At 52.0% G+C, this 118472-nt stretch overlaps 17 non-coding genes and 13 pseudogenes across 17 annotated transcripts; all 30 read right to left on the minus strand.

Annotated features, from left to right (window-relative positions):
* Positions 1-5784: 5784 nt before the first annotated feature.
* LOC125802682 (U5 spliceosomal RNA) lies at positions 5785-5900 on the minus strand. Its single transcript, XR_007439732.1, has one exon. It is a non-coding gene; the product is annotated as a U5 spliceosomal RNA (small nuclear RNA).
* A 476-nt stretch (positions 5901-6376) lies between these two features.
* Positions 6377-6548, minus strand: LOC125802644 (U2 spliceosomal RNA; annotated as a pseudogene).
* Positions 6549-24435: 17887 nt separating this feature from the next.
* On the minus strand, positions 24436-24642 carry LOC125802660 (U2 spliceosomal RNA; annotated as a pseudogene).
* Positions 24643-24933: 291 nt separating this feature from the next.
* Positions 24934-25050, minus strand: LOC125802683 (U5 spliceosomal RNA). The gene has a single exon (XR_007439733.1). It is a non-coding gene; the product is annotated as a U5 spliceosomal RNA (small nuclear RNA).
* A 7521-nt stretch (positions 25051-32571) lies between these two features.
* On the minus strand, positions 32572-32688 carry LOC125802829 (U5 spliceosomal RNA). Its single transcript, XR_007439881.1, has one exon. It is a non-coding gene; the product is annotated as a U5 spliceosomal RNA (small nuclear RNA).
* Positions 32689-33207: 519 nt separating this feature from the next.
* LOC125802588 (U2 spliceosomal RNA) lies at positions 33208-33391 on the minus strand. The gene has a single exon (XR_007439698.1). It is a non-coding gene; the product is annotated as a U2 spliceosomal RNA (small nuclear RNA).
* Positions 33392-38355: 4964 nt separating this feature from the next.
* Positions 38356-38504, minus strand: LOC125802666 (U2 spliceosomal RNA; annotated as a pseudogene).
* Positions 38505-38811: 307 nt separating this feature from the next.
* Positions 38812-38928, minus strand: LOC125802684 (U5 spliceosomal RNA). Its single transcript, XR_007439734.1, has one exon. It is a non-coding gene; the product is annotated as a U5 spliceosomal RNA (small nuclear RNA).
* Positions 38929-39459: 531 nt separating this feature from the next.
* On the minus strand, positions 39460-39635 carry LOC125802574 (U2 spliceosomal RNA; annotated as a pseudogene).
* A 6110-nt stretch (positions 39636-45745) lies between these two features.
* LOC125802685 (U5 spliceosomal RNA) lies at positions 45746-45862 on the minus strand. Its single transcript, XR_007439735.1, has one exon. It is a non-coding gene; the product is annotated as a U5 spliceosomal RNA (small nuclear RNA).
* A 529-nt stretch (positions 45863-46391) lies between these two features.
* On the minus strand, positions 46392-46582 carry LOC125802547 (U2 spliceosomal RNA). Its single transcript, XR_007439674.1, has one exon. It is a non-coding gene; the product is annotated as a U2 spliceosomal RNA (small nuclear RNA).
* A 308-nt stretch (positions 46583-46890) lies between these two features.
* LOC125802687 (U5 spliceosomal RNA) lies at positions 46891-47007 on the minus strand. Its single transcript, XR_007439737.1, has one exon. It is a non-coding gene; the product is annotated as a U5 spliceosomal RNA (small nuclear RNA).
* A 529-nt stretch (positions 47008-47536) lies between these two features.
* On the minus strand, positions 47537-47713 carry LOC125802591 (U2 spliceosomal RNA; annotated as a pseudogene).
* A 3498-nt stretch (positions 47714-51211) lies between these two features.
* LOC125802656 (U2 spliceosomal RNA) lies at positions 51212-51381 on the minus strand (annotated as a pseudogene).
* A 326-nt stretch (positions 51382-51707) lies between these two features.
* LOC125802833 (U5 spliceosomal RNA) lies at positions 51708-51824 on the minus strand. Its single transcript, XR_007439885.1, has one exon. It is a non-coding gene; the product is annotated as a U5 spliceosomal RNA (small nuclear RNA).
* A 7907-nt stretch (positions 51825-59731) lies between these two features.
* On the minus strand, positions 59732-59828 carry LOC125802657 (U2 spliceosomal RNA; annotated as a pseudogene).
* A 306-nt stretch (positions 59829-60134) lies between these two features.
* Positions 60135-60251, minus strand: LOC125802688 (U5 spliceosomal RNA). The gene has a single exon (XR_007439738.1). It is a non-coding gene; the product is annotated as a U5 spliceosomal RNA (small nuclear RNA).
* Positions 60252-60726: 475 nt separating this feature from the next.
* On the minus strand, positions 60727-60902 carry LOC125802670 (U2 spliceosomal RNA; annotated as a pseudogene).
* A 5364-nt stretch (positions 60903-66266) lies between these two features.
* On the minus strand, positions 66267-73731 carry LOC125802435 (uncharacterized; annotated as a pseudogene).
* Positions 70049-70217, minus strand: LOC125802671 (U2 spliceosomal RNA; annotated as a pseudogene).
* A 4031-nt stretch (positions 73732-77762) lies between the features above and the next one.
* LOC125802650 (U2 spliceosomal RNA) lies at positions 77763-77933 on the minus strand (annotated as a pseudogene).
* Positions 77934-78099: 166 nt separating this feature from the next.
* Positions 78100-78210, minus strand: LOC125802837 (U5 spliceosomal RNA). The gene has a single exon (XR_007439889.1). It is a non-coding gene; the product is annotated as a U5 spliceosomal RNA (small nuclear RNA).
* A 495-nt stretch (positions 78211-78705) lies between these two features.
* On the minus strand, positions 78706-78898 carry LOC125802637 (U2 spliceosomal RNA). The gene has a single exon (XR_007439722.1). It is a non-coding gene; the product is annotated as a U2 spliceosomal RNA (small nuclear RNA).
* Positions 78899-80319: 1421 nt separating this feature from the next.
* LOC125802839 (U5 spliceosomal RNA) lies at positions 80320-80432 on the minus strand. Its single transcript, XR_007439891.1, has one exon. It is a non-coding gene; the product is annotated as a U5 spliceosomal RNA (small nuclear RNA).
* A 9308-nt stretch (positions 80433-89740) lies between these two features.
* Positions 89741-89856, minus strand: LOC125802826 (U5 spliceosomal RNA). The gene has a single exon (XR_007439878.1). It is a non-coding gene; the product is annotated as a U5 spliceosomal RNA (small nuclear RNA).
* A 12314-nt stretch (positions 89857-102170) lies between these two features.
* On the minus strand, positions 102171-102382 carry LOC125802648 (U2 spliceosomal RNA; annotated as a pseudogene).
* A 298-nt stretch (positions 102383-102680) lies between these two features.
* Positions 102681-102797, minus strand: LOC125802831 (U5 spliceosomal RNA). Its single transcript, XR_007439883.1, has one exon. It is a non-coding gene; the product is annotated as a U5 spliceosomal RNA (small nuclear RNA).
* A 516-nt stretch (positions 102798-103313) lies between these two features.
* On the minus strand, positions 103314-103505 carry LOC125802621 (U2 spliceosomal RNA). Its single transcript, XR_007439720.1, has one exon. It is a non-coding gene; the product is annotated as a U2 spliceosomal RNA (small nuclear RNA).
* Positions 103506-110416: 6911 nt separating this feature from the next.
* Positions 110417-110484, minus strand: LOC125802673 (U2 spliceosomal RNA; annotated as a pseudogene).
* Positions 110485-110799: 315 nt separating this feature from the next.
* On the minus strand, positions 110800-110916 carry LOC125802834 (U5 spliceosomal RNA). Its single transcript, XR_007439886.1, has one exon. It is a non-coding gene; the product is annotated as a U5 spliceosomal RNA (small nuclear RNA).
* Between the last annotated feature and the right edge of the window lie 7556 nt (positions 110917-118472).

A 118472-nucleotide genomic window follows, 5' to 3' on the forward strand; every position in this document is an offset into this window, starting at 1 on the left:
CAGTGATCAAACCAGTGTGGAAGTTTTATAGTGAAAGGCATTACCCAACTGCAGGAGAACGTGAAACTTTATCCAATGCTAGTAAAGCTCTGATGCGCCAGTGGGATAGGTTTGTGGAGAAAGAGGGCTTACTGTATCGTTTAGTCCGTCCACACGGTGGTGGACCAGAATATCTCCAGCTGCTCCTCCCCCAGTGTCTTCAAGAAGAAGTCCTGCGTAGTGTCCATAATGATCATGGGCACCAAGGTACCGAGCGAACACTTCAGCTATTGCGGAGCCGCTGTTTCTGGCCCAGCATGGGCCAGGATGTTGAAAAATGGTGCCACCAGTGCCAAAGATGCACACTGGGGAAAGCAATCCAGCCTAAGGTTCGGCCATACCGGGGCACTCTGCAAGCATCACAACCAAATGAAATCTTGGCCATCGATTTCACAGTCTTGGAACCGGCATCAGATGGTCGGGAGAATGTTCTGGTGATGACTGACATTTTTACAAAGTATACGCAGGCTGTTCCCACTAAAGATCAGAGAGCGAGGACAGTGGCCCAGGCACTGGTACAGCATTGGTTCCATCGCTTTGGCCCTCCAGCCCGTATACACTCTGACCAAGGCCGGAATTTTGAAAGCATGCTGATTCAACAGTTGTGTAAGATTTATGGGGTTCAGAAGAGTAGGACCACCCCTTACCATCCTCAAGGGAACGGACAGTGCGAACGTTTCAACCGCACCTTACACGATCTGCTAAGAACTCTCCCCGTTGACCAGAAGAAACATTGGCCACATCACTTACCCCAATTGACCTTTGCCTATAACACAACTCCTCATCAGACCACTGGGGTCTCCCCTTATTTTCTCATGTTTGGTTGTCACCCGAGGCTACCGGTAGATTTCCTGTTGGGAATGGGTGAAGACATGACAAGTGTGGAAAATCTGGATGAATGGATTCAGAAGCATCAGCAGAGCCTTCGATTAGTACACGAACACGTAAGGCAAAGATCAAAAGAGCAGGCCCTCAGGAGAAATCAGAATCATAATGACAGAGTAAATGATTCTGGATTTAAGGAAGGGCAGCTTGTCTACCTGCGAAACCATCCATCAGGGCGGAATAAGATTCAAGATCACTGGGACTCCTGTGTTTACAGAGTCATCAGAAGTCCAGTGGGCATGGGGGCAGTATATTCTGTGGTCCCTGCTAATGAAGAAGGGCCAGTTCGGCAGGTACATCGATCAGAACTGAGGGCAGCTTCAGATGAACAGCAGGACACCACAGACACTGTCCTTACTGTAAGTGAGGCCGATTTACACAACCCTCAAGCTTCAGAGGAGGACGAATCAGGGGACATGGTTGTCCTGGTAGTAGGAGAAGAACCCCAGGTGAGACCGAGACCAAATAGTCCCCCCATTTCTGAAGGAGAGGCCTTGCTAGTGCCTATGCCCCTACGTCGATCAAGTAGATCCAATGCAGGCCAACACTCTAACCCTCACCGGCTCCCCCGAGCAGCTATAACAGAGCAGCAGGAGGAAGAACCTCCTGAACGGGAAGCATGAGTGGCCAGTGTCATCGTCGGGACGCCGATTCATTTGGAGGGGGTGGATTGTAGCCAGCTATTGTGGGTGTGTGTGTGTGTGTGTGTGTGTGTGTGTGCGTGTGTGTGTGTGCGTGCAGGTGCAGGGGGCGTGAACGAGTTACGTCATTAACTAGGGCGCCAGCATTAGCGAGTCAGTGTGGTCCTGCAGGCACTTATATACGCACCTATAGGGGGTCCTATTGAAGGTAGCACTGTGTGGCTAAGCTAACGCGAGTAGCAGCGTGGGCTGGAGACGATTCTCTGAGCTAGTGAAGTACTCAGTGAGAACAGGAGTGCCCGAGGCTGAGCGACTGTGAGTGGCTATAAATAGCAACAGTCTGTGTTTGTGCCTGGCGACGTGATATAAGAGGTAGGCTGGCTAATTATATGATATGCTGGGGTTAAGTTACACTGTTTGTTAACTCTTGGCTAAGCTGCTTGTTAATCACTACTTATTCTGACTAACTTTTTTTTTACACTCTGTTTGTTTGTTAGCTCTTGGCTAAGCTGCTTGTTAATTCCTACTTATCCTGACTAACTTTGAAGGTATTTTTGATCAGGTAGGCTTAAACTATTGCACTTTTTAAAGTTCTGTAATAGTTTGATTATTTTAGCTTTGGTTGCTACCACTATATTTAACTGCTACCACTATAGTTAACACTAGTACTCTTTCGAATAGTTATCTGGGGGCTCTAGGTAAGATGTATGTCTCCATATGCTCTGTAATAGTAGGCAAGTGTCTGCTGCATTCTAATTGTACATTATTAGAGACACTATGCTTTTGAGCTGCTTTAGCTCCATGTGCTGTCCTGTAATAGTTTGAGTGTTTTAGCTTTGGTTGCTGCTATTATATTTAACTGCTACTACTACATTTAACACTAGTACCATTTCTAGAATGGTCACTTGGGGACTTTAGGTAAGATATGTCTCTATGTTCTGAACAGAATGCAAAATGGGTTTTATATCATGTTTCAATTGCTTTTGTGTGATCTATTTCTAATAGAGGTTTAAAGCTGCTACCCTGTCCATGGGCGAAGTTAGCATTCCACCTTGAGTTAAGTGGTATGTCTCTTCTGGTAATTGAATGCAAGTTGCACTGTTTTTATGTGATGAATGTATTAATGTGTGTTTTGTGTATTTGCATAGAGAGCCACAGTTCCAGTGGTTGCCAGTTGCTGTTTTCTGCTCTTTTTTGTATTTCTTTTTTTTATTTTTTTTGTTTATTCTACCATAAATTTTGTAGCACTAAGTGTATTAACTGCTCAGGTATTTTTAAGTATTGTGGTTTTTAACTATGTGCTCTGTATAGACTCTAGCCTATTTGTAACCATGTGGTACAATTAGTCAATTTTAGCTGTGGCTATAATTGTTACTGGGACTGGGGGTTTGGAGTCAACCATATTCGGCTAAGTCCTGTTCACTAGAAGTGTGATTCTTTTTTTTTGTACTTAGTTTATTTTATTTTTAAGTTTGCTGTGCAGTGATTAAGTAAACTTTATTCACGTGTGTTCTTTTGGTCCTATTGGATTGACTTCATATTTCTCCATACCCTGGACCCAGTGGTCATGGGTAAATTGTGATTTTCTTAAATTTTTATATATATATTTCCTCTCACCCAATAAATGAAACTGACAGTAGATTTGACTTTGGTACGGTTTTAAATAAATCATTGTATTTTGTACTACAGTCAAGTTCTTGTGTCTTATTTGAGAGTTCCCCTTACTCTAAATAAAATAAGTAATTTAAGGGGTGGCGTAGTCTGGTAACCCCTAGTTAGGGGGCGCTACAATATATTAGACTACAATGAGTCCACCAACGAGCCCCTTTATCCTGTTCTGTAAAGCGGAATAGTGTAAAGCACAGCAGAGAGTTGTAGCACGGACTATGTTATGTGTAACACACTTCCTGTTCTGGATGAAAATAAACCACCCGTGAGTTACTGAACTGCTAATCTGAGTCCGGGTCTCCTTCATGCTCACTCACAGTCTGCCAGTAACATAACATATCCCCCCTCCTCTTTTCTTTGGCATTAGAGCCTTTAACGGTAGCTATAATATTGAACCTGGACTTCCCTAGTATCCAGATTGGCCAAACTACCCATAAAATAATGCTGTATGCAGATGACATTTTAACCTTTATTTCTAGCCCAGAAAAATCTGTGAATTCTCTTTTAACTACTATTGATTAATTTTCCAAGTTATCAATTTATAAAATAAATTGGTCCAATTGTGAAGCCCTCCCCCTGACATCTTACTGCCCTAAAACAGCATTTTCTTTACAATTCCTATGACCTCAGAAAGGAATAACATATCTCTGTGTCCCGTTCCTCCAAATTTGTCAGATCTGAGCAGGGTTGACCAAAAACCTCTCTTGGATCATTTTAAAGCGGATATAGACAGGTGCCCCCCCTTTCTTTCATTGTGGGGAAAGGCCAATGTCCTTAAAATGAATTTTGCCCCAAGATTTTACTGCGTTATCCAGGCATTACCAATTTCCATTCCTTTGAAATATTTTCAGAATTTTGAAAAGCTCTGTTATGTTTTTCTTTGGAATGGTAAACAGCCTCGTATACGTCTAAATATATTACAAAAAACAGGGGAACAGGGAGGGCTGGGCATACCTATATTAGGGGTACAGTATCCCTATCTGCCCAGCCTATATGTTTCGGGAGATCCAAGTCCTTTGATTTCCTTGACAGACCATGACTCTGATTGGATCCAGACAGCTATTATGGTAGGCAAGAGGCTACTATTAAGACACTGGAAGTAGTCTCAGGCTCCTACTTTAAGAAAATGGTTTGAGTTATTAAATAGAGTGGCTATTTCAGGCTGATCGGGACACCTAATAAGTATTTCAAGAAGTGGCAGAAATTCTTTGACCTTATTGGAAATCAGTAAACCCCGCTTTATAGCGTATACCTGTCCAAATTATCAAATTACATCTGTTAAGATATTTTTATTTACAGCTGCTCTGACTAGCTGCCTAAACTCACAGCTCCTTGAATCGGCACCACGATTGGTTAGGAGACACACAGCGGTCAGTGGCCCATCTCCTTAATAGATATTAAGCTCCTGCACAGGCTGCAGACCTTGGGGCCCTGCAGTCGGCCAACCCATGGTGGTCTGAACCGCAGAAGCAGCAGCGCTTCCCCGAGAAAGCCTCCTTGCTGTGCCCAAGGGCGCCGCACCTCCTGAAGTACAGGGGCTGGCCAGGGAAGTGCAGGAACCCCCCGGTGCAGGCCGATCGCAAAGCTTCCAGGCGGGTGGAGCCGGGCCAAGGACATCCCAAAACATAGAATAAAATTCTACTGGGAGCCCATCTAAGCCCGGGACCTTACACCGGTTCATTTTGCCAAGTACATCGGTCAGTTCTGTCAGACTAAAGGGGGTCTCTAGGCTGTCCCGAGCCATGCTCGGAAGGCGTGTCTCTAGGTGCGACAAAAATTGCTCCCCGATTTTGTGATCCATGCTACATTTGTTAAAAAGTTTAGAGTAAAAACTATGTGCAACCTCGATCATCCGGGCCGGGTCCGAACAGGTCCTACCTTCCGAGTCTATTAGAGATGTAAAACATCTCTCATCTTAGGCCTGCCGAACCTTTTGAAAAAAGGAGGCAGAACATGTTTCGTTCTCCTCTGCCATCTGAACCCTGGCACTAAACAGGCTATCAGCCGCCGACCTTTCGTGCAGTACCCTGAGCCCGGCTCAAAGGGCCTGCACTTTATCTAGGTCCAGTGTCCCTCTGTTGTTAAAGGTAATATATTGTTCCTTCAATTGCTTCTCTAAATCCCTTACCCGCTTCAGCTTTTCAGCTTTGCGGCATCTGCAATAATGGTTTGTCCGAGCACTCTTTAATGTGCTCCCACCATGCAGCTGGAGAAGCAAAGTCACCCTTGCAGGCCGAGAAGCGATAACCCAAATATCGCCACCTGGTTGAGGGGCCATTCTTTTTACTATGTAGCTACTAAGCGGCGGAGCCAACAGATGTCCCAACCATTTAATGTCACCCTACTCTAGCCATTGTTCAAAGAGGTCTTTCATTTTACTCTTTTCTTTAACTGTTATTTCTTTCAAACTTTTTTCTTTTACTGTATTCTTGTGCCATCATTGCTTTCTACTCTTTTTTTTATTTATTTATTTTTTATTTCTATTTTTTATTTTTTACTCATTGATTAATTCATTCATGCTCTCTCTCTCTGTTTTTGTACTAAAATGAGCAGCTTCGCTAAAAGCAAAGCTTTCAAAAAATAAGGAATACTCGTCAACATTCCCCTCCACGGAAATCTTTAGTAAAAGGCGAAAGATTTATACGTTAATGAAGAGAAACCCGAGCTATACCCGTAACCCCAGGAAGGGACGAGGCAGCTGGAGGAAGGCAGGGAGCAAAGGAAGATTGAGAGGGAAGACAAACTCCAACTTTTTTTGTCTTTTCTTCCAGTTAAGACGCCCGAGTCCTGATGATGTCACACTTGGGCGGGACATTCGTCCTTGCCTAAAGAGCAGAAAGGGACACAAAAGAACACAAAGAGACTAGCCAAACAACATATCCAATAAAAAAAAAAGAACAAAAACGGAGGGAAAATGGAACACGCGTGAAAAAGACCCTCCCCTGCCACAAAGCACAGAATTAAATAAATAAATAAATAAACAGAACATGAAAACAGCAAAAAACCTGCATTGGTTCACTTCAAAGCACAAGCAGAGGAAAAACAAGACAGATCACAGGAACTGACCCTCCCCCCAGCAATTGAAGCCCTCTTGAGTACTTAACCAACGACCACTCATTTCTTCTTTCTTTGCACCGCTGTAAGGAAGGTGCACCGCTCCTGGAGGTACTGCAATACCAGGTCGATGCGTGGAGCAGAAGGAGCAAGCTCCTGTTCTGGCTCCCTGTTCTAAAAATCCATTTAATATGTAGCCCTCATATAGAGGGCGTATCAGATATTAAACTGATTTATCTTTTTATATGGGTCAGAAATTTTCACCAAAATAATTTATATTCGCGGTTACTCATTTTCATCATTCCCACTAAAATAAATTAAAACATGAATTTATAAACTAAAACGAACGAACAAACTGAAAAAACAACCAAAAACAAACAAGCTAACAAAAATAAAAAGAGAAAATAATAATAATTCTAAAACTTAGCTTTTAAGTTTTTAAGGCTGCCCCCTGAAGAAGAGGTACCCCCTATTCCCATTGAGTGAAAAGTTTGCCGGGGGGTACCTCCAACTCCCATCTTCATTCTTCTTGAAGTTGACCATGTACTGGCGGCGCCCGTTCCTAACTCCTTGACCATACGCTCCCCAGGCTGGACTTCTCCGTACTGTTCGAGGAATTGGCGGACGGACCCAGCCGCCACGAATGGGTTGAAGACGTGGATGGTGACCATCCGCCGACCAGCATTCCACAAGGACTCCATTGTATAGTCCTTTCCCAGCGGATGGCCACCCAGGACCTGGCCCTGCTCCAGAACCCGCTCGAAGGTTGTTTCAGACGCCATGGTGACGTCAAAGAACCCCAGGGCGTTGTTAAGCTGGGCGCAGACGAGGTCTTCTGGCTTAAGCCCCAACGCCACAAAAAGGACCTCCCGGATGAAGGGCACCCGCTCCGTAAATAAGGAGTCTCCATCCGGGTCCCTCCACTGGAACCGGACAGTGTAGGGGACGCCCATCCCACCACCACTAGGTCCCAGCAGAGGGAATGTCCCGGGCGCTGAGGCCGCCGCCGAGGCCCCGTCCTGACCCAACATTTCCAACCCACCACCATACCCAGCCCCCAACATCCATATCCCCAAGGAAACCCAACCCACCCCAAACCATAACCCACCCTATCCCCAACCTGCCCAAACAACCCACAACATTCTCCTCCACCCCCCACCCTGTCGGCGGACGGACGGAGCGGACGCAAACCCCAACCCTACCCCGGAGAGAGAGCTAGAGGACCTGATCATCCGTTGGGCCACCAGGGCCTCCCCATGACCGTCGGGCCAGCAAAGCCAGACCTCTCTCCCCTGCCCCCCACGCCCACCCTGATGATCCCTTCTCCGGGCTCCCGCCCTGCCTGAGAGACCGTGGCGTTCCTCACCTTAAAGGCGAGGAAGAGGTGCCTTGTGTCCGGCCGCGGCTCCGGTACCCTGAAGCACTCGCAGCGCTTGCCCCAGAGCACGCACTTGGCCACGGAGGCGGGGCACGGTGCTCATCCCTTGCCCATACAGGATCATCTCCCTGCTCGGGACGGACCCGGCACCGGTCTCCTCCCCGCCGCAGCCCATCGGGCAGGTGGGGGTGTGGCTAAGGCCGTGCCTGTGCAGGCGCTCCCTGACCGCAAGGCGGTCGAGGGCGGCCAACCAGTGCAGGTCTAACCAGCAGGGCTGGAGGGCCGCCCAACGTAAGTTCCGGATCCTCACACCCTCCCCGGCTCCGTCCCTCCACCTGGCGTAAAGACGCCGGTGGTCGAGCACGGCGCCGTCTTCCGTGCACCATGGATGGTCCCTTACGAAGTCGGCCGCCCTGGCGTAATTCTCCTTCTCAGGGCGGACCCCAGCCAGAACCTGGCAAACAGGGTGGCGGGGTGTCCTCCTTTTCCCTCCACCAGCCCCGCCAGGAAGGCCACGAACAAAGTCGTGGCCTTCACCGGCGCGCAGAACACCCCTCTGCCTCCCCTGGCGAGCGGGAGGTACATGGTTGTCCTAGTGACTTGCTTGTACATCCCGCCCCACACAAAGGTGAAAACGCACCTCTCGACCCGTCTTCCCGTCACGAAAGGGATTGGGAAGACGTAGGCCAGGTGGTTCAGGCCAGCCAGCAAGTCAGAGTTCACCACCAAGACCCTGCCGGACAACGAGAGATCCCTCTCGCTCCAGTGTGCCGCCCTGACCTGCAGCTTTGCTAAAGCCGCGTCCCACCCCAAGCACCACACACCCCGCAAAGCAGTCCCACAACCCCCCCACCCGCAAAAACCCCCAAAGACCAAGCCATTCCAACAACCCACCACCCACAAAAAGTCCACCCACCCCAAAGAAGTCCCACCATGCACAAAAACTCCCTCCTCTCCACCAAAACAAAGTCACACTTATTACCAACCCCTGCCCAATCCCCTACGGGATTCCGCGACAGGGCCCTCATTTTTTCTTCTTTTCCCTCCCCTTGCTCCCACCAGACCTCGAACGCCTGGTGGCCAGCCTCTCCCACCCCTCCTCAGACCGCTGACCTGGGTCCTCCTGGTCGGACGACGAGGAGCCGTCCAGCAAGGGCGGGGACCAGTCTTTGCTGGGGTCCTGGGGTGCGGAGAGAGCACGCTGGCCCGGCCCCTGCAGAAGCACGCTGGCAGGGTCGAGGAGGACGAATTCTTGGGCCTCCTCAACCTTGGACCTCTTGGGCCTTTGGCCATCCTCATCAGGCTGAGGGTCCCGTTCCCTGGCGAGAGCGGGGGCAGGGGGGTCCGGTGCTGGCTGGCCGTCAGGGACGGTGACGGTTGCCCAACCATGTCGCACCTCCGTGGTGACTGGTGGAGGGCCCTGGGTCTCCGTCGTCCTCTGCGGCGGGCTTGGACGGACGTTCGGCAGGCGCCCCGGCAGCCGGTGCTGCGACGTCCTCCTACGACGGGGCCCGGTCCCGGTTGACTGCCTGGAAGTCATCTGTAAACAGGCTTGCAAAAGTGCCGCGACGGGAAGGGCAGGAACGGAAGAGGTGGCCCTCGCTCCCGCAGAGGCTGCAGGATCCCATCCTCCACGTGAGGGTTGTAGAGGTGGACCGTCACCGGGACCTCGTCCATCGCGAAGAGGGGGACGCAGCGGAGTCCCCGGAGTACCTCTTCCTCCATCCCTCTGCTGCACCGGGCGAACAGGGCAGTGCAGTCCGAATAGGACGCCAGGGTGACGTCCATGAAGCCCGCTGCCGCGAAGTCCTGGAGGCAGAAGATCTTTGACGGGCCCTGTCCAGCGAAGTCCCGGAGGATCCTCTGGACCACGAAGTCCCACCCAAACCTGGTTCTGTCCGCAGCATCCGCCTCAGGAAGCAGCTCCAGCCGAACCGTATTCTTGAGTCGCACCACTCGGGTCGATGTTGGAGCTCTCCCAGCCATGCTCTTTTAGCCAAGTGCCTCCCGCTCTTAAAAGAACAGATTTTTTTTTTTTTTTTTTTTTGGGTCAGAAATCATTTCACCAGTATGTATTTTAACACTAGGTTACTCTTCTTTCATCATTCCCATAAAAAATTAAAACAAAATTTATTATCTAAAATGCCCATAAAACATAACTTAATACTAAATATGTAAAACTATCTAAATGAAATTAAAATATTTTTTTCTTTTAAATCCACTCCTCTAATACAAGTGTAGGCTGTGCCTGGGCAAACGAACAAATAAAAAAAAAAGAATTAAAACCCCTTCTAATTTAAAAGGCAGAAAATCAATAAAACCAAAACCCTAACCAGGATGAAGTCGTGTTTCTTCAACGGTTGGAACTACAGCTCGACGAGGCCCTTCCACCTCTCCTTCGCTGCATGATACCCCCACCGGATGACATCTAACTCCATCCGAAAAGACAGATCAGCACGGATTTTCCTGTATATTCCCTCGGTTTCCAGGTTTGTCCCTCTACGGATGACGTCAGTACGAGCATTCCAAAGCTCCCGCTTGGTAATGCTCACCACCAACCACATCCGAGACAAGAAGGGAGACCTGGTATCCTGAGGCCACACTCTTATGACCTTTTCTCTGGTCAAATTGAACTGCGGGTCAAATGCTCTGCATAGGTCGGCTATCCTTGTCCAGATCACCTGAGCATACCCACAGTCCCAGAACACGTGGCCAAGAATTTCCTCATTGGCACATGAGGTTCTGGGGCAGCGCGGGTGTCTGGTGAGCCCGTGCCTATGCTAAACATCCCTGACTGGCAACTTGCCATGAACACATTGCCAATTCAGGTCCTGCAGCCGGTTGTGTAACCCTTTTGGCTGAACTCTAGACCAAGTGTCCTTCTCCAAGCCCACCACAGAGCGAGTACCTCGGGCATCCAGAACAGCTTTATACAAAGCTCGGTGCCTAACAAAGGTCTCGGGCTTCAACCCCACCGGAAGCGACCTGTTCCATCTTGCCAGGTGCTTATAGTGATCCGGTAGGTTCTCAGCCTTAGGGCAGGAGTTGGACCACGTACTCACTAGAGTACGCATTGGCCAGGACATCCACAACCGTACAAACGTTGATGGGGTGTTCTAGGGGAGCTGCCAGGCGTGCACAGAGCTGTGCAGAAAACAGACAATACAGCTTAAGAGGGAAGTCAGGTACATCCCTCCCTCCCTTTTCCTTTCCCAGGTACATCACTTCCCTCTTAACATACTCATATCTACCTCCCCAGACGAGACTAAAAACGTCTTTAGTGAGCCCTCGCCGCATGCAGCAGGGCATGGGGTAGACATGAGCTAAATACAGCAGTGAGGGAAGGACATCTACTTTTAATGCCAATACCTTACCCTGAAAGGACAGGGACCTGGCTTTCCACAGCCCCATCTTGCGCCTGGCCAGAGATAAACGCTCTTCCCAGTTGGCTCGGGCAGCCCCTTCTGCCATGAAGGAGAACCCCAAGATCTTCAGAGGACCATCGCTGAGGGCCAAACCCCCTACAATGTCCCTTCGATCTGTCCAACTGCCGAAGTACTTGACTACCGACTTGCCAAGGTTCAAAGCCGCACCGGAAGCTCTACCGAACGCCTGCACCATGTCTAAGGCAATCCTGAGTGACCGGTCCGAGCATACGAACAACGTAGTGTCATCTGCATACTGGGCCAGTTTGACCACTTTTCCTCCGCCCCCCGGGAGGGGGAGACCATCTATCTCTGGGTGGGCTCTGATGGCTGCAGCAAGTGGCTCTATATAGAGCGCGTAGAGTAAAGGGGAAAGAGGACACCCCTGTCGTACTCCACTCACTTGCGGTACTAAGTCGCTCAGGTGGCCGTTGATGGAAACACGGCTTCCAACCTCAGCGTATAACGTAAAGAGCCATCTGAGGAATTTGGGCCCAAACCCTAGTGTCGTCAACACCCTCTCGAGGAAGCGGTGGTCTACTCCGTCGAAAGCCTTTTCCTGATCTAGGCTCACCAGCGCCAGCAGGACATTTCTGTCTCCGACCCAGGAGATGGCATCCCTGATTAGGTGGAGGTTCCAGGTTGCCGATCTCCCTGGGACCCCACAGGTCTGGTCGCTGTGGATCAGGCACGACATGGACTTCTTCAGGCGCTCTGTCAGGGCCTTGGCGAAGATCTTAAGATCAACGCACAGCATGGTCAGGGGTCTCCAATTAGCTAGATCCTTGGGATCTCCTTTCTTGTATAACAAGGAGAGAGCTCCTGACCGCATGCTCTCTGTGAGCCTGCCCTGTCGGTGCACGTCCTCGGCTACCTCCACCATCACCGGGCCGAGGACATCCCAAAACGTAGAATAAAATTCTACTGGGAGCCCATCTAAGCCCGGGACCTTACGCCGGTTCATTTTGCCAAGTACACCGGTCAGTTCTGTCAGATTAAAGGGGGTCTCTAGGCTGTCCCGAGCCGTGCTCGGAAGGCGTGTCTCTAGGTGCGACAAAAATTGCTCCCCTATTTCATGATCTGTGCTACATTTATTAAAAAGATTAGAATAAAAACTATGTGCAACCTCCATCATCCGGGCCGGGTCCGAACAGGTCCTACCTTCCGAGTCTATGAGAGATGTAAAACATCTCTCCTCTCGGGCCTGCCGAACCCTTTGAAAAAAGGAGGCAGAACATGTTTCGTTCTCCTCTGCCATCTGAACCCTAGCATTAAACAGGCTATCAGCTGCCGACCTTTCGTGCAGTACCCTGAGCCCGGCTCTAAGGGCCTGCACTTTATCTAGGTCCAGCATCCCTCCGTTGTTAAAATTAATGTGTTGTTCCTTCAATTGCTTCTCCAAATCCCTTACCTGCTTCAGCTTTTCGGCTTTGCGGCGTCTGCAATAGTGGTTTGTAAGAGCACGAATTCTCTCTTTGATGTGCTCCCACCATGCAGCTGGAGAAGCAAAGTCACCCTTGCAGTCTGACCAGACTGCGAAGTGATCCCTAAAGAGAGTCTGATACTCTCTTTCCTCCAGGACCTCCACGTTCAGATTCCAATACCCTCTACCAATGGAGGGGGCATTAATGGAGACTGTGGCCTCTACCATCATGTGATCTGAGAACCACCGTGGGGTCAAGGAGGCCTTTTTAACAACTATAGTGGGGGACACTAATATATAATCTAGGCAGCTTTGTGCCCCTCTAGTGTTATGCCAGGTATGGCCCGGATTTCCGGGGTTTTTTAAAATTTTAAAACCGTCAGTAAGACTGAAGTCGCTGGACAACTTCTGGAAGTGTTTCCGGCTGACATCATCACCCCCCTCTAAATTTATATTAAAATCACCTGCCACTATTAAGTGCCTATTTGACACACAAAAGGGGGCCAGAACTTCTAAAAAGTTAATACGGGACGAGGCATCTACTGGAGCGTAGATGCACAAAACTCTAATGTTCTGGCGTCTCCAAGTGGCGTCTAAGCCCAACGCTCTGCCTTGATGGATGGTAAACGGGCTTACCTTCTCAAAGGTGCGGTCTCCAAGAAGGATTCCCACACCCGAGGAATGGACGCCACCCATGCTCCAGTAGGCCCTACCTTTTGCCCACTGTTGTGAGAAAAGAGCCTCGTCCCTCTGGTCCCGCAGGTGAACCTCCTGCAAACAGCAGATGGTCGGGGAGATAGACGCCAGATCCTGGAACACCGCTGCCCTCTTAACCGCGTTTCGAAGCCCTCTGACGTTGATGGTTAAAACAGTAAAATCTGCCATAAAAAGATAAAAAGGGGATTAAAACCAAGTAAAAGACAATTAAAACTCTTCTAAAACAGGGGTGCCCCTCTCTGAACCTCTCCTCTTGTCAACGGGGAGAGGAGCCACCCCCTCCAAGAATGCCGACTCGTTGGGGGGGGGCCTCCCTGCCCCCGTACTCCTGCGGTGGTGGCGGGGTGTCCTTGGACCCAGATGGTTGTGGTGGGGTATCCTCGGACACGGGCAGGCTGGCTTCTTCTGGTTTGGGGGGCAGGGGTGAACGAGGAGGAGTTCCCACGGGCGCCGCCACAGGGGAGCCCGCCTTCTTCCTCTAATTCGACCTCTCCTCTCGCTCCCTCGGCCGCTTTCCAGAGGGGATGGTGGGGGGCGCCTGCATGTTGGGCTGAGGGGTCGAGCTCAGGGTGGGGCGCCTGGCCACGATGGGAGAGGAGGTGGCCACGGCCTCCCCAGGTAAACTGGGCTCTTCTTCTCCATTCCCAGTAGCCACCTCCCTTCTTCTGCCCTCCCCTGCCCCAGCCAGCACGGTGGCGTAGGATGGTGCCCGACTAGGACAGGAGTGGGCAAAATGTCCCTCCCCGCCACAGCTCCTGCAGCGGCAGGGGGTTCTGGCAGTAACTGGCCAGGTGCCCCTTCCCCAAGCAGTTCTTGCACTCCAAGTCTTTGCACCCCTCGGCCTGGTGTCCGTACTTGAGGCACCGACGACAGAAGGCGGGCTGTCCCCTGAAGAAGACCTCAAACTTCCTTGATCTTCTTTGAAGGTTACCATAAATTGACGGCGCCCGTTCCAAATCCCCAGCTCATCCCGGACCATTCTCTCCCCAGGCTGGACTTCTCCGAATTGCGCTAAAAAGCGGCAGACAGACTCAGCCGATACAAAAGGATTAAAAACATGTACCGTGACCATCCGCCGGTTCGTCACCCACATGGAGACCATAGTGTAATGTCTCCCCAGCGGATGGTCACCCAGGACCCGCCCAAGCCCCAGGACCCGCCCGTAAGTTGCCTCAGACGCCAATGTGACATCAAAGAACCTCAGGGCGTTGTTACGCTGGGCGCAGACGAGATCTTCAGGTTTTAGCCCCAGCGCGGTAAAAAGGACCTCCCGGATGAACGGGAACCGCTCAGTAAAGAGGGCCCCGCCATCCGGGTCCCTCCACTGGAACCGTATGGTGTGGGGCACACCTCCGTCTACCCCAACACCGGGCTCCAATGAAGGGGATATCCCAGCCGCTGGAGCCGCCGCCCGAGGCTCATCCTGCCCCGCAGAACCCCGAGGTCCCGAGTCCATGGCGTCGTCCGCTCCTCCAGGAAAGTCCCAAAGCAGGCAGGTCCGTGGGCCAGTCCATCCGCTCGCCAGGATTGTCCAGCCGTGCTGCTCTGCTGTCGTTGTCCGGGTGGGCTGAGGACTAAACTAAAAAGGATGAAAACAAATAAATAAAAAATAACAGGAGTTCAAGGGATCCCCTGCGGCAGCGGCGGTCAAGCCACCTACTGCTGCACATATGTTCACCCCTGAACTCCTTCTAAAACTAAGCCCAAGCACAGCCGACGTCCTCTTCAAGAAACTGATAAGAACAGATTTTTCTGTTGAAAAACCAGAGCTTTATTTACACATTCAAATCAATACAGGACACCGTACAGAAGACAGCGCAACCTCCACATCTTTTTCACAAATACCAACAGAGAAAAACAAAGCAACAAACAAAACTAAGCCCCGGAATCCCAAACCCGGGGCCACAAACCCTTATGTACAACAACCCCGAACACAATCTACCCCGGTAAATAGCACACAAAAAAAACCCACAACTACCATTTCGGCCACCAAGGCTTTGACAGTACCGCCATACCGGAGAACCCCCTGCCCTGCCCACCTCCCAGCCCTACTCTAATTATACCCTCTCCCCCCGCCCTGCCTCCTCTTCCTCACCTTACGATACCGCCCCCGAAATGCCTGGTACACGTCACTGGGCCTGACCCTCGGGCCCTCTTTTCTCATGTTCTTGCATCTCGTACCCCACAGGATGCTCTTGGCCACAGAAACCGTGGTCCACACCTCCCTGGCCTACTGCGGGCCCATGTCCTGCAGCCCCCTCCTGAACAGGACCAGGTCCCTGGTGATGGGCGTCCGGTGCTCCCTAGACCGCCCTTCCGCCACTAGCTCCCAGAATCGCGCGGCGATGGGACACGACCACATCGCGTGCTCTATCGTTTCCTTCTCCCCGCACCCGACCGAGCACAGCCGCGTGTGGCAGGTGCCGTGCCTGTGTAGCCGTTCCCGCACCGGGAGTCTGCCCAGGGCCCCCAGCCAGTGTAAATCTTTGCTGGCCCCGTCCAGCCAGTTTGGCTGCAGGGCTTTCCAGTTGACGTCTAGGAGGTGGGGCGGCCCTCCGCCCGCCTGCTCTATGCAGCGGTCCCTCCAGCGCCTGTACAGCTTCCTGTGTTCCAGGACTAGGCCTTCCTCGAGGCACCCTGGGAGATCCCGGACGGCCTGGACCACGCGCTGGTAGTGCCAGGGCCGGTCCATGGACCAGGGGGCCGTCCCCGACCAGGGGATGATGTCGCGAAAGGTGAACACCAACCAGAACCAGGCGAACAGACCTGCGAGATGGTCCGTCGTGCTGTCGACCAGCGTGGCGGAAAAGGCCACGAAGAGGGCCATGGTCTTAAGGGGGATGTGGGCGACTCCCCTACCGCCCCTGTCCCGCTCCGTGTACATTGTTGCCCTGGACACGTGCTCGCACCGCCCGCCCCACACGTAGCTGAAAACCAACCTCTCCAGTCTCCTGCCTACCACAAACGGGATGGGGTACACGTACGCTAGGTGGTTGAGCCCTGCCAGCAAGTCTGAATTGACCACCTTGACCCTTCCTGTCAACGAGAGGTCTCTCGTCCCCCACTGTCCGACCTTTGCCTGCGCTTTCCCGAGTGCCATGTCCCAATTTTTCTGCGCACTCCCCTCACGCCAAAAGTTCACCCCCAGAATCTTTAGGCCGTCCCGCTGAAGGGAGAAACCATCCGGCACGTCGATCCTACCCGCCCACGAGCCCGCATACATGACTGCGGATTTTGTTCGGTTGACCCGCACCCCGGTGACGTCTGAAAACGGCGCCAGGACTCGCCCGGCTGCCCGGAAGTCCTCCTCCAACATGAGGAAGAGCGTGGCGTCGTCTGCGTACACTGAGATTTTGGCATTTCGACCTCTGCCCCCAGGAATATGCAGGCCCGAAAAGTTGGCTTCCCTCATCCTCTCGGCCAGCGGCTCCAAGTAAAGCACGTACAATAGGGGGGAGAGCGGGCACCCCTGCCTCACCCCACCCTTCGCCCGTATAATGACCGTTGACCCCGACACGACTGATGGCCCCTGTGTACAGGAGCCGCACGGCGTCTACGAACCCAGGGCCGAACCCCATCCGTTTTAGCACCTCGGACACGAATTTGTGGCTCACCCGGTCGAACGCTTTTTCTTGGTCGAGGCTCAGGAGGGCCAGCGGCACATGCCGCTGTTCCGCCCATGCCAACGCATCCCTGATGAGTGCCAAATTCGAAGGATTTAAAGAGGACTCCCACCCCTTCTCCCATCCTCTCCCCCACCCCCCACACTGACGGTCCCAAAGTCCAATCCCTAGCAAAGGAGACTTCCTCCAAAGTCGAGGTCAAGTTGCATTCTTGCAAAAATAAAACGTCAAAGGGTACTGACTCCAAACTCAAAAAGGCTGCTGATCTCTTCGTCCTTTGCTTGATTCCCCTCACGTTGAGGGAACCAACAGAAAAGTGACACATTCTAGAAAATTGGCAAATTGTCCATTCTTAAAGCACCACCTACCCAGCCCTCCCTCCCATAGAGCGTAGAAGTCCCTTCCCCTTCATATTGCATTCTCCCAACCCACAACTCAGTCCCCACACCTTCAAAAAAGTTAGACATACCCCCCTCAAAACTCTGGATCCCCCCCTCTCCCCAACAAAGTCCCACCTTCTGCCCATCCACCCCTTCCACATTACAATCAGCACAAACCTTCCCTTTAAACACTTCCATTTGTAGATTTCCTCCCAGACGCCCTACCCCTTCCCGCCCTTCTCAACAAAACCTCCGTCCAGCCATTCCCCCTTTCTTCAGCCCCCTCGTGTCCCTCTGCCCCCCGGGGTACTGACTCCTCCTCCGCCAGGACCCCCTCACCTTCAGTCCGTCGAGCCGATAGTCCCACTTCCTCAGGTGAGGAGAGATCAAACTCCTTGTCCTTGTCCCTTTCCATGACCCGGACCCGCTTGACCTCCCGCCCGTCCTCCTTGTCCGCCTCGCGACCTTGACGAGGCCTCGAAGGGCTGGGGCTCGGCCCCTGCTCCGTGACCCTGTCCTCCTGAGCCTCCTGGCTGTCTGGAATGACGATGCTCGCCCAGTCCATCTGCTGGTCCGTTGGGTACAGATCCAAGTCGGCCAAAGACTCCGCCCAGCTGAGTGGAGTTCAGGACGCGGCCTGTTTGGCCTGGTCCTCCTGCTCCCGTAGGGGGACGCTCTGTCCTTCGGATACCGCTGCTGCGACTGAAGCTGGAGTGTCCTCGCCGGTGGCTCCCCCCGTGCTTCCGGATCCCCTCTCGCCTGGTGGTTGTTCTGTCACCGCCGTGCTCGCCTCCGGTTGGGGTTGAGGCAGTTCCTTTGCTGGAAGCTGAAAGCTGGTGAGAGTGTCTGGCCCAGATTCTGCTTCGGTTGCCCCGGTACTAGCCACGGCGTGCCTGCTAGTAGATGGTTTCACCCGGGGCTCTAGTCGCGGTTCTACCCTGGAAGCTTGGAAGCCATCTTGGAAGAGGGAAGAAGGCCCTCCCTTTATCCGGGCAGTTCCGGTAAAGGTGCTCCTTGCTTCCGCAAAGACTGCTATCTTGGGCGCCCCACAGTTTGCTGCCACATGGTCCTCGGCTCCACAATGGCGGCACCGCTCCCCAGTGCAGGCCTCCTTTGAGTGGCCCAGCCCTCCGCACCGACGGCAGTACATGGGCTGCCCGGGGTAATGGAGGTAGCCCCGGTGAGGCCCGATCGAGAAGCTGCCTGGCGGGTGCAGGAGGCCGCCTGGCACCGCCGGATCTGCCTGGAACTTCACCACGAACCTCCTCTTGCCGTTCCAAATCCCGTGTCGCCCCTGGATCCTCTCTGCATTCGACACGGAGACGCAATAACGGGAGAGGAAAGTCCTGATAGCGACGTCCTCCACGAAGGGGCTATACAGGTGGATGACCACAGGCATCTCATCCAGGGCGAAGAGCGGGGTGAACCGGGTTCCCGTGAGCAGTTCCTTGTCCTGCTGGTGTGAGCACTTGGCGTAAAAGGCGTCGCAGTCGAAATACGCAGCAAAAGTGACGTCCATGAATCCTGACGAGGATTCTTTTTTACTGTTTTCTTTTGTCATCATTCCTTCCTAGTCTATTTTTTTATTATTATTATTTACTGATTCATTCATTCATTCATGTACTATCGGCGCCCGTTCCAAACTCCCAGCTCATCCCGGACCATGCGCTCCCCGGGCTGGACCTCTCCAAACTGTTCCAGAAATTGATGGACGGACTCAGCTCCCACAAACGGATTGAAAATGTGGATGGTGACTATCCGCCGGCCAACGTGCCACATGGACTCCATGGAAAAGTTCTACCCCAGCGGATGGCCACCCAGGACCTGGCCCTGCTCCAGAACCCGCTCGAAGGTTGCTTCAGACGCCATGGTAACGTCGAAAAACCCCAGGGCGTTGTTCAGCTGGGCGCAGATGAGGTCCTCCGGTTTTAGCCCCAGCGCCGCAAACAGGACCTCCCGGATGAAAGGCACCCTCTCGGTGAAGAGAGCGCCTTCACCCGGATTCCTCCACTGGAACCGGACGTGTGGGGGACCCCCATGCGCCCACCACTGCCGGATCCCAGCAGAGGGGATATCCCAGGTGCTGAGGCCGCCGCCGTCGGGGCCCCATCCTGCCCCGCAGAGCCCCGAGGTCCCGACTCCACGGCGCCGTCAGCGATGGAATTCCCTCCGGCTGGTCCCAGAGCCAGCCGGTCCATCAGCTGGTCCGTCCGTCACCGAGGGTCGTCCAGCCGGGGAAGAATCGTCCCCGCCGCCGTCGTTGTTGCCGTCGTCGTTGTCATCTTCGGCGGAGACTTCTTCTTGCTTTTCGTCATCCGGGAGGGCTGAGAGCTAATCTAAAAATGATAAAATAAATTTAAAAAAAAGAAAAAGAAGCCCGAGGAAGACACTTGCGGCAGTGGTGGACAAGCCACCCACTAGCTGCACATATAGTCTCCCCGGAACTCCTTCTAAAACTAAGCCCAAGCATAGCCGACGTTCTCTTCAGATCCAAACTGATAAGAACAGATTTTTTCTTTCGAAAAAGTTTTTGTCACCATACATTTTAAAATCCAAGTGAGACATTTTTACATAAAAGCAAAGTGCACGAGATTTACATAAAACATACATTTTAAAACACATCATCACTCAAACCAAATAGACATCACATTCCCTTAAAATCATGTTTTCATTTTGCTTTAAAAACCATTGTTTTCCCTTCCCCATGTCTTTATTAAACTCCATTTAAAAGCGTTGTTGAAATAAATCTATAAATAAAATAGAGTACAATAAAACATGATAAAAAACACCTTCTTTACACCATTGACAACTTCATTTTGTTATATATATATATTTTTTTTCCACATTGCTGTCATTTTCTTTGTCCTTGACTAACCCCTGTAATAAAAACGATGTCTCATCTAATTTAAAATCATCCCCCTTCCCTTTCCTATCTTTCCTAGTTAAAACACAGTTAAAATCCCCTCCCACCGCTAAAGGAACCCTCCCCCTAGCATGTGGGGCTGCAGGTCTTCTAAAAGGTCGTACCTGTCATTTTTATCATTAAAACCATGAATATTTAAAATGTTGAAGTCCGTCCCTAAAAAAAGTCAGGTTTGCTGATAAGAACAGATTTTTTTTTTCTTTCTTTATTGGGTCAGAAATCATTTCACCAGTATGTATTTTAACACTAGGTTACTCTTCTTTCATCATTCCCATAAAAAATTTAAACAAAATTTATTATCTAAAAAACACATAAAACATAACTTAATAATAAATATGTAAAACTATCTAAATGAAATTAAAATATTTTTTTCTTTTAAATCCACTCCTCTAATACAAGTGTAGGCTGTGCCTGGGCAAACAAACAAATCAAAAAAATTAAAACCCCTTCCAATTTAAAGGCAGAACATCAATAAAACCAAAAGTGATTCATAGAATCACAGGATGAAGTTGTGTTTCTTCAACGGTGGGAACTACAGCTCGAAGAGGCCCTTCCAACTCTCCTTCGCTGCGTGATACCCCCACCGGATGACATCTAACTCCATCCGAAAAGACAGATCAGCATGGATTTTCCTGTATATTCCCTCGGTTTCCAGGTTTGTCCCTCTACGGATGACGTCAGTACGAGCATTCCACAGCTCCCGCTTGGTAATGCTCACCACCACCTACATCCGGGACAAGAAGGGAGACCTGGTATCCTGAGGCCACCCTCTTATGACCTTTTCTCTGGTCAAATTGAACTGCGGGTCAAATGCTCTGCATAGGTCGGCTATCCTTGTCCAGATCACCTGAGCATACCCACAGTCCCAGAACACGTGGCCAAGAGTTTCCTCATTGGCACATGAGGTTCTGGGGCAGCGCGGGTGTCTGGTGAGCCTGTGCCTATACAAAACATCCCTGACTGGCAACTTGCCATGAACACATTGCCAATTCAGGTCCTGCAGCCGGTTGTCTAACCCTTTTGGCTGAACTCTAGACCAAGTGTCCTTCTCCAAGCCCACCACAGAGCGAGTACCTCAGGCATCCAGAACAGCTTTATACAAAGCTCGGTGCCTAACAAAGGTCTCGGGCTTCAACCCCACCGGAAGCGACCTGTTCCATCTTACCAGGTGCTTATAGTGATCCGGTAGGGTCTCAGCCTTAGGGCAGGAGTTGGACCACGTACTCACTAGAGTACGCATTGGCCAGGACAGCCACAACCGTACAAAATGTTGATGGGGGTGTACTAGGGGAGCTGCCAGGCGTGCACAGAGCTGTGCAGAAAACAGACAATCCAGCTTAAGAGGGAAGTCAGGTACATCCCTCCCTCCCTTGTCCTTTCCCAGGTACATCACTTCCCACTTAACATACTCATATCTACCTCCCCAGACGAGACTGAAAACGTCTTTAGTAAGCCCTCGCCGCATGCAGCGGGGCATGGGGTGGACATGAGCTAAATACAACAGTGAGGGAAGGACATCTACTTTTAATGCCAATACCTTACCCAGAAAGGACAGGGACCTGGCTTTCCACAGCCCCATCTTGCGCCTGGCCAGAGCTAAACGCTCTTCCCAGTTGGCTCGGGCAGCCCCTTCTGCCATGAAGGAGACCCCCAAGATCTTCAGAGGACCATCGCTGAGGGCCAAACCCCCTACAATGTCCCTTCGATCTGTCCAACTGCCGAAGTACTTGACTACCGACTTGCCAAGGTTCAATGCCGCACCGGAAGCTCTACCGAACGCCTGCACCATGTCTAAGGCAATCCTGAGTGACCGGTCCGAGCATACGAACAACGTAGTGTCGTCTGCATACTGGGCCAGTTTGACCACCTTTGAACCAGTTTGACCACCTTTACAATTAATGTGTTGTTCCTTCAATTGCTTCTCCAAATCCCTTACCCGCTTCAGCTTTTCGGCTTTGCGGCGTCTGCAATAGTGGTTTGTAAGAGCACGAATTCTCTCTTTGATGTGCTCCCACCATGCAGCTGGAGAAGCAAAGTCACCCTTGCAGTCTGACCAGACTGCGAAGTGATCCCTAAAGAGAGTCTGATACTCTCTTTCCTCCAGGATCTCCACATTCAGTTTCCAATACCCTCTACCAATGGAGGGGGCATTAATGGAGACTGTGGCCTCTACCATCATATGGTCTGAGAACCACCGTGGGGTCAAGGAGGCCTTTTTAACAACTATAGTGGGGGACACTAATATGTAATCTAGGCGGCTTTGTGCCCCTCTAGTGTTATGCCAGGTATGGCCCGGATTTCCGGGGTTGCAAACTTTAAAACCGTCAGTAAGGCTGAAATCGCTGGACAAATTCTGGAAGTGTTTCCGGCTGACATCATCTCCCCCCTCTAAATTTATATTAAAATCACCTGCCACGATTAAGTGCCTATTTGTCACACAAAAGGGGGCCAGAACTTCTAAAAAGTTAATACGGGACGAGGCATCTACTGGAGCGTAGATGCACAAAACTCTAATGTTTTGACCTCTCCAAGTGGCGTCTAAGCCCAACGCTCTGCCTTGATGGATGGTAAACGGGCTTACCTTCTCAAAGGTGCGGTCTCCAAGAAGGATTCCCACACCCGAGGAATGGACGCCACCCACGCTCCAGTAGGCCCTACCTCTTACCCACTGTTGTGAGAAAAGAGCCTCGTCCCTCTGGTCCCGCAGGTGAACCTCCTGCAAACAGCAGATGGTCGGGGAGATAGATGCCAGATCCTGGAACACTGCTGCCCTCTTAACCGCGTTTCGAAGCCCTCTGACGTTGATGGTTAAAACAGTAAAATCTGCCATAAAAGGATAAAAAGGGGGATTAAAACCAAATAAGAAACAATTAAAACTCTTCTAAAACAAGGGAGCCCCTCTCTGAACCTCTCCTCTTGTCAATGGGGAGAGGAGCCACCCCCTCCAAGTATGCCGACTCGTTGGGGGGGGCCTCCCTGCCCCCATACTCCTGCGGTGGTGGCGGGGTGTCCTCGGACCCAGATGGTTGTGGTGGGGTATCCTCGGACACGGGCAGGCTGGCTTCTTCTGGTTTGGGGGGCAGGGGTGAACGAGGAGGAGCTCCCACGGGCGCTGCCACAGGGGAACCCGCCTTCTTCCTCTTCTTTGGCCTCTCCTCTCGCTCCCTCGGCCGCTTTCCAGAGGGGATGGTGGGGGGCGCCTGCAAGTTGGGCCGAGGGGTCGAGCTCAGGGTGGGGCGCCTGGCCATGATGGGAGAGGAGGTGGCCACAGCCTCCCCAGGTAAAATGTGCTCGTCCTCTCCACTTCTGGCGGCCACCTCCCTTCTTCCGCCCGCCCCTGCCCCAGCCAGCACCGTAGCATATGATGGTGCCCGACTAGGACAGGAGTGGGCTAAATGTCCCTCCCCGCCACAGCTCCTGCATCGGCGGGGGTTCTGGCAATTCCTGGCCAGGTGCCCCTTCCCCAAGCAGTTCTTACATTCCATCTCCTCGCACCCCTCGGCCTGGTGCCCATACTTGAGGCACCCCCGGCAGAAGGCGGGCTGTCCCCTGAAGAAGAGGTACCCCTTGCTGCCATCCAGGGTGAAATTAGCAGGGGGGTACCTCAGGCTTCCATGTTCTTCTTTAAAAGTAACCATATATTGGCGGCGCCCGTTCCAGATCCCCAGCTCATCCCGGACCATTCTCTCCCCTGGCTGGACCTCCCCAAATCGCGCCAGAAAACGGCGGACGGACTCGGCCGGTACAAAAGGATTGAATACATGTACCGTGACCATCCGCCGGTTCGTCTCCCACATGGAGGCCATGGTGTAGTGTCTCCCCAGCGGATGATCACCCAAGACCCGGCCCAGCCCCAGCACCCGCCCGTAAGTCGCCTCAGACGCCATGGTGACATCGAAAAACCTCAGGGCGTTGTTGCGCTGGGCGCAGACGAGATCCTCGGGCTTTAACCCCAGCCCAATAAAAAGGACCTCCCGGATGAACGGGACCCGCTCGGTAAAGAGGGCCCCGTCATCCAGGTCCCTCCATTGGAACCGTATGGTGTGGGGCACGCCTCCGCCTACCCCTACACCAGGCTCCAATGAAGGGGATATCGAGCCGCAGCCCGGGACTCGTCCTGCCCCGCAGAGCCCCAAGGCCTTGAGTCCATGGCGCCGTCCGCTCCTCCAGGCAGGCTCCAAAGCAGGCAGGTCCTAGGGCCAGTCCGTCCGCTCGTCGTAGTCGTCCAGCCGAGCTTCCTTGCCGACGTGGTCCGGGTGGGCTGGGAACTAGACTAAAAAACAGGTAAAACAAATAAATAAAAACAAAAAGGAGTTCAAGGGATCCCCCTGCGGCAGCGGCGGTCAGGCCACCTGCTGCTACACATATGTTCACCCCTGAACTCCTCTAAAACTATGCCCAAGCACAGCCGAGTCGTTCCTTCAGCACTTCGATGAGATAAGAACAGATACTACACTTGATCTTAGCCAAAAGGCCGAGAAGCGATAACCCAAATATCGCCACCTGGTTGCGGGGCCCTTCTTTTTACTATGTAGCTACTAAGCGGCGAAGCCAACAGATGTCCCACCCATTTAACGTCACCCTACTCTAGCCATTGTTCAAAGAGGTCTGTCTTTTACCATTATTCCTTTCAAACTTTTTTTTTTCTTTTTTACTGTTTTCTTTTGTCGTCATTCCTTCCTAGTCTATTTATTTTTTTTTTATTATTATTTATTGATTCATTCATGTTTTCATTCTCTCTCTCTCTCTCTCTCTCTTTTTTGGTACTGAAATGAGCAGCTTCGCTAAAAGCAAAGCTTTCAAAAAATAAGCAATACTCGTCAACGTTCCCCTCCACGGAAATCTTTAGTAAAAGGCGAAAGATTTATACGTGAATGAAGAGAAACCCGAGCTATACCCGCAACCCAACAAACCCCTCCGAGGTCCAGAAAGGGCCGAGGCAGCTGGAGGAAGGCAGGGAGCAAGGGCAGATTGAGAGGGAAGACAACCTTCAACTTTTTTGTCTTCTCCTCCAGTTAAAACGTACGAGTCCGGATGACGTCACACCTGGGCGGGATTTTTTATTTTTTTTTTGATGATCAAACCAGAGCTTTATTTAGAAGATCACATCACACATCACATACAGAAAAGAAAACAAACTGGCATCCCACCACCAAAACATGACTTGAGCAACAACGTAAGTCGACCCCTCGGATCTCCGGCATCTTCCCTGCGTCTGCAACACAGATAACAAAAAGAACACAGCAGAAACCTCAGCCAAAGCCAACACGGGAAAACCCCCCAACTCAAATAATTTCCCAGCACTAGATATTCCCCCAAGCCCCCTCATTCTTCCCTTCCTCTCACATCTCCTGCCCCCCTTCCTTTCCCCGCGGCCACCAAGGCCGTCCCAGAACAGTCGGGCCCGCGAAGCCGCCACCTTCCAGCTGTCCTACCCCCACCCTAATGATTCCCTCCCCATTTTCATCCTCCCTTCTTACCTGTTGCACTCTGCTGCGGAGGGCTGCCCACACCGACTCTGAGTCCACCCGGGGGTCCAATCTCCGAAGGGACTCGCAGCGTGTTCCCCAGAGCACACACTTTGCCGCCGACACTACAGTCCACAGTACTCGTCTCTCTTCTCGCGGGGCTTGGCGCAACCTCTGGCCATAGAGGATGAGCTCCCTGGTCAAGGGAGTCCTTCCTCCTATGGACCGCCACCAATCTCTTACCCTAGCCCAGAGGGCTGCCGCCACGGGGCACGACCACATCGCGTGGCCAACCGTCTCCTCACCCCCGCACCTCAACGGGCAGGCAGAAGACCGGGCCATCCTGTGCCTATGCAGGCGCTCTCTAATAGGCAAACGGCCCAGGGCACCCAACCAGTGTAGGTCAGAGGCCAGAGCGTCCCGTATGAGTGCCAGGTTCATGGCGCACATGCGGCCAGGCACCCCGCACGTCTGATCTGGGTGCACTACCAACCCCATCACCTTCCTGAGCCTCAAGACCAGCACCTTGGCTAGGATCTTATAGTCTGCCGTGAGAAGAGTAATGGGCCGCCAGTTGGTCAGCATGGCCCTATCACCCTTCTTGGGCAGCAGGGTAATGAGCCCTGTAAGAGCCGACTGTGGCAGCGTGCCTAGCTCGCTGGCCTCCCGGTAGACCTCCGCCAGGTCCGGTCCGACCAGTGGCCAGAAGGACCTGTAGAACTCCACCGGGAGGCCGTCCCCTCCCGGGGCGACACCGCACTTAAGGGAGAGCATGGCGTTCTCCAGTTCTTCCAGCGCGATGCCAACCTCCAGCTCCCCCCTCTCCTTCTCCGGCAGCCGGTCCCGGACACCGTCGAGGAACGGTGCCACAAGATCGCCCACCACCGTTTTTTCCCTAAAGAGGTCAGCGAAAAAAACTCAGGCAATGCGGAGCATTCCCGTGATTGATGTGACCAGCTGGTCCCCTTCCCTCAGTCCGTCCATCCGCTGCTTGCTCTGACGCTCTCTCACGCTCTGAAAGAAGCCGCGGGTCGGACGTTCGTCTTGCTCCAGCTTCTGCCTTCGAGCCAGGGAGCAGTACCTGCGGGCCTCAGCCTGATGGTATGCCCCAAGGGCCTCGCTGGCCATTCTAATTTGGATCCTGTCGCCTCCACGCCAGGCCGAATGCAAGGCATTGGTCCAGCGGGCGAGCCACTCCCTCCTCCTCCTGCCTTTCTCCCACCCCCACCTCCAGCATAAAGTGGCGACTCTCCCTTTCAAGTCCTCCCACCACTCCTGCTGCGTGCTGTACAGCACTCGGAGCTGTCTCCACCCCTGATACAACAGACAAAACACGGTGCGGAAGGAAGGGTCTTGGAGCAAGGATGTGTCCATTCTCCACAGACCCCTGCCTATCCGGAACCCCTCAGTCCTCATACTCATCCCTACCAGGCAGTGATCAGAGGCCCAGGATGGGGACAAGGTGCAGCCCAGAACCTCTGTACCTTCAGCCACATACAGGTGGTCGAGCCTCGAGGCGTCCCCCCTGGAGTTCCTCCAAGAGTTACTCTGAGTCCACCCGGGGGTCCAATCTCCGAAGGGACTCGCAGCGTGTTCCCCAGAGCACACACTTTGCCGCCGACACTACAGTCCACAGTACTCGTCTCTCTTCTCGCGGGGCTTGGCGCAACCTCTGGCCATAGAGGATGAGCTCCCTGGTCAAGGGAGTCCTTCCTCCTATGGACCGCCACCAATCTCTTACCCTAGCCCAGAGGGCTGCCGCCACGGGGCACGACCACATCGCGTGGCCAACCGTCTCCTCACCCCCGCACCTCAACGGGCAGGCAGAAGACCGGGCCATCCTGTGCCTATGCAGGCGCTCTCTAATAGGCAAACGGCCCAGGGCACCCAACCAGTGTAGGTCCGTACTGGCCCATCTAGGCTGGAGCGCAATCCAGTCGACCTCCGGCTCTAGCGGTTCACCGCCCATGACTTGCACCACGTGCCTGTCCCTCCAGGCCTTGTACAGTCGCCTGTGGTCTAGCACGAGCCCCTCTTCCAGACACCAGGGTTGGTCCCTGACAAATTCTGCCACCCTCTGGTAGTGCCAGGGGCGTTCCATCGACCATGGCACCGTCCCTCTCCAAGGTATCACCGCTCTCAGGGGGAACGCGAGCCAGAACCTGGCGAAGAGACTCGCGGCGTGAACCGCGGATTCCCCCACCAGTCTCGCGTGAAATGCCGCGAACAGGGTGAGGAGCTTCAAAGGAGCGCACGGCACCCCCCTTCCTCCCCTCTCCCTGTCCTTGTACATAGTACACCTCTTGACTTTTTCCTGTCTTCCCCCCCACACGAAGGTAAAGAGCGTGCGTTCTAGACGCCTACCCGTCACAAAAGGGGGGGGAAGACATAGGCCAAAGTGGTTCAGCCCAGCCATGAGGTCAGCCTTCACCACCAGCACTCTACCTGTCAGCGACAGGTCCCTCCTGCCCCAGAGCTCCACCTTGGCATGTAGTTTGCCCAGGGCGATGTCCCAGTTCCTCTGGGCGCTGCCTTCTCTCCAAAAGACAACGCCCAGGATCTTGAGGCCGTCCTTACACAGGGAAAAACCTCCCGGCACATCTCTCCTGCCCGCCCATGCACCTGCAAACAGGACGGCGGACTTTCCCCGGTTGATGCGGGCCCCGGTGGCGTCTGAGAATGCCTCCAGGACCCTGCTCGCAACCCGGAAGTCCTCGTCTGAGCCGAGGAACAAAGTCGTGTCGTCCGCATAAACGGACACCTTGGCAGCCAGCCCCTTCCCCCCTGGGATGTGTAGGCCCACTAAACCGGGCTCTTGTCTGAGCTGCTCTACCAGGGGTTCCAAATACAGTACATAGAGGAGGGGAGACAACGGGCAACCCTGCCTGACCCCACCCCCCTGCTCAAGGATGCCCGAGTAGAAACCGTTTACGCCGACGCGGCTCACCGCTCCTCTATACAGCAGCCTTACTGCTGCAAGAAAACTCGGGCCAAAACCCATCTTCTCCAAAACCCCAAACAGGAAGGTGTGATTGACCCGGTCAAAGGCCTTCTCCTGGTCAAGACTCAGGAGGGCCAGTGGCACCTGCCGCTGTTCAGCCCAGGCCAGAGCGTCCCGTATGAGTGCCAGGTTCATGGCGCACATGCGGCCAGGCACCCCGCACGTCTGATCTGGGTGCACTACCAACCCCATCACCTTCCTGAGCCTCAAGACCAGCACCTTGGCTAGGATCTTATAGTCTGCCGTGAGAAGAGTAATGGGCCGCCAGTTGGTCAGCATGGCCCTATCACCCTTCTTGGGCAGCAGGGTAATGAGCCCTGTAAGAGCCGACTGTGGCAGCGTGCCTAGCTCGCTGGCCTCCCGGTAGACCTCCGCCAGGTCCGGTCCGACCAGTGGCCAGAAGGACCTGTAGAACTCCACCGGGAGGCCGTCCCCTCCCGGGGCGACACCGCACTTAAGGGAGAGCATGGCGTTCTCCAGTTCTTCCAGCGCGATGCCAACCTCCAGCTCCCCCCTCTCCTTCTCCGGCAGCCGGTCCCGGACACCGTCGAGGAACGGTGCCACAAGATCGCCCACCACCGTTTTTTCCCTAAAGAGGTCAGCGAAAAAAACTCAGGCAATGCGGAGCATTCCCGTGATTGATGTGACCAGCTGGTCCCCTTCCCTCAGTCCGTCCATCCGCTGCTTGCTCTGACGCTCTCTCACGCTCTGAAAGAAGCCGCGGGTCGGACGTTCGTCTTGCTCCAGCTTCTGCCTTCGAGCCAGGGAGCAGTACCTGCGGGCCTCAGCCTGATGGTATGCCCCAAGGGCCTCGCTGGCCATTCTAATTTGGATCCTGTCGCCTCCACGCCAGGCCGAATGCAAGGCATTGGTCCAGCGGGCGAGCCACTCCCTCCTCCTCCTGCCTTTCTCCCACCCCCACCTCCAGCATAAAGTGGCGACTCTCCCTTTCAAGTCCTCCCACCACTCCTGCTGCGTGCTGTACAGCACTCGGAGCTGTCTCCACCCCTGATACAACAGACAAAACACGGTGCGGAAGGAAGGGTCTTGGAGCAAGGATGTGTCCATTCTCCACAGACCCCTGCCTATCCGGAACCCCTCAGTCCTCATACTCATCCCTACCAGGCAGTGATCAGAGGCCCAGGATGGGGACAAGGTGCAGCCCAGAACCTCTGTACCTTCAGCCACATACAGGTGGTCGAGCCTCGAGGCGTCCCCCCTGGAGTTCCTCCAAGAGTTACCCTTCGAGTGCGGCTCGACCGACCTGTACACGTCCACCAGCCTGGCGCCTGCCATAACGTGGGCCAGCTCGCTTCCCGGGCTGGTGTCCGGATCTATATTGAAGTCCCCGCCCACCACCAGCACTCGGCTCGTACAGAGCAGCGGCACCAAGGCACCAAAGAAACCCCGGCGGTCCCCTGCTTTGCTGGGGGCATAGACAACTATCGCCCGGAACCGGGTGCCCTTCCAAGTGCCATCGACGCACAGCACTCGCCCTGGCACGATGTTCTGGACTGCCGTTAGTGTGAACTCAAAAGACCGAAAGACGAGACCTACCCCGTCCCCTCTCCCGGTCCCTGTGCTCCATTCCGAGGGGCCCCACCTCCAGTCCTTCGCAAAACACCGCCGGGTGTCCTCAGAGTCGATGTGGCATTCCTGCAGGAACACAAAATCAAAATTAGATCCCTGCAGGTCCATAAACACAGCCCTCCTCTTTTCCCCATTCTTCAAGCCCCTGCAATTTAGAGTGCCAATGGTTAGAACAGGCTTGCTGTCCTGCCCCTGCCCTCGCTGATCCTCCCAACTGGGGATGCCATCCTTCTCCCCCGTGCTAGCCTGTCCCCTCCTCTCAGCCCCTCCTTTCTCCGTCCACTGCAACTGGTCCCCCCCGCTACTACCCCTGCACCCTCCCTCCCCCGCCTGCTGCACCCACCTCCCACCCTCCACCCTATGTAAGGAAGAACCAGCCACTGCCTTCTCATGACCCTCCTTCTCTCCCCCTCCCTCCCCAAGGAAAAGCCCCCCATCCCCACCCTGCCCCCCATCCGTGCTGTCCCTCCCCCCAAGGTCCACTTGAAGGCACCCCCTAAACTGTCCCATCATCGGAGTCTCTGCTTCTCGCCCTACCCCTCCCAGCTCGTCTGGCTGTCACCCTTGTCCATTCCCCCCCCCAACATCCTCTCCCTGGCTGCCCCCAAGTCCGCTAAGGAGTAAGGGAGAAAGTTCCGCAGCGGGGGAGGCAGTGACCAGCAGCTGCTGCCGCGTCTCTGACCCTGGATCCTCAGGTTCAGCGGACACAGACTCTTCCACTGTGAGGAGGTCAAACTCCTGCACCTCTGCGCTGCGGGAGCGTTTGGGCTCCCTGTCGTTCTCAACGTCATCCTTCGCCTCCCTTGCTGGGCGGACCCTGGAGGGACCCGGGGCTGGGGAAGTGTCCATCCTTTCCTGGCTGTCTGGGATGACCTCATCCGCCCAGTCCAACGCCGGTCTGGCACCAGGGAGGTCAAGTGCCTCCAAGGCTTCGGCCCAGTTGATGGGGGTCCAAGGGCCCGGACCTGAGTCTAGCTGGGCTACCGTGACTGTTCTTCCAGCAGGCGGCACAGCCTCCAGGCTGAGAATAGGTGCCGGATCCTCCCCACCTTGACCGGACTCGGGAGGGAATCGAGGAGCCTGGCCTGGGGGCAGGTCTGGGGTGGGTGAGGGGGTAGATGAGCGTGCCCCTTCCTCCAATTACTCCTCTGGAACAGCTGACGTGCCGGCTGGGGGACTGACAGGTTCGCTGAGCGGCGGCGAAGCAGGCTCTCCAGCTGCAGGACCAGAAGGCCCCGTGACCACGCTGGCCGCCGGTGCCGACTTTTCCGGGCAGTTGCGAAACAGGTGATCTCTGCTGCCACACAAGCTGCAGGACTTGGGGGCCCTACAGTTGGCCGCCATGTGGCCTTCCTCTCCGCAGAAACGGCAGCGCAGTCCCGTGCAGGCCTCCTTCGTATGGCCAGGGCCCCCGCATCTCCGGCAGTAAAGGGGCTGTCCAGGGTAGTGGAGGAACCCCTGATGCGGACCTATGGCAAAGCTCCCTGGGGGGTGAAGGTAAGCCCCTGGGACTGCTGGATCCGCCCGGAGCCGGACCTGGAACTTCCGCTTTCCATTCCAGATGCCAAAGCGACCCCGGAGCCGCTCCCCAGCCGATACGGAGGAGCAATAGCGGCCCAGGAATGCCCTGATGAGCCCGTCCTCTACGTAGGGGTTGTAGAGGTGGACGGTGATGGGCACCTCCTCCAGGGCGAAGAGCGGCGAAACCTTGATGCCCCTCATCCGTTCGTGGTCCCTCAGCCTGCTGCACCTCTCGTAGAACGCCGTGCAGTCCGCCAAAGCAAAGAAGGTGAGGTCCAGAAATCCAGCACCAGAGAAGTCCTGCAGGCAGAAAATTTTGCTCTTTTCTATCTGTACCAGATCCTGCAGGACTCTCAACACCAGCCAGTCGCAGCCAAACCGATCCCTCACGTCCTGGGGGGAATCCTTTTCCAGCTCCAGCCTGACGGAATTCTTCAGCCGCACCACTCGGGCCGGCATCTTGTCGCCTTCTGCTGCTTGCGGCATGATCTTAGCCAAAAGGCCGAGAAGCGATAACCCGAATATCGCCACCTGGTTGCGGGGCCCTTCTTTTTACTATGTAGCTACTAAGCGGCGAAGCCAACAGATGTCCCACCCATTTAACGTCACCCTACTCTAGCCATTGTTCAAAGAGGTCTGTCTTTTACCATTATTCCTTTCAAACTTTTTATTTTTTTTTACTGTTTTCTTTTGTCATCATTCCTTCCTAGTCTATTTTTTTTTATTATTATTATTTATTGAATCATTCATGTTTTCATTCTCTCTCTCTCTCTCTCTCTCTCTCTCTCTGTCTTTTTTTTTTTTTTTTTTTTTTTTTTTTGGTACTGAGATGAGCAGCTTCGCTAAAAGCAAAGCTTTCAAAAAATAAGCAATACTCGTCAACGTTCCCTTCCACGGAAATCTTTAGTAAAAGGCGAAAGATTTATACGTGAATGAAGAGAAACCCGAGCTATACCCGTAACCCACCAAACCCCTCCGAGGTCCAGAAAGGGCCGAGGCAGCTGGAGCAAGGGCAGATTGAGAGGGAAGACAACCTTCAACTTTTTTGTCTTCTCCTCCAGTTAAAACGCACGAGTCCTGATGACGTCACACCTGAGCGGGACGGTCGTCCTTGCCTAAAGAGCAGAAGGGGACACAAAAGAACACAAAGAGACAAGCCAAACAACATATCGAGTTAAAAAAAAAAAAAAGTTAAAAAAAAAAAAAAAAAAAAAAGAACAAAAACGGAGGGAAAACGGAAAACGCGCGAAAAAGACCCTCCCCTGCCAGCAAGTACAGAATTAAATAAATAAATAAATAAATAAACAAACAGAAGAAGAAAACAACACAAGCATGCATGGGTTCACTTCAAAACACAAGCAGAGAAAAAACAAGACAGATCACAGGAACTGACCATCCCCCGATCAATTCCAGCCCTCTTGAGCACTTAGCCAACGACCCAGTCGTTTCTTCTTTCTTTGCACCGCTGTAAGGAAGGTGCACCGCTCCTGGAGGTACTGCAATACCAGGTCGATGCGTGGAGCAGAAGGAGCAAGCTCCTGTTCTGGCTCCCTGTTCTAAAAATCCATTTAATATGTAGCCCTCATATAGAGGGCGTATCAGATATTAAACTGATAAGAACAGATTTTTTTCTATTTCTTTATTCCAGAAAGCAGCCAACACAATACATGCCATAAGGAAAACAGTCCCACCACCCAACATACAGGCACAAATATATTCGTGACACTGGGCCCCAAAGGTCAAGGCCCAAGGAAGAAACACCCATGACCCAGCCCCTCAGCCCACCCCAACTCTGGTCAAACCCCCCCACACTTGCTCTGTCCGGGACACCCCGTGTAATTTTCTGAAAGCGCTAACCTTTCTCCGAATCCTCCCAATGACCCAGACTGTCAACACTCTCCCAATCGTACGGGGCGACTTCTTTCTGAGGCACTGATGTCTCCAGGCCCACAGCACGTTCTTACCCTCTGAGACAGTGTCCCATATAACCCTCGCTTTGTCCTGCTGTGTGCCTGTCAAGCCCTTCCCGTATACGATCAGGTCCCCGGTGAATCTGACTTCCCCCCAGCTCCTTAGCCAACTCTCTAGCTCCCTCCACAAATTCCTCACCCCCGGACAGGCCCACATGGCGTGACGTGTTGTTTCCTCCTCTCCGCATCCCAGTGGGCACAGGGGTGACCTCCCCGCCCCGTGTCTGTGTAGCCGTTCTCTCACTGGTAATCTGTCTTTTGCAGCTAGCCAGTGGAGGTCCCGGCCCGCCCCGTCTAACCACCTCGGCTGTATCGCCGCCCAATTGACGCCGTCCTGCCTGCTTTGTGGTCCGGTTTCTTTCCACCTCTTGTATAATGCCCGGTGTGCGAGCGCGCTCTCTACTGGCCAGCTGTGCTGTCTAAGGAGCTGCACTACCTGTTCGTAATGCCATGGGCGGTCGAGGGACCATGGTGCCCCCCCTTTCCATGGTGCCAATTTTCGAAGAGGAAAGGCCAACCAAAACTTTGCGAAGTAGTGTGCTTTATGTTCTGTGTATTCCACGAGGAGACGTGCTTGAAAAGCGACAAACAGTGTGGCCACTTTAACTGGGAGACACGGCACCCCCCGTCCCCCCTCTCCTACGTCCCGGTACATTTCCTTCCTGGCCACCCTCTCCACCCCTCCTCCCCATATGAAAGAGAAGACGATGCTCTCTATTCTTCTCCCGTGCTTGCGTGGCATGGGGAAGACGCGGGCCATATGTGTGACCAAAGGCAGAAGTCCCGTCTTTACCGCCTCGACCCTGTCGGACAGTGACAGCCTTCTTGTTCGCCACAGGGCTGCCCGCGCCTGAATCCGCTGGGCCATGGCCTCCCAGTTGACCTGGGCATTTCCCCGCCGTCTGAAGAGCACGCCCAGTATTTTCAGCGGCCCTTTTCCGACCCCGAATCCCCCTGGCGCCTCTGTCCTGTCAGCCCACCGTCCAAAGCACCTGATCGAAGACTTTCCTACGTTGACTCTAGCCCCTGCCACTGCGCCGAAATCCGTCAGGATTTGGCGTATGTCCTGGAAATCCTTTTCAGTGGTTGGGAACAGAGTCATATCGTCAGCATAAATGGCCGCTTTAATGCTCTGCCCGTGCCCCCCTGGTATGTGCAGGCCTGTAATGCTCTGTCTAATGGCTTCGACCAACGGCTCCACATACACCACGTAGAGCATCGCTGATAGGGGACACCCCTGTCTCACTCCCCCCCTCTGGTGGACCGGTCTCGAATAGAAGCCGTTCACCCCTATGCGACTGACCGCTTCTGCATAAACCAGACACACCCAGGCCCCAAAGGCCGCCCCAAACCCCATCTGATCTAGAACTGCGTGAAGAAAGCGGTGACTGACCCTGTCAAAGGCCTTCTCCTGATCCACGCTCAGCAACGCCAAAGGCAATGTTCTCTGCTCTGCCCATGCTATAGCATCCCTGATCAGGGCTAGGGTGATGCTACTCGCCCTACCCGGCACCCCACAGGTCTGATCAGGGTGAATCACCGCTTCCATCACGCCCCTCATTCGAAGAGTCAGGACCTTGGTCAGAATTTTGTAGTCTGCCGTTAACAGCGTGATCGGTCTCCAATTGGCCAGCTCTTTGTTGTCACCTCTTTTATACAACAGCGTGACCCTCCCCTCCCTCATGGAGACCGGCAACTTGCCCGTTACCCTGCTCTCTCTATAGACCTCCACCAGGTCTATACCCACCCTGGGCCATAAGGCCCGGTAAAACTCGATGGGCAGCCCGTCCCCTCCCGGTGCCTTTCCCGTGCTCAGGGAGTTCATAGCTGCCTCCAGTTCCTGAAGGGTGACGTCTCCCCCTAGCATTTCCCTCTCCTCCTCCCCCAGTGTACGTCTCAGGCCCTTCAGCCAGCGCTCCAAAGACCCCCTTTGTGTCTCCCTCTCCCTGAACAAATCCGTGTAGAACTTGGCGGTTGCATCTAGCATTCCGCCAATTTCTGTAACAACTTCACCTCCCACCCTCACGCCTTCAAAAGTAGAGCGTCCTTGCCTCTTCTTAACCTCGGCGAAAAGAAACTTTGAAAGCCCCTCCTCCCGTCCATCCTGTCGTAACCCGCTCTCCAACAGGAAACCTCCCGCTTGCTCTACGTAATGCTGCCGTATCGCAGCTTTTAGAGCTACTAGCCTCCCCCATGTCTGTGCTGTTCCACCTACCCCCCCTGCCCATGCATGGCGTAGCTTCCCCATCCACTGCCTGACCCTGGCTGATTTTTGCTCCCTCTGTCGTTTTCCCCATTGGCGCGCTAGCACCCTCACCCTCTGCTTCAATCCCTCCCACCACTCCTCCCAGGTATGGCACAGGGCACGCACGTTTCGCCAGCCCTGATAAACCTGCCCCAGGACGGCTTTGAATTCTGGGTCCTGAAGAAGACTGGTGTTCAGTTTCCAGAACCCTCTACCCCTTACCCTTGCTCCCACGGCTACCTGGATCCCAATAGCACAGTGGTCAGAGGCCCACACTGGCCATGTGTAAAAACGCTCCAGATTCAGCCCCTTTTGCAGGAAGAAATAATCTATTCGGGATACAGCCCCCCTCGAGTTTCCCCATGTATATCCCGGCGACCCGTCTCCCGCCACCCGAAAGGAATCTCTCAGGGAGAATCTCCTGATGAGATTAGCCAGTTCCCCGCTTCCCCCCCCTCCCTTATCCAGTGACACATTAAAATCCCCTCCCAAAATAAGAACCTTGTTCGTGAAAATTAAAGGCTCCAAACTCTGAAAAAAGGTACCCCTCTCCTCCCTCTTACATGGAGCATATACGTTTACCAACCTAATTTTAACCTGTCGCCAAATAATATCAACACACAGAAGTCTCCCAGGTATAATACAAACATATGATTCAATAACAAATTCCCATGAGGCAAACAAAATCCCAACTCCATTTTCTTTTACAGTTCCTGCCCCCCACACTGAAGGTCCTTTCTCCCATCCCCTTGCAAAGTCCTCCCCATCCCTCTCGTCCTTTAAGTGGCATTCTTGCAGTAAGAAGGCGTCAAAGCAAAAGTCCTCTAATGAAAGAAAAACAGCCTTCCTCTTCTCCATGTGTCGCAGTCCCCTGACATTTAGAGACAGTACTCTGAAAGGTCCCATGTCAAAGTAAGGGTTCTCCCTGTTCGTCCCTCATTTCCCTTCCCCTTCCCCTCCCCATTCCCATTTTTCTTACCCTCCTGGGGGTTTTAAACTCCCAGGCGTCTCCCGCTTCCTCAGCCACCTCCATGTTCCCTCCCTCTTGTTGTCCCCCACCTACCTCTGCGTCACTGTCCATGAGGTCCCCCCACAACATGCTGCCGATTTCCCCATTCGGGTCCAATTGAGTCTCTGGCACTGACACTAGCACGGGAGACCAGCTAGGTGGCAGTAGCGGTCCTACCCTGACTTCAGTGCCCACATCATCTTGCCGTTCTCCTCCGACTTCCCCTCCTGCCCCAAGCGGTGCGTCCAGTGTGACATCTCCTCGCCGTGACTCCTTGCACTTCCTACCGGGTGTGATATCCCCCGGCTCCTCTTGCAGTTTTCGCCTCCCAGCTGCTACACTCTGTGGCGCCTCCTTGTCACCGGCAGATGAAAGGTCAGAGAAGTTGAGGGCCATGATGTCGGACAGTGCCTCCAAATCCTCTGCAACGAGCCGTGCACTCGGGAGAGGGGTGAGGGAGCCGAAAGGGGCGGCCACCGGCTCCTCCCCCTTGCTCTCAGCCCGTGCTTTCCCCTCCGCGCCAGGGGGGGGCGCCGAAATCTTGTCTGGCACCAGGGCCTCAGGAGGAGAAGAAGAAGAAGAAGAAGGGGTGCGCTCCGAGGCCATGCTGGATCTGCTTTGTTCCCCCTGTCCCTCTCCTACCTCGGTGTGTGCTGCCTCTGGCTGCCTGGCTGGCGGTGCTTTCCATGGTGCAGACGGTCCCGGCAGAGCTCCGTCTTTGAAGAGATCAGCGAAGGATCGCTGTCTCGCGGTGCAGTCCCGGTAAAGGTGGTCTGTGCTCCCACAGAGGTTGCAGGTTCGTGGGGCCTTGCAGTCTGCAGCTAGATGGCCACGTTCGCTGCAGAACCTGCACCTATTCCCCTCGCAACTGGCCTTAGTGTGCCCGATCTCCCCGCACCTTCGACAGTACATCGGCTGGCCGGGGTAGAATAAGAAGCCTCTGTGAGGGCCGATGGCAAAGGACCCTGGAGGCTGCCGTACCCCACCTGGCGCTCCTGGATCTACGTGGAACTTCACCACAAATCTCCGCCGCCCATTCCAGATGCCATATTTGTTCAAAGTCTTCTCACCTCCGGTGACCTTGGAGCAGTATCTGGTGAGGAAAGCCCGTACTTCTGCTTGATCCACGAAGGGGTTGTACATATGTACAGTCACTGGCACTTCCTCCCAGATGTAGAGGGGGCGAAGGGCGAGTCCCTCGAGTGCTGCATGAGGTCCAGCCTTCTTCCACTTATCATGAAAATCGAGGCAGGTTTTCAGGTCCACGAAGGTCAGGTCCATGAAGCCGACAGAAGAGAAGTCTTGCAGACAAAAGACAGAAGACGCTGGAACCCCAAACAACTCCCGAAGCAATTCTCTCACCACGAGGTCAACACCAAATCTTCGCTTCGCCGCAGCAGATACACCATCTTCCGTCTCAATCCTGACTGAATTTCTTAACCGCGCCACCCTGGCCGGCGAATCCACCTCGCCTTCCGGCATGGCGTGTAGTCTGATAAGAACAGATACTACACTTGATCTTAGCCAAAAGGCCGAGAAGCGATAACCCGAATATCGCCACCTGGTTGCGGGGCCCTTCTTTTTACTATGTAGCTACTAAGCGGCGAAGCCAACAGATGTCCCACCCATTTAACGTCACCCTACTCTAGCCATTGTTCAAAGAGGTCTGTCTTTTACCATTATTCCTTTCAAACTTTTTTTTTTTTTTTTTTTACCGTTTTCTTTTGTCATCATTCCTTCCTAGTCTATTCTTTTTTATTATTATTATTTATTTATTGATTCATTCATGTTTTCATTCTCTCTCTCTCTCTCTCTCTCTCTCTCTCTCTTTTTTTTGGTACTGAAATGAGCAGCTTCGCTAAAAGCAAAGCTTTCAAAAAATAAGCAATACTCGTCAACGTTCCCCTCCACGGAAATCTTTAGTAAAAGGCGAAAGATTTATACGTGAATGAAGAGAAACCCGAGCTATACCCGCAACCCAACAAACCCCTCCGAGGTCCAGAAAGGGCCGAGGCAGCTGGAGGAAGGCAGGGAGCAAGGGCAGATTGAGAGGGAAGACAACCTTCAACTTTTTTGTCTTCTCCTCCAGTTAAAACGAACGAGTCCTGATGACGTCACACCTGAGCGGGACGGTCGTCCTTGCCTTAAGAGCAGAAGGGGACACAAAAGAACACAAAGAGACAAGCCAAACAACATATCGAGTTAAAAAAAAAAAAGTTAAAAAAAAAAAAAAAAAAAAAAAAGAACAAAAACGGAGGGAAAATGGAAAACGCGCGAAAAAGACCCTCCCCTGCCAGCAAGTACAGAATTAAATAAATAAATAAATAAATAAACAAACAGAAGAAGAAAACAACACAAGCATGCATGGGTTCACTTCAAAACACAAGCAGAGAAAAAACAAGACAGATCACAGGAACTGACCATCCCCCGATCAATTCCAGCCCTCTTGAGCACTTAGCCAACGACCCAGTCGTTTCTTCTTTCTTTGCACCGCTGTAAGGAAGGTGCACCGCTCCTGGAGGTACTGCAATACCAGGTCGATGCGTGGAGCAGAAGGAGCAAGCTCCTGTTCTGGCTCCCTGTTCTAAAAATCCATTTAATATGTAGCCCTCATATAGAGGGCGTATCAGATATTAAACTGATAAGAACAGATTTTTCTTTCGAAAAAAGTTTATTGTCACCAATACATTTTAAAAGCCAAGTCATCATTTTTACATAAAATCCACAGTACACCAAATTTACATTCACTTAAAACAGTACATTGAATCCAACCAAACCAACATGACATTCTTAAAACAATCCTTTTTTCATTTTACTTTAAAACCCTGATTTCGCTTTCCCCTATATTTATTTACCTCCATTAAAAACCATTGTTAAAATATATAAAAAAAAATAAATAAAAATAGAGTACAATAAAATACATGATAAAAAAAACACCTTTCTTCACAACACTGAGAAAATCATTTACATTGTTTTCATTTTTTTTACATTGTCATTTTTTAATTTTTTCCTTTATTTTTTGTTTGTGTGTACGTGTTTTATGTTTCAAAGGGTCCATTGTTTTTTGCACGTCCATGTGAGTTTTTGGTTTCCTTTTTCTTTTTTAAAAGTTTAAAAGGAATCGCAAAAGTCCATAAAACCGGTTAAAATTGTCCTTTGTGCAAAACCGGGGTGAGCCCCTATCAAGCGGGCTCCATCCCGCTCCTCTGAAGAGACGCCTCTGTCGTTTCTGGGCTCAGCGGAGATCCTCCCCTGTGCCCGCGTTAACGGGGTGCATCTACGGGAGCCAGGCGCCGTGGTGGTCTGGACCCCCCTGCGTGAAACCCCGGCCCCCTCCTCCGAATGTCGCCGTGCAGTGTCCCCTGCAGCGAAGATGTTACCAGCGCCGACAGTGCGTGCAGGGGCACCGTCACGCGCTTCCCCACCAGCAGGTTGCGGGAGGTCCAAATGGCGGCCTTCACGTGATTCAGGGTGGACCAGAGCGCTGCGAAGTCGGCTGCTGGTATCTTGTCGAGGCCCTGGCCCACCCCGTTTACCGCTAGCCGGTAAAACGTGGGCTGGACCTCCCCTGCTGGCAGGCACGGGCATTGCAGGGGGCCGGTTAAGGCCCACAGGTCCCTCGCCACGCTGCACTCCCAGAGCACATGCCGCACGGTCTCGGGCTCGCCACACCCGGGCCGCAGGCAGATGGGGTTCGTAGCCATGCCCCGGGAATGCATCACGGCCCTGACCGGGAGGATCTCATGAGCAGCCATCCACGACAGGTCCTTGTGCTTGTTCTGAAGAGCGGGGTGGGCGGCGTTCCTCCAAACTTGTTTGGCCTCACCGAGTGTGAGGCCGGGAACTGGGCTCACCTCCTCCCGGTCCTGCACAAGAGAGACAAGAGACCTGGCATCAGTTAAAATGGTGACAACTTCACTTTCTAAAAGATATTTCTTTAAAAACTTTCTGATAAAACAATATTCAGTGGGCAGGGTAAAAGAGACTGGGGTTTTAAGATCGGGCTTTAAAATCTTTAAACTTTGCAAGTACGACCCCATCCAGAACCTTGCCATCACCGCCGTCTTGTTTTGTCTGGAGGGGTCTGTCGCATACTTTATGTGTAAAGCCGCGAACTTGCTACCTAAAAACAGATGGGGGTCTGGGAGCCCCTTCCCTCCGTTCTACTTTCTCTTTTTCACCTCCGTCCTCCTCAGCCGCTCCAACTTGGACCCCCACAGGAAATAAAAGATTGCCCGGTCCAATCCTAAAAGAAAACGTCTCGGGGGACTAAAAACAGAACACAATAATAAAAGCAAGGGTAAAATTACAGATTTGATGATTAAAATTTTGCCCTCCATCGTCAACTGTCTTAGTCCCCAAAATCCCAAACGCTGTCTCACTCTACCTAAAGCGTCAGTCCAGTTGCCCCGTCCACCACCCTCTTTGTCAAATTTCAAACCTAAAATTTTTATGTCCGTTACTTTAAAATCAACGTCCAGGTCAGTTGGTATGTTCCCTCTAGGCCCAAAGAGCTGGGCCTCGGACTTGCTCCTATTGAGCTTAGCGCCCGAGGCCCTCCCAAACCAGTCAGTCACGTCCAATGCTCTTTGGACCGATAAAAAGTCAGAACATAAAAGCGTGACGTCGTCCATAAAAAGTGTACAGGTCGCCGTCAGTCCGCCTGGCAAGTCTAGTCCTTTGATCCATTTATCCTTTCTCAAGATCTGCGCCAGCGGCTCTATACATGCCACATACAGAAGCGGAGATAACGAACACCCTTGGCGAACGCCAGAGCGTACACTGATCGCTTTTGTAAGGTGCCCATTTACACAAATTTTGCTGCTGATATTTTTGTAAAGCAGCCCCACCCACTTAATGAACCTCCCTGGGAACCCCATTTTTTGCAGTACATGAAACAGGTACTGGTGCGAGACCCGATCAAAAGCTTTCTCAAAATCTAAATTTAGAACTATCAGTTGGATGTTTCTGTCTCTCGCAAAACAGATGGCGTCTCTAACCAACACTAGGCTGTCTGTGATCTTCCTTCCGGGCACGGCGCAGGCTTGATCCGGGTGGATCACGTCCTCTAAAACCAAAGACATACGTCTGGATAAAATCTTACTAAAAAGTTTACAATCAAAGTTTAAAAGGGTAATTGGTCGCCAGTTTTTTAAGTCAGTCTTGTCACCTTTTTTGTAAAGTAAACTAACTATACCTGTTCTAAAACTGTCTGGAAGTCGGTCAAAATGTTCAAATTCATTAAAAACAGTCAAAATGTCCGTCGATAAGATGTCCCAAAAGGTCAAATAAAATTCCACGGGGAGTCCATCCTCTCCCGGGCACTTTCCTTTTTTAAAACCTTTAAGACATTTAAAAGCTTCTGCGCCATTAAAATCTCCTGTTAAAACCTCTTGACTGTTTATTGTTTTATCTAAAAAACTTGAAACTTCTGTCATTATCTCGGGGTGCACCTTCTTAACGTTATAAAAGTCTCCGTAAAATTCTTCGATTATTTTTAAAATCCCACCTGTAGTATTTTCCTCCCTCCCCTCCTTAGTTAGTTTTATCATTCCCCTTCCCCTTGATAAAATCTTCTTAAAAAAATATCTTGTGCATTTTTCCCCTTCTTCAACCTCCTGTTCTCGACTTCTTAAAATTGTAGCTTTACTTTTTATCTCGTTTAAAATTGACATTTCCCTTTTAATTTCTTTTATCTCTTCACTAAAATCTATGCCATGATTTAAAAGGTTAAAATACCGTTGTAGTCTCTTTTGCAGCCCCAGCATGCATCTTCTCGCCCTGTTCTTTTTTTCCTTCCCTGCTTTCTTAAAAAAAGTCTGGGTCCTTTGTTTTGTCATCTCCCACCACTGTGCCCGTGAATCGTAACAGTCTTGGAGGGTCTGCCAGAGACTGTACTGCTCCCTGTAACTCCTAACTATCTCTTTATCTTGTAACAGGGAGCAGTTCAGTCTCCACAGCCCTCCCCCTACAGTCACACCGGTGGCGAGAGACAGGGTGCAGGAGAGCATGAGGTGGTCGGAAAAGAACATGGGGGATAATGTAGCATCGCTTGGCGGGCAGTCTCTCGTAAAAATGTAGTCGATGCGGGAGGCACGGGCGCAATCACCACTGAACCAGGTGAAGCCCTCCTCCCCTGGATGCATCATTTTAAAACAGTCGACTAATTTAAAATCCTTGACTAACCCCTGTAATAAAAACGATGTCTTATCTAACTTAAAATCCTCCCCCTTCCCTTTCCTATCTTTCCTAGCTAAAACACAGTTAAAATCCCCTCCCACCACTAAAGGGACCCTCCCTAGCATGTGGGGCTGCAGGTCCTCTAAAAGGTCGTACCTGTCATTTTTATCATTAAAACCATAAATATTTAAAATGTTAAAGTCCGTCCCTAAGAAAGTCAGGTTTGCTAAAAGAGCCCGTCCGTCTCTCACCACTGTGCTGCCCTTCACCAGAATATGAGGATTTTTAATTAAAATGGCAACACCGTCGGCCCTGTTGTAGTGTGAGCCGCTCCAGAGGGAGGGACCCGCAGCCCATCGCTGCTCCCAATCTCTGTAGGATTTCATAAACGGCACAGCACACTCTTGTAATAAAAACACATCAGACTTTATATCTCTTAAAAAGGACAAGACACTCTCTGCTCTAGTGGAGGCTCTCACACTTCTAACATTAATGGTTGAGATGGTAAGAGCCATGAGCATTTGTGGTTTTAAAACAGGTACTTCATTTACAAGGTCATATAAAAGAAACTACTGGGTTAAAATAACAAAGTTAAAAACAGTAAAAGGCATTAAAAATTACTTAAAGTAACTGTGACACCTGCTCTTCCTTAATCTCCATTATTTTGGAGAGAGGAGGTGAGCTGGTGCCTCCTGCCGCTGGTTCCCCACAGTCGCATGCTGTGGGGGCCTTGGGCGTGGATGATGTCAGCTTAAACTGGAGAAAAGAAACTTCATTTGGAGATCCAGCGGGCCACAGCCGGTTCAGGTCTTCTGAAGAAGAACTACCTGAAGCCTGTGCGGCCCTCTGTTTCTTCTCTATCAATACCGACAGAGGAGACTCCGCAGGTCTTTTCCCCACTTGAGCGTTTGGGAGTGAGCCGGTTGACTCACCCCCGCTGGAGGCCACTACACCCTCCTCCACCGTCACCATGGAGGAATTGGTTTCCTCCTCCTCCTCCTGCTCCACCACCATCTTGTCTCCCTGTTCCAGCTGGAGGGGTGTGGCCTCCAGCTCCTGCTGTGACTCCGCCTGGTTATTTGCTCCGCCCTCTGCAGCCTGACCATTCCCTGAGGCAGGCTGGAGATTCAAATCTCCCGCCAAAACCTCAGGGACCGCCCCTTCCTCCTCCACTTCCTTCTCCCTCTCCTGCTCCTCCTGGCCATGCTGCCTAGCAGCCATTTTATTAGCCTTTAGCTTGTTGGCAAACGATTTGGGGCAATCTCTGTAGAGATGGGAATCTTGACCACACAGATTGCACCTTTTGCCATTGGGACACTCCTCATAAGTATGCCCAATTTCTCTGCACTTCCCACACACAATTTCCGTACATGCCTCTGCAAGGTGCCCAAACTTTCCACACTTGCGGCATAGTTTGGGCATACCTTGATAAAAAATGTATCCGCGGTTTTCACCCAGCACTATCATGGACGGTATCTGTCTCAAGCCTAGGTAACTGCTCGGGTCTTCCCATTGTTTAATGGGAACTCGCCACGAGCAGTTCCAAATGCCGTCCTCGTCCAGAACCTTGATAGGTGGGCTTTTCACGGTGCAAAATCTAGCCAGCCATGTAACAATGTCCTCTCCTGTTACGGTTTCATTAAACATTCTGACAATCACCACTTTATGTGAATTATCAGAGAGTTTTTCCACCTTAAACATGGAGAACTGGTCCTTAACATTTTCAAAACGAGTCCAGAAATCTTTTAGTAGGGAAGCAGAGCGGAAGCTAACATCAAATCCTTTGTTACCAGGCAGAGTCATCAAGCAATTCAAGTCGTCAGGTTTAAAAGCCAGGGTCCCTTGTATTAGCTTCCTGGAGAAGTCCAACCTAGACATCCCCAGGAGCTTTCCGTCTCGTTCACTGAATAAAAGGCGCACACTGTGGTGCCTCCGCATGCCGGCACGAGCAGCCGACATGCTGAAAGGCACCTGGTGGCCCGCTGCCCAGTAAAACCACTAAAAACAATAAATACACTAATTAGCTAAAATACTAAAAACAATGAAGAAAGGGGATTGCACTTACCTTGTGAGTGGTGGGGTTTTCCCCCTCGAGCCAAGATGGAATAAAGCCGTCAGATGAAAACCCCCAATGAGTCCCAGACGAAGCAGGGTCCGAGCCTACTGCCTAAGACTCTTTTTCAACCAACAGGGACAAGTACAATCTTCTCTCAGGTGGCAAGGACCAAGGTCACAAAGACCAGGATCTCGCACCGCCAGAGAGTCGACCGCTGTCTTAGCCAAAAGGCCGAGAAGCGATAACCCGAATATCGCCACCTGGTTGCGGGGCCCTTCTTTTTACTATGTAGCTACTAAGCGGCGAAGCCAACAGATGTCCCACCCATTTAACGTCACCCTACTCTAGCCATTGTTCAAAGAGGTCTGTCTTTTACCATTATTCCTTACAAACTTTTTTTTTTTTTACTGTTTTCTTTTGTCATCATTCCTTCCTAGTCTATTTTTTTTTTAATTATTATTATTTATTGATTCATTCATGTTTTCATTCTCTCTCTCTCTCTCTCTCTCTCTCTGTCTTTTTTTTTTTTTTTTTGGTACTGAGATGAGCAGCTTCGCTAAAAGCAAAGCTTTCAAAAAATAAGCAATACTCGTCAACGTTCCCCTCCACGGAAATCTTTAGTAAAAGGCGAAAGATTTATACGTGAATGAAGAGAAACCCGAGCTATACCCGTAACCCACCAAACCCCTCCGAGGTCCAGAAAGGGCCGAGGCAGCTGGAGGAAGGCAGGGAGCAAGGGCAGATTGAGAGGGAAGACAACCTTCGACTTTTTTGTCTTCTCCTCCAGTTAAAACGCACGAGTCCTGATGACGTCACACCTGAGCGGGACGGTCGTCCTTGCCTAAAGAGCAGAAGGGGACACAAAAGAACACAAAGAGACAAGCCAAACAACATATCGAGTTAAAAAAAAAAAAAAGTTAAAAAAAAAAAAAAAAAAAAAAAAGAACAAAAACGGAGGGAAAACGGAAAACGCGCGAAAAAGACCCTCCCCTGCCAGCGAGTACAGAATTAAATAAATAAATAAATAAACAAACAGAAGAAGAAAACAACACAAGCATGCATGGGTTCACTTCAAAACACAAGCAGAGAAAAAACAAGACAGATCACAGGAACTGACCATCCCCCGATCAATTCCAGCCCTCTTGAGCACTTAGCCAACGACCCAGTCGTTTCTTCTTTCTTTGCACCGCTGTAAGGAAGGTGCACCGCTCCTGGAGGTACTGCAATACCAGGTCGATGCGTGGAGCAGAAGGAGCAAGCTCCTGTTCTGGCTCCCTGTTCTAAAAATCCATTTAATATGTAGCCCTCATATAGAGGGCGTATCAGATATTAAACTGATAAGAACAGATACTACACTTGATCTTAGCCAAAAGGCCGAGAAGCGATAACCCGAATATCGCCACCTGGTTGCGGGGCCCTTCTTTTTACTATGTAGCTACTAAGCGGCGAAGCCAACAGATGTCCCACCCATTTAACGTCACCCTACTCTAGCCATTGTTCAAAGAGGTCTGTCTTTTACCATTATTCCTTACAAACTTTTTTTTTTTTTTACTGTTTTCTTTTGTCATCATTCCTTCCTAGTCTATTTTTTTTTTATTATTATTATTTATTGATTCATTCATGTTTTCATTCTCTCTCTCTCTCTCTCTCTCTCTCTCTGTCTTTTTTTTTTTTTTTTTGGTACTGAGATGAGCAGCTTCGCTAAAAGCAAAGCTTTCAAAAAATAAGCAATACTCGTCAACGTTCCCCTCCACGGAAATCTTTAGTAAAAGGCGAAAGATTTATACGTGAATGAAGAGAAACCCGAGCTATACCCGTAACCCACCAAACCCCTCCGAGGTCCAGAAAGGGCCGAGGCAGCTGGAGGAAGGCAGGGAGCAAGGGCAGATTGAGAGGGAAGACAACCTTCGACTTTTTTGTCTTCTCCTCCAGTTAAAATGCACGAGTCCTGATGACGTCACACCTGAGCGGGACGGTCGTCCTTGCCTAAAGAGCAGAAGGGGACACAAAAGAACACAAAGAGACAAGCCAAACAACATATCGAGTTAAAAAAAAAAAAAAGTTAAAAAAAAAAAAAAAAAAAAAAAAGAACAAAAACGGAGGGAAAACGGAAAACGCGCGAAAAAGACCCTCCCCTGCCAGCGAGTACAGAATTAAATAAATAAATAAATAAACAAACAGAAGAAGAAAACAACACAAGCATGCATGGGTTCACTTCAAAACACAAGCAGAGAAAAAACAAGACAGATCACAGGAACTGACCATCCCCCGATCAATTCCAGCCCTCTTGAGCACTTAGCCAACGACCCAGTCGTTTCTTCTTTCTTTGCACCGCTGTAAGGAAGGTGCACCGCTCCTGGAGGTACTGCAATACCAGGTCGATGCGTGGAGCAGAAGGAGCAAGCTCCTGTTCTGGCTCCCTGTTCTAAAAATCCATTTAATATGTAGCCCTCATATAGAGGGCGTATCAGATATTAAACTGATAAGAACAGATTTTTTCTTTCGAAAAAAGTTTATTGTCACCAATACATTTTAAAAGCCAAGTCATCATTTTTACATAAAATCCACAGTACACCAAATTTACATTCACTTAAAACAGTACATTGAATCCAACCAAACCAACATGACATTCTTAAAACAATCCTTTTTTCATTTTACTTTAAAACCCTGATTTCGCTTTCCCCTATATTTATTTACCTCCATTAAAAACCATTGTTAAAATATATAAAAAAAAATAAATAAAAATAGAGTACAATAAAATACATGATAAAAAAACACCTTTCTTCACAACACTGAGAAAATCATTTACATTGTTTTCATTTTTTTTACATTGTCATTTTTTAATTTTTTCCTTTATTTTTTGTTTGTGTGTACGTGTTTTATGTTTCAAAGGGTCCATTGTTTTTTGCACGTCCATGTGAGTTTTTGGTTTCCTTTTTCTTTTTTAAAAGTTTAAAAGGAATCGCAAAAGTCCATAAAACCGGTTAAAATTGTCCTTTGTGCAAAACCGGGGTGAGCCCCTATCAAGCGGGCTCCATCCCGCTCCTCTGAAGAGACGCCTCTGTCGTTTCTGGGCTCAGCGGAGATCCTCCCCTGTGCCCGCTGCTCCTTTTACAGTGTCCGTGTTAACGGGGTGCATCTACGGGAGCCAGGCGCCGTGGTGGTCTGGACCCCCCTGCGTGAAACCCCGGCCCCCTCCTCCGAATGTCGCCGTGCGGTGTCCCCTGCAGCGAAGATGTTACCAGCGCCGACAGTGCGTGCAGGGGCACCGTCACGCGCTTCCCCACCAGCAGGTTGCGGGAGGTCCAAATGGCGGCCTTCACGTGATTCAGGGTGGACCAGAGCGCTGCGAAGTCGGCTGCTGGTATCTTGTCGAGGCCCTGGCCCACCCCGTTTACCGCTAGCCGGTAAAACGTGGGCTGGACCTCCCCTGCTGGCAGGCACGGGCATTGCAGGGGGCCGGTTAAGGCCCACAGGTCCCTCGCCACGCTGCACTCCCAGAGCACATGCCGCACGGTCTCGGGCTCGCCACACCCGGGCCGCGGGCAGATGGGGTTCGTAGCCATGCCCCGGGAATGCATCACGGCCCTGACCGGGAGGATCTCATGAGCAGCCATCCACGACAGGTCCTTATGCTTGTTCTGAAGAGCGGGGTGGGCGGCGTTCCTCCAAACTTGTTTGGCCTCACCGAGTGTGAGGCCGGGAACTGGGCTCACCTCCTCCCGGTCCTGCACAAGAGAGACAAGACACTTGGCATTAGTTAAAACGGTGACATCTTCTTTTTCTAAAACATACTTGTTTAAAAACTTCCTGATAAAATCATATTCTTTTGGTAGATTAAAAGACACAGGTGTTCTAAGATCTGGGCTTAAAATCTTGAGGCGTTGCAAGTACGACCCCATCCAGAACCTCGCCATCACTGCTGTCTTGCTTTGTCTGGAGGGGTCTGTCGCATACTTTACGTGCAAAGCAGCGAACTTGCTCCCTAAAAACAGGTGGGGGTCTGGGAGTCCCTTCCCTCCGTTTTCCGGTCTTTTCTTCACCTCGGCCCTCCTCAGTCTCTCCCACTTGGACCCCCACAGAAAATAAAAGATCGCCCGGTCCAGACCTAAAAGAAATTGTCTCGGGGGACTAAAAACAGAACACAATAGTAACAGCAAGGGTAAAATCACAGCTTTAATAATTAAAATCTTGCCCTCTATTGTCAACTGTCTTAGTCCCCAAAATCCCAAACGCTGTCTAACTCTACCTAAAGCGTCAGTCCAGTTGCCCCGTCCACCACCCTCTTTGTCGAATTTGAGTCCTAAAATTTTAATATCAGTTACTTTAAAAACAACGTCCAGGTCAGTTGGTATGTTCCCTCTAGGCCCAAAGAGCTGGGCCTCGGACTTGCTCCTATTGAGCTTAGCGCCCGAGGCCCTTCCAAACCAGTCAGTCACGTCCAATGCTCTTTGGACCGATAAAAAGTCAGAACATAAAAGCGTGACGTCGTCCATAAAAAGTGTGCAGGTCGCCGTCAGTCCACCTGGCAAGTCTAGTCCTTTGATCCATTTATCCTTTCTCAAGATCTGCGCCAACGGCTCTATACATGCCACGTACAGAAGCGGAGATAACGAACACCCTTGGCGGACGCCAGAGCGTACACTGATCGCTTTTGTGAGGTGCCCGTTTACACGAATTTTGCTGCTGATGTCTTTATAAAGCAGCTCCACCCACTTAATAAACCTCCCTGGGAACCCCATTTTTTGCAGTACCTGGAACAGGTACTGGTGCGAGACCCGATCAAAGGCTTTCTCAAAATCTAAATTTAGAACTATCAGTCGGATGTTTCTGTCTCTCGCAAAACAGATGGCGTCTCTAACCAACACTAGGCTGTCTGTGATTTTCCTTCCGGGCACGGCGCAGGCTTGATCCGGGTGGATCACGTCCTCTAAAACCAAAGACATACGTCTGGATAAAATCTTACTAAAAAGTTTACAATCACAGTTTAAAAGGGTTATCGGTCGCCAGTTTCTTAAGTCGGTCTTGTCGCCCTTCTTATAAAGTAAACTAACTATACCTACTCTAAAACTGTCTGGAAGTCGGTCGAAGTTCTCAAATTCTTTAAAAACCGTCAAGATGTCAGTTGATAAAATGTCCCAAAAGGTCAAATAAAATTCCACGGGGAGTCCATCCTCTCCCGGGCACTTACCTTTTTTAAAACCTTTAAGACATTTAAAAGCTTCTTCACCTGTAAAAACTTTTGTTAAAACATCCTGACCGCTTATGTTTTTATCTAAAAAACTTAAAACTTCGTTCATTGTTTTGGGTTGTACACTTTTTTCTCTAAATAGTTCTTCATAAAATTCTTCTGTTGCCTTTAAAATCCCTCCCGTTGTTTTTTCCTCCCTCCCATCTTTTGTTATATTTACAATCCCTCCCCCCCTTGATAAAATCTTCTTAAAAAAATACCTTGTGCACTTCTCCCCTTCTTCCACTTCCTGCTCCCGACTTCTTAAAATAGTTGCTTTACTTTTAATTTCATTTAAAACCGACATTTCCCTTTTCACCTCTGTAACTTCCTCACTAAAATCTATGCCATTTGATAAAAGGTTAAAATACCGTTGTAGTCTCTTTTGCAGCCCCAACATGCGCCGTCTGTCTTTGTTTTTCCTCTCTTTCCCTATTTTCTTAAAAAAAGTCTTGGTCCTTTGTTTAACCATCTCCCACCACTGTGCCCGTGAATCGTAGCAGTCTTGGAGGGTCTGCCAGAGACTGTACTGCTCCCTGTAACTCCTAACTATCTCTTTATCTTGTAACAGGGAGCAGTTCAGTCTCCACAGCCCACCCCCTACAGTCACACCGGTGGCGAGAGACAGGGTGCAGGAGAGCATAAGGTGGTCAGAAAAGAACATGGGGGATAATGTAGCATCGCTTGGCGGGCAGTCTCTCGTAAAAATGTAGTCGATGCGGGAGGCACGGGCGCAATCACCACTGAACCAGGTGAAGCCCTCCTCCCCTGGATGCATTGTTTTAAAACAGTCGACTAATTTAAAATCCTTAACTAACCCTTGTAATAAAAACGATGTCTTATCTAGTTTAAAATCATCCCCCTTCCCTTTCCTATCTTTCCTAGTTAAAACACAGTTAAAATCTGGTAAGAACAGATACTACACTTGATCTTAGCCAAAAGGCCGAGAAGCGATAACCCGAATACCGCCACCTGGTTGCGGGGCCCTTCTTTTTACTATGTAGCTACTAAGCGGCGAAGCCAACAGATGTCCCACCCATTTAACGTCACCCTACTCTAGCCATTGTTCAAAGAGGTCTGTCTTTTACTATTATTCCTTACAAACTTTTTTTTTTTTTTTTTACTGTTTTCTTTTGTCATCATTCCTTCCTAGTCTATTTTTATTATTATTATTATTTATTGATTCATTCATGTTTTCATTCTCTCTCTCTCTCTCTCTCTCTCTCTGTCTGTCTGTCTTTTTTTTTTTTTTTTTTTTTTTTTTTTGGTACTGAGATGAGCAGCTTCGCTAAAAGCAAAGCTTTCAAAAAATAAGCAATACTCGTCAACGTTCCCCTCCACGGAAATCTTTAGTAAAAGGGGAAAGATTTATACGTGAATGAAGAGAAACCCGAGCTATACCCGTAACCCACCAAACCCCTCCGAGGTCCAGAAAGGGCCGAGGCAGCTGGAGGAAGGCAGGGAGCAAGGGCAGATTGAGAGGGAAGACAACCTTCAACTTTTTTGTCTTCTCCTCCAGTTAAAACGCACGAGTCCTGATGACGTCACACCTGAGCGGGACGGTCGTCCTTGCCTAAAGAGCAGAAGGGGACACAAAAGAACACAAAGAGACAAGCCAAACAACATATCGAGTTAAAAAAAAAAAAAAAAAAAGTTAAAAAAAAAAAAAAAAAAAAAAAAAAGAACAAAAACGGAGGGAAAACGGAAAACGCGCGAAAAAGACCCTCCCTTGCCAGCGAGTACAGAATTAAATAAATAAATAAACAAACAGAAGAAGAAAACAACACAAGCATGCATGGGTTCACTTTAAAACACAAGCAGAAGAAAAACAAGACGAGAAACGGCGCCGCGGGGTCCTCTCCCATCGGCCCCCGTCCAAAGAGGTCCCCGTAAAAGGAACGCGCCAAGCCGAGCATCCCCTCGACCGAGGTGACCAGCCGGTCTCCGTCCCTAAACCCCTCGACATACTGCCGGCCCCTGCGCTCCCGCACGGAGCCGAAAAAGAAGCGGGTCGGACGCTCGTCCAGCTCCAGCCTCTGCCCCCGCACGAAAGCGCAGTGTCGGCGGGCCGCGGCCTGATGGTACGCCCTGAGGACCTCACTGGCCTCCCTGATCCGGGTCTGGTCGCCTCCGCGCCAGGCCGCGGACAGGGCGTCCGACCAGGAGGCGAGCCACTCCCTCCTACGCCTCGCTTTCTCCCTCCCCCACCACCGGCAAAGGGTGGCAACCCTGCGCTTGGTGTCCTCCCACCACTCCCCCTGCGTCCCGTACCGCCCCCGGAGTTGCCTCCAGCCCCGGTACAGCTGTCGGAAGACGGCCCGGAAGGCAGGGTCTGCGAGGAAAGATGTGTTCATCCTCCACAGGCCCCTACCCGTCCGGAGCCCCGCTGTCCTCACCTCCATGCTGACCAGGCAGTGGTCGGAGGCCCAGAACGGCGACACCGTACAGTGCCGCACCTCCGTCCCCTCTCCCACGTACAGGTGGTCGAGCCTCGAAGCGTCCCCCGTGGAGTTCCTCCAGGAGTTACCCTTTGCGTGCGGCTCGACCGACCTATACGCGTCTACCATCTGCGCGCCTGCCATCACCCGGGCCAGCTCCCCCCCGGGCACGCGTCGGGGTCGACGTTGAAGTCTCCCCCCACCACCAGCACCCGGCCGGTACAGAGCAGCGGTGCCAGAGCTCCAAAAAACCCCCGGCGCTCCCCTACCCTGCTGGGGGCATACACCCCTACAGCCCGGAACCTCAGCCCCCTCCACGTACCATCGGTGCATATCACCCTCCCCGGCACCACACTCAGGACCGCCGTAACAGCGAAGTCGTGGGAGCGGAAAATGAGACCTACCCCGTCCCCTGTCCCAGTCCCCGCGCTCCATGCCGAGGGCCCCCACTGCCAGTCCTCCCCGAACCGCCGCCGGGTGTCCTCCGAGTCGATGTGGCACTCCTGCAGGAACACAAGATCGAGTTTAGTGTCCCGCAGGCTCCCAAACACTGCCCTCCGCTTGTCTCCATTCTTCAGCCCCCGAACATTGAGGGTACCTACCTTCAGGTCCGCCATGGGGAGGGGAGAAAAAGACCACCTAACCCCCCCCATTGCTGGCCCTCCCGACTAGGGATCACACCCCGCCCCCGCCACCGCCACTCCCCACAACACTCACCTCCCTCCCAAACACTCACCCCCCACCCCTCCGCCGTGCACCAAACCCACCTCCCACCTACCCTCCCTCCGAGGGCCCCTAGAGGGCACTCCCTAAACCGTCCCTCCATCGGATTCGCGAGCTCTCGCCCTCCCCGTCCCGGGCCGCTTGGGCATCACCCTTGTCCAGTCTTCCCCCCCGTGCTCGTCTCCCTGGCTGCTCTCGTCCGCGCTCAGAAGCAAGGGCGAAAGTTCCATGTCCCGGAAGGCTGCGGTGGCCGGGGGCTGGGTCCCCGCCCCTGGCGGCTGGGTGTTCTCAGCCCCGGAGAGCTCCACGGAGAGGAGGTCGAACTCACTCCCCACCGTGCTGCGAGGGCGTTTGGGCTCCCTGTCTCGGTCGCCCCCCGCGTCCCCGGCGGGCCGGACCCTGGAAGGGCCCGGAGACGATCCCGTGTCCATTTCCTCCATGCTGTCGGGGATGCCGTCCTCCGCCCAGTCCACAGACTGCCGGGCACTGGGGAGGTCGCTCCCGCAGATGCTGCAGGCCTTAGGTGCCTCGCAGTCCGCCGCGGTATGGCCGTCCTTCCCACAGAAGCGGCAGCGCAGTCCCGGGCACGCCTCCTTGGCGTGGCCCAGGCCTCCACATCGACGGCAGTACAGAGGCTGCCCTGGGTAGTGGAGGAAGCCGCGGTGGGGCCCGATAGCAAAGCTCCCCGGGGGGTGCAGGAAAGCCCCCGGGGCTGCCGGATCCGCCCGGAGCCGGACCTGGAACCGCCGCTTCCCGTTCCAGATGCCGTACCTTCCCCGGAGTCGCTCTCCCATCGACACGGCGCTGCAGTACCTGGCCAGGAAGGCGCGGATGATCCCGTCCTCCACGTACGGGTTGTAGAGGTGGACGGTGATAGGCACCTCTTCCAGGGCGAAGAGCGGGGAGAAGATGATGCCCCGCAGCAGGTCGTGGTCTCTCAGTCGGCTGCACCCCTCGAAGAAGGCCGTGCAGTCCAGGTAGGTGAAAAGGGTCACATCCAGAAAGCCGGCACCAGAGAAGTCCTGCAGGCAGAAAATTTTGCTCTTTTCGATGCCCAGAAGCCCCTGCAGGACCCTCAGCACCAGCCAGTCCCAGCCTCAATCCATGCCCGTAAAGTCGGCCGCCCTGGCGTAATGCCAGGGTCGGTCGACGGACCACGGCGCCATCCCGTTCCAGGGGATCGCCCTTCTCAGGGCGAACCCCAGCCAGAACCTCGCGAACAGGGTGGCGGGGTGTCCTCCGTGGCCCTCGACCAGCCTCGCCAGGAAGGCCACGAACAAAGTCGCGGCCTTCACCGGCGCGCAGAACACCCCTCTACCTCCCCTGGCGACCGGGAGGTACATGGTCGTCCTAGCGACCTGCTCGTACCTCCCGGCCCACACAAAGGTGAAAACGCACCTTTCTACCCGTCTTCCCGTCACGAAAGGGATTGGGAAGACGTAGGCCAGGTGGTTCAGGCCAGCCAGCAAGTCCGAGTTCACGACCAGGACCCTGCCGGACAACGAGAGATCCCTCTCGCTCCAGCGTGCCGCCCTGACCTGCAGCTTCGCTAACGCCGCGTCCCAGTTCTTCTGGGCCGAGTCCTCCCTCCAGAAGGTGACCCCCAGTATCCTGAGGCCACCCTCGCAGAGCGAGTACCCGCCGGGGACGTCGGCCCTCCCGGCCCATCCCCCGACATACAACACGGCCGATTTGGCCCTGTTGATGCGGGCTCCGGTCACAACCGAGAACTCCTCCAGAATCCGTCCTGTGACATCAAAGTCCCGGTCCTTTCCCAGGAAGAGGGTGGCGTCGTCGGCGTAAATCGCCACCTTCGCGCTGAGACCCCTTCCTCCTGGGATGTGCAGGCCGCCGAAAGCAGGCTCTCGTCGCAGCCGCTCGACCAGCGTCTCGATGTACAGGACGTAGAGCAGGCGAGAAAGCGGGCACCCCTGTCGTACCCCTCCCTTCTGCTCGACCTCGGCCGAGAAGTGGCCGTTTACCCCCACCTTGCTGGTGACTTCTGTATAAAGAAGTCGTACTAGGGCTAGGAAGCCCGGGCCCACGCCCATCTTCCGCAGAACTGCGAAGAGGAAGGCGTGGTTAACCCGGTCGAAGGCCTTCTCCTGGTCCAGACTCAGCACCGCCAGGGGCACCCGGCGCTGCTCCGCCCAGGCAATGGCGTCTCGTATGAGAGCCAAGTTCATACTGCCTGTGCGCCCGGGCACCCCGCAGGTTTGATCCGGACGGACCAGGGAGGCCATGACTCCCTTGAGGCGTCGGACCAGCACCTTGGCAAAGATCTTATAATCAACCGTCAGCAATGTTATAGGCCTCCAGTTTGCCAAGTCGGTCCTGTCTCCCTTCTTGTACAGAAGGGTGACGTGCCCCTTCCGAACGGAGGGTGGGAAAAGTCCCAAACCTCCGGCCTCTGCGTACATGTCCAGCAGTTCCGGACCTATCAGGGGCCAAAAGCTCCTGTAGAACTCTACAGGCAGCCCGTCACCTCCGGGGGCCACGCCGCCTTTCAGGGAGAGCATTGCGCTCTCCACCTCTGCGGGGGTGACGTTTCCCTCCAGGAGGGCCCTTTCCTCTTCCGACAGCCGTCCCTCCACGGCGTCCAGGAAGGCAAGAGCCCCGTCTCCCGGTACGTCCCGGGCCTGGAACATTCTGGCGAAATAAGCCGCGGCCGCCACCAACATTCCGTCGGTGTCCTCGTGGAGCGTCCCGTCTTCCGACTTGAGCCCCGGGATGTGCACCCTAGCCTGCCTCTTCTTGACAGAGTCAAAGAAGAAGCGCGTAGGGCGCTCATCCTCCCTGATCCGTTGGTGCTGAGCCTGTCTGCAGTACCCGCGTGCCTGGGCCTCGTGGTAAAACCTCAAGGCCTCACTGGCTTCCCGGATCCGGACTTGATTCCGGTCCCGCCAGGCGGCTCGCAGGTCGCACGACCACCTCCGGATCGCCCGCTCTCTCCTCCGAGCGGCCGCGTTCGCCCACCACCGGCAGAGGGTGGCGACCTTTTCCTTCAGGTCTTCCCACCACTCCCCCGCCGTGGCATAGAGGACCTTCATCCTCTTCCATGTGGGGTAGAGGGTCCGGAAAACGGCGCAAAAGGCCGGATCCCGTAGGAGGGCGACATTCATCCTCCATACCCCCTTCCCACGCCCCCCCCCCTGCATGCGCAGGGCAACTCCCACGTAACAGTGGTCGGAGCCCCAGAACGGTCTCGACCAACACGCTAAGATGTCAGCTCCGTTCCGGACAAAGATGTAGTCCAGGCGGGAGGCGTCACCCCTGGAATTACACCAGGTGTGTCCTCCCCCCTGGGGCTCGACGACCCTGTACGAATCGACCAGCCCGGCAGTCTGCACTATCCTTGCCAGTTCCAACCCCCCGGCCCCTGTGTCGAGGTCCACGTTAAAGTCCCCGCCTACGACGAGGACCTTGTTCGTGAACAACAGGGGCTCCAGGTGGGTAAAGAACCCTCGCCGACCGGCCGGGCTGGCAGGAGCATACACTCCTATTGCCCTGAGGGCAATCCCCCTCCACTCCCCGTCTACGCAAATGATGCGTCCTGGCACCGGGGACTGAACGGTCAGGACCGAGAAGTCCCCGGAGCCAAACAAAATGCCCACTCCGTCCGCCACTCCTTCCCCCACCCCCCACACCGAGGGGCCCGCCTTCCACTGGGCCGAATATAAGCTTGCATCCCGCTGCGAGGTCAAGTGGCACTCCTGCACAAACAGGACCTCGCAGCGGAACGCTCGCAAGCTCCGGAAGACGGCCTCCCGCTTAACCCCATCCCTGATGCCCCTAACGTTGAGGGACCCCACCGTCAGTCTACACATATCTAAAACGGTGGAGTCCCTCCCTGCCCCCTCCCGCCGTACCCAGAAAACGGATCCCCACCCCCCAACCCCACCCAACCCCGCAAAAACCCACCCCAACCCAACAAAGTCCCACACACCCACAAAACCCCACAAAAACGCCCCATAAACCCCCCACCCACAACAAAACCACCCCAAACCAACACAGTCCCACAAAACCCCCCACCCGCAAAAGCCCACCCACAACAAACACAGTCCCACAAAATCCCCCCATCCCGCAAAGGCCCACCCACAACGAACACAGTCCCACAAAATCCCCCCTCCCGCAAAGGCCCACCCACAACGAACACAGTCCCACAAAATCCCCCCCTCCCGCAAAGGCCCACCCACAACGAACACAGTCCCACAAAATCCCCCCTCCCGCAACGGCCCACCCACAACGAACACAGTCCCACAAAATCCCCCACCCGCAAAAGCCCACCCACAACAAACACAGTCCCACAAAATCCCCCCCTCCCGCAAAGGCCCACCCACAACGAACACAGTCCCACAAAATCCCCCCTCCCGCAAAGGCCCACCCACAACAAACATAGTCCCACCAACACCCCCGCCCGCATAAACCCCCCCAAAACCAACACAGTCCCCCAACCCATTACCCACAAAAGTTCCACCCGCCCCAAAGAAACCCCACAGTCCCACATCCACCCACAAACCCCGCCCTCCACGCCGAAAACAAAATCCCACTGTCCCCAATCACTCCCAACCCCTGCCCCATCCCCTAGGGGATAATGCGACTGGGCGGTCATTTGGTCTTCCCCTTCCCCTTACCCCCACCAGACCTCGACCGCCTGGTAGATACCCTCTCCCACCCCTCCTCAGACCGTTGACCCACCTCCTCCTGGTCAGATGAAGAGGAGCAGTCCAGCAGGGGCGGGGACCAGTCCGTGCTGGGGTCCTGGGGAGCGTCGTCCGCCCGCTGGCCCGGCCCCGGCAAAAGCACACTGGCTGGGTCGAGGAGGTCGAATTCCCGGGCCTCCTCAACCTTGGACCTTTTGGCCTTCTGGCCATCCTCCTCAGGCTGAGGGTCCCGTTCCCTGGTGGGCGCGGGGACAGGGGGATCCGACGCTGGCAGGCTGTCGGGGACGGCGATTGCCGCCCACCCGGGCCGCACGATGGGTGTACCGGGCTCCATCCCCTCCAACACCTCCGCCCAGTCCATGGGCGTCCAGGAATCGGGCAGCGGTGGGACCGGCCCGAGGCCCGTGGACTCGCCGGCGGGGCCCGGCAGAGTCTCGGCGACGGCATCCTCCGGAGTAGGTGGCACCTCCTGCTGCCACTGCTGTCCCGCCGGCAGGTCCTCCGGGACCGGCTCGGCTGGAACTTCCGCGGATGGTGGGGGAGGCGGTGGCTGCTGCGGCGGCGGCGTGGCGGGACGAGGTGGAGGGACCCCTCCGTGGTGGGCGGTGGAGGGCCCTGGATCTCCGTCGACCTCGACGGCGGGCTTGGACGGGCGTCCAGCAGGCACCCCGGCAGCCGGTGCAGCGATGTCCTCCTCAGACGGGGCACGGTCCCGGTTGACGGCCTGGAAATCGTCCGTGAAGAGGCTCGCATAGGTGCCGCGGCGGGAAGGGCAGGAACGGAAGAGGTGGCCCTCGCTCCCGCAGAGGCTGCAGGTCTTGGGGGCCCCGCACTCAGCCGTCCCGTGGTCCTCCGCTTGGCAGAACCTGCACCTCCGCCCCGTGCAGGCCTCCTTCGTGTGCCCCGGGCCGCCGCACCGGCGGCAGTAGAGGGGCTGCCCGGGGTAATGGAGGAACCCCCGGTGCGGGCCGATGGCGAAGCTCCCCGGGGGATGGAGCAGTCCCCCGGGGACGGCCGGGTCCACCCGAAGCCGGACCAGGTACCTCCTCTTGCCGTTCCAGATCCCGAACCTGCCCTTCACCCTCTCCGCCGGCGACACCGAGGAGCAGTATCTCCCCAGGAAGGCCTGGACGATCCCATCCTCCACGTGCGGGTTGTAGATGTGGACCGTCACCGGGACCTCGTCCATCGCGAAGAGGGGGACGCAGCGGAGTCCCCGGAGCACCTCTTCCCCGATCCCTCTGCTGCACCGGGCGAACAGGGCAGTGCAGTCCGAATAGGCCGCCAGGGTGACGTCCATGAAACCCGCCGCCGCGAAGTCCTGGAGGCAGAAGATCTTGGATGGGCCCAGCCCCGCGAAGTCCCGAAGGATCCTCTGGACCACGAAGTCCCACCCGAACCTGGTCCTGTCCGCAGCCTCCGCCTCAGGAAGCAGCTCCAGCCGAACCGTGTTTTTAAGTCGCACCACTCGGGCCGACGTTGGCGCTCTCCCGGCCATGCTCTTTTAGTCAAAGCGTAGACCGTTCTTAAAAGAACAGATACTACACTTGATCTTAGCCAAAAGGCCGAGAAGCGATAACCCGAATATCGCCACCTGGTTGCGGGGCCCTTCTTTTTACTATGTAGCTACTAAGCGGCGAAGCCAACAGATGTCCCACCCATTTAACGTCACCGTACTCTAGCCATTGTTCAAAGAGGTCTGTCTTTTACCATTATTCCTTACAAACTTTTTTTTTTTTTTTTACTGTTTTCTTTTGTCATCATTCCTTCCTAGTCTATTTTTTTTTATTATTATTATTTATTGATTCATTCATGTTTTCATTCTCTCTCTCTCTCTCTCTCTCTCTCTGTCTTTTTTTTTTTTTTTTGGTACTGAGATGAGCAGCTTCGCTAAAAGCAAAGCTTTCAAAAAATAAGCAATACTCGTCAACGTTCCCCTCCACGGAAATCTTTAGTAAAAGGCGAAAGATTTATACGTGAATGAAGAGAAACCCGAGCTATACCTGTAACCCAGCAAACCCCTCCGAGGTCCAGAAAGGGCCGAGGCAGCTGGAGGAAGGCAGGGAGCAAGGGCAGATTGAGAGGAAAGACAACCTTCAACATTTTTGTCTTCTCCTCCAGTTAAAACGCACGAGTCCTGATGACGTCACACCTGGGAGGGACGGTCGTCCTTGCCTAAAGAGCAGAAGGGGACACAAAGAACACAAAGAGACAAGCCAAACAACATATCGAGTTAAAAAAAAAAAGTAAAAAAATAAAAAAAAAAAGAACAAAAACGGAGGGAAAAAGGAAAACGCGCGAAAAAGACCCTCCCCTGCAGTAAAGTACAGAATTAAATAAATAAATAAATAAATAAACAAACAGAAGAAGAAAACAACACAAGCATGCATGGGTTCACTTCAAAACACAAGCAGAGGAAAAACAAGACAGATCACAGGAACTGACCATCCCCCGATCAATTCCAGCCCTCTTGAGCACTTAGCCAACGACCCAGTCGTTTCTTCCAGGTCGATGCGTGGAGTAGAAGGACCAAGCTCCTGTTCTGGCTCCCTGTTCTCAAAATCCATTTAATATGTAGTCCTCATATAGAGGGCGTATCAGATATTAAACTGATAAGAACAGATTTTTTTTTTTTTTGGGTCAGAAATCATTTCACCAGTATGTATTTTAACACTAGGTTACTCTTCTTTCATCATTCCCATAAAAAATTAAAACAAAATTTATTATCTAAAATACCCCTAAAACATAACTTAATACTAAATATGTAAAACTATCTAAATGAAATTAAAATATTTTTTCCTTTTAAATCCACTCCTCTAATACAAGTGTAGGCTGTGCCTGGGCAAACGAACAAATCAAAAAAAAGAATTAAAACCCCTTCTAATTTAAAAGGCAGAAAATCAATAAAACCAAAAGTGATTCATAGAATCACAGGATGAAGTCGTGTTTCTTCAACGGTGGGAACTACAGCTCGACGAGGCCCTTCCCCCTCTCCTTCGCTACGTGATACCCCCACCGGATGACATCTAACTCCATCCGAAAAGCCAGATCAGCGCGGATTTTCCTGTATATTCCCTCGGTTTCCAGGTTTGTCCCTCTACGGATGAGGTCAGTACGAGCATTCCAAAGCTCCCGCTTGGTAATGCTCACCACCAACCACATCCAGGACAAGAAGGGAGACCTGGTATCCTGAGGCCACCCTCTTATGACCTTTTCTCTGGTCAAATTGAACTGCGGGTCAAATGCTCTGCATAGGTCGGCTATCCTTGTCCAAATCACCTGAGCATACCCACAGTCCCAGAACACGTGGCCAAGACTTTCCTCATTGGCACATGAGGTTCTGGGGCAGCGCGGGTGTCTGGTGAGCCCGTGCCTATACAAAACATCCCTGACTGGCAACTTGCCATGAACACATTGCCAATTCAGGTCCTGCAGCCGGTTGTCTAACCCTTTTGGCTGAACTCTAGACCAAGTGTCCTTCTCCAAGCCCACCACAGAGCGAGTACCTCGGGCATCCAGAACAGCTTTATACAAAGCTCGGTGCCTAACAAAGGTCTCGGGCTTCAACCCCACCGGAAGCGACCTGTTCCGTTTTGCCAGGTGCTTATAGTGATCCGGTAGGGTCTCAGCCTTAGGGCAGGAGTTGGACCACGTACTCACTAGAGTACGCATTGGCCAGGACAGCCACAACCGTACAAAATATTGATGGGAGTGTTCTAGGGGAGCTGCCAGGCGTGCACAGAGCTGTGCAGAAAACAGACAATCCAGCTTAAGAGGGAAGTCAGGTACATCCCTCCCTCCCTTGTCCTTTCCCAGGTACATCACTTCCCTCTTAACATACTCATATCTACCACCCCAGACGAGACTAAAAACGTCTTTATTGAGCCCTCGCCGCATGCAGCGGGGCATGGGGTAGACATGAGCTAAATACAGCAGTGAGAGAAGGACATCTACTTTTAATGCCAATACCTTACCCAGAAAGGACAGGGACCTGGCTTTCCACAGCCCCATCTTGCGCCTGGCCAGAGCTAAACGCTCTTCCCAGTTGGCTCGGGCAGCCCCTTCTGCCATGAAGGAGACCCCCAAGATCTTCAGAGGACCATCGCTGAGGGCCAAACCCCCTACAATGTCCCTTCGATCTGTCCAACTGGCGAAGTACTTGACTACCGACTTGCCAAGGTTCAATGCCGCACCGGAAGCTCTACCGAACGCCTGCACCATGTCTAAGGCAATCCTGAGTGACCGGTCCGAGCATACGAACAACGTAGTGTCGTCTGCATACTGGGCCAGTTTGACCACTTTTCCTCCGCCCCCCGGGAGGGGGAGACCATCTATCTCTGGGTGGGATCTGATGGCTGCAGCAAGTGGCTCTATATAGAGCGCGTAGAGTAAAGGGGAAAGAGGACACCCCTGTCGTACTCCACTCACTTGCGGTACTAAGTCGCTCAGGTGGCCGTTGATGGAAACACGGCTTCCAACCTCAGCGTATAACGTAAAGAGCCATCTGAGGAACTTGGGCCAAAACCCTAGTGTTGTCAACACCCTCTCGAGGAAGCGGTGGTCTACTCGGTCGAAAGCCTTTCCCTGATCTAGGCTCACCAGCGCCAGCGGGACATTTCTGTCTTCGACCCAGGAGATGGCATCCCTGAGTAGGTGGAAGTTCCAGGTTGCCGATCTCCCTGGGACCCCACAGGTCTGGTCGCTGTGGATCAGGCACGACATGGATTTCTTCAGGCGCTCTGTCAGGGCCTTTGCAAAGATCTTAAGATCAACGCACAGCATGGTCGGGGGTTTCCAATTAGCTAGATCCTTGGGATCTCCTTTCTTGTATAACAAGGAGAGAGCTCCTGACCGCATGCTCTCTGTGAGCCTGCCCTGTCGGTGCACGTCCTCGGCTACCTCCACCATCACCGGGCCGAGGACATCCCAAAACGTAGAATAAAATTCTACTGGGAGCCCATCTAAGCCCGGGACCTTTTGCCGGTTCATTTTGCCAAGTACACCGGTCAGTTCTGTCAGACTAAAGGGGGTCTCTAGGCTGTCCCGAGCCGTGCTCGGAAGGCGTGTCTCTAGGTGCGACAAAAATTGCTCCCCTATTTCATGATCTGTGCTACGTTTATTAAAGAGATTAGAATAAAAACTATGTGCAACCTCCATCATCCGGGCCGGGTCCGAACAGGTCCTACCTTCCGAGTCTATGAGAGATGTAAAACATCTCTCCTCTCGGGCCTGCCGAACCCTTTGAAAAAAGGAGGCAGAACATGTTTCGTTCTCCTCTGCCATCTGAACCCTAGCATTAAACAGGCTATCAGCTGCCGACCTTTCGTGCAGTACCCTGAGCCCGGCTCTAAGGGCCTGCACTTTATCTAGGTCCAGCGTCCCTCCGTTGTTAAAGTTAATGTATTGTTCCTTCAATTGCTTCTCCAAATCCCTTACCCGCTTCAGCTTTTCGGCTTTGCGGCGTCTGCAATAGTGGTTTGTAAGAGCACGAATTCTCTCTTTGATGTGCTCCCACCATGCAGCTGGAGAAGCAAAGTCACCCTTGCAGTCTGACCAGACTGCGAAGTGATCCCTAAAGAGAGTCTGATACTCTCTTTCCTCCAGGACCTCCACGTTCAGTTTCCAATACCCTCTACAAATGGAGGGGGCGTTAATGGAGACTGTGGCCTCTACCATCATGTGATCTGAGAACCACCGTGGGGTCAAGGAGGCCTTTTTAACAACTATAGTGGGGGACACTAATATATAATCTAGGCGGCTTTGTGCCCCTCTAGTGTTATGCCAGGTACGGCCCGGATTTCCGGGGTTGCAAATTTTAAAACCGTCAGTAAGACTGAAGTCGCTGGACAACTTCTGGAAGTGTTTCCGGCTGACATCATCACCCCCCTCTAAATTTATATTAAAATCACCTGCCACTATTAAGTGCCTATTTGACACACAAAAGGGGGCCAGAACTTCTAAAAAGTTAATACGGGACGAGGCATCTACTGGAGCGTAGATGCACAAAACTCTAATGTTCTGGCCTCTCCAAGTGGCGTCTAAGCCCAACGCTCTGCCTTGATGGATGGTAAACGGGCTTACCTTCTCAAAAGTGCGGTCTCCAAGAAGGATTCCCACACCCGAGGAATGGACGCCACCCACGCTCCAGTAGGCCCTACCTCTTGCCCACTGTTGTGAGAAAAGAGCCTCGTCCCTCTGGTCCCGCAGGTGAACCTCCTGCAAACAGCAGATGGTCGGGGAGATAGATGCCAGATCCTGGAACACTGCTGCCCTCTTAACCGCGTTTCGAAGCCCTCTGACGTTGATGGTTAAAACAGTAAAATCTGCCATAAAAAGATAAAAAGGGGATTAAAACCAAGTAAAAGACAATTAAAACTCTTCTAAAACAGGGGAGCCCCTCTCTGAACCTCTCCTCTTGTCAACGGGGAGAGGAGCCACCCCCTCCAAGTATGCCGACTCGTTGGGGGGCCTCCCTGCCCCCGTACTCCTGCGGTGGTGGCAGGGTGTCCTCGGACCCAGATGGTTGTGGTGGGATATCCTCGGACAAGGGCAGGCTGGCTTCTTCTGGTTTGGGGGGCAGGGCTGAACGAGGAGGAGCTCCCACGGGCGCCGCCACAGGGGAGCCCGCCTTCTTCCTCTTCTTCGACCTCTCCTCTCGCTCCCTCGGCCGCTTTCCAGAGGGGATGGTGGGGGGCGCCTGCAAGTTGGGCCGAGGGGTCGAGCTCAGGGTGGGGCGCCTGGCCACGATGGGAGAGGAGGTGGCCACGGCCTCCACAGGTAAACTGGGCTCTTCTTCTCCATTCCCAGTAGCCACCTCCCTTCTTCTGCCCACCCCTGCCCCAGCCAGCACGGTGGCGTAGGATGGTGCCCGACTAGGACAGGAGTGGGCCAAATGTCCCTCCACGCCACAGCTCCTGCAGCGGCGGGGTTCTGGCAGTTCCTGGCCAGGTGCCCCTTCCCCAAGCAGTTCTTGCACTCCAAGTCTTTGCACCCCTCGGCCTGGTGTCCGTACTTGAGGCACCCCCGACAGAAGGTGGGCTGTCCCCTGAAGAAGAGGTACCCCTTGCTTCCATCCAGTGTAAAATTAGCCGGGGGGTACCTCAAACTTCCTTGATCTTCTTTGAAGGTTACCATAAATTGACGGCGCCCGTTCCAAATCCCCAGCTCATCCCAGACCATTCTTTCCCCCGGCTGGACCTCTCCGAATTGCGCTAAAAAGCAGCGGACAGACTCAGCCGATACAAAAGGATTAAAAACATGTACCGTGACCATCCGCCGGTTCAACACCCACATGGAGACCATAGTGTAATGTCTCCCCAGCGGATGGTCACCCAGGACCCGCCCAAGCCCCAGGACCCGCCCGTAATTTGCCTCAGACGCCAATGTGACATCAAAGAACCTCAGCGCATTGTTACGCTGGGCGCAGACGAGATCGTCAGGTTTTAGCCCCAGCGCGGTAAAAAGGACCTCCCGGATGTACGGGACCCGCTCAGTAAAGAGGGCCCCGCCATCCGGGTCCCTCCACTGGAACCGTATGGTGTGGGGCACACCTCCGTCTACCCCAACACCGGGCTCCAATGAAGGGGATATCCCAGCCGCTGGAGCTGCCGCCCGAGGCTCGTCCTGCCCCGCAGAACCCCGAGGTCCCTAGTCCATGGCGTCGTCCGCTCCTCCAGGCAAGTCCCAAAGCAGGCAGGTCCGTGGGCCAGTCCGTCCGCTCGCCAGGATTGTCCAGCCGGGCTGCTCTGCCGTCGTTGTCCGGGTGGGCTGAGGACTAAACTAAAAAGGATGAAAACAAATAAATAAAAAATAACAGGAGTTCAAGGGATCCCCTGCGGCAGCGGCGGTCAAGCCACCTACTGCTGCACATATGTTCACCCCTGAACTCCTTCTAAAACTAAGCCCAAGCACAGCCGACGTCCTCTTCAAGAAACTGATAAGAACAGATTTTTTCTTTTGAAAAAGTTTTTATTGTCACCATACATTTTAAAATCCAAGTGAGACATTTTTACATAAAAGCAAAGTGCACGAGATTTACATAAAACATACATTTTAAAACACATCATCAATCAAACCAAATAGACATCACATTCCCTTAAAATCATGTTTTCATTTTGCTTCAAAACCATTGTTTTCCCTTCCCCATGTCTTTATTAAACTCCATTTAAAGGCGTTGTTGCAATAAATATATAAATAAAATAGAGTACAATAAAACATGATAAAAAACACCTTCTTTACACCATTGACAACTTCATTTTGTTATATTTTATTTTATTTTATTTATTTATTTATTTTTTTCCACATTGCTGTCATTTTCTTTGTGTGCGTTTGTGTGTGTTTTGGGAAATAGGTCTATTGTTTTGCAAGTTCGTGTTTTAAAAGTTCATGAAAAAAACTGTTAAAAAACGGAATCGTGATAGTCCATAAAATCGGTTAAAATTGTCCTTTGTACAGAACCGGAGTGAGCCCCTATCAAGCGGGCTCCACCCCGCTCCTCAGAAGAGACGCCTCTGTCGTTTCTGGGCTCAGCGGAGATCCTCCCCTGTGCCCGCTGCTCCTTTTACTGTGTCCGTGTTAACAGGATGCATCTACGGGAGCCAGGCGCCGTGGTGGTCTGGACCCCCCTGCGTGAGACCCCTGCCCCCTCCTCCGAATGTCGCTGTGCGGTGTCCCCTGCAGCGAAGATGTAACCAGCGCCGACAGTGCGTGCAGGGGCACCGTCACGCGCTTCCCCACCAGCAGGTTGCGGGAGGTCCAAATGGCGGCCTTCACGTGATTCAGGGTGGACCAGAGCGCTGTGAAGTCGGCTGCTGGTATCTTGTCGAGGCCCTGGCCCACCCCGTTTACCGCTAGCCGGTAAAACGCTGGCAGGACATCCCCTGCTGGCAGGCACGGGCATTGCAGGGGGCCGGTTAAGGCCCACAGGTCCCTCGCCACGCTGCACTCCCAGAGCACATGCCGCATGGTCTCGGGCTCGCCACACCCTGGCCGCGGGCAGATGGGGTTCCTCGCCATGCCCCGGGAGTGCATCACGGCCCTGACCGGGAGGATCTCATGGGCAGCCATCCACGACAGGTCTTTGTGCTTGTTCTGAAGAGCGGGGTGGGCGGCGTTCCTCCAAACTTGTTTGGCCTCACCGAGTGTGAGGCCGGGAACTGGGCTCACCTCCTCCCGGTCCTGCACAAGAGAGACAAGACACTTGGCATTAGTTAAAATGGTGACAACTTCACTTTCTAAAAGATATTTCTTTAAAAACTTTCTGATAAAACCATATTCAGTGGGCAGGGTAAAAGAGACTGGGGTTGTACGATCGGGCTTTAAAATCTTTAAACTTTGCAAGTACGACCCCATCCAGAACCTTGCCATCACCGCCGTCTTGTTTTGTCTGGAGGGGTCTGTTGCATACTTTATGTGTAAAGCAGCGAACTTGCTTCCTAAAAACAGGTGGGGGTCTGGGAGCCCCTTCCCTCCATTCTCCTTTCTCTTCTTCACCTCCGTCCTCCTCAGCCGCTCCCACTTGGACCCCCACAAGAAATAAAAGATCGCCCGGTCCAAACCTAAAAAAAAAAAACGTCTCGGGGGACTAAAAACAGAACACAATAATTAAAGCAAGGGAAAAAATACAGCTTTGATAATTAAAATTTTGCCCTCCATCGTCAACTGTCTTAGTCCCCAAAATCCCAAACGCTGTCTGACCCTAGCTAAAGCGTCAGTCCAGTTGCCCCGTCCACCACCCTCTTTGTCGAATTTCAAACCTAAAATTTTTATGTCCGTTACTTTAAAATCTACGTCCAGGTTCACGTCGATGTTCCCTCTAGGCCCAAAGAGCTGGGCCTCGGACTTGCTCCTATTGAGCTTAGCGCCCGATGCCCTCCCAAACCAGTCAGTCACGTCCAATGCTCTTTGGACCGATAAAAAGTCAGAACATAAAAGCGTGACGTCGTCCATAAAAAGTGTACAGGTCGCCGTCAGTCCACCTGGCAAGTCTAGTCCTTTGATCCATTTGTCCTTTCTCAAGATCTGCGCCAGCGGCTCTATACATGCCACGTACAGAAGCGGAGATAACGAACACCCTTGGCGGACGCCAGAGCGTACACTGATTGCTTTTGTGAGGTGCCCATTTACACGAATTTTGCTGCTAATGTCTTTATAAAGCAGCTCCACCCACTTAATGAACCTCCCTGGGAACCCCATTTTTAGCACTACCTGGAACAGGTACTGGTGCGAGACCCGATCAAAAGCTTTCTCAAAATCTAAATTTAGAACTATCAGTCGAATGTTTCTGTCTCTCGCAAAACAGATGGCATCTCTAACCAACACTAGGCTGTCTGTGATCTTCCTTCCGGGCACGGCGCAGGCTTGATCCGGGTGGATCACGTCCTCTAAAACCAAAGACATACGTCTGGATAAAATCTTACTAAAAAGCTTACAATCAACGTTTAAAAGTGTAATCGGTCGCCAGTTTTTTAAGTCTGTCTTGTCGCCCTTCTTATACAGTAAGCTAACTATCCCTGTTCTGAAACTGTCTGGAAGTCGGTCAAAATGTTCAAATTCGTTAAAAACAGTCAAAATGTCCGTTGCTAAAATGTCCGTTGCTAAAATGTCCCAAAAGGTCAAGTAAAATTCCACGGGGAGTCCATCCTCTCCCGGGCACTTTCCTTTTTTAAAACATTTAAAAGCTTCTGTACCATTAAAATCTCCTGTTAAAACCTCTTGACTGTTTATTGTTTTGTCTAAAAATTCTAAAACCTCTATAATTGTCCCGGGGAACACTTCCTTAACATTATATAATTCTTCATAAAAGTTCTCAGTTACTTTTAAAATCCCACCTGTTGTTTTTTCCTCCCTCCCCTCTTTTGTTAATTTTACGATTTCCCCTCCCCTAGATAAAATCTTCTTAAAAAAATAACGTGTACACTTTTCTCCTTCCTCGACTTCCTGTTCTCGGCTTCTTAAAATAGTTGCTTTACTTTTTATTGCGTTTAAAACTGACATTTCCTCTTTTATTTCTTTTATTTCTTTACTAAAATCAATGCCGTTGGCTAAAAGGTTAAAATACCGCTGTAGTCTCTTTTGCAGCCCCATCATGCGCCGTCTTTCCCTATTCTTTTTCTCTTTCCCAATTTTCTTAAAAAAGTCTTTGTCCTTAATTTCACCATCTCCCACCACTGTGCCCGTGAATCGTAACAGTCTTGGAGGGTCTGCCAGAGACTGTACTGCTCCCTGTAACTCCTAACTATCTCTTTATCTTGTAACAGGGAGCAGTTCAGTCTCCACAGCCCTCCCCCTACAGTCACACTGGTGGGGAAAGACAGGGTGCAGGAGAGCATAAGATGGTCAGAAAAGAACATGGGGGATAATGTAGCATCGTTTGGCGGGCAGTCTCTCGTAAAAATGTAGTCCACTAAACCAGGTGAAGCCCTCCTCCCCTGGATGCGTTTTTTTAAAACAGTCGACTAATTTAAAATCCTTAACTAACCCTTGTAATAAAAACGATGTCTTATCTAATTTATAATCATCCCCCTTCCCTTTCCTATCATTCCTAGTTAAAACACAGTTAAAATCCCCTCCCACTACTAAAGGTTCCCTCCCTAGCATGTGGGGCTGCAGGTCCTCTAAAAGGTCGTACCTGTCATTTTTATCATTAAAACCATAAATTTTAAAATGTTAAAGTCTGTCCCTAAAAAAGTCCTATTTGCTAAAAGAGCCCGTCCGTCTCTCACCACTGTGCTGCCCTTCACCAAGATATGGGTTTTTTTAATTAAAATGGCAACACCGTCGGCTCTGTTGTAGTGTGAGCCGCTCCAGAGAGAGGGACCCGCAGCCCAACGCTGCTCCCAATCTCTGTATGATTTCATAAACGGCACCCTGTTCTAAAAATCCATTTAATATGTAGCCCTCATATAGAGGGCGTATCAGATATTAAACTGATAAGAACAGATTTTTTTTTTCTTTTGAAATGCCAGCGCTTTATTCAAACTTCCACATATTTGCAGAACACACAGACAAAAACCTTGCCTTCCCACCACCAACTACCCCCACATAACTCCCCCCCCCAAACAGAATCCCACTAACCCGCCCGCAAATCCCTCACACTCAACACCTTCCCACTACCCACTCAAGAGCACCCACCCGCATAACACATTCCCACACCCCACTCCCCCCAAACACAGATCACAAAAACAAAACCCACCTTTCCCAACGGCAAACAAAACCAACCAAACCATAAAACCAAACCCCAAAATGAAAATGAGGAAACAGGGAGGCCGGGACCGCCCCCCACATCCCTTCCCTAATCCCACCCTACCCCTTCGCCCGTGAAAACCCACCCACCACCCCCCAGTCTCCGATCACCCGACAGTGCCACCCAGCGCGTCCGCAGAAGCGAGAGGGGGACAGAGGCCAGAAAAGCGCAAGGTCCCTCTTTGCCCCACTACCTGCGCGGCCACCAGGGCCTCCCCATCACCGTCATGCCGGCGAAACCTCCCCCCTGCCCTCTGCCTCCGACCCTGACCCTGATTATGCCCTCTCCTGGCTCCCGCCCGGCCTGCTCGACTGTGGCGAGCCTGCCCCGGAAAGCCAGGAGGAGGTGCCTCGTGTCGGGTCGCGGATCGGCCATGCGGAGGCACTCGCACCGAGTGCCCCACAGCACACACTTCGCTACGGAGACCATCGTCCACAGGGGCCTGGCCTCCCTCGGTGCGACACTGGCGAGACCCCGCCCGTACAACACCAGGTCTCTGGTGAGGGCGGTGTCCGAGCCCGTGGCCAGCCACCGTTCAGCGACTGCTCTCCAAAAGCGCGCCGCGACGGGGCATGACCACATGGCGTGCCCTACGGTCTCCTCCCCTCCGCAGGCCATGGGGCAAGCGGAGGTGTGGCTCACACCCTGCCTATGTAGGCGCTCCCTAACCGCGAGGCGGTCCAGCGCGGCCAGCCAGTCTTTGCTGGCCCCGTCTATCCAGGCGGGCTGCAAGGCCGCCCAGCTGACGTCCGGAGCATGCAGCGGGCGGATCGCCTCACCGTTACCGTCCCTCCACCTCGCGTAGAGGCGCCTGTGGTCCAGTACCGCGCCGTCTTGCGTGCACCAGGGGCTATCCCGCACGAAGTCGGCGGCCCTGGCGTAGTGCCAGGGTCGGTCGCAGGACCATGGCGCCGTGCCCTCCCAGGGGACCACCCTCCTAAGGGTGAACCCTAGCCAAAACTTGGCAAACAAGGAGGCGTGGTGCCCGACCTGGCCCTCCACCAGCCTCGCCGCGAAGGACACGAACAAAGCAGTGGCCTTCGCCGGCACACACAGCACCCCCCTGCCTCCCCTGGCGATCGGGAGGTACATGGTCGCTCTGGCGACTTGCTCGCACCTCCCGCCCCAGATGAAGGCAAACAAACACCTCTCCACCCTCCTTACCGTAACAAATGGGACAGGGAAGACGTACGCCAGGTGGTGCAGGGTCGGCAGCAGGTCAGTTTTTGCCACAAGGACCCGGCCGGTCAGCGAAAGATCTCTGACGCTCCAGCGTGCTGCCTTAGCCTGCACTCTGGCAAGGGCCGCATCCCAGTTTTTCTGGGCGGCGTCCTCCCTCCAGAAAGTGACCCCAAGGATTTTTAGGCCACCCTCACAGAGAGAGAACCCCCAAGGGACATCGACTCGTCCGGCCCAACTCCCCACGTACAGAGCGGCCGATTTGGCCTGGTTGATGCGGGCTCCCGTGTCCGTCCTGCCACCTCGAAGTCCTGGTCCGAGCCCAGGAAGAGGGTGGCGTCGTCGGCATAAACCGACACTTTTGCGCACACCCCCCTTCCTCCCGGGATGTGCAGCCCCCCGAAGGTTGGCTCACTCCGCAGCCTCTCCACCAGCATCTCAAGGTACAGGACGTAGAGCAGAGGCGACAAGGGGCACCCCTGTCTGACACCCCCCCTCTGCTCAACCGCGGCCGAAAAGTAGCCGTTCACCCGCACCCTACTTACCACTCCTGTGTAAAGGAGGCGTACTGAGGCTAGGAAGGCCGGGCCACACCCCATCCTCTGCAGAGCTGCAAAGAGGAAATTGTGGTTGACCCGGTCAAACGCTTTCTCCTGGTCCAGACTCAAGACCGCAAGAGGTACCCGTCGCTGTTGTGCCCAGGCGATCGCATCTCTGATGAGGGCCAGGTTCATGCTGCCTGTACGACCGGGTACTCCACACGTTTGGTCTGGACGGACCAGAGAAGCCACAACTCCTTTGAGGCGTCGGACCAAGACCTTGGCGTAGATTTTACAATCCGCTGTCAGCAACGTAATCGGCCTCCAGTTCGCCAGGTCAGTCCTTTCACCCTTCTTGTACAGAAGGGTGATGTGCCCCGTCCGAACGGAGGGGGGCAAGGTGCCCATCCCTCTGGCCTCTAGGTACACCTCCACCAACTCAGGGCCCAAGAGGGGCCAGAGGCTACGATAGAGCTCCACAGGCAGCCCGTAACCCCCGGGGGCCACACCGCACCTGAGAGAGAGCATAGCGCTCTCTACCTCTGCGGGGGTGACTGCCGCCTCCAGAAGGGCCCTATCCTCCTCGCACAAGCGCCCCTCTACGGCATCCAGGAAGGGCTGTGCCACACTTCCTAGCGCCTCTCCGGCCTGGAACAGGTCCGCAAAGTGGGCGGCAGCTGCATCCAGCATACCGTCCACGGACGTGTGGACCTGATCCCCCCACCTGAGACCACCAATGTGGTCTCGCTTCTGCTTCTGCCTCACGCTACTAAAAAAGTAGCGCGTCGGACGTTCGTCCTGCCGCAGCCTCTGGCAGCGGGCCTGGACGCAGAAACTACGTGCTTGCGCATCATAGTGGCCCCTGAGAGCCTCGCTCACCCGAACAAGACCCTCCCGGTTCCCCACGCGCCAGGCCGCATGGAGGTCCAGCGTCAAACACCTGACCTCTTCCCTAGCCCTCCTTACCTGCTCCTGTCCCCACCACTGGCCTAGAGCGGCGATCCTCTTTTTGAGGTCTTCCCACCGCTCCGCCTGGGTCCCATACAGTGGCCTCAGCCTCTTCCAAGATGGGAAGAGAAGGCGGAAGACCTCGAGGAATGCGGGGTCTTGGAGGACGGAGGTGTTAAGCCTCCAGAACCCCCGGCCCCTCTGCACCCCCTCCACCAAGAGCTCCACCCGCACCAGACAGTGATCTGAGGCCCAGAAGGGGATCCGACCGCAGCCCAAGACCTGCCTCCCGTCTGCCACATAGAGGTCCAGGCGAGAGGCGTCCCCCCTGGAATTGCTCCAGGTGGCACCCTCCGCCCGTGGCTCCACCACCCTAAAGGCATCCACTAGCCCCGCTGCGGCCATCACCCGGACCAGTTCCTCCCCCCTCCCCCTATCCGGGTCGACCAGCACCCTGTTGGTGTAAAGCAGAGGCTGTAGCAGTTTAAAAAAGCCCCGCCTCTCCCCCACCGCGCAAGGAGCGTAGACCCCCACAATCCTAAACCTCTCCCCCCTCCACTCCCCGTCCATGCTAAGGACCCTCCCCGGCACCGGAGACTAGGTGGCAGTAACCGTAAAGTCCCACGACCTAAAGAGGATTCCCACCCGATCCCCCCTCCCGTCTTCCACCCCCCACACCGAGGGCCCCCACCTCCACTCCCTCTGGAACAGGCGGGCATCCTCGGAGGAGCTTAAATGGCATTCTTGCAAAATTAAAACATTAAACTGAAAGGACTTCAAACTGAGAAACACAGATGCCCGCCTGCTCCGTTGCCTCAATCCCCTCACATTGAGGGATGCCACAGTAAAATTACACATTAAACCTAGAAGAAAAACCTCCACACCCACCCAATACACAAAAGAAACCGGAACCCATCCCTAAACTCACCCAGACCCACCTCCCCCGCCCCCTGCCCACCCACTCTCCCACCCCCACATACCCACCCCAAGCCCAACAAAGTCCCACACACCCACAAACCCCACAAAGCAGTCCCACAAACCCCCCACCCACAAAAAACACCCCCAGCCCAACAAAGTCCCACACACCCACAAACCCCGCAAAGCAGTCCCACAAACCCCCCACACACAAAAACCCACCCCCTGCCCAACAGAGTCCCACACCCCCACAGACCCCACAAAGCAGTCCCGCAAACTCCCCACCCGCCAAACCTACCCCAAGCCCAACATAGTCCCACACCCCCAAACCCCACAAAGCAGTCCCACAACCCCCCACCCGCTAGACCCACCCCCCCAACACAGTCCCACAGAGTCAAACATCCCACAAAAAGGACCCCCGCCCAAGCACAGCCCCCCTCCCCCAAACCACCAGCCCTGCACCCACAACCTAAACTATACCCTGACCCCTTCCTGGCTAAGTGGGGGAAACGGTCAAGTCCCGTTGTCCTCATCCCTTCTCCTCCCCCCGGCCTTCATCTTTCGTGCCACTACCCTCGTCCAGCCCCCCTCCCTCTGTCCATCGTCCTCCACATCTCCATCCTCTGACTCCTCCTCACTACTGAGGGGAAGAGCCTGCTCTGACAGAGCACCTCCGGCAGTACAGTAGCTGGCCCGGGTAGTGGAGGAAGCCGCGGTGGGGCCCGATGGAGAAGCTGCCCGGGGGGTGCAGCAGGCCCCCAGGCTCGGCCGGATCCACCCGCAACCTGACCAGGAACCGTCGCTTCCCCGTCCAGATTCCGTACCGCCCCTTCAGCCGCTCCGCCGCCAATACGGAGGTGCAGTAACGGCCCAGGAAAGCCCCGATGACCTCTTCCGCCACGAACGGGTTATAGAGGTGCACCGTCACTGGCACCTCGTCCATGGCGAACAAGGGCACCAGGCGCAGCCCCCGCAGCACCTCTTCCTCCTCCATCCTCCGACTGCACTTATCGAAAAACGAAGTGCAGTCGGAGTACGACGCCAGAGTGATGTCGAGGAACCCGGATCCTGCAAAGTCCTGCAGGCAGAAAATCTTTGCTGGTGCCAATCCACAGAAGTCCCGCAGGATCCGGAGCACCACCCAATCCCATCCGAACCGCTGCTTTACATCAGCCGCCGCATCCACCTTCAGCTCAACTCGTACCGTGTGCCGAAGCCGCACCACTCGGGCCGGCCGGTGATCACTCGATTGGGCCATTCTGCTCTTTCAGAGTGTAGCCCGTCCTCACAAGGACAGATTTTTTTTTCCATGGGTCAGAAATTTTTCACCAAAATAATGTATATTCGCGGTTACTTATTTTCATGATTCCCACTAAAATCAATTAAGACAAATTTATTAACTAAAACAAAACAAACCAACAAAACAAACAAACTAACAAAAATAAGAAATATTAATAATTACTACATTTTTTTTTTAAAAACTTAACTTTTAAAAATCGCTGTGCCTGGGCCCATCTGTAAAAACAGATAAAAAGTTAAAATTGTTAAAAATGACATGAGAGGCCCCTCTTATTGCCCCTCACTCCTCTCCAGAGGACTCCTCCCCCTCCGAACTGGACGTATATTCCTCCTGGATTCGGAGGGGTGGTGGTGAGCTGTCTGAAATCCACATCACGGAGTCCTCTGGATCAGGGGACCGCGGTGTTCCCAGAGGGGCCTCCACGGGCCTCCAGTGGGGGTTCCCGCCTTCCTTACCTTTCTTTCAGAAGGTTTGTCTTTTGTTTGGTCCTGCTCCCTTACTCTCTTTGTTGCCGCTGATGTCTGCAAGGGAGCAGGACCAGGGGGTGCCTCCTTACTAGGCCGAGGGGGCGAGCCCGGGGCCGATCGCCTGGCCTCAGCCGGGGTGGAGAATCTAGGGGCCTGGATCCTGTAGATCTTCACGGCCCCCGCAGATGGAACTTCCCTCACCTCCGGCTGGTTCTTCTTCCCTCCCGCCCTCGCCAGGGCCGCGGTATAGGACTGCACCTGAAGCGACCTGTTCCATCTTACCAGGTGCTTAAAGTGATCCGGTAGGGTCTCAGCCTTAGGGCAGGAGTTGGACCACGTACTCACTAGAGTACGCATTGGCCAGGACAGCCACAACCGTACAAAAGGTTGATGGGGGTGTTCTAGGGGAGCTGCCAGGCGTGCACAGAGCTGTGCAGAAAACAGACAATCCAGCTTAAGAGGGAAGTCAGGTACATCCCTCCCTCCTTTGTCCTTTCCCAGGTACATCACTTCCCTCTTAACATACTCATATCTACCTCCCCAGACGAGACTAAAAACGTCTTTAGTGAGCCCTCGCCGCATGCAGCGGGGCATGGGGTAAACATGAGCTAAATACAGCAGTGAGGGAAGGACATCTACTTTTAATGCCAATACCTTACCCAGAAAGGACAGGGACCTGGCTTTCCACAGCCCCATCTTGCGCCTGGCCAGAGCTAAACACTCTTCCCAGTTGGCTCGGGCAGCCCCTTCTGCCATGAAGGAGACCCCCAAGATCTTCAAAGGACCATCGCTGAGGGCCAAACCCCCCACAATGTCCCTTCGATCTGTCCAACTGCCGAAGTACTTGACTACCGACTTGCCAAGGTTCAATGCCGCACCGGAAGCTCTACCGAACGCCTGCACCATGTCTAAGGCAATCCTGAGTGACCGGTCCGAGCATACGAACAACGTAGTGTCGTCTGCATACTGGGCCAGTTTGACCCCCTTTCCTCTGCCCCCCGGGAGGGGGAGACCATCTATCTCTGGGTGGGCTCTGATGGCTGCAGCAAGTGGCTCTATATAGAGCGCGTAGAGTAAAGGGGAAAGAGGACACCCCTGTCGTACTCCACTCACTTGCGGTACTACGTCGCTCAGGTGGCCGTTGATGAAAACACGGCTTCCGACCTCAGCGTATAACGTAAAGAGCCATCTGAGGAACTTGGGCCCAAACCCTAGTGTCGTCAACACCCTCTCGAGGAAGCGGTGGTCCACTCGATCGAAAGCCTTTTCCTGATCTATGCTCACCAGCGCCAGCGGGACATTTCTGTCTCCGACCCAGGAGATGGCATCCCTGATTAGGTGGAGGTTCCAGGTTGCCGATCTCCCTGGGACCCCACAGGTCTGGTCGCTGTGGATCAGGCACGACATGGATTTCTTCAGGCGCTCTGTCAGGGCCTTGGCGAAGATCTTAAGATCAACGCACAGCATGGTCAGGGGTCTCCAATTAGCTAGATCCTTGGGATCTCCTTTCTTGTATAACAAGGAGAGAGCTCCTGACCGCATGGAGTGGGTTAAATGTCCCTCCCCGCCACAGCTCCTGCAGCGGCAGGGGTTCTGGCAATTCTTGGCCAGGTGCCCCTTCCCCAAGCAGTTCTTGCAGACCATCTCCTTGCACCCCTCGGCCTGGTGTCCATACCTGAGGCACCCCCGGCAGAAGGCGGGCTGCCCCCTGAAGAAGAGGTACACCCCTTGCTGCCGTCCAGATTAAAATTAGCCGGGGGGGTACCTCGAACTTCCCTGTTCCTCTTTGAAAGTTATCATGTATTGGCGGTGCCCGTTCCAGATCCCCAGCTCGTCCCGGACCATTCTCTCCCCCGGCTGGACCTCCCCAAATTTTGCCAGGAAAAACAAATAAATAAAACCAAAGAAGGAGTTCAAGGGATCCCCCTGCGGCAGCGGCGGTCAGGCCACCTGCTGCTGCACATATGTTCACCCCTGAACTCCTCTAAAACAATGCCCAAGCACAGCCAAGTCGTTCCTTCAACGCTTCGATATTAAACTGATAAGAACAGATACTACACTTGATCTTAGCCAAAAGGCAGAGAAGCGATAACCCGGACACCGCCACCTGCTTGCGGGGCCGTTCTTTTCACTACGTAGCTACTGAGCGGCGAAGCCAACAGATTTCTCAGCCACTTAATGTCTCCCTACTCTAGCCGTTGTTCAAAGAGGTCTGACTTTTTTTTTTTTTTCTTTCTTTTATTGACCAAAATATGCAGCTTTGCTAAAAGCAAAGCCTTCAAAAAATATACTCGTCAACATTCTCCTCCACGGAAATCTTTAGTAAAAGGCGAAAGATTTATACGTGAATGAAGAGAAACCCGAGCTATACCTGTAACTCCACAAACCCCTCCGAGGTCCAGAAAGGGCCGAGGCAGCTGGAGGAAGGCAGGGAGCGAAGGAAGCTCGAGAGGGAAGGCAACGGTCGACTTTTTTGTCTTTTCCTCCAGTTAACGCGCCCGATTCCTGATGTCATGCCTGGGCGGGTACAGTCTCGGTTGCCTAAAGAGCACAAAGGGACACAAAACAACACAAAGAGACCAGCTAAACAACATATCAAATACAAATTAAAAAATGTATAAAAAAAAAAGAACAAAAACGGAACACACTCGAAAAAGACCCTCCCCCTGTCGGAAACAACGTAATTCAATAAATAAATAAATATATAGAACAAGAACAACAACAACACAAACATGCATTCATTCACTTAAAAAAAAAACAAGACAAATCACAAGAACCGACCCCTCCCCCCTAACAAGTCACGCACTCTTCAAGTACTCAGCCAACGACCCAGTCGTTTCTTCTTTCTTTGCACCGCTGTAAGGAGGGTGCACCGCTCCTGGAGGTACTGCAATACGAGGTTGATGCGTGGAGCAGAAGGAGCAAGCTCCTGTTCTGGCTCCCTGTTCTAAAAATCCATTTAATATGTAGCCCTCATATAGAGAGCGTATCAGATATTAAACTGATAAGAACAGATTTATTTATTTATTTATTTATTTTTACGGGTCAGAAATATTTCACCGTCAAAGTTTGTACACTCGGTTACTCTCTCAACATCCCCGCTAAAAACACTTAAAACAAAACAAAACAAACCATTTAATCAATATGAAAAAAAGGTTAAAAAACAAATCTAAAAAACGCTTCTCTTTTTTGGCTGTGCCTGGGCCTGTAATTAAAAAGGTTAAAAAACTTTTAAAAGGATACGGAGGGAGCCCCTCTACTCTTCGGAGTACTCTCCGGAGGACTCTTCCCCCTCCGAACCTGACGAGACCATTATCCACCTATGGCCCTCCGGATCGAGAGCAGTTGGTCGTCCTGGAGGGGCTCCCTCGGGCGCCGCCGGAGGGGAGGTGCCCGCCTTCCTCACCTTTTTTTCAGTCTTGATTGGGTCCTGCTCCCTACCCCTCTTGATTGCTGTTGATGTCTTCAAGGGAGCAGGACCCGGGGGTGCCGCTCTATTAGGCCGAGGGGGCGAGCCCTGGGCCGAGCACCTGGCCTCAGCCGGGGTGGAGAATATAGGGGCCTGAATCTTGTAGATTTTCACGGCCCCCGCAGATGGAACTTCCCTCACCTCCGGCTCGGTAAAGAGGGCGCCCTCACACGGGACCCCCATTCCACCACCACCGGGTCCCAGCAGAGCCCCGAGGTCCCGACTCCACGACGCTGTCAGTGATGGAACTTCCTCCGGCTGGTCCTGAAGCCTGCCGGTCCACCAGCTGGTCCGTCTGCCGTAGAGGGTCGTCCAGCCGGGGAAGGATCGTCGTCGTCACCGCCACCGCCGATGGTGTCTTCTTTGGCAGTGAGGTCCTTTTCTTCGTCATCCCAAAGGGGTTGAGAGCTAAACTAAAAAACTTTAAAAGAAATAAAAGAAAATAAAAAGGAGCTCAAGGGATCCCCTGCGGCAGCGGCGGTCAAGCCACCTACTGCTGCACATATGTTCACCCTTAAACTCCTTCTAAAACTAAGCCCAAGCACAGCCGACGTCCTCTTGGATCCGATCAAACTGATGAGAACAGATTTTTTATTTTTTTTGATTAAGCCAGTGCTAGTCGCCTTCCCAGCCATGGCGTTAATCAAGTGTGCTGCCCAAAAACAGCTCCCCACTGGGGATTAGCCGCAAAAGCAGCAGTATCTGTCGTCCCCAAAAGAGGACATCTCGCCTGATCTTAGCCAAAAGGCAGAAAAGCGATAACCCTTCTTTTTACTATGTAGCTACTAAGCAGCGAAGCCAACAGATGTCCCACCCATTTAACGTCACCCTACTCTAGCCACTGTTCAAAAAGGTCTGTCTTTTACTCTTTTACGTTATTCCTTTTAAACTTTTTTCTTTTACTGTTTTCTTTTGTCATCGTTCCTTCCTACTCTTATTTTTTTTCTTATTTATTGATTGATTGATTGATTCATTCTCTCTCTCTCTTTTTTTTCACTGAAATGAGCAGCTTCGCTAAAAGCAAAGCTTTCAAAAAATGAGCAATACTCAACGTTCCCCTGCACGGAAATCTTTTACTAAAGGCGAAAGATTTATACGTAAATGAAGAGAAACCTGAGCTATACCCGTAACCCAACAGACCCCACCGAGGTCCAGAAAGGGCCGAGGCAGCTGGAGGAAGGCAGGGAGCAAGGGCAGATTGAGAGGGAAGACTACCTTCAACTTTTTTGTCCTCTCCTCCAGTTAACACGCACGAGTCCTGATGACGTCACACCTGGGCTTTCCCATAGCGATTAGCATTTTAGCTAGTTAGCTTAGCAATGATTATATACAATGCTTACCAATTCGGGGATATTACAGCTCGTTTTCACGGTGTAAATGGCGCAGAGACTCCAATTTCAGCTCACAGTAAGTATTTCTAGTTATTAAGTGTTTCTAGCAATTTTACAACTTTACAGTAACTTTTACTCGGTTTTATTTCAGACCAAGCTGGAGAGATCTGAGCTGTGTGCTCCCTCTAACACTACTGCCGCCGACTGTGGTGAAAAATACCGCGAACAGCTTCATGACTCACTGCACATACCTGCATTGTGCATTTTCATTGGCTAGCTAACTTTGTAGAAACTTATGAGCCAATCAGAAACAAAGAATAAAGATAACATTGTTTTAATTGAAAAAAATAAAATAAATGCTTTTCTGTCGTTATTTAAAATTAATATGTTTTAATCCTGATTTCTTTCCCAAATATATGAATGAATTATTTAGTTAGTTTAATTATTTATCTTGTCAATGACCATTTTACTTAAATTATATAACTATAAATATATAAGTTAGAGTAGAGTAGCGATAGAGTAGGCTGCAGCTGAATATATGTCTTTAATTTGCTGTTTTGTGATATTTTCTGCTATTTCTATGGTTCTGTCTTTAACTGTCTTCGCAGAGAGAGGCATCTCTCTGATTTTCTGCACAATTTCACTCTTGTTTCACTCTGAAATCTTAATGAATAACTCTTTCATATATTCTTCATCTGTGAACGGTTTCCTACGCCTGACTATTTCTTGAGAGGCAACAAAACTTGCATATTGTAGTTGAATTTGCAGACTTCACCCACTTCTTGAATTGATTTTGTCAGATCAGCCTTCCGCATCATTTCCGAAACAGCTTTTTTTCTCTCTTCTCCCTGTTTATTTTGGAAATGTCTTGCCACATTTGACCTTTTATTGTTAGCCAGTCTTTTTCCACAGATTAGGCATACTGGTAGGCCACTCTCGTCAGATGAAAATGCAAATGAATCTGCCCAGGCATCATTAAATGTTCTATTTTCTTCAGAAATTTTTAGTTTCTTACGTTTCTCCATAGTTTTATTTTAATACTTCCAATAATCTTCCCATTTAGAACAAACAATAACCTTCCAATTAAGAACTAACTTCTAAAAAAGAACTAACACAAAATGCACTTAACTACAAATACTTAACTACAAATTAACAGAAGTCGCATTAGATCAGTGTTTCTTAACCTTGTTTCTGCATATTCTAGAGCTTTCTCTGCTTTAAAGGCACTTAATAAAGTAAGGGGTGGTATGATGTGTCTAACACACTGCTGGATTTACATAATGATTGGTTTTATAATCCACAGGGAGCTAAGGGAGTTTAACAGGTAAACTCAATAAATGATTGTTTATTAGCTGGTCAGTCTGATCTGCACAATTTTATGACAGGGATCAGGGTTAAGAGACTGCTTTAAACTACAAACAAAGTGGTGTACTAAATTCTGGCTATCCACTACATCTTCTAGATGACTAGTTAGCTAAATGAATTTTCGTCTATTATAACTTACAGTAGGCCTGCAATCCTAAATTAATAAACACACCTTGACCATCTATGTAGCTAATTCTAAAGTTCACAAGTCACAAGCTGTATTTTTTCACACAGTCATTTAATCTGTGTGTTTTGATTCGGAGACGACCAGCTATGGGAAACAATGTAATCACAGTTTACATGGTTAGCTCCGTTACCTTTCTTTTAGAAAAATCTCCGTATGAGTCACATGACTCAATCTGAGAAATGGCAGCTTAAGGGGAGACATCTGTGCACCATTAGAAGTTTTGTTCAGAATTACGACATTACGATTGCCTGCACGAGGAGATTGCTAGAATTAATGTGCTTCTCAAGCAAATGTTTGCCAAACATAGTAGCAGCCTGGAGGAAATCAGAAGAACAATTACGTCGATAGAGGGCAAGCTCACAGAAGTTCTTACCCGTCTTGGGAGGGCAGAGAGCAGACAGGATTCACTTGAGGAGTGCGTAAAAGAGATAAAAGAAAGTCCATCTGCAACTCGCGCCGAGATGTCTAGTCTCCAGCAAAATATAGTGGACCCACCGCAACAATCTATAATTTCCAGAGCATTGCAAAGGGAGAGACCCGGCAAAGTTCCTGTCGGATGTGATTCCTGAGATGCTCGGTCTGGAGTTAACGTCTGGGCTTTTGGTGGAGCGATGTCACCGCTTGTCAGCCACTCGTAAAGGGAGAAACAGACCGGATAGAATCCTCATCGCCTGGTTTCTTAACAGGCAGAACAAAAAGGCAATAACCAACGCGGCGAGAAAAAAGGGTGAAATCCGCTGGAATGGCAACCTCATCAGGATCTTTCTAGGACTACTCAAAAAGAAATGGTGTCTCTGCACCAAAGTGTTTGAGAATGCAAGAAACTACTCCATCAACACAAGATACCTTTCAAACAGAAACACCCTGTGGTTCTCTGTATCACTGCGGAGGTGAGCGGTGCTTTGATAACGCCCGCACCACGTTTAGCTTTATTTCCACCCTACAGCCAGAGGCTGAGTCTACCCGTACCTGATGGTGCACTGTGCCAGGGACATCCTGGATTTGATGTATGACCATTAGCCATGGTAGACCAAATTGGCTGTTTAGCAATAAAGAACTTAAAGGTAATGTAAATATTGTTAAGTGCAGGTTTTATGTGCACTACTTCAAAATGCGGTTCTACCAGCTTTATTGTTTTCCTATTTAGTGTATGTGAACTTGGTCTTATGTTTTAAGGTAAATTTGTTTTTCTTGATACTCTACATGTGTGTACAAGTCAGTTATTGACTTAATGATTGTTATAGACTTTGTTTAGTTTGTATTTTTGCTCACAGTTGCATTAATAATGTCCTTGTTGATGTCAGTTACAGTGAGGCCCATCTTCAATAACATTGGTTAGAGAGCTGTTTAGTCGAGTTATATAGACTGTTTAGAGTTAGTTGTCGTGATGGTGGCACTGCCCTTAAAGCTTGCAGATCACAGACCTAGTTGGTGTTTTTTTCGGGGCACCCAGAGAGTGGAAGCCAACTTGTTTATTTTACACTGTTTTGTTTTATATTTTTGATTATGTTGTTTGTTTTTTTGTTTTTATCCCAGTCACTGCTACTCCTCCTATTCAGTATCCATGTACCTTTTCATTCAGAGGATAAACACGTTTGTGGGGATTTGGTCATTTTACACACTAGGCTAAATTTAGAAGATGATAGACAGGTGGTCACCATACTGCTGTATTGTATGTTATGTCAGCTAAATTAGGAAACGTGCAGGGTCTGAGCATAGCCACATGGAACGTTAAGGGATTAAATCATTATTTTAAAAGATTATCATTGTTTTTATTTTCTCTGCTTTTCAAGGCTCGATAACTGAGGCTGTGTAAATACCGTGTGCACGCGTGTGAGCCTTGATTACAAAAGCATGCCTTGAATTAGTGGGAACAGGTTGAGTCTTAATTGCGTTAGTGGAACGGAACTAGCTGGAAGTGAATTGTTTGGCTAACTCAAGCGAGGACTACTCAAATAAGCGCCACTTTTGTAAGCTCCCTTCGTGGCACGGCCCCCAGGGCATCGGAGGGCGTGCCAGGCCGGCACTGAGGGTTAATTTGGCTAATTACTGACACCTGCTACCAACTCCTTATAAGCAACGCCAACCAGCCACTCGGCATTGGATCTTTGATGCTCCTGAGAGCGAATCTATCTTCTCGTCTCCACTCTCTAGTTTTCCCTGTCCTCCTTTCTCTCTCTAGTTTGGTGTAGCTGTGTAGTTCGGTTTCCTCCACAGCTCCCCTCCACCCCCCTCTTTCTCTGTGTGTGTGTGAAGCAGCTGTGAGGCTCGCGGTTTGCTCACCTTCTCTCTCCTCTCTGGTGAAACAGCATTTAATCCACAAGCACCTCAATTCAGTTTTGTTTTCTTTCGAAGCTCTATTGTTTCAGTTAATCCTCACCTCGCGTCATTAGAGGTAGCCGCTTCCCTGCGAGCTTTATTTACATTTCTTACCCTCTCTCATTCCCGCTATGCGTGACTTTTGTTTCTCTGCCCGTTTTCGTTGCTCCGCCCCTTTTCGGCGGCTGCATCCCAATCCACTCGCTGGTACAGCGGTACGAGTATTGGGCTGCGGCCCGGATTCGATCCCCGCATGGGTTGGGGTTCTATAATATGAATTATAATATATAATATTATTTTTAAATTTCCCTTTTTCTTGGGTTTACCTGCTTTGAGGTCTGCGACTAGGTCTGCTAATTGTGTGGTTGGAGCTGCAGTTTGTATAGCACTCCACCCCCCCTCTTCTTACATTGTGATTTGGTCTTTATACAAGAAACACATTTCACAGACAATGAGTGTTCGATGCTTTGCATGTGAGGAATCCCAGAACATGAAATGACCAATGAGTCATCAAATGATCTGACCAATGAGTCAGATCTTAGAATTTAAAATATATTTAAATTTACTGGAAAAATAGTCTCAGCATTACAGATATATATATATATATATATATATATATATATATATATATATATATATATATATATATATATAAGGAATAGAAATTAATAAATATATATATATTAGAAAAGAGTAAAAGTACATCATTGAGTCAACACATAGTGTAGTAAAATCTCGATAGATCAACACATTCACAACCCACAGAGAGGGAGAAATAAAGAAAGAGAGAGAAACTAAAGCCAGTCGAGGGTCAGAGAGAACCCCTCAGACTTCATTCAAGCAGTTATACCTTTATGCAAATGACATGTGATTGGACAGAACTTATCAATATGATTACGTCTGCAGAGTCCAGGTAACAGGTTGTTGTCCAGTCCCAATAATGGGAGTAGCTCCAGCTTGTCTGAGCAACAAGTTTTATCATAGTGTTCCGCTGTGTCCTTCATGAACACAGCAAACAGTCCTTGTGTTTCAAACAATATTTAAGTGTCCTAAAGTCTGTGAGAAGATGAAACGGAGGAAAAGAGTGGATGGAAAGATCTTCTGGCCTGTGTAAGACTTTAAGCAGTGTAGAACAGGCAAGCGCTGGCTATCTGAGGAGAGGTTCCCAGCACTTCACTCAGATAGCTAGTTGCAGTGATGCTTCTCTGCCACTCAGGATAACGTTCTCCTCACAGCTCTTGCTGTTGATGAAAAAAGTACAAACAACTTTCAAAGCCTTGTGTCATTGTGACAGTTAAAAAGAGAGCAAAGATCATAATGTTATTAAATAAATTAAGTGAACAATAAAAATAATAACCCTTCAGGATGAGCCAATATTTTTTGCAGATCTAGAGTGCAGTATAAATAGAATGGGCAATCATCCAGTCATTCTAGTGGGGGATTTCAATCAGGGCTTGGATATAGTGCTTGACCACAGTAGACCATCCACTTCTCAACCCCGAAGATCAAAGCGGGTTCTTGAAAATATATGCGAAGCTTTAGGTTTGGTGGATATATTGCACATTTTTAACCCTACATTTAGGGACTACAATTTTTTTTCTCCCCACATCAAACCATTTCAACAATTGATTTCTTTCTCTTATCAAATACATTAATGGCCATTGTTTTATCTTGTAAATTTGGGAATATAATAATCTCAGATCATGCCTGTGTGACACTTTATATGCAACCATTCACCCAAACTATAAAATCTCGTAGATGGAGGCTGAACTCAGGTCTGCTAATGAATGAAGCATTTAGAACAACCCTTAGTGCTGAGATTAAGATGTATTCAGAGATTGACCTACCTATGGCATCATCTGCAGCTGTGGCATAAGAAGTACTTTTTTGAGGGGACACATAGTACAACACTGTGCTTTCAAGAAAAAAAAAATACTACAAGACAGTAGGAATTAGAGCAGAGGATCAGTGTCGCAGAAGGTAAATTCAAAATAGACCTGTCCAATGAGTCCTTACTCTTACTCCTTACTTGTGGAACTAAAATATAAGTTTAATACTCTTCTCTCACAAAAAGTGGAATTCTCTCATTTCAGAGCCAGGCAGAGGTACTGTGAGGAAGGAGACTGGGCCGACAGATTACTTGCCAGCTACATAAAAAAACAGGAATCCTTAAGCACAATTTCGAGTATAAGAGATCAATGTGGGGGACGTAAAACATCTACAAAAGAGATTAACGAGTCTTTTTTATTTCTATACAAACCTTTACAGTACAGAGTTGTCAGTGGATGATGAGATTGAATCTTTTCTTTATAAACTCAGTTTACCAGTATTGACAACGAATCAGAAAGAGGAGCTTGACAAACCCATACCTGAGGAAAAAATTGTAGATGCGATTGCGCTCTTAACCACTGGCAAATCACCTGGCCCAGACGGGTTTACAGCAGAATTTTACAAGATGTATTGTAAGGAATTAACTCCCTATTTAATGAATATGTATGAAGAATCCTTTGCAAAAGGCTTTCTTCCTCCAACCTTGTCTGAGGCATCTCGCTCATCTTCAAGAAGGGTAAGGACCCACATAACTGTGAGAGTTATCGACCAGTTTATCTTATTAACTGTGATGCAAAAATTCTAAATAAGGTGGTAGCAGGGAAAATAAATAAGGTAGTAGCAGCTCTGGTACTAAGTTAGCTTTATTCATCAGCGAAACTCAGCAGATAACATCAGGAGATTCATAGATATCATGTGGCATGTTCAGAATGAACAGGAGCCTGTAGCTGCCCTATCATTAGACGCTGAGAAGGCATTTGACCGGGTAGAGTGGTGCTATCTTTTGCTGACTTTGAAAGCTTTTGGATTTGGAGACTTCTTCATAAAGTGGATTCATATATTGTACACTGGGTCCAAAGCTGCGGTGGTAACAAATGGGCTTATTTCACCATATATTAGACTACAATGAGTCCACCAACGATCCCCTTTATCCTGTTCTGTAAAACGGAATAGTGTAAAGCACAGCAGAGAGTTGTAGCACGGACTATGTTATGTGTAACACACTTCCTGTTCTGGATGAAAATAAACCACCCGTGAGTTACTGAACTGCTAATCTGAGTCCGGGTCTCCTTCATGCTCACTCACAGTCTGCCAGTAACATAACATATCCCCCCTCCTCTTTTCTTTGGCATTAGAGCCTTTAACGGTAGCTATAATATTGAACCTGGACTTCCCTAGTATCCAGATTGGCCAAACTACCCATAAAATAATGCTGTATGCAGATGACATTTTAACCTTTATTTCTAGCCCAGAAAAATCTGTGAATTCTCTTTTAACTACTATTGATTTAATTTTCCAAGTTATCAATTTATAAAATAAATTGGTCCAATTGTGAAGCCCTCCCCCTGACATCTTACTGCCCTAAAACAGCATTTTCTTCACAATTCCTATGACCTCAGAAAGGAATAACATATCTCTGTGTCCCGTTCCTCCAAAAACCTCTCTTGGATCATTTTAAAGCGGATATAGACAGGTGGCCCCCCCTTTCTTTCATTGTGGGGAAAGGCCAATGTCCTTAAAATGAATGTTGCCCCAAGATTTTACTGCGTTATCCAGGCATTACCAATTTCCATTCCTTTGAAATATTTTCAGAATTTTGAAAAGCTGTGTTATGTTTTTCTTTGGAATGGTAAACAGCCTCGTATACGTCTAAATATATTACAAAAAACAGGGGAACAGGGAGGGCTGGGCATACCTATATTAGGGGTACAGTATCCCTATCTGCCCAGCCTATATGTTTCGGGAGATCCAAGTCCTTTGATTTCCTTGACAGACCATGACTCTGATTGGATCCAGACAGCTATTATGGTAGGCAGGAGGCTACTATTAAGACACTGGAAGTAGTCTCAGGCTCCTACTTTAAGAAAATGGTTTGAGTTATTTAATAGAGTGGCTATTTCAGGCTGATCGGGACACCTAATAAGTATTTCAAGAAGTGGCAGAAATTCTTTGACCTTATTGGAAATCAGTAAACCCCGCTTTATAGCGTATACCTGTCCAAATTATCAAATTACATCTGTTAAGATATTTTTATTTACAGCTGCTCTGACTAGCTGCCTAAACTCACAGCTCCTTGAATCGGCACCACGATTGGTTAGGAGACACACAGCGGTCAGTGGCCCATCTCCTTAATAGATATTAAGCTCCTGCACAGGCTGCAGACCTTGGGGCCCTGCAGTCGGCCAACCCATGGTGGTCTGAACCGCAGAAGCAGCAGCGCTTCCCCGAGAAAGCCTCCTTGCTGTGCCCAAGGGCGCCGCACCTCCTGAAGTACAGGTGCTGTACTGGGAGCCCATCTAAGCCCGGGACCTTACGCCGGTTCATTTGCCAAGTACATTGGTCAGTTCTGTCAGACTAAAGGGGGTCTCTAGGCTGTCCCGGCTGTCCATGCTCGGAAGGCGTGTCTCTAGGTGCGACAAAAATTGCTCCCCAATTTTGTGATCCATGCTACGTTTGTTAAGTTTAGAGTAAAAACTATGTGCAACCTCGATCATCCGGGCCGGGTCTGAACAGGTCCTACCTTCCGAGTCTATTAGAGATGTAAAACATCTCTCCTCTTAGGCCTGCCGAACCCTTTGAAAAAAGGAGGCAGAACATGTTTCGTTCTCCTCTGCCATCTGAACCCTGGCACTAAACAGGCTATCAGCCGCCGACCTTTCGTGCAGTACCCTGAGCCCGGCTCAAAGGGCCTGCACTTTATCTAGGTCCAGTGTCCCTGCGTTGTTGAAGTTAATATATTGTTCCTTCAATTGCTTCTCTAAATCCCTTACCCGCTTCAGCTTTGCGGCATCTGCAATAATGGTTTGTCCGAGCACTCTTTAATGTGCTCCCACTATGCAGCTGGAGAAGCAAAGTCACCCTTGCAGGCCGAGAAGCGATAACCCGAATATCGCCACCTGGTTGAGGGGCCATTCTTTTTACTATGTAGCTACTAAGCGGCGGAGCCAACAGATGTCCCACCCATTTAATGTCACCCTACTCTAGCCATTGTTCAAAGAGGTCTTTCATTTTACTCTCTTCTTTAACTGTTATTTCTTTCAAACTTTTTTCTTTTACTGTTTTCTTGTCACATCATTGCTTTCTACTCTTATTTATTTTTCTTTTTATTTCTGTTTTTTATTTTTTACTCATTGATTAATTAATTCATGCCCTCTCTGTTTTTGTACTAAAATGAGCAGCTTCGCTAAAAGCAAAGCTTTCAAAAAATAAGCAATACTCGTCAACATTCCCCTCCACGGAAATCTTTAGTAAAAGGCGAAAGATTTATACGTGAATGAAGAGAAACCCGAGCTATACCCGTAACCCCAGGAAGGGACGAGGCAGCTGGAGGAAGGCAGGGAGCAAAGGAAGATTGAGAGGGAAGACAAACTCCAACTTTTTTTGTCTTTTCTTCCAGTTAAGACGCCCGAGTCCTGATGTCACACCTGGGCGGGACATTCGTCCTTGCCTAAAGAGCAGAAAGGGACACAAAAGAACACAGAGACTAGCCAAACAACATATCCAATAAAAAAAAAAGATCAAACGAAGGGAAAACGGAACACAACGGAAAAGACCCTCCCCTGCCACAAAGCACAGAATTAAATAAATAAATAAACAGAACATGAAAACAGCAAAAAACCTGCATTGGTTCACTTCAAAGCACAAGCAGAGGAAAAACAAGACAGATCACAGGAACTGACCCTCCCCCCAGCAATTGAAGCCCTCTTGAGTACTTAACCAACGACCTCTCGTTTCTTCTTTCTTTGCACCGCTGTAAGGAAGGTGCACCACTCCTGCAGGTACTGCAATACCAGGTCGATGCGTGGAGCAGAAGGAGCAAGCTCCTGTATCAGATATTAAACTGATTTATCTTTTTATATGGGTCAGAAATTTTCACCAAAATAATATATATTCGCGGTTACTCATTTTCATCATTCCCACTAAAATAAATTAAAACATGAATTTATTAACTAAAACGAACGAACAAACTAACAAAACAACCAAAAACAAACAAGCTAACAAAAATAAAAAGAGAAAATAATAATAATTCTAAAACTTAGCTTTTAAGTTTTTAAGGCTGCCCCCTGAAGAAGAGGTACCCCCTATTCCCATTGAGTGAAAAGTTTGCCGGCGGGTACCTCCAACTCCCATCTTCATTCTTCTTGAAGTTGACCATGTACTGGCGGCGCCCGTTCCTAACTCCTTGACCATACGCTCCCCAGGCTGGACTTCTCCGTACTGTTCGAGGAATTGGCGGACGGACCCAGCCGCCACGAATGGGTTGAAGACGTGGATGGTGACCATGGACCTGGCCCTGCTCCAGAACCCGCTCGAAGGTTGCTTCAGACGCCATGGTGACGTCAAAGAACCTCAGGGCGTTGTTAAGCTGGGCGCAGACGAGGTCTTCTGGCTTAAGCCCCAACGCCACAAAAAGGACCTCCCGGATAAAGGGCACCTGCTCCGTAAATAAGGAGTCTCCATCCGGGTCCCTCCACTGGAACCGGACAGTGTAGGGGACGACCATCCCACCACCACTAGGTCCCAGCAGAGGGAATGTCCCGGGCGCTGAGGCCGCCGCCGAGGCCCCGTCCTGCCCCGCAGAGCCCCGAGGTCCCGACTCCACGGCGCCGTCAGCGATGGAACTCCCTCGGGCAGGTCCCGAAGCTGGCCGGCCCATCGGCTGGTTCGTTCGCCGCAGAGGGTCGTCCAGCCGGGGATGAGGCACCGCCGCAGTCGTTGCAGCCGTCATCTTCGGCGGTGCCATCTTCTTCGTCATCTGGGAGGGCTAGGAGCTAAGCTAAAAACTTTAAATAAATAAAAGAAAATAAAAAGGAACTCAAGGGATCCCCTGCAGCAGCGACGGACAAGCCACCTACTGCTGCACATATGTTCACCCTTGAACTCCTTCTAAAACTAAGCCCAAGCACAGCCGACGTCCTCTTCAGTCCACTACACAAAACTGATAAGAACAGATTTTTTCTTTTTAGCAACCAGCGCATTTATTTGCTTATTTCCGCAGGCCATACAAATCATTAAACATTTCCAACCCACCACCATACCCAGCCCCCAACATCCATATCCCCAAATCCCCAAGGAAACCCAACCCACCCCAAACCATAACCCACCCTATCCCCAACCTGCCCAAACAACCCACAACATTCTCCTCCACCCCCCACCCTGTCGGTGGACGGACGGAGCAGACGCAAACCCCAACCCTACCCCGGAGAGAGAGCTAGAGGACCTGATCATCCGCTGGGCCACCAGGGCCTCCCCATGACCGTCAGGCCAGCAAAGCCAGACCTCTCTCCCCTGCCCCCCACGCCCACCCTGATGATCCCTTCTCCGGGCTCGCGCCCCGCCTGAGAGACCGTGGCGTACCACGGGGTGCCTCGTGTCCGGCCGCGGCTCCACTACCCTGAGGCACTCGCAGCGCGTGCCCCAGAGCACGCACTTGGCCACAGAGACGGCCGTCCACAGAGGCCTGGCCTCTCTGCGGGGCACGGCGCTCAATCCAAGCCCGTAAAGGATAATTTCCCTGGGCGGGACGGACCCGGCACCGGTCGACCTCCACCATCCTGAGACCGCCGCCCAGAAGCGGACCGCGACAGGTCAAGACCACATGGCGTGGTCCAGTGTCTCTCCCCGCCGCAGCCCATCGGGCACGTGGGGGTGTGGCTAACGCCGTGCCTGTGCAGGCGCTCCCTGACCGCAAGGCGTAAGTTGGGCGCCCTCGGCGGGCGTATCATCGCGCCCTCCCCGGCTCCGTCCCGGTGCCGTCCTCCGTGCACCACGGGTGGTCCTTCACAAAGTTGGCCGCCCTGGCGTAATGCCAGGGTTGGTCGACGGACCACGGCGCCATCCCGTTCCAGGGGATCGCCCTTCTCAGGGCGAACCCCAGCCAGAACCTCGCGAACAGGGTGGCGGGGTGTCCTCCGTTGCCCTCGACCAGCCTCGCCAGGAAGACCACGAACAAAGTCGTGGCCTTCACCGGCGCGCAGAACACCCCTCTACCTCCCCTGGCGACCGGGAGGTACATGGTCGTCCTAGCGACCTGCTCGTACCTCCCACCCCACACAAAGGTGAAAACGCACCTTTCGACCCGTCTTCCCGTCACGAAAGGGATTGGGAAGACGTAGGCCAGGTGGTTCAGGCCAGCCAGCAAGTCCGAGTTCACCACCAAGACCCTGCCGGACAACGAGAGATCCCTCTAGCTCAAGTGTGCCACCCTGACCTGCAGCTTTGCTAAAGCCGCGTCCCAGTTCTTCTGGGCCGAGTCCTCCCTCCAGAAGGTGACCTCCAGTATCATGAGGCCACCCTCGCAGAGCGAGTACCTGCCGGGGACGTCGGCCCTCCCGGCCCATCCCCCGACATACAACACTGCTGATTTGGCCCTGTTGATGCGGGCTCCGGTCACAACCGAGAACTCCTCCAGAATCCGTCCTGTGACATCAAAGTCCCGATCCTTTCCCAGGAAGAGGGTGGCGTCGTCGGCGTAAATCGCCACCTTCGCGCTGAGACCCCTTCCTCCTGGGATGTGCAGGCCGCCGAAAGCAGGCTCTCGTCGCAGCCGCTCGACCAGCGTCTCGATGTACAGGACGTAGAGCAGGGGAGACAGCGGGCACCCCTGTCGTACCCCTCCCTTCTGCTCGACCTTGGCCGAGAAGTGGCCGTTTACCCCCACCTTGCTGGTGACTTCTGTATAAAGAAGTCGTACTAGGGCTAGGAAGCCCGGGCCCACGCCCATCTTCCGCAGAACTGCGAAGAGGAAGGCGTGGTTAACCCGGTCGAAGGCCTTCTCCTGGTCCAGACTCAGCACCGCCAGGGGCACCCGGCGCTGCTCCGCCCAGGCAATGGCATCTCGTATGAGAGCCAAGTTCATACTGCCTGTGCGCCCGGGCACCCCGCATGTTTGATTCGGACAGACCAGGGAAGCCATGACTCCCTTAAGGCGTCGGACCAGCACCTTGGCAAAGATCTTATAATCCACTGTCAGCAATGTTATCGGCCTCCAGTTTGCCAAGTCGGTCCTGTCTCCCTTCTTGTACAGAAGGGTGACATGCCCCTTCCGAACGGAGGGTGGGAAAAGTCCCAAACCTCCGGCCTCTGTGTACATGTCCAGCAGTTCCGGACCTATCAGGGGCCAAAAGCTCCTGTAAAACTCTACAGGCAGCCCGTCACCTCTGGGGGCCACGCCGCCTTTCATGGAGAGCATTGCGCTCTCCACCTCTGCGGGGGTGACGTTTCCCTCCAGGAGGGCCCTTTCCTCTTCCGACAGCCGTCCCTCCACGGCGTCCAGGAAGGCAAGAGCCACGGATCCCGGTACGTCCCGGGCCTGGAACATGTTGGCGAAATAAGCCGCGGCCGCCACCAACATTCCGTCGGTGTCCTCATGGAGCGTCCCGTCTTCTGACTTGGGCCCGGGATGTGAGCCCTAGCCTGCCTCTTCTTGACAGAGTCAAAGAAGAAGCGCGTAGGGCGCTCATCCTCCCTGATCTGTTGGTGCTGGGCCTGTCTGCAGTACCCGCGTGCCTGGGCCTCGTGGTAAAACCTCAAGGCCTCACTGGCTTCCCGGATCCGGACTTGATTACGGTCCCGCCAGGCGGCTCGCAGGTCGCACGACCACCTCCGGATCGCCCGCTCTCTCCTCCGAGCGGCCGCATTCGCCCACCACCGGCAGAGGGTGGTGATCTTTTCCTTCAGGTCTTCCCACCACTCCCCCGCCGTGGCATAGAGGACCTTCATCCTCTTCCATATGGGGTAGAGGGTCTGGAAAACGGCGCAAAAGGCCGGATCCCGTAGGAGGGCGACATTCATCCTCCATACCCCCTTCCCACGCCCCCCCCCCTGCATGCGCAGGGCAACTCCCACGTAACAGTGGTCGGAGCCCCAGAACGGTCTGGACCAAAAAGCTACGATGTCAGCTCCGTTACGGACAAAGATGTAGTCCAGGCGGGAGGCGTCACCCCTGGAATTACACCAGGTGTGTCCTCCCCCTGGGGCTCGACGACCCTGTACGAATCGACCAGCCCGGCAGTCTGCACTATCCTAGCTAGTTCCAACCCCCCGGCCCCTGTGTCGAGGTCCACGTTAAAGTCCCCGCCTACGACGAGGACCCTGTTCGTGAACAGCAGGGGCTCCAGGTGGGTAAAGAACCCTCGCCGACCGGCCGGGCTGGCAGGAGCATACACTCCTATTGCCCTGAGGGCAATTCCCCTCCACTCCGCGTGGACGCAAATTATGCGTCCTGGGACTGGGGACTGAACGGTCTGGACCGAGAAGTCCCCGGAGCCAAATAAAACGCCCACTCCGTCCGCCACTCCTTCCCCCACCCCCCACACCGAGGGCCCCGCCCTCCACTGGGCTGAGAAATTGCATGCGTCCCGCTGCGAGGTCAAGTGGCACTCCTGCACAAACAAGACCTCGCATCTGGACGCTCGCAAGCTAGTAAAAACTGCCTCCCTCTTAACCCCGTCCCTCAGTCCCCGAACGTTCAGGGACCCCACAGTTAACCTACACATTTACATACCGCAAAAGCCCACCCCCAACAAACACAGTCCCACAAACCCCCCCTCCCGCAAAAGCCCACCCCCAACAAACACAATCCCACCAAACCCCCCTCCTGCAAAAGCCCACCCCAACAAACACAGTCCCACCAACCCCCCCTCCCGCAAAAGCCCACCCCCAACAAACACAGTCCCACCAACCCCCCACCCGCACAAACTCAACAAAGTCCCACAAACCCCCCACACGCACAAACCCCCCACAACCCTACTCAGTCCCACAACCCGCCACCCACAAAAGTCCACCCACCCCAAAGAAGTCCCACAGTCCCCCACCCCTTCCCCAAAAACCCCTCCTCCCCTCCGAAACAAAGTCCCACTCCCTCAAAATACTCCCTACCCCTGCCCTATCCCCGAAAGGATACCGCATAAGGGCGGTCATTTATTTTTCCCTTTACCCTTCCCCCCCCAGACCTCGTCCGCCTGGTGGCCACCCTCTCCCACCCCTCCTGACCTGCGTCCTCTGGGTCTGACGATGAGGAGCCGTCCAGCAGAGGCGGGGACCAGTCTGTGCTGGGGTCCTGGGGTGCGTTGTCCGCACACTGGCCCGGCCCCGGCAAAAGCACTCTGGCTGGGTCGAGGAGGTCGAACTCCCGGGCCTCCTCAACCTTGGACCGTTTGGCTCGTTGGCCGTCCTCCTCAGCCTGAGGATCCCGTTCCCTGGCGGGAGCGGGGGCAGGGGGGTCTGGCGCTGGCTGGCCGTCGGGGACGGCGACGGTTGCCCACCCAGGCCGCACGATGGGTGCCCCGGGCTCCATCCCCTCCAACACCTCCGCCCAGTCCATGGGCGTCCAGGAGTCGGGCAGCGGTGGGGCCGGCCCGAGGCCCGTGGACTCGCCAGTGGGGCCCAGCAGGGTCTCTGCGACGACGTCTCCCGGCGTCGGTGGCACCTCCTGCTGCTGCTGTCCTGCCGGCAGGTCCTCCGGGACCGGTGCGGCCGTCGCTGATGGTGGGGGCGGAGGCGGTGGCGGTGGCGGAGGCGGCGGCCCGGCCTCTCCGTCGTCCACGACGGCGGCGGGCACCCTGGCGTCCTGTGGCCTGGCGTCCCCTCTCGGCGGTGCCTGGTCTGGTTCGGGCAGCCTGTACTCGTCCTGGAAGAGGCTGGCGTACGTACCTTGGCGGGAGGGACAGGAAAGGAAGAGGTGTCCGTGGCTTCCGCAAAGGCTGCAGGCCTTGGGGGCCCCGCACTCGGCCGCCCCGTGCTGATCGGATCCGCAGAAGCGACAGTGCTTCCCCGAGCACGCCTCTTTGCTGTGTCCGAGGGCGCCGCACCTCCTACAGGGGCTGGCCGGGGTAGTGCAGGAACCCCCGGTGCGGGCCGATGGCAAAGCTCCCAGGCGGGTGGAGCAGACCCCCCGTGCCGGCAGGGTCCACCCGGAGCCGGACCAGGAACCTCCTCTTCCCGTTCCAGATGCCGAACCGCCCTCTTACCCTCTCTCCCGCCGAGACGGAGCTGCAGTACCGCCCCAAGAAGTCCCGGATGACGTCGTCCTCCATGTACGGATTGTACATGTGGACCGTCACCGGGACTTCATCCATAGCGAAGACGGGGACGGCCCGCAGCCCCCGCAACACCTCCTCCTGAGTACCTTTGCTGCACTTAGCAAAGAAAGCCGTGCAGTCGCTGTAGGACGCCAGGGTGACGTCCACGAAACCCGCCGCCACGAAGTCCTGCAGGCAGAAGATCCGTGAGGGACCGAGCCCTCCGAAGTCCCTCAGCACCCGCTGGACCACGTAGTCCCATCCAAATCTCGTCCTGTCCGCCTCCTCCGCTTCTGGTACCAGCTCCAGCCACACCGTGTGTTTTAGTCGCACCACTCGGGCCGACGATGACGCTCTCTCAGCCATACTCTTTCAGCAAGTGAGTTTGTTCTTAAAAAAACAGATATTTTTTTCTTTTTTTTTTTGGGTCAGAAATCATTTCACCAGTATATTGTTCTACACTAGGTTACTTTTCTTTCATCATTCCCATAAAAATTAAAAACAAAATTTATTATCTAAAAAATAAACCCATAAAAAATAACTTATTTAGATTTTAAAATTCTAAATGAGATTAAACAATATTTTCTTCTCAAAAATCACTTCTCTATATCATGTGTAGGCTGTGCCTGGGCAAACGAACAAATCAAAAAAAAAAAAAAAAAAAAAAAGCAGTTAAAACCCCTCCTATATAAAAGGCAGATAAATTTAAAACCAAAAGTTATTCATTGAATCACGGGATGGAGTCGTGTCTTTCCAACAGCGGGAACTACAGCTCAAAGAGGCCCTTCCACCTCTCTTTCGCTGCGTGGTACCCCCACCGGATGACATCTAGCTCCATCCGAAAAAACAAATCAGCCCGGATCCTTCTATACATTCCCTCGGTTTCCAGGTTTGTCCCTCTGCGGATGAGGTCGGTGCGAGCGTTCAAAAGCTCTCGCTTGGTAATGCTCACCACCAACCACATCTGGGACAAGAAGGGAGACCTGGTATCCTGAGGCCACCCACGTATGACCTTTTCCCTGGTCAAAACAAACTGCGGGTCAAATGCCCTGCATAGGTCGGCTATCCAGGTCCAGATCACCTGCGCATACCCGCAGTCCCAAAACACGTGACCAAGAGTTTCCTCCTTGGCACATGTGGCTCTGGGGCAGCGCGGGTGTCTGGTGAGCCCGTGCCTATACAGAACATCCCTGACTGGCAACTTGCCATGAACACATTGCCAATTCAGGTCCTGCAGCCGGTTGTCTAACCCTTTAGGCTGTACTCTAGACCATGTGTCCCTCTCCAAACCCACCACAGTGCGAGTACCTCGGGCCTCCAGAACGGCTTTATACAAAGCCCGGTGCCTAACAAAGGTCTCGGGCTTCAACCCCGCCGGAAGCAACCTGTTCCATCTAACCAGGTGCTTATAGTGATCCGGTAGGGTCTCAGCCTTAGGGCAGGAGTTGGACCACGTACTCACTAGAGACCGCATTGGCCAGGACAGCCACAACCGCACAAAATATTGGTGGGGGTGTACTAGGGGAGCTGCCAGGCGTGCACAGAGCTGAGCAGAAAACAGGCAATCCAGCTTGAGAGGGAAATCAGGTACATCCCTCCCCCCCCTTGTCCTTTCCCAGGTACATCACTTCCCTCTTAACATACTCATATCTACCTCCCCAGACGAGACTAAAAACGTCTTTGGTGAGCCCACGCCGCATGCAGCGGGGCATGGGGTAGACATGAGCCAAATACAGCAGTGAGGGAAGGACATCTACTTTTAATGCCAGTACCTTACCCAGAAAGGACAGGGACCTAGCTTTCCACAGCCCCATCTTGCGCCTGGCCAGAGCTAAACGCTCTTCCCAGTTGGCTCGAGCAGCCCCTTCTGCCATGAAGGAGACCCCCAAGATCTTTAAAGGACCATCGCTGAGGGCCAAACCCCCAACAATGTCCCTTCGATCCGTCCAACTGACAAAATACTTGACTACCGACTTGCCAAGGTTCAATGCCGCACCGGAAGCTCTACCGAACGCCTGCACCATGTCTAAGGCCAACCTGAGTGACCGATCCGAGCATACAAACAACGTAGTGTCGTCTGCATACTGGGCCAGTTTGACCACTTTTCCTCCGCCCCCCGGGAGGGGGAGACCATCTATCTCTGGGTGGGCTCTGATGGCTGCTGCAAGTGGCTCTATATAGAGCGCGTAGAGTAAAGGGGAAAGAGGACACCCCTGTCGCTCTCCACTCACTTGCGGTACTAAGTCGCTCAGGTGGCCGTTGATGGAAACACGGCTACCAACCTCAGCGTATAACGTAAAAAGCCATCTAAGGAACTTGGGCCCAAACCCTAGTGTCGTCAACACCCTCTTGAGGAAGCGGTGGTCCACTCGATCGAAGGCCTTTTCCTGATCTAAGCTCACCAGCGCCAGCGGGACATATCTGTCTCCGACCCAGGAGATGGCATCCCTGATTAGGTGGAGATTCCAGGTTGCCGATCTCCCTGGGACCCCACAGGTCTGGTCACTGTGGATCAGGCATGACATGGATTTCTTCAGGCGCTCTGTCAGGGCTTTGGCGAAGATCTTAAGATCAACGCACAGCATGGTCAGGGGTCTCCAATTAGCTAGATCTCTCGGATCTCCTTTCTTGTACAACAAGGAGAGAGCTCCTGACTGCATGCTCCCTGTGAGCCTGCCCTGTCGGTGCACATCCTCGGCTACCTCCACCATCACCGGGCCGAGGACATCCCAGAAGGTAGAATAAAATTCTACTGGGAGCCCATCTAAGCCCGGGACCTTACGCCGGTTCATTTTCCCAAGTACATCGGTCAGTTCCATCAAACTAAAGGGGGTCTCTAGGCTGTCTCGAGCCGTGCTCAGAAGGCGCGTCTCTAGGTGCGACAAAAATTGCTCCCCAATTTCATGATCCGTGTTACGTTTGTTAAAAAGCGTAGAATAAAAACCATATGCAACCTCCATCATCCGGGCCGGGTCCGAACAGGTCCTACCTTCCGAGTCTATAAGAGATGTAAAAATCTCTCCTCTCGGGCCTGCCGAACCCTTTGAAAAAGGAGGCAGAACATGTTTCGTTCTCCTCTGCCATCTGAACCCTGGCATTAAACAGGCTATCAGCCGCCGACCTTTCGTGCAGTACCCTGAGCCCAGCTCTGAGGGCCTGCACCTTATCTAGGTCCAGTGTCCCCCCGTTGTTAGAGTCTATATACTCTTGTTTCAATTGCTTCTCCAAATCTCTTACCCGCTTCAGCTTTTCAGCTTTGCGGCATCTGCAATAGTGGTTTGACAGAGCACGGATTCTCTCTTTAATGTGCTCCCACCATGCAGCCGGAGAAGCAAAGTCACCCTTGCAGTCTGCCCAGACTGCAAAGTGATCTCTTAAGAGAGTCTGATACTCTCTTTCCTCCAAGATCTCCACGTTCAGTTTCCAATACCCTCTGCCTATGGAGGGGGCATCAATGGAAACTGTGGCCTCTACCATCATATGGTCAGAGAACCACCATGGGGTCAAGGAGGCTTTTTTAACAACTATAGTGGGGGACACTAATATGTAATCTAGGCGGCTTTGTGCCCCTCAAGTGTTATGCCAGGTGTGGCCTGGATTTCCGGGGTTGCAAAATTTAAAACCGTCAGTAAGGCTGAAATCGCTGGACAGCTTCTGAAAGTGTTTCCGACTGACATCATCACCCCCCTCTAAATTTATATTAAAATCACCTGCCACAATTAAGTGCCTATTTGTTATACAAAAGGGGGCCAGAACTTCTAAAAGGTTAATACGGGACGAGGCATCTACTGGAGCGTAGATGCACAAAACTCGGATGTTTTGGCCTCTCCAAGTGGCGTCTAAGCCCAGTGCTCTGCCTTGATAGATGGTAAACGGGCTTACCTTCTCAAAGGTGCGGTCTCCCAACAGGATTCCCACACCCGAGAAATGGACGCCACCCACGCTCCAGTAGGCCATACCTCTTTTCCATTGGTGTGAGAAAAGTGCCTCGTCCCTCTGGTCCCGCAGGTGAACCTCTTGCAAACAGCAAATGGTCGGGGAGATAGATGCCAGATCCTGGAACACCGCTGCCCTCTTAACCGCGTTTCAAAGCCCTCTGACGTTGATGGTTAAAATAATAAAATCTGCCATAACAGAAAAAAGGGGGTTAAAACCAAACTAAAAAAACAATTAAAACTCTACTAAAACAGGGGAGCCCCTCTCTGAACCTCTCCTCTCATTCGTGGGGAGAGGAGCCACCCCCTCCAAATATGCTGACTCGTTGGGGGGGGCCTCCCTGCCCCCATACTCCTGCGGTGGTGGTGGGGTGTCCTCGGACCCAGATGGTTCTGGCGGGGTATCCTCGGACACCGGCAGTCTGGCTTCTTCTGGTTTGGGGGCCAGGGGTGAACAAGGGGGAGGGGCTCCCACGGGCGCCGCCACAGGGGGGCCCGCCTTCTTCCTCTTCTTGAATTTCTCCTCTCGCTCCCGAGGCCTCTTCCCAGAGGGGATGGAGGGGGGTGCCTGCCTGTTGGGCCGAGGGGTCGAGCTCAGGGTAGGGCGCCTGGCTATAACAGGAGAGGAGGTGGCTACTGCCTCTCCTGGTGAACCGGGCTCTTCTCCATTCCTGGCAGCCGCCTCCCTTCTTCTGCCCGCCCCTGCCCCAGCCAGCACCGTGGCATAAGATGGCGCCCGGCTAGGACAGGAGTGGGCTAAATGTCCCTCCCCGCCACAGCTCCTGCAGCGGCGGGGGTTCTGGCAATTCTTCGCCAGGTGCCCTTTCCCCAAGCAGTTCTTGCACTCTATATCTTTACACCCCTCGGCCTGATGTCCATACTTAAGGCACCCCCAACAGAAGGCAGGCTGTCCCCTAAAGAAGAGGTACCCCTTGCTGCCTTCCAATATAAAATTAGCCGGGGGGTACCTCAGACTTCCACCTTCTTCTTTAAATTTTACCATAAATTGACGGCGCCCGTTCCAAATTCCCAGCTCATCCCGGACCATTCTCTCCCCCGGCTGGACCTCTCCGAACTGTACCAAAAAGCGGCGCACAGACTCGGCCGATACAAAGGGATTAAAAACATGTACCGTGACCATCCACCGGTTCGTCTCCCACATGGAGGCCATAGTATATTGCCTCCCCAGCGGATGGTCACCCAGGACCCGCCCAAGCCCCAGGACCCGCCCATAGGTCGCCTCAGACGCCAATGTGACATCAAAGAACCTCAGGGCGTTGTTACGCTGGGCGCAGACGAGATCCTCCGGCTTTAGCCCCAGCGCAATAAAAAGGACCTCCCGGATGAACGGAACCCGCTCGGTAAAGAGGGTCCCGTCATCCGGGTCCCTCCACTGGAACCGTATGGTGTGGGGCACACCTCCGCCTACCCCAACCCCGGGCTCCAATGGAGGGGATATCCCAACCGCTGGAGCTGCCGTCGGAGGCCCGTCCTGCCCCGCAGAACCCCGAGGTCCCGAGTCCATGGCGTCTTCCGCTCCCCCAGGCAGGTCCCAATGCAGGCAGGTCCGTGGGCCGGTCCGTCCGCTCGCCAGGTTGTCCAGCCGGGCTGCTCTATCGTCGTTGTCCGGGTGGGCTGGTGAACTATACTAAAGAATTTAAAACAAATAAATAAAAGTAAAAAGGAGTTCAAAGGATCCCCTTGCGGTAGCAGCGGTCAAGCCACCAGCTACTGCACATATGTTCACCCCTGAACTCCTCTAAAAACTATGCCCAAGCACAGCCGTCGTCCTCTTCGAATCCACGTGAAACTGATAAGAACAGATACTACACTTGATCTTAGCCAAAAGGCCGAGAAGCGATAACCCGAATATCTCCACCTGGTTGCGGGGCCCTTCTTTTTACTATGTAGCTACTAAGCGGCGAAGCCAACAGATGTCCCACCCATTTAACGTCACCCTACTCTAGCCATTGTTCAAAGAGGTCTGTCTTTTACCATTATTCCTTACAAACTTTTTTTTTTTTTTACTGTTTTCTTTTGTCATCATTCCTTCCTAGTCTATTTTTTTTTATTATTATTATTTATTGATTCATTCATGTTTTCATTCTCTCTCTCTCTCTCTCTCTGTCTTTTTTTTTTTTTTTTGGTACTGAGATGAGCAGCTTCGCTAAAAGCAAAGCTTTCAAAAAATAAGCAATACTCGTCAACGTTCCCCTCCACGGAAATCTTTAGTAAAAGGCGAAAGATTTATACGTGAATGAAGAGACACCCGAGCTATACCCGTAACCCACCAAACCCCTCCGAGGTCCAGAAAGGGCCGAGGCAGCTGGAGGAAGGCAGGGAGCAAGGGCAGATTGAGAGGGAAGACAACCTTCAACTTTTTTGCCTTCTCCTCCAGTTAAAACGCACGAGTCCTGATGACGTCACACCTGAGCGGGACGGTCATCCTTGCCTAAAGAGCAGAAGGGGACACAAAAGAACACAAAGAGACAAGCCAAACAACATATCGAGTTAAAAAAAAAAAAAGTAAAAAAAAAAAAAAAAAGAACAAAAACGGAGGGAAAACGGAAAACGCGCGAAAAAGACCCTCCCCTGCCAGCAAGTACAGAATTAAATAAATAAATAAACAAACAGAAGAAGAAAACAACACAAGCATGCATTGGTTCACTTCAAAACACAAGCAGAAGAAAAACAAGACAGATCACAGGAACTGACCATCCCCCGATCAATTCCAACCCTCTTGAGCACTTAGCCAACGACCCAGTCGTTTCTTCTTTCTTTGCACCGCTGTAAGGAAGGTGCACCGCTCCTGGAGGTACTGCAATACCAGGTCGATGCGTGGAGCAGAAGGAGCAAGCTCCTGTTCTGCCTCCCTGTTCTAAAAATCCATTTAATATGTAGCCCTCATATAGAAGGCGTATCAGATATTAAACTGATAAGAACAGATTTTTTTTTTTTTTTTTTTTTTTTTCGGGTCAGAAATTTTTTCACCATCATATTGTACATTCATGGTTACTCATTTTTCATCATCCCCACTAAAAACATTTAAGACAAAACAAAACAACAAAAAAACCTTTATTAAACTAAACTATACTAAAATACCTTTAAAAATCACTTAACAGAGTTAAAAGGGAGCTCCTCTTATGCCCCCTCGACCTCTTCACTTTCTTCGCCGGAGGACTCCTCCCCCTCCGAACTGGAAGTATACTCTTCCTGGATTCGGAGGGGTGGTGGTGAAATGTCGGATATCCACATGATGGAGTCCTCCGGCTCGGGGGACTGCGGTGTTCCTTCAGGAGCTCCCACGGGCGCCGCCAAAGGGGGAGTGCCCGCCTTCCTTACCTTTTTCATATCTAGTTCTTCCTTGATTTGGTCCTGCTCCCTTACCCTCTTTGTTGCCGCTGATGTTTTCAAGGGAGCAGGACCAGGGGGTGCCTCCTTACTAGGCCGAGGGGGCGAGCCCGGGGCCGAACGCCTGGCCTCAGCCGGGGTGGAGAATCTAGGGGCCTGGATTTTGTAGATCTTGGCGGCCCCCGCAGATGGAACTTCCCTCACCTCCGGCTGGTTCTTCCTCACTCCCGCCCTCGTCAGGGCCGTGGCATAAGACTGCACCTGGACGGGGCAGGAGTGGATAAGGTGTCCCTCCCCGCCGCAGCCTCTGCAGCGGCGGGGGTTTTTACAATCCTTAGCCAGGTGCCCGTGCCCCAGGCAGTTCCTGCATTCAACGTCCTTGCACCCCTCGACCTGATGTCCATACTTCTGGCACCCCCTACAGAAGGCGGGCTGCCCCCTGAAGAAGAGGTACCCCCTATTTCCACCAAGCGAAAAATTTGCAGGGGGGTACCTCCAACTTCCTTCACTGTTCTTTTTGAAGTTCATAATATACTGGCGGCGCCCGTTCCATACTCCCAGCTCATCCCGGACCATGCGCTCCCCGGGCTGGACCTCTCCAAATTCTTCCAAGAATTGACGGACGGACTCAGCTGCCACAAACGGATTGAAAATGTGGATGGTGACCATCCGCCGGCCAACGTGCCACATTGACTCCATGGTGAAGGTCTTCCCCAGCGGATGGCCACCCAGGACCTGGCCCTGCTCCAGAACCCGCTCGAAGGTTGCTTCAGACGCCATGGTAACGTCAAAGAACCCCAGGGCGTTGTTTCGCTGGGCGCAGATGAGGTCTACCGGTTTTAGCCCCAGCGCCGAAAACAGGACCTCCCGGATGAAAGGCACCCTCTCAGGAAAGAGGGCGCCCTCCCCCGGGTCCCTCCACTGGAACCGGACGGTGTGGGGGACCCCCATCCCACCACCACCGGATCCCAGCAGAGGGGATATCCCTGGCGCCGAGGCCGCCGCCGGGGCCCCATCCTGCCCCGCAGAACCCCGAGGTCCCGACTGCACGGCGTCGTCAGCGATGGAAATCCCTCCGGCTGGTTCCGAAGCCGGCCGGTCCACCAGCTGGTCCGTCCGCCGTCGGGGGTCGTCCAGCCGGGGCAGGGTTGTCGGAGGAGGTCTTCTTCTTCGTCATCCGGGAGGGCTGGGAGCTAATCTAAAAAAACTTAAAACAAATAAAAAAAAAAATAAAAAGGAGCTCAAGGGATCCCCTGCGGCAGCGGCGGACAGGCCACCTGCTGCTGCACATATGTTCACCCTTGAACTCCTTCTAAAACTAAGCCCAAGCACAGCCGACGTCCTCCTCAGTCGAATCCGCTAAAACTGACAAGAACAGATTTTTTCTGTTGATAAACCAGAGCTTTATTTACACATTCAAATCAATACAGGACACCGTACAGAAGACAGCGCAACCCCCACATCTTTTTCACAAATACCAACAGAGAAAAACAAAGCAACAAACAAAACCAAGCCCCAGAATCCCAAACCCGGGGCCACAAGCCCTTATGTACAACAACCCCGAACACAATCCACCCCAGTAAATAGCACACAAAACAAAAACAAAAAAAACCCCACAACTACCGTTTCGGCCACCAAGGCTTTGACAGTACCGCCATACCTGAGAACCCCGCGCCCTGCCCACCTCCCAACCCTACTCTAATTATACCCTCTCCCCCGCCCTGCCCCCTCTTCCTCACCTTACGATACCGCCCCCGAAATGCCTGGTACACGTCACTGGGCCTGACCCTCGGGTCCTCCTTTCTCATGCTCTCGCATCTCGTACCCCACAGGACGCTCTTGGCCACAGAAACCGTGGCCCACACCTCCCTGGCCTCCTGCGGGCCCATGCCCTGCAGCCCCCTCCCGAACAGCACCAGGTCCCTGGTGATGGGCATCCGGTGCTCCCTAGACCGCCCTTCCGCCACTAGCTCCCAGAATCGCGCGGCGATTGGACACGACCACATCACGTGCTCTATCGTTTCCTCCTCCCCGCACCCGACCGGGCACAGCCGCGTGTGGCAGGTGCCGTGCCTGTGTAGCCGTTCCCGCACCGGGAGTCTGCCCAGGGCCCCCAGCCAGTGTAAGTCTTTGCTGGCCCCGTCCAGCCAGTTTGGCTGCAGGGCTTTCCAGTTGACGTGTAGGTGGTGGGGCGGCCCTCCGCCCGCCTGCTCTACGCAGCGGTCCCTCCAGCGCCTGTACAGCTTCCTGTGTTCCAGGACTAGGCCTTCCTCGAGGCACCCTGGGAGATCCCGGACGGCCTGGACCACGCGCTGGTAGTGCCAGGGCCGGTCCGTGGACCAGGGGGCCGTCCCCGACCAGGGGATGATGTCGCGAAAGGTGAACACCAACCAGAACCTGGCGAACAGACCTGCGAGATGGTCCGTCGTGCTGTCGACCAGCCTGGCGGAAAAGGCCACGAAGAGGGCCATGGTCTTAAAGGGGATGTGGGCGACTCCCCTCCCGCCCCTGTCCCGCTCCGTGTACATTGTTGCCCTGGATACGTGCTCGCACCGCCCGCCCCACACGTAGCTGAAAACCAACCTCTCCAGTCTCCTGCCTACCACGAACGGGATGGGGTACACGTACGCTAGGTGGTTGAGCCCTGCCAGCAAGTCTGAATTGACCACCTTGACCCTTCCTGTCAACGAGAGATCTCTCGTCCCCCACTGCCCGACCTTTGCCTGCGCTTTCCCGAGAGCCATGTCCCAATTTTTCTGTGCACTCCCCTCACGCCAAAAATTCACCCCCAGAATCTTTAGGCCGTCCCGCTGAAGGGAGAAACTCTCCGGCACGTCGGTCCTCCCCGCCCACGAGCCCGCGTACATGACCGCGGATTTTGATCGGTTGACCCGCGCCCCGGTGACGTCTGAAAACGCCGCCAGGACTCGCCCGGCTGCCCGGAAGTCCTCCTCCGACGTGAGGAAGAGCGTGGCGTCATCTGCGTACACCGAGATTTTGGCATTTCGACCTCTGCCCCCAGGAATATGCAGGCCCGAAAAGTTGGCTTCCCTCCTCAGCCTCTCGGCCAGCGGCTCCAAGTAAAGCACGTACAATAGGGGGGAGAGCGGGCACCCCTGCCTCACCCCACCCTTCTGCGCTACCTCGCCCGTATAATGACCGTTGACCCCGACACGACTGACGGCCCCTGTGTACAGGAGCCGCACGGCGTCTACGAACCCAGGGCCGAACCCCATCCGTTTTAGCACCTCGAACAGGAATTTGTGGCTCACTCGGTCGAAGGCTTTTTCCTGGTCGAGGCTCAGGAGGGCCAGCGGCACATGCCGCTGTTCCGCCCATGCCAACGCATCCCTGATGAGTGCCAAATTCATGGCGCTCATGCAGCCAGGCACCCCACATGTTTGATCGGGGTGCACCACCAGGGCCCACGAGCTGCCAAAAGGACCGGTACCACTCCACGGGTAGCCCGTCAGCACCTGGTGCCACTCCGCTTTTCAGCGAGTGCATGGCCCGTTCCATCTCACCCAGCGTGATGTCTCCCTCTAAGGCCCCCCTCTCCTCCTCCCGTAGCCTCCCGCTGACCCCTTCGAGGAACTGCTCTACACCCTCTCCCTGGGGAGCCTGCCCCTGAAAAAGGTTGCTATAGTAAACCCTGACTGCCTCTAGCATCCCCTCCGTGGTGCGGTGTAGCTGAGCCCCCTGCCTGAGGCCCTGAATATGTACTCGCCCCTGTCTTCTCCTGACATCGTCGAAAAAGTAGGACGTGGGCCGCTCGTCCAGTTCAGGCCCCTGCTTGCCTGCCTGGATGCAGAAACCCCTGGCCTGCGTTTCGTAACAAGTTCGCAGGGCTTCGCTGGCGGTCCTAAGCCGCTCGTGATCCCATTCTGTCCAGGCCTCCTGCATCTCCTCGGACCAGTACTCTACCCCTTGCCTTTTCTCTCTAGCCTTATGTTGGCCCCACCATCTACACAGAATGCTGACCCTGCGCTTAGTGTCTTCCCACCACTCTGCCCTCGTATCGTACAGGTCCCGCAAAGCCCTCCAGCCCGGGTAGAGCAGGCAGAACACCCTTTGAAAAGCCGGGTCTTGTAAAACCGCCCTGTTCAGCCTCCACAGACCTTTCCCTCGTTCCCCCTCCATCTGTACCCTAATACCTATCCTGCAGTGGTCTGATGCCCAAAAGGGTACTGATGTATACCCTGTGACCATCAGGCTGTCGGACACGAACAACAGGTCCAGCCTGGCTGCATTCCCCCTTGAATTCCTCCAGGTATGGCCCCCCGCACTCGGCTCCGCCAAGTGAAAGGTGTCCACCAAGTGCGCCTGAGTCATTACCCGAACCAGCTCGCCAGCCCCCCCTTTGTCTGGGTCTACATTGAAATCCCCTCCCACTATTAGCAGCTTGTTGGTTAAAAGCAGAGGCTCTAGCAATCTGAAGAAGCCCCCTCTCTCCCCCACTCTGCACGGCGCGTACACATCTATCAGCCTAAAATTGCGTCCTCTCCATGTGCCATCTATGATCAACACCCTCCCCGGTACCGGACAGTGGACGGTGGAGACATGGAAATCGAAGGATTTAAAGAGGACTCCCACCCCTTCTCCCATCCTCTCCCCCACCCCCCATACTGACGGTCCCAAAGTCCAATCCCTAGCAAAGGAGACTTCCTCCAAAGTCGAGGTCAAGTTGCATTCTTGCAAAAATAAAACGTCAAAAGGTACTGACTCCAAACTCAAAAAGACTGTTAATCTCTTCGTCCTTTGCTTGATTCCCCTCACGTTGAGGGAACTAACAGAAAAGTGACACATTCTAGAAAATTGGCAAATTGTCCATTCTTAAAGCCCCACCTACCCAGCCCTCCCTCCCATAAAGCGTAGAAGTCCCTTCCCCTTCATATTGCATTCTCCCAACCCACAACTCAGTCCCCACACCTTCAAAAAAATTAGGCATACCCCCCTCAAAACTCTGGACCCACCCCTCTCCCCAACAAAGTCCCACCTTCTGCCCATCCACCCCTTCCACATTACAATCAACACAAACCTTCCCTTTAAACACTTCCATTTGTAGATTTCCTCCCAGACGCCCTACCCCTTCCCGCCCTTCTCGACAAAACCTCTGTCCAGCCGTTCCCCCTTTCTTCAGCCCCCTTGTGTCCCTCTGCCCCCCGGGGTACTGACTCCTCCCCCGCCAGGACCCCCTCACCTTCAGTCCCACTTCCTCAGGTGAGGAGAGATCAAACTCATTGTCCTTGTCCCTGTCCTTGACCCGGACCCGCTTGACCTCCCGCCCTTCCTCCTTGTCCGCCTCGCGACCTTGACGAGGCCTCGAAGGGCTGGGGCTCGGCCCCTGCTTTGTGACTCTGTCCTCCCGAGCCTCCTGACTGTCTGGAATGACGATATTCGCCCAGTCCATCTGCTGGTCCGTTGGGTACAGATCCAAGTCGGCCAAAGACTCCGCCCAGCTGAGTGGAGTCCAGGACGTGGCCTGTTTGGCCTGGTCCTCCTGCTCCCGTAGGGGGACGCTCTGTCCTTCGGATACTGCTGCTGCGGCTGGAGCTGGAGTGTTCTCGCCGGTGGCTCCCCCCGTGCTTCCGGATCCCCTCTCGTCTGGTGGTTGTTCTGTCACCGCCGTGCTCGCCTCTGGTTGGGGTTGAGGCAGTTCCTTTGCTGGAAGCTGAAAGCTGGTGAGAGTGTCTGGCCCGGATTCTGCTTCGGTTGCCCCGGTACTAGCCGCGGCGTGCCTGCTAGTAGATGGTTTCGCCCGGGGCTCTAGTCGCGGTTCTACCCTGGAAGCTTGGAAGCCATCTTGGAAGAGGGCAGAGAAGGCCCTCCCTTTTTCCGGGCAGTTCCGGTAAAGGTGCTCCTTGCTTCCGCAAAGACTGCATGTCTTTGGCTCCCCACAGTTTGCTGCCACATGGTCCTCGGCTCCAAAATGGCGGCACCGCTCCCCAGTGCAGGCCTCCTTTGAGTGGCCCAGCCCGCCGCACCGACGGCAGTACATGGGCTGCCCGGGGTAATGGAGGTAGCCCCGGTGAGGCCCGATCGAGAAGCTGCCTAGCGGGTGCAGGAGGCCGCCTGGCACCGCCGGATCTGCCCGGAACTTCACCACGAACCTCCTCTTGCCGTTCCAAATCCCGTGTCTCCCCTGGATCCTCTCTGCATTCGACACGGAGATGCAATAACGGGAGAGGAAAGTCCTGATAGCGACGTCCTCCACGAAGGGGTTATACAGGTGGACGACCACAGGCACCACATCCAGGGCGAAGAGCGGGGTGAACCGGGTTCCCGTGAGCAGTTCCTTGTCCTGCTGGTGTGAGCACTTGGCGTAGAAGGCGTCGCAGTCGGAATACGCAGCAAAAGTGACGTCCATGAATCCTGACGAGCTGAAATCCTGGATGCAGAAAATCTTCGCAGGCGCCATCCCACAGTACTCCCTCAATACTCGGAGCACGATCCAGTCCCATCCGAATCTCTGCCTCACTTCAGCCGGCGCATCTTCCAGAACCTCCACCCGGACCGAATTTCTCAACCGAACCACTCGGGCCGGCCTAGTGTCGCCTTCTGGCATCTTGAACAGATACTACACTTGATCTTAGCCAAAAGGCCGAGAAGCGATAACCCGAATATCGCCACCTGGTTGCGGGGCCCTTCTTTTTACTATGTAGCTACTAAGCGGCGAAGCCAACAGATGTCCCACCCATTTAACGTCACCCTACTCTAGTCATTGTTCAAAGAGGTCTGTCTTTTACCATTATTCCTTACAAACTTTTTTTTTTTTTTACTGTTTTCTTTTGTCATCATTCCTTCCTAGTCTATTTTTTTTTATTATTATTATTTATTGATTCATTCATGTTTTCATTCTCTCTCTCTCTCTCTCTCTCTCTCTCTCTCTGTCTCTGTCTTTTTTTTTTTTTTTGGTACTGAGATGAGCAGCTTCGCTAAAAGCAAAGCTTTCAAAAAATAAGCAATACTCGTCAACGTTCCCCTCCACGCAAATCTTTAGTAAAAGGCGAAAGATTTATACGTGAATGAAGAGAAACCCGAGCTATACCCGTAACCCACCAAACCCCTCCGAGGTCCAGAAAGGGCCGAGGCAGCTGGAGGAAGGCAGGGAGCAAGGGCAGATTGAGAGGGAAGACAACCTTCAACTTTTTTGTCTTCTCCTCCAGTTAAAACGCACGAGTCCTGATGACGTCACACCTGAGCGGGACGGTCGTCCTTGCCTAAAGAGCAGAAGGGGACACAAAAGAACACAAAGAGACAAGCCAAACAACATATCGAGTTAAAAAAAAAAAAAAAGTAAAAAAAAAAAAAAAAAAAAAGAACAAAAACGGAGGGAAAACGGAAAACGCGCGAAAAAGACCCTCCCCTGCCAGCAAGTACAGAATTAAATAAATAAATGAACAAACAGAAGAAGAAAACAACACAAGCATGCATGGGTTCACTTCAAAACACAAGCAGAAGAAAAACAAGACAGATCACAGGAACTGACCACTGCACGAAAAGCATGCATATATGTAAATATCTTGACTATTCATCAAGTACGTATATGTTCAAAATACGGACCATATCCAAGCATTTCTGTACTTTTCTTTCTATTGCAAATATCATGACATTTATTGAGTCAATATATGCTTTATATCATACTTGGGACAATATCCTGAAATATAAGGGCTCAATATATGCAAAGTATACAACATGGACAATATCCTGGGGAATACATTTGTCAAGAAATGCTTACGTCTTCATCAAAACATGTTTCTACATTTGCCATAGGGCCAGAGCTACTTATACATTATGACAACATTTTAGACTCAGAGATATCTTTGGATACATTTTATTGTGTATTTACTCAGAATTATTTGCACAAACAAAAGGTGTTCTTGATAGTCAATACAACAGAGATTTAAATACAATTGATAATGCAATGTTAACATATTAGAAAAAGCAGTTAAAGCTCATGAAAACATACTTGCTTAAACTGACACAAACAACTTATGTTTAAAAAAATTGACCATATTGTCGCTGTCCAATGAAATACTAGTATCTCCAAATGGCAACTTCACAGATGGCAACTACACAGGAGAGGCTAAAAATCTCTCATATAACAGGAGGGAGTATACACCCTGGAAAGGCCACCAATACATAACAGGGCAGACAGAGCATCTCCAATTCACCTGTTAAGTTAATATACATTGACAAATAATGATTCATGTTTTTTAAATATAAAAATCTTCCCCAGTTGATTTTTAGACACATTTTGCTGAAGCAACTGGTATAACAACATTGACTATTTCCTCCCTGAACCTAGAAAATTTTATTTTGTATGTACAGAATGCACACTGACTTGAGATTCTTTTCATTGGAATGAAAGATGCATGTGACCAAGGTTCGTAATTTGTGTCCCAAACAGTGCAAGAAGTGTTCAATCCAAAGAAATATTTGTCCCCATGTTCTTTGAACCACTGAACTTGAGCAACTACGTGTTCTGCCTTTCGTAATGAACCATGGTTTTTAACAAAGAGAAACACTTTCCAGATGTTTGCAATATGCCCAGGATGCTGAGATGCTCTTGGATCTATGACTGGCTCTCCTGTTATTTCTCTGTGACTAAACCACTTTGCACAAACACAGGAGGAATTCCCTGTTCTGTAATCTGACCGTGAATATACATCACCTGCTAAGACATATCTGTCGCAATAATAGTAATGAAAGCGCAGCGAAAGTTCTACTAAAGACTCCAATGCTACGTCACCTAATTACCTATCCAATCAGCTGTTCCTTCTGCCTTTAAATAAGATCACTCATTCAGTACCTTTGCTGCCTTTCAGACGCTGATGGTCGTTCTTACTGACGTTGTCCGCAGTTCTCTCGCTTATGTCCCGTTCTCGCTTCTAGCGTGTCCGACCGGCGTCTCGTGTTGGCCTCCTGTTGCTAACCTCCTACTGCTGGCCGCTTTGTCGTCGGACGCCTCCCGCTCCTACTGACGGCTGCTGCTCCCCACGTCCGGTCGGCGGTGCACGGAAGACGCAATCTGATTGCCACGCGCCGCGCCGTTGGCTGGCGGCCCGCTTCTCTACCCCCTCCTGCTCTGTCCCGCCGCCGCCCCTGCCCACTGTCGGCGATGAGCCCCAGCTGTCCCGGTCCTTCAGGCGGTCGCTGTCTCGGCGTGGAGTTCGGACTCTGGTTTGGTCGCTGTCTAAGAGCGCTGTGGATCTGCTTCCAGGTTGCCTCTCCCTGTAACGCAGTGTTATGTCGTATCGTGCAACCCGTCGAGATGTGCTTCTCGGCGCCAGTGCCCATGCGCGGGACCATTGTTTGTTTTCTTATTTTGTGGTTTTCTGTTAAGTTGTGGTCTCCCTCCTTACTCTTAACTGTCCTCCGATATTTTGTTTCGGCTTCGTTGTATTCCTGCTGAAGCATGTTTGAATATGGGGCTTTTTCTAGCGTTTTTACTTTTTATTTGTGTACTAGAGTAGCACGGTTCGAAAGGGTGGCGAGTTGCGACTGAGCACCGGTTCACCCGGCCCCTCTGCCTTCGCTCCGCCTCCCCTGGCCTCTGCTGCTGCTGCGGCTGGCGCGGACCTGCCCGTATCTTTCTCCTTCTGGCGCGCTCTCCCTGGAACTTTGACTTTTGCTGTGCTGCCTTGCGCGCTCCTGGTCCGTTCGCCGCTACTGCGCTTCTGCTGGATCTGCTGCTACTGCTACTGCGCTACTGGTGCGCTTCTGTCGGATCTGCTACTGCACGGCTGGTGCGCTTCTATCGGATCTGCTGCTGCTGCTCCTGCGCTGCTGGTGCCCTTCTGCCGGATCTGCTGCTGCTGCTGCTGCTGCTACTGCCCTGCCTGGCGCTTCTGCCGGATCTGCTGCTGCTACTGCTGCTGCCGCCCTGCCTGGCGCTTCTGCCGGATCTGCTGCTGCTGCCCTACCTGGCGCTTCTGCCGGGTCTGCTGCTGCTGCTGCTACTGCCCTGGCGCTTCTGCCGGATCTGCTGCTGCTGCTGCTACTGCCCTGCCTGGCGCTTCTGCCGGATCTGCTGCTGCCCTACCTGGCGCTTCTGCCGGATCTGCTGCTGCTGCTGCTGCTGCTGCCCTACCTGGCGCTTCTGCCGGAGCTGCTGCTGCTGCTACTGCCCTACCTGGCGCTTCTGCCAGCTCTGCTGCTGCTGCTACTGCCCTACCTGGCGCTTCTGCTGGATCGGCTGCTGCGCTGCCACGTGTGTTTCTGCCTGGGTCCTCTGCTGCATGGCCTCTTCCTCCTCCTGTTTAGCTACTGCCGTGCCTGGCCCGGCTTTTGGTAGGCCGTTTGTTTCTCCTGATGCTGATATGGTTTTCCCCGCGCTTGCGTGCTGTCATCCCACAAGGTAAGGTTCTTCTTTTGCCTTCCTTCCGAAAGCCCGTTTGCCCCCGGCGCGTGGATGGTCCTCTTCGCGGTCTTTTGACCTTATGGCTGGCCGCTCTTCTACCTCTTTTCTTTTTTTTCTGTTCTGTCTTCTGTTCGCTGTTCTGTTGATTTTTCCGGACTTTTAACTCCTTCCGTCGGGGGCGTGACGCTGATGCTGCCTGCTTTTAGATTCAGTCGCACTTCTCGGACATTCTACCGCTCACTACTTCATTCTTCCGCCGTCTCTTCCCCGACCTCGCCTCCCTTACTGTCACATACAGTTACTCATGATTGGGTTTTCACGTATTCGCTTCTTCGACATATTTTGTATCATATGCATGTTTGTGTTTCTCGGTGCTTTCGGTCTCTTGCGATCCATGTCATTGCTCCTTGCACTTTGCTCCGTAAATTATTTGATGGCAGTTGGCAACATCTACTGCTCTGCCTAGTTTACGGTATTAATAATGGTAATAGTAATAATAGTATTAATAGTGATAATGGTAATAATAATGCTGATGTTACTCTTTATTTTGTAGCACCTTCATACATTACAATGCAGCTCAACGTGTGCTGTACATAAAATAAGCAGGGACAATTACATATATAATAGTTAATAATAATGCTGGTAATGCTAGTACTCTTAAGTAATAATACTAGAATACGAAATGTTATAAAATAAATGTCCAACTGTAATATTATTTATAAATATATTTATTTATATAAAAAAAAAATATTAATAATGATAATAATAATAATGATAATGATACTGCTGTTTCTCTTACGAATTATTGTACCTTACTCTGCGTTTTAAAACTGTTTGCTGCTGAACTGCTTCCCGACTTATCTTCTTATTACCTTTTCTGTTCTATTTTATCTTCTTATATCTTTTCTGTTCTTCTGTGTTTTGATCCGTATATAGTGTGTTTCTTTATTCTTACTGTTCTTTATTTCTTATGAATCGTGCTGTTGCTGCTGGATGTCTTCATTTCCTTAGGGCTATTTACTATCTATATATCTGTATCTTTATCTGTCTCTGGGTTCGTGATTTCGCTTGGGTGCTTTTGTGTCTTCTCTGTTTGCTGTGTCGTTCGTGGCTTTTCTAGTCTCGCTTTCTTGGTTGTGGTCCGGTATTTCTCATTGTTCTCCTCGGCGCCGTTTCTTCGGCTGCGCTCGGTGCGAGCGCCGCTCTGTTTGTCGGTTTTGGGATTTATTTCCAAGGGCGATAGTTTGCCGACTGGTGGCTATTAATTATGACCATCGCCCCTGGATCTGCCTCTCAGTCTGTACGAAATGATCGGTGGTGATCGCGTGCGTTTCATTACTTTTTATTTTCTCTGAAATTATTAATAAATACATTGTGACCGCGAAGCTGTAATCACGATCCTCATTTAAGTTGTTCTTTCTGCACTCCGATCATGTCATTGCTCAATTTAATTACCTGGGAATCAGTAATTATAAATTAATTTCATAATTGGTAAACTTTATCTCATCAAAAATTATTGATGCCAATTAATAAGGAACGTCGTAATAGTCAGATTATCCGAGTTCGTTTTCTAATCCAGCTATATGCTTACTCCTCAAAGGCATTGCAAAAAATCCTCTTCCTCAATTTAATAGATAGATAGATACTTTATTGATCCCCGGGGGGAAATTCTTGAAATAGTTAATAGTTAATAGTTTGCCATTTACAGAAATAAATCTAATTTACAAGTCTGATATATTCTCCCTATGTTCCAACTGCATACGGCAGCTTTTATGGATTTAAGCGCACAGGCATTTCACGAGCGCGCGCCGACAATATTTATTTGATCAGTTCAATGCCTCACGCTGTCTGATTTAAGCTCTACCCCTTCCTTCATTACTGTTTTCACGAAACATTCTGTTGCAGATAACAGGGCCCTGTTTTACAATTAAAATGCTAAAAGTGCACTCCGATCTCTGTCTTTACACTTCTGGGGCTAGCTATCTGCTTTCACGCTTCTAAACTTTATGCGCTCTGTTTGGTTTTACCTAATAGCTACCCTATGGCGAAACTGTGGTCAGATTTCACCTGTCAAATGTCAATTAGGAAACGCTGACCATCTCCATCCTGCTACGCTGGTCGCTCTCTTTAGGAACGACGCAGCCACATCCTCAGCGAAGCTGACGTCACCATTTTGCTACTTGAGAGATGGGTAATTTCAGCACACCTGTCACACATTAGACCAGAACTGGACCTACTGCTGAACGCTCAGCAAGCTCATTCAACACTGTCTAAGTAAGTATTATTTATAAGCAAACACTGGAGGCGGTGGAAGTACTACATACTTTAGAGTAATGTTAATTTGTGAATCAATCCGGCGATTTAAATGATCTATTATACATAATTTGCTTTTGTTTCAATGCTTCACTAACTAACACTAACACTGCTGATTATCACATGTCTATACCTATAGCTTAATGCATTATGGCCCGTGGTCATTTACATCAACACATGCCAGGAGACAATCTCCTCTTTAGCTTGGGCTCACAGCCCAGACGACATGACATGAGGATTATTGCATGTTACTAACAGCATGTTTTCAGGGGTCGAACCCCGCGCTTGTCAGGCGCTCGCCCAAGCGTTTTACAGGGCGCGCAGCCCGTTACTAACAGCAACGCATGCTTTGGGGGCGGTCCCCGCGCATGATGGGCTCGATGCCCAACCTAGATGCATGTTTTGGCCATGGCCCTCACTAACAGCAACGCATGCTTTGATTGGGCTCGACGCCCTTTGTGTATGAATGTAGGGCCCGCGGCCCGTATGTTTGGGGGCGCACCCCTCGCCTAACACCATTTTCTTCTTGCTAACGTCTCTTCCTTCTTCCCCTTCTTCACTCCTCTGTCACACAACTTCCCTTTGATCTCCTTTAGGCCCCGTATTAAGTTTTTCTACCTTCTATTATTTCTGAACTTTACTATTTAAGTCGCTTTAGACAAAAGCGTCTGCAAAATGTTATGTATTGATCGGATGAATGCAGAACTAATTAAAGAACGAAAGAAATGAATGTTTGAATGTAGGCACATGGCCTGTATGTTTGGGGGCATTCCCCGCGCATGCTCTGATGAATAGATAATTGAATGAATATGTAATGATCTAATGAATAAATGAATGAATGAAGGGCTCGCCACCCGTACGCTTCGGGGGCGCACCCCGCTTGGGCTCGTAGCAAGCGAATGTATGAGTGAAGGGCTCGTGCCCGTACGCTTCGGGGGCGCACCCCGCTTAGGCTCGTAGCAAGCGTATGTATGAGTGAAGGGCATCGGCCCATACTAACAGCATGGAAAGATGGCGCAATGCAAGCGCATCACTGGACACTACACCCACGTTAACTCTGCTTGTTACTGCACAGGTCACCCACATTTAGTTACATCAAGCATGTGCTCACTTAACACAATCCACGAGTTAAATGCTAATAAACTCACTCATGCATGGGGGTATCCAAGGTATAAAAGGAAATGCTTCACTGTCCACAGTCACCGGTGCTAAAGAGCTATCATTTAAAAGTACGGTATCGTTTATTATTATGCTGATTATTAATCAAACGTTTCTTTTATTACAGGATGTAGGATAAAGTAAAGATCTACCGGTGGGTATATATGTATATTAATTCTTTCACTTTTGGGGTTGGCTCCGCCCCTGTCTCCAATGTACGACAGGATCTGCAGAGCCCAGATGTATCAAGTCCTGGGCCGATGACGGGGCCTACGCCAAAGACTCTACTAGAAGACTGTTTCATTATAACCTCTTCATATATGTATCTTTGTTTTTGCTAAATATGTTAAAACATTAAATCGTGCAACTGACATTTCTTCCGGAGTCGTAATAGTAGAAATGAAAGCGCAGCGAAAGTTCTACTAAAGACTCCAATGCTACGTCACCTAATTACCTATCCAATCAGCTGTTCCTTCTGCCTTTAAATAAGATCACTCATTCAGTACCTTTGCTGCCTTTCAGACGCTGATGGTCGTTCTTACCCTCCTCCTTCCCCACCGCCTCCAGGTTGGTCCCGTTTGGTTGCCCGGGGGTTGGCTCCGCCCCTGTCTCCAATGTACGACAGGATCTGCAGAGCCCAGATGTATCAAGTCCTGGGCCGATGACGGGGCCTACGCCCAAGACTCTACTAGAAGACTGTTTCATTATAACCTCTTCATATATGTATCTTTGTTTTTGCTAAATATGTTAAAACATTAAATCGTGCA

This window comes from Astyanax mexicanus, chromosome 6 (genome assembly GCF_023375975.1).
Source record: "Astyanax mexicanus isolate ESR-SI-001 chromosome 6, AstMex3_surface, whole genome shotgun sequence".
In the NCBI taxonomy this organism is placed as follows: Eukaryota; Metazoa; Chordata; class Actinopteri; order Characiformes; family Acestrorhamphidae; genus Astyanax; species Astyanax mexicanus.